The sequence below is a fragment of the Mirounga leonina genome, unplaced genomic scaffold (genome assembly GCF_011800145.1).
Source record: "Mirounga leonina isolate KUSES-001 unplaced genomic scaffold, KU_Mleo_1.0 Mir_53, whole genome shotgun sequence".
NCBI classification, from domain to species: domain Eukaryota; kingdom Metazoa; phylum Chordata; class Mammalia; order Carnivora; family Phocidae; genus Mirounga; species Mirounga leonina.
In genome coordinates this window covers 2,261,871-2,397,741 of record NW_023270807.1, presented here as the reverse complement: position 1 = coordinate 2,397,741, position 135,871 = coordinate 2,261,871, and the positions used below count along the sequence as shown (strand labels likewise).

The 135,871-nt window shown below is 49.5% G+C and overlaps 3 protein-coding genes and 2 long non-coding RNA genes across 15 annotated transcripts in view; 2 read left to right on the top strand and 3 right to left on the bottom strand.

Annotated features, from left to right (window-relative positions):
* Positions 1 to 7,760, bottom strand: part of LOC118000639 — a 10,742-nt gene extending 2,982 nt beyond the window's left edge. The window contains exons 1-2 of the long non-coding RNA XR_004676515.1: positions 7,656 to 7,760; positions 3,366 to 3,505 (exon numbers count right to left, since the gene is read on the bottom strand). This is a non-coding gene — a long non-coding RNA (uncharacterized LOC118000639). The remainder of the gene's footprint in view (positions 1 to 3,365; positions 3,506 to 7,655) is intronic.
* Positions 7,761 to 14,249: 6,489 nt separating this feature from the next.
* On the top strand, positions 14,250 to 72,204 carry TCP11 (t-complex 11). Of its 10 annotated transcripts, XM_034991625.1 has the most exons (11): positions 14,250 to 14,366; positions 24,763 to 24,810; positions 25,906 to 25,987; positions 28,161 to 28,264; positions 60,854 to 60,974; positions 68,056 to 68,276; positions 69,229 to 69,365; positions 69,616 to 69,833; positions 69,926 to 70,107; positions 70,893 to 71,056; positions 71,772 to 72,204. In XM_034991625.1, exons 4-11 carry the CDS (start codon positions 28,251 to 28,253, stop codon positions 72,002 to 72,004), a joined length of 1,290 nt encoding a protein of 429 aa, XP_034847516.1. In that variant the 5' UTR covers positions 14,250 to 14,366; positions 24,763 to 24,810; positions 25,906 to 25,987; positions 28,161 to 28,250; the 3' UTR covers positions 72,005 to 72,204. The 10 variants fall into 10 exon arrangements, 9 of the variants coding, with proteins under 9 accessions (XP_034847516.1, XP_034847515.1, XP_034847517.1 ...); XM_034991624.1 differs by lacking the exon at positions 24,763 to 24,810; XM_034991621.1 differs by lacking the exons at positions 14,250 to 14,366; positions 24,763 to 24,810; positions 25,906 to 25,987; positions 28,161 to 28,264 and adding exons at positions 52,487 to 52,493; positions 52,811 to 53,110; positions 55,725 to 55,821.
* LOC118001502 lies at positions 14,277 to 14,991 on the bottom strand. Its single transcript, XM_034991631.1, has one exon. The coding sequence runs from the start codon at positions 14,906 to 14,908 to the stop codon at positions 14,399 to 14,401; it is 510 nt and encodes a 169-aa protein (XP_034847522.1). The 5' UTR covers positions 14,909 to 14,991; the 3' UTR covers positions 14,277 to 14,398.
* Positions 72,205 to 80,954: 8,750 nt separating the features above from the next.
* Positions 80,955 to 83,937, top strand: LOC118001515. The gene is made up of 3 exons (XR_004676711.1): positions 80,955 to 80,975; positions 83,028 to 83,094; positions 83,324 to 83,937. It is a non-coding gene; the product is annotated as an uncharacterized LOC118001515 (long non-coding RNA).
* ANKS1A (ankyrin repeat and sterile alpha motif domain containing 1A) overlaps positions 83,695 to 135,871 on the bottom strand; it is a 180,208-nt gene continuing 128,031 nt past the window's right edge. For both annotated transcript variants that reach the window (XM_034991653.1, XM_034991654.1), the window contains 12 exons: positions 116,696 to 116,762; positions 111,387 to 111,493; positions 95,943 to 96,041; positions 94,982 to 95,134; positions 94,755 to 94,862; positions 93,385 to 93,549; positions 91,880 to 92,005; positions 91,575 to 91,646; positions 91,311 to 91,397; positions 90,608 to 90,745; positions 88,858 to 89,028; positions 83,695 to 87,942 (listed from right to left, as the gene is read on the bottom strand). In XM_034991653.1, coding sequence (XP_034847544.1) covers positions 87,823 to 87,942; positions 88,858 to 89,028; positions 90,608 to 90,745; positions 91,311 to 91,397; positions 91,575 to 91,646; positions 91,880 to 92,005; positions 93,385 to 93,549; positions 94,755 to 94,862; positions 94,982 to 95,134; positions 95,943 to 96,041; positions 111,387 to 111,493; positions 116,696 to 116,762 — 1,413 coding nt within the window. In that variant the 3' untranslated portion in view covers positions 83,695 to 87,822. The remainder of the gene's footprint in view (positions 87,943 to 88,857; positions 89,029 to 90,607; positions 90,746 to 91,310; positions 91,398 to 91,574; positions 91,647 to 91,879; positions 92,006 to 93,384; positions 93,550 to 94,754; positions 94,863 to 94,981; positions 95,135 to 95,942; positions 96,042 to 111,386; positions 111,494 to 116,695; positions 116,763 to 135,871) is intronic.

Sequence of the window (135,871 nt, the reverse complement as noted above, 5' to 3'; positions counted from 1 at the left end):
AGAAAGAAAGAAAGAAAGAAAGAAAGAAAGAAAGAAAGAAAGAAAGAGAAAAGAAAGGAAGGAAGGAAAGGAAAGAAGAGGAGAGAAAAGACAAGGATTAGAGGACCCTGAGCTGCTGCTTTGTCTATGTCTCCATTCGTCCCGAGCAGCCGTACCCTCTCCTGAGGGGTAGCCGGCAAATCTGACAACTGATTCTACATGTTAGTGGAGGTCTGGCTTTCCACACATTTCAAAGGCTGTCAGGTCATTTCTGTGCATTTTTAAAAAAAGATTTATTTATTTGAGAGACAGAGATAAAGTGCGTGTGGGGAGAGGGGCAGAGGGAGAGAGAATCTCAAGCAGACTCCCTGCTGAGTGCGGAGTCCAATGCTGGGCTCCATCTTAGGACCCCCCTGACATCATGACCTGAGCCGAAATCACGAGTCAGATGCTTAACCGACTGAGCCACCCAGGAGCCCCATTTCTGTGCATTTTAATATAGGTATTCCAGAGCGAATACCAAACGTTTTAAACCAAAGGGGTGACTCATGGTGGCATTTCAGGCTGCTGAGATATTTTGGGAAAACCTAGGCTTGTGGAAACTGGCCTGATTCTCCCCGACCCTCTGTGGGTGATGGAGATCCCCCAGCCCCAAGTGTATTTACATTAGGACCAGACACTTCCCTTCAGTGCCCAGCCCCCATAATTTGTGCCAATTATTGGAACTGAATGCTTTGTTGCCTTGTATAGTTCACTATCTTTCTTAAGTGTCTGTATCTTGCAGTGATGACTCCTTGAGAAAAATGACAGGGATCTTAAAGGATTCTGTATCTCGCTTGTGGTGGTGCTTACACAAATGTATGCACTGATTAAAACTCATCAAACTGTATACTTAAAATGGTTGCGTTTTATCGTATGTAAATTATCCTCTGATGAAGGTGGTTTTTTAAAAATGATTTTACATCCCATGCAGAGTCTAGAGTCATGTCCTGCTCGTACCTGGATTCATCTACATTTGTGGATTGATTTACTAAGTTAAGCTGTACCTAGAGTGATAGCCAAGAGCCATCTTCTCTTCTAAGCCCGACGATCAACTTGAGAAGGCTCCTCAAACCACATGGCTGAAATGACTCTGCATTGTCTGGCCTTGCCTCCAACCTGATCTTCCTACCCAGAGATTCAGGCCCAAATCAAGCAGACACACTCGATTCCTCACCCAGCCTATCTTGTAGGAGTGCTTTAATATGACCATTGCCATCCCTACTGCTGGGATTACAGTTCCCTCACACCCCAGCTCCCTGCCCCGTATTGCCCATCACTGACCTGGAGAGTGGAAGGCTCCTCCTTGAAACCCTGAATGCGGGGGCACTATGACTCAAGGTTGATTTATCAGACCATGTCTGTTGCTCTGAGCTTCCTAGCCACTCTGTTCCAGAAGCCATGGGGCAGTGGTCTTCTTGCCTGATGGGCTACCACCTTGGGGACATCTTACCTGAGCTATGGCTCAAGGTGTCTGGGCCCCTTGGATGCTGAGCCCTGTCCTTCTGCCCAAATGCCTAGCTTCTTTGACTTGCCCTGAACTCAGAAGTGTGGCCTTAAAAAAGAAGAAGAAAAAAAAGTGCTCCCTGTAGGTAGCAGGGTGGATAATTTTAATTCGCCCATTTATGCTCTCCAGTCTATTCTAATGATTCCTGAATAAGTGAATCTCTCTTCCCTGGACCAGACTGCAAGCTCGCTGAGGGTGGGGGCCGAGAACTGTCCCTCTTCATTATTCCCAGCTTCTGGCTGGCCTGGCACACAGTTGCTGTTTGATAAACATTTATAGAGTGATGAATGAGTTCAATTTCATGAAAACTATGGGGGAGATGCTCCGCCTCATCAGACAGTACCAGGTGCTGATGGAGAGAGACCAGAGGCTTATGTACAGCCAACGGAGCGTGGCTTGGTCCAGCCATGTGGGAGAGCTGTTTGGCAATCTCTCGCCAAGTGGAAGATGCCCTCCCTAGTCTTCACTCTGCTCACGCACAGGAATGCTCAGAGCACGGCGATATGTAATCCTGAAAAGTTACAGGTAACCTAGATGCCCATCCGCAATGGACATCGTGATAGTCACACAATCGATCACAGCTTCACCCGTCGATGTGGATGATTCTCAAAAACATGGACCAGATCAAAAAAGAAAGTTGCTGATGGGTATATACAGTTTGATATACCCCTTACATGATCTTTAAGTGCAAAACATACGGTGTATTCGACCTAATGTATTAGGCCTCAGGACAGGCTGAGCGGCAACTGAGGACCCAGTTCACCCCTCTGCAAAGGGTGTATGTAATATGTGTATATGTATATATTTTACTATATATGGATACAGGTACTATATATTGATATAAACAATATATGGTAAAATATAGAGAATGATAAACATCAACCTCAGGAGAACGGTCGCCTCAGTGGAGCAGGGAGCAGAGAGAGATATAGTTGAGTCAGGTGCACAGAGGGTCTCACCCGGATTGGCAAAGTGATATTTGCTAGGTTGGGTGGCATGGATACGCGGTGTTAGTGATGTCATTCTTTATTTCGTGGTCATTATGATTGTTGTTCTCCAGACATTTGTGGCCCCTTTCCCTTCTAAGTGTTAGAAGAATTGCACCACCTGATTCCCTGTGGTCGGGGGAAGCCCTGTGACTGACTAGTTCTGGCTAGAGCATTAAATTGCCTTTTGAGACCCTCCGGATTTCTCTTTTGCTTCTGACAATGTTTGGGATGGTGGCTGTCTTATCAGCTTGGGTCCCTGAGTGATTTCCTGAGCAGAGCCCCCTGTTCATCCTTCAAGGACATGTAGCAGAAGCAGAAGTGCGTGAAGCCACTAAGAAGATATCAGGGTTGTTTGGTACTGCCACATAATCTAGCATGTTCTGACTGATACATACCTTTTAATGTGTCTAGAATTTACAATAAAAAAATGAAATGAGAGAAATGCCAAGATTTGTTAAGAGAAGGGGGCATAGGAGAGAAGAAGGGCCTACAAGTTTTCGTTTCCACTGGTTACCTTCAAAAAAAAAAAAGGCGATTTCCTAGCTCCCCGTTGCCCCTTGAGTGGTGGCAATGGGCAAGCTCAGCAATGAATTCGGGGAGACTTGAAGCTGGAGTGTGCCCAGCATTCCACTACACCTTCCTTAGAAACCCACTGGGCACCACTGTGCTTTGCACTAGTCAGACCTCAGCTTCAGGAAATGAGCCCAGCCATTGCTGGGCATCAGACACCTGCGGGGCAGACCTGACTTGGAATATTCCAGGCTTCTGAGTCCACCTCCTCCCCTGGGCTGCAGGAACATCAGCCAGAGCAGATATGAGAGATGAGAGCAGACAGAATGTGAAGTTCTCACCTCACATGCCGGGCAAGAATGTGAACCTGGGCTCTTGGGACCTTGGGCTTGATGGCTCTGTCACACACTCTGGAGCCCACGGACACTTCAAACATGAGCCTCCTGGCTTCTTACCTCCAGAGGAAGTGTTCCCGGGTTACCTTGAGTTGGAGGGGAGGAGGGAAGGAGCTGCAGGTTAATACCTGGATTTCTATGGTGCTTTTCTTCTCAAAGCTTCAAAAAACTCCCCTTACCCTCCTGTGGCCTCCCCCAGAAACAGAACGAGGAGAGGAAGATTCTTTCATTTCCCAGTCCAGGTGAGGAAATGGGGGCCTGGAGAGGGTAAGCAAATGGCCTGTGGTCACAGAGCAAGACAAGGAGATGATCCTGGTGGGCAAAAGTCTCTGTCTCCAGACCCCATCTCCCCCACCCTGGGCCTAGACCCACCCTGCTGGGCTGGCTGGCCTCTCTGTGTGGGCAGCAACCTCTGTGCTGAGGTGTGGACCAGGCCCTGAGTCTCCATTCAGCTGTCCTGGGGCCTGAGCAGAGAGGAGGAGGAGAAGGATCCGGGAGAGGCTAAGGTCAACCCCCCCTCCCACAGAGCAGTGACGACACGTTGGCTGTAAGCCCCAACTGGGAGGTCAGGCCATGGAGGCTGCCAGAACACCGGGGCTGAAGAGGGTCCAGATAATGCAACTGGGGTAGCCTCTGTGGGTGGAAATGACATTTCTTGGCTTTAAATAGCTCCATCTCCGGAGCCCCGGAGCCTCGGCGGGGCTATTAATTCCTAGACTCCCAGGGCTTCCCAGCCCCGTCATTCTGTTTGCACAAGCTGTGTAAGATCTCAGGCATTTTTCCTGCCACCCGTGTCCCCACCTCCCTTCAGTTTTCCTGTGTGATTTCAACAAGGGGTTAGTTTATTTCTAGTAGCAGGCCTGGGTTTCCAGCGGACCGCATACATATTTTGTCCTTCTTACAAGTGACATGGCTCTAGTCAACAGCAAACTCTTGAGGGTTTTCTTTGTAACCTGGTGTCTCCAGAAAGAAAGGTAATGTGTGTGCGCATGAATGACAAAAAGAGAGGCCATATCTATGCATGTACGTGTGTGTATATCAAGTTAATTAGTCCGTTAATCCCCCAGATTTTTTTTTCTTGATTGCTTACTAAATGTCTGGCACTGTGCTGGTCCTGAGCACACAGGGTAAACAAAAATCCTAACTGATCAAACAACTGTATCACCCCCATGCCTGCCCCTTGTGGCGTCTCCCAGCCTAGTTGGGCATCCCAGCTGCTCGTATCCTGCCTACCCTCACCAAGCGGAAAATGATGAAGAGGAAAAGACAGATGGGTACAGGAGGTGCTTAGTGCAGAAACTGACAGGTCGTGGTGGCTGACTGGCTGGAGAAAGAGGATGAATCGATGACAACGCCAAGGTATTTGGCATCTGCTGACAGGGAACGTTGGAGAATGGCTAAGACAGATGTGTGGACTGGGGCGGGGCAGTAGGCCACTTGTTTCAGTTTGCTGATAACAAAGTCCACTCACAGCGGCTTAAACACACAGGGCTTTCTTCTCTCACAGCTCCAGGGAAGGTGGAGTAGCTCCACAGTCACTGGGATCCTCTACCTTCCTGCTCTGTCATCCTCAAATTCTCCTCATGGCCCAAAATGGCAACTGGAGTTCCACCCATTTCATCTGAATTCCAGGAAGAGAGAGGGAGAAAGGGCAAAAGGACAAAAAGGGTATATGCACCCCTGCCCTTTTAAGGCACTCACCTGGAAGTCCTCTGTCACCCTCTGCTTATGCCTTGTTGACCAAAACTTAGTCACATGCTACACCAAGCTGCCAGGGAGGCCTGGAAATGTAGTTTTTTAGCTGGGTGTGTTGCCCAGGACTCTGTTAATACTGAAGAAGGGAAAGACTGACATCAGGAAGCAACTAGCACTTTTTGCTATGGCACTCAGTAAGTATGTGTTGACTTGCATTGAATCAGCAGGAAAGATAAGGAATTGTGTTTCGGGCCATGAAGGGTTTGCAGTGAGGATGAAACGTCCTATCTGAAACAGGAGTGGAACATATGTGACACAGGGGCTGAAAATCTAGATTATCAGGTCAGCCACAGACAAGTTAGAATTAAAACTGTGGCTCTGGTGAAAGCCCATGGCTTAGCCTGGGTCAAGTCTACAGCATGGGGGTGGGGGTGGGGGATGGGAGGAAGAGAGGGAAGAGCATCTTGCAAAAGAAAAAACTTACAGATCTTGGTTTGTCTGTCGTCACTCTGTGACATCATCGGGGCTCACTCAGCCTCCAGTTGGTCTGTAGGACACTGCAGTTCCTACCTGGGGACGGCTTTGGAGGGCACCTGTTAAGTACAGTATGCCCACTTCTCTGCTGTGCCCATGCTGAGAAGTTTAAGGACATCCATAGGAAAGATACCCCATCTGCTCCTCCCCACCCAGATGTGCCCTGCTCAGACCTGGCTGCCATTTACACCATTTAGACACCCTGGGAGTGGAAGCGTGGGGGGCTGCCCCATGGAGAAGGAGCAGAGGCAAGGGAGGGGCTTCTCCCCTTGTTATATAAAGCCTCAAGACCTTTCTCCCGGGGAGGATTTAGATCAGTGGTTCTCAACCACAGGCAGTTTTGTCCTTCTGGGGACATTTGGCCAGGTCTGGGAACATTTTTGATTGTTATGACTAGGGAAGTAGGGTGTGCTATTGACATTCAGTGGGTAGAAGCCAGAGATGTTGCTAAACATCCTACAAAGCGCAGGACAGCCTCCCACAACAAAGAGTTATCCTGCTCCAAATGTGAATAGGCCGAGGTTGCAAAGCCCTGGTTTATGTGAGTCTGATCACTGGGCCCACAGGAAACTTAAAGAATTCATCTTACCCAGGGCCACACAATGTCGACTGACATTCAGGCTAACCCTAGGCTTCTGACAGGCCTATCTGAACACCAGAGGAGAGGCACCTGGGTGGCTCGGTCCGTTAAGCCTCCGACTCTTGATCTCAGCTCAGGTCTTGATCTCACGGTCATGAGTTCAAGCCCCCGTTGGGTTCCATGCTGGGTGCAGAGCCTACTTAAAAACAAACACCAGAGGAGAGTCTAAACCATGCTTATCATAACTGACCAGCACTTATTGACCATTAGCTATGCCCAGGTTCTTTACATAAATTACTGCCATGCTTCCAACAACCGTAAAGATGTAAGCAGCACTATCATCGTTATCCCTGTTTCACAGATGAACAAACTGAGACTCAAAGAAGTTAGGTGATTACCCAATAGCACACATCTAGTAAGTGGCCCCAGTGCCCACTCACTTTTCATTCCCCACATGCTTCTCCTGTTTGTTACAGTCCCAATACTACAAATATCTGCCTATGATCTCATCTTTTGAAAGCTCATAATTGGGTGTGACAAATGAGGGAGCACTCTACTAACTAGATCATTCCATTCACCCTAGCACCTCCTTCTCCAGCGGTTCTGGGTGAATGGGAATTTCCACGCTTAAATCATATAAAGATGTATCAGGAGGCTGCAGTTTTCCCTAAAAAGCAAAGCCAAGTAGCCCCAAAGCAGATGAAAATGCACTCAAGTTCATTAAGGGGTCAAGGAAGTACAAGTTAAAGTGACAGGGAGATACCTCCGGGGGTCCTACCTGCTAAAATCACTAAGCACCTGTGGCACCCCTTGCTGCTGGCTGTCCGGGAAAGGGCATCCTCACTCGGCGTTGGCAGGGAGGGGAGAGGAACGACCTTTGGCAAAAGCAATCTGCAGTATCTTCTAAAATTAAACCCAGGGCCACTTGACCCCAGCAATCCGACTCCTGGGCACACACAGATATGCAACAGGGTTTTATCACACCCTCGCTCATGGTAGTAAAACACTGGGAATGCGAGTTTTATTGTATGTAAATAAATAAATAAATAATACCACTATACAACCATAACAGCTCCTGTGATACGGAAAAATCTGTCTAGCAAGGTGCCATGTATATGCATTTCTGTATATGTAAATGCAGAAAGAAATATTTGCATATGCTAATAAGAACATGGGGAAAAATACAAAAGAGTTAATTCTAGGTTCTGGATTTGGGTTTCCCGAGAGTGGATGATACTGAGGTGGGTCCCCAAGGAGGAGTAAAGAAGAAAGGAAAAGAAGGAGAAGGGAGAAGAAGGAGAAGGAGGAGAAGGAGAAGGAGAAGGAGGAGAAGAACGGAGTTGGTATTATGTGTGATACGAACGAATGTAGGCATGATGCGACCCTTACACACGTGTAGGTATCTGATTAATTGAAGTTCTACGCACTGTAGTTCTGCGACGGGCCCGAGCAGGGGAGGAGGCAGCGGGGCTCCCTCGGCCGGCCGGGCTCGCGGCTCGGGGCCCCTGGGGCCGGCGGGCAGAGGCTGCGCGCTCCCGGGGCGGCGAGCGGCGGGCAGGCCCGGCGGGTCCCGGCGGGTCCCGGCGCCTGCGGGCGCGTTGCCCCTGCACCTCGTCGGGGGCGCGGAATCCCTGGCCTCGAGGGCAGCAGACGCCCGCCGCCCCGGAGACCGCGCGGGGACTTTCCATGGGGGGCGGAGGCTCCTGAAAGGCGCCTTGTCGGCCCGGGTGGGGCGGGGAGAGAGAGGCCGGCGCGGCGCGGGGCAGCGGGGCCAGAGAGGCCTGGGGGGGGGGGGTGGGGGGGGGGACCCTGGCCGGCCCCACCCCCACCCCCACCCCCACCCAGGGCCGCGTCGCGGATGCCCCCCTCCCCGGCCCGCCGCTTCGCGGGATTTTGCTGCAGCTCGGCCGGAGGCCCGAAGCCCCTGTTCAGCGCGGAGGCGAGTATTACCTGCATGCGGAGGGGGCTGGGAACCCGCGCCCCGCGGGCCACCGGGTTTGTGCTTGTGCGCAGGCGGGCCTTATTTTAGAGCCCGAGCGTGGCTTGGGCAGGCCCCTGGGGGTTGTCCGCGTCTGGGGCTCCCTGTCCCTGCGGCCTAGCTCGTTCAAGCGACCTCTGCATGGTGAATGACTAGAGCCTTTGGTAGGAGATGTCTGGGGATGTCCCCTCTGGTGTCCCCATCGTCTCTCCAGATCCCTGAGCAGCATTCCTGTACCATCAGAATCCCACTTCACCGGCTCTGCGGCTCCATCGTTCCTCTCCATCTGTGGCCTGCCCCCCTCTCCCTCCCCTCCAGCCAGACAGGGCCACCCCTGGGGACAGGGACTGTATCACTTCCCAGAACAAAACCGCAGGCAGCCTCAACATACAGTAGGTGTCTTTTACCGAAATTGACTCTGGCAGGGCAGAGAAAGAGGACACTTTGAGTCAAGTGGTTCTCTCCATGTCCCTTGAATAAAAATCTAATTAGGTCTTAGATATCTGTTGTTTGTGCCAAGAGAAGAACTTAGAAATGTAGCTGGAGCCTTGGGCCACTCAGGGGGCCTGGCGGCAGGAGGGCAGAGGTGTGACAAAACTTGTAGCTTAAAAAAAAAAAACCCAAAAAACAAAACAACAGCACAAAGTTTAAGGGTTAAGTGGAGGTGGCCAAGAAGCTTCTCTTGTTCTCTTGCCCTGGGCTGTTTGCCAGGAAAGAGGGAGGAAAAAGAAAAGAAAAGCAAAGCAAGAAAAAAAAGAAAGCCCAAGTAGGGGTTTAGCGGCTCCAGGGGAAGATTTTCTACCTGGAACTAAAGCAAGAATTGGGCTGCAAACCAAATCTAACTTCTTCTGTGACCAGAAGAGTTGCAAGAGAGAAATGTGTGCGTAGGTGTGTGTGTTGTGTGTATAAAAACCTTGGGCTTGGGGTCCGAGTTCTGATTTCAGGATTTGAGTGATGGTCTCAGACACTTCCATCAGCCCCTTGACCCTGGGAAAGATCCCTGACTTCTCCAAACCTCCGTTTGATTACCTGTAGCCTGGGGATAAGCATCTCACTGCATTCCCCTGACAGTTTAGTACTGGCTGTGTGAGGACCCATCTCAGTTCCCTGCTCGCCAGGTCCTCTGGAAGAGGCATGCCAATGTTCACTGCAGCATTATTCGCAACATCCTAAAGGTGGAAACCACCCATGTGTCCATGGGTAGATGAATGGATAGACAAAATGTGCTGTACCCATACAATGGACTCTGGTTTGGCCATTCAGAAGGAGGGAAGTTCAGATCCATGCTACAGCATGGATGAATCTTGAAAACATGATGCTCCGTGAAAGGAGCCAGTCACAAAGGGACCAATGTTATGTGGTTCCACTTCTGTGTGTTGCCAAGAAAAAGGCAAATTCATAGACTCAGAAACTAGAATAGAGGTGACCAGGGCCTGAGGGGAGGGGAAATGAAGGGTTTACTGCTTAACGGATACAGATTTTCTGTTTGGGATGATGAAAACATTTTGGAAATAGATAGTGGTGATGCTTGCACAACCCTGTGACTGGAATTAATGCCACTGAATTATACACTTAAAAATGGTTAAGATGACAAATTTTATATTATACATATTTTCCTACAATAAAACATTAAAAAAAAAGGAAGGCCATGGAACCCGATTGTGAAAAGAAAGCCGTTTTTTTTTAAGATTTTATTTATTTTTCAACAGAGAGAGAGAGAGAGAGACAGCGAGAGAGGGAACACAAGCAGGGGGAGTGGGAGAGGGAGAAGCAGGCTCCCCGCCAAGCAGGGAGCCTGATGCGGGGCTCGATCCCAGGACCCTGGGACCATGACCTGAGCCGAAGGCAGAGGTTTAACGACTGAGCCACCCAGGCGCCCCAGAAAGCCCTGTTTTTAGTAGCCGCGCTTTTGTGATAGCTCCCAACTGGAAACAGCCCCAAAGTCCATCCACAGTGGAGTGGACAGAGTGTTGTCTGTTCCCACAACGAGATGCTATACAGCTGTGAGAATAAGTGACAAGCACACACAGCGTATCTCACCGCTGCGATGGTGAGTGAAACAGGCCAGACGCAAATGAGAACGTCCTGGAGGATTCCATTTCTATGAAGTTCAAAAACAGGCAAAACGATGTATGGTGCAGGGGGTCAGGATAGGGTTACTCCTTGGGGAGGGATTATTAGAAAGGGGCTTGAGGGGGCCGACAATTTGCTGCTTCCTGATCTCAAAGATGCTGTTATCTGGGTGTGTTCACTTGGGGAAGTTTCTCCAAGCTGCTTTATACTTAACATGCGTGTTCTTTTCTGCATTGACGTTTACTTCGACAACACTTCTTTTTTCGAGTTCTGGTTCACGTCTTGAGTGGAGGGAATGGTGAGCTAGAGAGCAGAACTACGGAAGCTTGATTTACACACTTCATCTGTGCCAAACCAGAGGGACTATGCAACTAGATTTATAATTCTCTACGCTGCTTGTGATTTATCCCGCGCCCCCCTGCCTCGTCCCCTGGCCTCCACGGGCTGTTCCCAATTAGTTTTTGAACTCTGAACGGCCGACTTTCCATAGCTAGCACTGCCAGGGACCTGGAGGGGAATGGGCTGCACCCCAGCACCAAGAAGAGGCCCCAAGCAGCAAGCTCACAGCTTCTGGAGCAAAAGCCACCCTACCCCGGGCTCATGCGTGCACGGTAGGCCTTCAGCAAATATTTGCGTGCGGACCGTGGCATCAGCGTTCTTCAAGTGCACCCCTAGTATCCCACCACCCCCGTTAGGGAAGGAGCTGTTTGCAAGGCCGTAGGGCCTGGGGGCCTAGAGAAGAGGTCGCCCCTTTCCCCAGCATCAGGAGCCCACCTCCAGCTGCCCTATTGGGCACCGTGGGGAGAGCTGATCTAAAACATTTGACTTGGCTCGGGCTGACCCAAGGTGACTCCTGACACCAAACAACCCTGCAGTTGGGGTTAGGACTTATATTTTTGCTTGGTGACAAACTGCTAAATAATAGATCTGGCTGGGGTTTCGGTTTCTCCCCCACTGGCTTGACCAATGTGTTGGCCTTATTGACTCAATCAGCAAGTTATTTTGGCCCTGTGGGGACCCAGACCTTGGTTTCTTCCCCCGGAGGCCTTCCCTTCTCTCCTGGGTGTTTGGGCCTCCCCCAGGTGTCCTGTTTGTTTGCCTCCTTGTCTGAGGCCCTGAGGGCTGAAGAAGGCAGCGTGGGGCCTTTGCCAGACTCCGGGCTTTACACGTCCTGGGGCACAAGGCCCTGGGGGAACCGAGTCCTGCTTGCAGCATGTTCCCCAAGTGCACCTGAGTCCCCGCAGCATCTCTATCCCCTTTCTGTTTGTCCCAGCCATGCTGTCCTCCCTCTCCCTCCAGGCCCCTCCACCTTCCTCCCTGCAGCAAATAGCTGGCCATTCTTGGGTTTAATGACAGCAGTAGCAGAAACATCACTCCTTCCATGGGAATAGTGTTTTATGGTCTCCGAAGCCGTTCACAGTGTCACGTCACCTGACCCTCCCCCCTCCCCCGCCCCTGTTCGGGGCTGAGGCCCTCAGAGGCTCTTGGACTTACTCAGTGGCAGGGACTCAATCAAGGTCAGAACCTGTCTTTTGATTTCTGGTCCTGTCTTGCGTTCTCTGACCCAAGATGCCCTCTTGCCTTTGGAGACTGGGGCAGAGGCTGCTAGTTACTACCCCAAACCCATTCCCCTTCCTTGCTCAGTGACAGAACCTCAATTTTAGCATCACTGTGCCCAGGCAAAAGGAAAATGCGGCCAGTGATCTGTAAGCAGAAACTTCAGGAAAACTCCTTAAAAGGGGATGAATGGGTTGGGGGCATGTATCCTTTTTACCTTTCCTCACTGCCTGGAGTTCAACGGTGAGGTGACTTGGAGGAAAAAGCCATGTTCTAGGATAGTAGAGCAGAAATACAGAAGAAGCCTGTGTCTGGGATGACCAGAGAGCCACCAGACCAGCTCAGGTTTCCTACCTCCAGTCCGACTCTTGATTTCAGCTCAAGTGATGACCTCAGGGTTGAGAGATCAAGTCCTGCTTTGGGCCCCTCACCAGCAAGGAGTCTGCTTGGGGTTCCCTCTCTCTTCTTCTGCTCCTCCCCTCATGTGCGCACACACACTCTCTCTCTCTAAGAAATAAATAAATATTAAAAAAATAAATAAATAGACATTCTAATGTTACTTCCCACACAGCTCATGGGCCATAAGCACCCACATTGGAAATCACTGGTGTAGCATAAAGGGCCCAGTTTTTGCAGCCAGAAGGACCTGAGTTCAAATCCTGTCTCTGCTACTTATTAGCCGCAACCTTGGTCAAACTCCTCAGTCTTGTTAAGCCTTGCTTTCCTCATCTGCAGAATGGGGGTAGGAATAGAACCTGCTTGATAGGGTTTTGTAAATTTTCTAGCATGGTGCTGGGCACCGTGTAAGAAGCAATCCATATTAGAAAATGTCTTCCTTCAATAACAGCTTCCTATTTACAGGGCAGGGATGGTGGTAGGGTGAGTTGAAGTCTTTTTTTTTTTTTTAATTCCAGTGTAGTTAACATATGGTGTTATGTTAGTTTCAGGTGCAAATATATTGATTCAACAGTTCTATACATCACTCAGTGCGCATCATGACAAGTGCACTCTTAATCCCCTTCACCTGTTTCATCCATCACCACTACCTGCCTCCCCTCTGGTCACCATCAGTTTCTTCTCTATAGTTTCTTCTCTAAGAGTCTGTTTCTTGGTTTCTCTCTCTCTCTCTCTTTTTTTCCATTTGTTCCTATGTTTTGTTTCTTAAATGAGTGAAATCATATGGTATTTGTCTTCCTCTGACTGGCTTATTTCACTTAGCATGATACTCTCTAGCTCCATCCATGTCATTGCAAATGGCAAGATTTCGTTCTTTTTTATTGCTGAATAATAGTCCATTGTATATATACGTGCCACATCTTCTTTCTCTATCCATCTTTTGATGGACACTCGGGCTGCATTCATATCTTGGCTATTATAAATAATGCTGCAATAAACATAGGGGTGCAGATATCCTTTCAAATTAGTGTTTTCATTTTCTTTGGGTAAATATCCAGTAGTGCCATTAATCGGTCCTAGGGTAGTTCTATTTTTAATTTTTTGAGGAACCACCATACTGGTTTCCACAGTGGCTGCCCCGGTTTGCATTCCGAGTCTTGGAAGTATTGAAAACAATGGTAGGTCCCCAAAGAACCTTTTAATGACACCCATTATTTTAGTATCCAGGTGTTTTTCATTTCTCCGGCAACAGAAACCATGTTCTGAAGATTCCTACCGGGGCTACAGCATGGGACTAGGAGTCCTGCCAATATTTTCCCAGCTTTGCACTACCTGCTGTAAGCTTCTGATCGCATCATGCCCCTCTCTTGGCCCGTTTCCTCAGCTGGAACATGGGACATTTCCGCTAGAAGCTGTCCCTCTCCTGCAGTTAGGACATCGCCATTGTCAGCCCCAACTCGTGTGACCTTTCCCCACTCCCACCCCCTCCCCTATGCCCTCTGGACTTGATTTCTGAGGTCCTGTCCCTAGTGGCTTGTCATCCCTTTCCCTGACCTGTTCACCCATCAGTTCCTGCCTTCTTGTGACTCTGCCCTTTTCCAAGTGTTCTCCATCCCAGCAACATAGGAGATTCCATCATCTCTCTGGGGAGGGGGCAGCACGAAGATCTGTCTCATCTCTGCAACAGACTAGACGCAGTTTCAGATCTTTGCCCCCAAACAGGTTCAGAGCACTCTCAGTGTGCCACGTGTTTTAACTCACATAACACCAGGAGGTAGATACTAGCATTATTATAGTTGTCTCATTATTCCTACTTCTTTTTTTTTTTAAGATTTTATTTATTTTTTTGATAGAGAGGGAGAGACACAGCGAGAGAGGGAACACAAGCAGGGGGAGTGGGAGAGGGAGAAGCAGGCTTCCCCCGGAGCAGGGAGCCCGATGCGGGGCTCGATCCCAGGACCCCGGGATCATGACCTGAGCCGAAGGCAGATGCTTAATGACTGAGCCACCCAGGCGCCCCTCATTATTCCTACTTTTTTTTTTTTTCACGTAAGCTGCTCGTTTATTAGCACTGGTGACGCAACGTAACGGTTTCCAGTGAAGATGCTGAGCTGTGTGGATCTGGCAGAGCAAGGTGAGGCTCAGATGGGTGAGTGGTGCGCTCCTCTATTTCTTCCACTCGTTCTTGTCGTAGTCCCACTTGGCTGAGAAGCCCTGAATCGGGCTGACCTTCATGTCGAGCATCCTCTTGGTCTGCTTGGCCACCCAGTCCTCTTCAAAGGTGTGCGGGACGGGGCCGTACACATAGTGCTTCTCCCAAATCAGAATGAGAGCAGTGAAGCCGAGGAAGAACATGGCGGTGCCCACAACTGTCTTCCATTCATTCGTGCTCCTGTTCATTTCAGCAAAGCTCTCGTTGAACTTCATGCGGTATAATTCAACTTTTTCATCAATGGAGAGACTGCTCCAGGGAGCCTTCTCCTTCTCTTTCAAGGCCTTCTGGCTAGCAGAGAGGTTCTTGACGTGGGCCACATCAGGCAGGGGATAGTCACGCCGGTCAACGTAACTCGGGAGAGCATGGTCTTCACTCTTCACGACACTTCCATGTGCTCGTACACACACTGAGGGGGAAACTGCTCGCTTGCCAATTAGGCTAAACACTCTGGTAGCCAGCATTCTGCCGCTGCCGCCCGCCGCTGCCCGCCGCGCCCGCCGCGACCGCCCTCTGTGCCCCGGCTGCCCGCGACCGGAAGAGACCGAGCTCATTATTCCTACTTTTAAAATAAGGAGAATGAGGCACAGAGAGGTTAAGTCACTTGCCCAAGGTCACAGAGCCTCTAAGGGGCAGGGATGCATGTTTGCCCAGGCAGTCTGGCTGGAGAGCCCATTGCTCTTCACCCACTGCACTAGATGATACCAGATTTCTTTTTTTTAAGATTTTATTTATTTATTTGACAAAGAGACACAGCGAGAGAGGGAACACAAGCAGGGGGAGTGGGAGAAGGAGAAGCAGGCCTCCCGTGGAGCAGGGAGCCCAATGCAGGGCTTGATCCCAGGACCCTGGTATCAGGACCTGAGCCAAAGGCAGACGCTTAACGACTGAGCCACCCAGGCATCCTAATGATATCTGATTTCTTTTCTTTCTTTCTTTTTTTTTTTTTTAAAGATTTTATTTATTTATTTGACAGAGAGAGACATAGAGAGAGAGGGAACACAAGCAGGAGGAGTGGGAGAGGGAGAAGCAGGCTCCCTGCAGAGCAGGGAGCCCGATGTGGGGCTCGATCCCAGGACCCTGGGATCATGACCTGAGCCGAAGGCAGACGCTTAACGACTGAGTCACCCAGGAGCCCCTGATATCTGATTTCTTTTTTTTTTAAAGATTTTTTTATTTATTCATTTGAGACACAGAGATACAGAGAGAGAGAGAGCATGAGCAGGGTGAGAGCAGAGAGATAAGGAGAAGCAGGCTCCCTGCTGAGCCAGGAGCCCGATGTGGGGCTCGATCCCAGAACCCTGGGATCATGACCTGAGCCAAAGGCAGATGCTTAACCATCTGAGCCACCCAGGTGCCCCTGATATCTGATTTCTTAACTTGGTCTCTTTTTATGCAACCTTGGGCAAATTATTGAACCTTGTCATTTTTGTAAATGCTGAACCATTTGAGAATATGTTGCAGACATCATACTTCACTCTAAACATTTCTGCCATGTCTACTGAGAACGGGTAGAGACAAAGAACCCCAGCACCGTCATCAACTCAAGACAATGTCAACTCAATTTGACATTGATACAAGACTAGCATCTAATACAATGCTTATCTTCACCTGTCCCTATCTCAATAATGTCCTTTGTAACTGTTTTTTCCCCCAATATTGAGTCCGATCAAGGACCACACACTGCATTTAGTTACCATGTTTTAAAGCCATTTTTTATTGAGATATAATTCACAGACCATAAAATTCACCCTTTTAAGTGTACACTTCAGTGGTTTTTTACTATGTGCACAAAGTTGTGCAACTCGCACCACTACCTAATTCCAGAACTTTCCATCACCCCACCAGGAGCCCTGGACCTATTAGCAGTCGCTCATACCCTATCTCCCCAGTCCATTGCAACTGCTAATCTATTTTCTGTCTCCATGGACTTGCCTATTCTGGACATTTCACAGAAACTGAACCCTACAGCAGTAGGTGGCCTTTTGTGGCTGGCTTCTTTCACCGAGCATCACGTTTTCAAGATTCATCCATGTCGTAGCACGTGTCGGTTCTTCATTCCTTTGTGTGGCTTCATATCTCACGACAGGGATATGCCACGTCCTGTTTATCTGTTCATCTGTTGATGGACACTGGTGTTGTGTCCACTTCTTGGCTATTATGAATAATACCCCTATGACATCACATTTTGGGCGCAGGCTGTTCTCTTGCAGAATGTCCCTCCATTTGGATTGTCTGAATGTTTTCCCAGTGATAAGTTTCAGGTTCGCTGCATCAACTTTCATAGCCTAACAAATGGCTTTCTCCTTCGGCTAAGCCCAGCCGTGAGCCGGCATCTCTACCCCGCTCTGTTGCTGGCAGGTGCTACAGCCTGGTGGGCACGGAGCTCCTTGCGGCCCCAACAAAGCCGTGCTGTGCTCCTTCCCACTGCCCGCAGTCCCTGCCTCTGGCCTCCCTGCCCCGTGGACATAGAACCTCAGAGCTATTTCAGGCCCTTCGTGGTGGACCTGGCCTGGGAAACTCTGAGGTCCTGGCTGCTGGACACAGCTGCCTTCCTTAGAGGCCTGAAGGTCATCCCTGGGCTTGGCTCCTTCGGTCTGGTGGCCCAGCCCCTTGCTTCTGGTTCCCACCAACCCCCAGCAGGACCCCCCGCCCCGGGGCAACCAGAGCTAGGGAACAGAAGACGCATCCCTGGGATGGGCTTCCTGTTGACAAATGCTGGCTTGTGGCATTGGGTGTGGTTAAGGCTCGAAAGAGCATCTATCTAAAAATGGGGCCTTTCTGCTCAATGGATTTGGAGCATGGGTATCTTTGAGTCACTGCTGCTTCCTTCGGGCCTGCCGGCAAAAACAACCTTTCTTCCCCTGCTGGTTTCCTCTGCACAGCCCCCAGGAGTCCCACAGCTATGAAAACCTGGAGTCTCTTCCCTGCTGGACCTCTTCCCCAGATCAACAGCTCAGCTTTCCTGGCAAAATCTGCAGGGTGGCTGGGGCTGTGGCCCCCATCGCTGTTTGTTTATTCGTTAAAGCCACGCGAGGCAGGGCTTTTGAGTCACTGGCTGACTCGCTGTGTGGCTTTGAACAAGCCACTTGACCACTCTGGCCTCCTGTTTTCCCCAGCTAGAAACCAGAGAGTGGATGACGCCATTCTTGGCAATGTTTATCCCCAGACTGAGGTTTGTTTGTGGGTGAGACGGCGGAGCAAGTGACGGAGATGGGGTGGCCCTCCTCCTTGGAAGTGCAGCCCCTTGACAATAGGTCAGATCCCTATTTGGCCGTCGTGCAGCTAGAGGTGGTGTGGAAAGAGCGTGAGCTATAGGGCCAGACATTCCCAAGGTCAAAGCTTGTCCCTCTGCATTTTACTAGCTTGTGGCCTCAGGCAAATTAATCTCTGGAGAGATTAAAGGAGGTAGCATCTGTGGGGTGTGAAGGACAGTTTCTGGAATATTGTAAATGCCCAATAAACCCCTGATTCAGAGAGAGTACAGTGAAATAGTGGGATAGTTCCTTAGAATATACCCAAATCTGTACTCCTCTCTCGGCCACTTTCTCATGTCGCAATTTAAGGCAGGTGACTCGGTGCTGTCATGTGAATGACCCAGAAAGTTCTACTGTGCCGTCTTTCCTGGAAATGAAAGCCCCTCATTTCTCACCCTCCTTTGAGCTCAGCTCAGTTTTTGCGTCCTTGGAAAACAGAACCAATCCAAAGTAGGTTTCACAAGATCCCAGGTTATGTCGTGGAAAACCGTCAGGAGGGGGAAATGCCGCAGGGTGAGGTGGCGAACCTCACCTGTGGGGCCCCGTCTCCCTGGGAGGCTTGTGGGTTCCGGCCTCCCTGGTGGCACGGTTCTGGGTGGGCCACCCAGGGGCTGAGATTTCAGGACTGCCCAGCCACAAATCCTCCCTGTCTTGTGGGCTCATTCTTGATAGTCCTCGAAGCCCATTGACTTAACTCTTTGATCCCTGCTGGAGAGAGATACCCTGGGAAAAGGTATCAGTTAATCCTCCTCAAACATGTGACCCTCGGTGTCTGTAACCATAGCAATGTTGTTGTTTGCCCCCCATGTTGCTGCTCCCCACCTTCATTTTGTAATAGGACCCCCAAGCACTGGCTGCCCAGTCCAGGGAGGGTTTCTTGACCTCAGTGCTATTAGCCGTATTAGGCTGGGGAATTCTTTCTTGTTGGGGGCTGTCCTGTGCTTGGTAAGACATTTGGCAGCGCCCCTGGCCTCTCCCCACCACCACCCACCCAGAAGTGACCAAAAATGTCTCCGGACCTTGCCAGGTGTCGCCCAGGGGTGGGGGCAAAATCTGGTCAGGTTGAGAATAGCTGAGTGAGAGCCCGTATCTCCTGGCCTCCCTTGCAGCTAGGTGAGACCACAGAATGAAGGCCGGCCCGTGGCATGTGACCTGAATACTCAGAAGGGTCAACATGAGCAGCCTTTTATTTATTTAATTGTTTGCGGAACTCTACTGGCGAGAGACTCTGATCTCTTGTGTTTCCAGAAACGGAGATCAGAGCTCAGGGAGGGCCAGGGACTTGTCCACATCTCACAGCCAGCAAAACATAGAGCCAGGTTTTGGTCCTAGGCTTGAAAGACCCTACTGCTCCTTTGATGGAGGGACCGTGCAGACATTAGGCGCCACTGAGGATGTCACTGCCCTCAGGATAACCTGTCACATGGAGCCCTGCTCCTGTCTCCACCCCAACACTGTCTTTGCCCCACATCCAGCCCTGCTCATCTCTCAGTGGTCCCCAGGCTTCCCTGTGCCTTCCTGCCTCTGTGCCTTTGCTCAGGCAGCCCCGTTGGGGTGGGATGCCTTTAACACCCTTCCATATCCCTACCCTCTACATTTACTGGCTCAGAGCCCATCTCCTACTCTGGGAAGCCTTCCCTAACTCTACCCTTTTTAGCCAGAGCATGTCCCTCTCCCCTGTGCTCTGTCCACATCTGTACCACTCTGGGAGGGCACCCCCCGCCCTGTGTGCCATGTAGTGCCTACGGGAGGGATCTCTTTGGGGGTGGGACTCTGTCTTTGTCTCTGTCTCTTCGCTGATCAATGTGATGTTAAAACACGGTACTTACTCTAGGATGGAGTCGGGGCAGAGAGAGAGGGATGCTGGGATGCTGCCAAGTGGGAGAACCAGCTCACCATTCATTCATCCCTTTGTGTGACCACAGTGAAGATCAGTTGCTAGTCGCTGTGAGGAGTTTCACAGGGAGGAAGTGTCCTGGGTTTGGTCCTCAAAGAGCTAAGACTCTCCGAAGAGGCTAAGAAGAAGTCAGATCTAGAACATACAGAACGGTAAACTGTGGACACTCTGGAGAACGGTTCCCTGAGGCCCCCAGCAGGCTCTGGCTCTCTCCATCCCATCAATCCCTACGAATGCCAACTACTTCTCACAGCAGCCTGAGCAAGACATCACTAGGAACATCAATCTGCTGCCAGAAAGCCACACACCAAGATTCCGAGGCTGAAAAGAAAGACCAGGTCCCCCTGCCCCCTTGCCCCAACTCGCTCAGATGGTGGGAATTACCCCGATATCTTGTTCTGGGGGGATCTGCAGGCATTCGGGGCTGGGGGAGCCCTTTCCCAGCCCCCACTCCTGAGAAGCGTCCCCAGAGACCAGGAAGGGGGTTACATCTAGAACAGGAGAATTCCCTCCCTCAGGGGCTCTGGAAGCTCAGAGAGCCAGAGGACAGACAGGCTGACCCCTCCGCACACTGCAGCCGGACCTCTCACCCGCTGTGGGGGGCCCCCTGTCAGTCCAGAGATCCTGTGGTGTGTTCCTGGGGCCCTCTGACTGGTGGGTTTGGAAGTTGGGCGAGGAGCCCAGCTACAAGTCCATCCTTAGCCAGAATAGCCTTCCTTTCTCCCCAGGCGGGGGAAGGCGGGGACGTGGCCTGGCTGGCTAAATGAGCCCTGAGGGTGGAGGAGAACGACGGATGTCCTGGGAATGGTGACGGCATTGGTGATGACAGCGGCCAGCCCTGGAGTACCTGTCAGGCACTATTCTAAGCCCATATTTAATCCTCACAACCGCCAGGAGATGGAGTCTGGCCTGGCCCTATTCATCATCCAAGTCACCTTGAAGGCCTTTGCGGCGGAAGCGCCCGCCCGCGTTGTGAGGCCTTGGAGAGGCCGGCGACACACCAGCCCGGCCGCGCTCCTGCTGGTCCCCAGGGGACCAGCAGCTCTGTGTTCGAGAAGGCTGCAGGTGTTCGTCAGACCTGTGCGGCTCTCCCTGCCTCCTCCCGCAGGCCTGGCCTGTGTGCAGGCACCGGGGGTCCGCCAGCGCTTTCCAGGGAAAGGCACCGAATCTTCCATAGTCACCGTGTCCTCGGGGTCCTCGGGGTCCTCTCTTCTTTTTCTCGCTGAGCACACACCATTTTGTACTGCCTGAGGAGGGCCTGGTCAGTGTGGACAAGGGCTCCCAGCACGGGGTCTGCCCCTCGCCAGCTGTGTGACCTCAGGCAAGTCGCTGCCGCTCTCTGGGTCTCCGTTTCCTCATCTGTAAACCAAGGGGGCCGGAGGGAGTTATCCCTTTGAGTCGTAAGTTTCCTACTGTCCGGTGATCAAAGGCCAGCGGAAGGGCCAGAGGCCCCAGCCAGGAAAGCTCAGCCCCAGCTGGGCTTCCCATGTTAATGGCTTTGCGGAGGGGAGGCCCCCTGGCCGAGGAGGCCGCTTTATCGGGACCTGTTCCGGCTCACTAAGATCACACTTCACTCCGCTAACTTCAAAAGGGCCACAAGGGCTCCTCTGCAGACAATTGTGGGCCGAAGGTCCACACGGCCGGTCGGGCTTAAAGGGGTCACGTCATTGGGCAGCCGGGCAGGCTTTTAGGGACCCGCAGGGGGAAAAGGCCAGCGGAGGCCGGCTGCAGCCTCACGGGCTTGAGCCTTTGTGGTTTTCACGTGGTTCTCGTCTCCCCCACTCTGCACATCTCAGATCCTGAAGGATGGTCCCGATGGGCCACAAGACATACAGACAGCCTCTAGGAGGATGAAGTCCAAGCTGCGATGCTGCCGGCCTCCCTGGGAGGGAGAGAACAAAGCACGTCTGTGAGAGTCGCCGCTCGTGGGGGGACCGTATTAGCAGCTCTGTGTGGGGCAAAGGGACAGGGGTTGTGGCTGGTGAGAAAAGTTGCCTGTGTGATGTGGCTTCCCAAGAAACAAAAGCTTCGGTGCTGCATTTAGAGAAATATAGTCTGAAGTTGAAGAAAAGTGAGAATATTAATGTCACTGTTCATAAATGCTTCCTGTACCAGACACTGGACCTAGCTGGTTGTTACGTGGGTAATGTCATCATATCCTGATAATCTCCATCGAAGAAAACACTCTCATGCTCTCCCCATATTTCCCATGAGCCAGCTGAAGTTCAGAGAGGCTCAGTGACTTGTCCCAAGCCACACAGCAAAGGGCAGAGATGAGCTTCAACTTCGGGTCTCGGCACCTCTCCTACCACTGAAACAGCACGTGAAGGATAATTGAAAGAGCAGTGGTTTTCAGGGTGTGTAGGAGAAGCGGGGTCACGTTTGCCCTGCACTGGATCTTTGCGGGGGGGAAACCAAGGCTAAAGAGTGAAAGGAAACCATTGTCCACTCAGTACAAGGAAGACATTTCTAGAAGCTGGTTGTCTGAAGGCCCCCTCAGGAGTGGTGATTTCTTTGACTTTGGGGGTGTTCGTATATAACCACCTGGCTGGGGGGCAGGCAAGTGGATTCAGTGGGTGGTTAAGCAAATGACCCTGCCGCTAACCCTGAGATTGGGATTCAAGGTCTGGGGCACTGGGTCAGGCAGACACATCTTGGTCTCAGGCATCTAACAAGCTTCATCACACAGACGACTTCTCTGGGGGTGACTAGAGGTATCTCACACACTGGACAGCCCGAGGCCACCCTGAGGACCAACCGAGCTTGAAAGAACCCTGGCCTCGGGGTCAGGAGACCTGGTCTTCTGGCTTCGCTTTTGGCTCTATGACTTTGGGCCAGTCACTTGACTTCTTGGGACCTCAGTTTCTTCACTGGTAAAAATGAGCTTGGATTGGATCATTTCTGCAATCCTGACACACAGCTGTTTCACAGGAATTTGGGATGACCGGCAAGCCCGTGTGTCTCCGAAGCCATGGAAAGAAGCCTGAGGGCAGGCCCCAGGGCAGCCTTCTGAGGGAAAGAGGGCCTCTCAGTGGGGTGAGCTAACGTGGTCCTGGCTTGGAGGCTGGGGCCCAGAAGCTGGGCTGGTGGTCCAAATGGGGAAGCCAGTTCTTGCATTTTTATCGTGGAGGAACTGGGAGGAACACACCCAGCAAACAAAACAAACATACCAGAGTGGGTTGTTGGTGAGGGTGTGTGTTTCGTCTGCTGAGCTTGACGCCACTGGGGTGCTTCTTCCTGCACAGAGACACATGAGACAGGTTCCAGGAGGCTCTAGGTTGGGGGTCAGGGAGAACAGGCATGCAGCTCCCAAAGGGCTTCTCCTGAGCTCTGCAGTTAACACCCCTGACTGTCTTTGTTATTGTGAATGAGGAGGAACTCCCACACGGTCTGCTTTTTGAACAAAACGAAACACAGGTTCGAATCCCAACTCTGCCACTCACCGGCTGGGCGAATTTGGGCAATTCGCTTAACCTAGGATGTCTCTATATAATTTATCATCCAAACGGGGGCACTTTTGAGAACGGAGGGGAAAGCGATCATTAATTATGCTGGGACAACAGCATGCGCTGAGACTATTTGGGGCAAACTGGGACATCGGTCACTCTGCTTACCCTATTTCTGCATTGAGAAAAGGGACATTGAGGCATTAATATGCACATATTTCATACGGCTTCGTGCTGAAGATGCAGCGAATGGCCCAGCATTTAGTGGGTGCTAATGGAGGAGGCTCCACGTTGCCCTTCTCAGAAACACAGAGAAAGGGGGCCAACAGGGGTCCCAGAGAAGCTGTGCTCAGACCTGCTTCAAATCCCTATGTTCTTCCCTGGAGGGCCTGTGCTCAAAGCCAGCTAGGATTTGGGCCTCCCTTTGGGATCTGTTTGCCTTTTCATAAACACAGACACAGGGTTTTTCTTGGCTAGGCCCCTCTGCTCACAGCTCAGGGATTGTACCTTGAAGCATTCACTCCCGAGTGATTTGAATCAGGATCTACCAGGAAGTTTGTTTTCCAAGGCCTTAGTCAACATGTGGGTGTGGAAACACCAACCAATTTCAATGTAGAGTCAACTCTTTTTTAAATAGGGACTTTCACATTAGACTTTTCAAAATAGCATCCTATTTAAACAAAATTCCATTTCCACCTTTCCATCACCACCAGCAGTTGCCGAAGATACCTCTGTTCTAGCCAGCGGCTTCCCCAGCCTTTACTCTGTCAGGACCTGGCCTGCGATGTCACAGCCTGGGGGTGTGAGGTCATGCCTCCATGGGCTTCCGTTTCCCCTCTGGCTCCTGACATGGAGTCAAAGCACAGCATGGGCCACTCTGCCTCATTCTGCCCCCTGGGCTTGTTGATTGCCCAAAACAGCAGCTGTACAACCCCCACCTCCCAAGATCTCCCCCTCTTTCACCCTGGCACAATTCCAGGGGTTCCTATGCATATTTCAGCGCTAATACCTCATAACTCTGATGGCCTTTGAGGTACCAGGATCTGGCGTGAATACTTTTTTTTTTGAAGATTTTATTTATTTATTTGACAGAGAGAGCGAGCACAGGCAGGGGGAGCGGGAGCGGGAGAAGCAGACTCCCCTCTGAGCAGGGAGCTGATGCGGATGCAGGGCTCCATCCCAGGACCCTGGGATCATGACCTGAGCCGAAGGCAGATGTTCAACCGACTGAGCCATGCAGGCGCCCCTGGCGTGAATACTTCTGATGAAGTATCCTGGGTCCCAGATGTGATCACTCTGAGCAGGCCCAGACTTACACTTGACCATAGCCTGCAGGTTGGCTGGGTGCACACACCTGGCATCCTCCCATAGCTCGCAGAGCCCCTGTCAGTTGCCCTGGTCCCTTGCCTCCTGGCTCATACCTTCCCAGGGCCTGTCCTGGATCATGCGCTGCCCAGCCCCGACCTGGGGTATCTCTCTGCTGGCTGGGAAAAATCAGGCCAAGTCTGAGAAGCCCCCAGACAACCTGCTTGCTGTGCACTGGGGATGTGCATGTCGTTCTAAGTATAACACACAGTATTGCCCTTCATGAGCAATGGTCTTGCTTGTGCTCGAGAACTTGGGCCTCAAGGAGGGAGGGGGAGGGATGCAAAGAAAAGAACTTGAACTTTGCGTAAGCCACCAAGTAACCCCTCATGCCTCCGTTCTGTCACTTGCAGAATGGGGTTGATAACAACAGTCTTCCCTTGGACCGGTGTGAGAGTTCGGTGAGTTTGTGAGTGTAAAGTGCCTAGAGCCTCTCTGACATTTAGCAAGCGTGCAGTTGCTCCTGACCATGTCTATGAGAAATCCTTCTTGTAACCCTAGGAGATGGGGACCCTGACTATCCCCATCAACAAACAAGGAACTGAGATCTGGAAAGGCCAAGGGGCCAAGTGACTTGCCCAGGCCATGAGCTAGAATGATGGGCAGGAAGCATGCTTCGGGGAGTCTGACGCCCTGCCCTCTGTGATATGAGGGTCGGGGTTAAATCCCAATTTGGTTCCTTCATGTATATTTATAGAGACCAATATGTCAGGAGCCAGGGAGCCAGCGGGGAGCACCACCCAGTTTTCCTGCTGCCCATGCAGGCAGGCTCTGGACTAGGCACAGTTAATCTCCAGCCATCCCCATTGGCTTCACCTGGCTCATTAAAACCAGACACGGTATGAGTTTACTTAGCATCTGCAGAGAGCCTCTTTCATCTTCAAACACTTCCCGAAGCACCAACCAATTAATCCTTACAACACCCTCATCTCGTAGACAAATATTTATCCTCATTTCATACCTAGGTAAAGTAAGGCGCAGGCAGGAGGAGGAAGAGAGAGAGGCAGAACTCAGCGGAGATTCAGAGCTGCAGGCCCCTCTGGCCACCCGGTCCATCTGGAGGCTGCAGGGGAATTCTTCCCGTAATACCACCCCCCCGCCCCTTTTATATAAATGGAAGCAGAACCTTTTGCAAGTTCAGAAGAATTAGATTTCTTTAATAGTAACCTGCAGGAAATACATTAAAAACACATTCTATCAGTTACAAATCTTAATGTCACCAGCCAAGGATGAGGGAATTAATGCTGGGCCCAAAAATACATATAGTCAGCAACTCTGGGGCAAGGGCAGAGACGATTTATAGAGTGCGAGGTCTGGACGTCTGGAGCAGGCAGGCTGAGCTCAGCGGTGAAATTGAAACAGGGCTGTTTTCAGATGGGGCAGGAGTGGGGGGAGGCTGCGGAGGGTGGCTTTGATTCAATCATTGTTTCCCAGTGCTTCTCAATGTGATTTTTCCTTCTTCTTTTTTTTTTTTTTTTAAATGCTATAACGGCCAGGTTCTGATCTGTCATGAGAAGACTGCTTTTGTTAACTTAAGCTCCTATCAAGGGCGACTCTAAAAGGATCAGCCCCCCAAAAGTAAGTGGCCCCGCCAAAACAATCCAATTGTGATGATCTCCCCCGTCTACCTGGCTCAAACAAAGGAGAAACGCAAGCAGGGGTTGGGCTGGAGAATCTGGGCAGCAAAGACAAAACATATGTATAATTAATGTGGTTTTAATTCTTTTAGCAGCAGATATTTTTCTTTACCTTTGTATTGTACAATAAAACACAATTACAGAAAACCACACCAAAAAAACCAAAAAACAGAAAAACAAAACCAGTATAGGTTAGTAAATTGTGAAGAGGGACACAGTGCAGGTCTTTTAAATTGTTTTAATTTTTGGACTCAGCGCTCCATTTTGCCAAACTTGAATCTAACACAGACTTGGAAAAGACAAGTTTTGAATCTCAGGGATACACTTATGCTCTCTTTAGGAAGGACAGTGGCCTACAGAACTCTGTAGATTGCTTTGTACATCACTTGGCTGTTCGGAACGGCCACGTTGCCAGCCGTGTGTTCGCTGCTCACGGAGAAAGGGTGCTACAGGACTCTGTGGGCACTAGGGGCTGAACCCCACAAGCAGAGACCAGGGTCTCCAGCATGTTCCCACCACTGGCCCTTTTTGTTGAAAACCACATAGCATACCCCCCGGGGGGTTGGGCAAATTCCTGTGGCCTTTTTCCCTGGAGAAAAAGGTGAAAAGGGGTCACATCATACCCCCTCCTTTTACAGCTGGGGAAACTGAAGCCACAGGTCTGATCTGAGGTCAGTAGATAGTGGGAGAACCAGAAGCGAGAGCTGGGTTGTAGGACTCCCTGTTCAGTGCTCCTCTGTAACACCAGGATGCCTCTTTTTCCCGGATATGTTCATGTTGGGTCCATAATTGCTTGTCAGGAACTGGTAATGACAGTCTCACCAGCCCGAGGACCCAGTGGGTTCACCAGTTATCCCAGTCTTGCCAGGGTTAAAGTGGGGGTTCCTGGTACACAGATTTTTAGTGCTAAACCTGGGACAGCCCCAGGCAGACCAGGACGAGTTGTAACCGATGCCCAGTTGTGTTGACTGATCAGTGAGCACTGAATATGTGTTGGGGGCGATCAGAAGTTAGAGAGGAAGAAGGCCTTCCTTGTGCTGAATGAGTTGACTTGGAGTACAATGATCCAAGAACCGCGATTTTTAAAAGTTACTAAAGGAAAGCAGGGGTTTGTCCTGAATTAGAACAGCTAACACTTTGAACGTGCTTTATAATGTTAGTGCACTTCACAAGCCAAATCTTAATTACTCGGGCCCTTAAGGCAAAGATGTCTGATTAAAATCATTTTTACAAAGTGGGAGACTGAGGCACAGCGCTGGCCCAGCAACCTAAGCCGGTGCTGCTCACCACGAGTGATGGAGCTCGCAAAAGCCCCAGTTCTCTGACCCATGGCTGATGCTGATCCCCACCTCTTCTCTGCTCAGGAACCCTGGCTAGAGGCCAGACCTTGAGTTCTCTCTTTATTTAATTGTTGGGAAGCAGGAAGCCAGAAGCTGGGGGTTTCTAAATTCAGTTCCAAGGACCTTGGATTAACACCATTATAATTCCCTTACTGGCGACTTGCTCTCGGAAAAGCACCTTAGGGGGGACAAAGAAGGATCTCGGTTTGATCACGCAAGGCTATTTGTTTACCTTCAGCCTCCACGATCGGAAAGCTGAGCTCCTTCTGAGACAGTTTGCAGCCTCTCCCTTCCCAAATGCCATTCAAATGGCCCCAGTCCTGGCCCTAGCTTTCCAGTCCCCCTGGAGCGGCGGACTCCCGTCGTCCGCACTTCTGAAATTAGAGCTGGAGGTGAAAGCTTAGCCGAGCTTTGCGTTTCAATGCCTTTCTTCTTTCTTGGGTTTTAACTGCTTTTTCTAGCCTCGGGGAATCCCTTGGAAGTTAATAAAATTTACTACATCAAAGGGCTCCACAGCCATTACCCAATTAAAGGCTCACAGCACTCTTGCAGCAGGTAAGCATTATTAACCCCATTTTACAGATGGGGATACTGAGGTTAATTGGTTTGCCCCTGGCTCCCGAGGAAATGAGTGGCCCAGCTGGCAAGTAGAACTCGATGGTTTGTTCAGATCACCTGGCTGGGGCGTGGGGGGGGGGGGCGCGGCGGGTTGTCTCTGCTGAAATCCGTTTTCCAAAGCACCTTGATTTCTTAAAGATTTTTTTTTTCTTTTAGGAAACGGATTCCTTACCAGCAGCCCCGAAGATGAGGAATTTCTCCAAAGCTGGCTCGTACCTTCCACCAGGAGAGTTGCCGTAAAAATAGATGAAAGCTAAGAGGTCAGTGCAGTAATTTAGGAAACAATTTGGGCCTTTCAGAAATTAATGTTATTTAAAGATGCAGATTCATCCACCCCAGTGGCCTCCTGGGAGTGCTTCCTGAACCATCTGGTTCAATCAGCTCATTTTCTTTCCCCTAATCCTCCTGGCTCTCGAGTGTGTATGTACAGCGAAGGTTCCTGGGGAACTCGCAGCATGAATAAAAAGCAAAGACCTTTCTCTTTCAACCAGCCACCTCTCCTCTTTTCCAAACAGCACTAAATTCCTAATCCTGTTTATTCTTAGTGGGGGTATAAAATTCATGTTCCAACAGACAATGAGGAGATCTGTGGAGGCCTCCACCCTAGGGCTCCTGTCCTCTCAGTCTGGGTCCACCCAAGATGGTTGGCGTATCTTTACCCCATTTGCCGAGAGGACCCTACAAAACCTGGTGATGTTTGGGGATACATTTGCCCAGGCCTGCTGAAGGAGGAAGGGGAAAAAAAATTGTTTTTGGTCTGGTTAAAGCTATCCATGAGCCACAGGGAAGATTTCAAAGACTCAGGTGAGAGTTTTCAAAAGAAGGGTTTCAGCACGGTCCCAAGGGTGTAAGTCCCTACTTCTTGCTGTTCAAGTCCAATTATAATCCACAAAGGCGGGATGCTGTGTTTACATAAATAATGATGAGATTCCGTAGAGCCAGACGTGTTGCAGCCCAAGGAGGCAAGCCCATAAATTACATTGGGGAATTAAGGGTCAGAGTGATCTTATCTCTGTAAATCCGGCCGAATTCCGGCAAGCTAAAGGCACATCCGATTGACTGAGCCTTGGGAGGCTCAGGCCCCAGAAACCAGGGAGCCTGAGGATGGCGCTACCTACCTCCCCCCCTCTTTTCTGCTTCTCCCTGTGCAAGATTGCCAGCTGACTCTGAGAGCTACGGGGTGGCAGGAAGAAGAATTGTCCCAACTTGCTCTTTGCCCAGCCTGCAAGGGAGGAAGGCGGGAGAGGGGTGTAGGCACCTCACTTCTATCCTCTCCTTTTCCTCCTGGACCACACAGGATCTTGCTCCTAAAACAACACCATGGAGTGGTGATGGGAAACTGTGAGGCTGCAAGAGTCACAGAAGAGAGCTTCTCCAGATCTTTCCCTCCTGCAGAGGCCAGACCTGCATTTTTGCCTTCATTCAACAGAGATGTACTGAGTTACTACTACACCCCCCTCACCCCCCACCCCCCGGTGCCATGGCACAGTGCAGGGCTGAGGGCTCAGGCTCTCAGAATGCTTGATTTGAATCCTTGCTCTGCTGGCCACCCCGGGGAAGTGACCTGACTCTCTGGGCCTCAGCCTCCTGGTCTGGAAGGCAGGTCACGATAGCACCATTCCTTTAGAGTGAAGTAAGGATTAACTGAAGTCATTCCTAAGGAGGTCTTAGAACAACCACAGGCACATAGTAAGTATTCAGTATGCATTGGTTGTTGCTAGTATTATTCCTGTGCTAGGCACATGTGGGTCTCTGGTCCTGAAGGTGGTCACGAGCTGGTTGAGACGGATGTTCCCACGTAAACACAAAAGGTATGACAAGGAGTATGGTTGATGAGGTACCAAGTGAATGGAAAAGAATTCAGTTCTAAGGAACAGGCAGAGGGCGAGATTGCTGTGTCAGGAGAAGGCTTCACAGAGGAAGGAAGGCTTAAGCTGGGCTTGAAAGATGTGCAAGATTTGGCTGGACCACAAAAAGGCATGACAGATGGGGGGAGAGCTCCAGGCAAGGGGCTAGAGCCCCAAGAATCCACAAGAATTAAGCTAGAAGTCAAAGCATTATGCAACTCTGATGCTTTCAAGACTGCAAGCCAAACCTCTTCAATTAAGATTTCCAAATCAAAATGTTGGCCTTTCTTATAGAGAAAGAAATATTGATTTGTGTTAACTTCATCTGGCAAAACAATGTTACAAAGCAAGGGCAACAGAGCTTATTGTGAAGAGAACCAGAAGAGGCATGGATCTATTATAAATAGAGCTTTGATTTATAAAAAGGGAGGATGGATATATTTGATAGAGATGTTACTGAAATAAAATCATATTGGTTGGTGAGGTAAAAAGTGTTCTGCCCCAAAAGTGTTCTATTCGTTCAATCATTCTTTGAATATGTATTATTTACTGTGTCCCAGGCATTCAGGGGAGACACTGGTAGTGACAATAAACATGGATTCTGCTATAAATGTGTTGATCTCATGTTTGTCATTTTCTGTAAGTTAGGAAATTATCTTAAAATAAAGAAATAAAAGCAGGTCCACAGGAAGCAAGCATTTCAAAAACATTGCTATGTATATAGTTTGTTTCCAAAGAATTTTTAATCTACCTTCATGCAATTTCATAAGTGAATTTGGTCTTCTGAGTAAGAATTACAAGAATTTGAATTCATAAGTGAATTTGGTCACCTGAATAAGAATTACAAGAATTTATTATTGAACATTAAAAAAAATTTACCCAATCACCAACAACTGAATTTCTAAACAAACTTTTCCTTGAATATCACTACTGACAAAAATGAATTAATTTAAGAAGCTGTCAATGAATGAACCAACCATGTGCCCCGCGCTGTTTTAGTTGTAACAAAGGATAAAAAAGAAGGATTTTTGCTTCCAGAACAAGACTGGCAACAGAGACTGGATTTATTCTCCTTCCTGAAACAATCAACCAACCAGACAAAATGTATGAAACAATGGTGTTCAAACCATATCAGGCAATAAAGGACAGTTACTGAGAGATACGAAAACAAAGTAAGCCCTATGATTGCCCAAGCTTACTGTCTTATGAGGGTTTCCAGGCTGTAGCTTGGGGAGAGAATCCAGGAGGAGCTCAGCAAATACTCTGAGTTGAGAATTCTCTGTCTGGGGCCAGAGCTAAAACTCTGGGGAGAACAAGGTGGCCAGAATTTGCGGGACGGAGCACTGAAGAGGAGAAAGCTGTACAGAAATCTGGAAATCGGAGAGGGTCTCCCTCAGGTGTTCAGCATGATAGACCTGTGAGTGGGAGGAAACTACCCCAGGCTGGGGAAAGAACCATCTGGGAGGATTAGACAATAATGCTAGGTGTTCACACAGAGCTGGGAACAGAAGAACAGAGTCTGTTCCCCCAGCCAGACTGGAAAACTGTATCATTCATGGAGCATTGTGGAGCATCAATAGTAGGGAGTAATTAGCCCTGCACTAAGCACTGCTCTGGTCCTACCTAATAGCTCTTAAAAGCAAGACTAAAAGGATCAGGCTATTTCCAAGCAATTTAACTGGCTCCCATAACACAGAGCAAGAATATTTATAGAAATATCAAAATATCCAGCACCCAACATGGTAAAATTCACAATGTCTGGAATGTAAACAAAGATTATCAGGCATGCAAAATATTATTCATAATGAGAAAAATAAATCAATCAAAATTGACCTGAACTGGGGTGTCTGGTGTCGGTTAAGCGGCCCACTCTTGGTTTTGGCTCAGGCATGATCTCATGGGTCATGAGATCAAGCCCCGCGTCAAGCTTCATGCTCAGTGGGGAGTTGGCTTGAAGATTCTCTCCCTTTGCTCCACCCTGCACTTGTAAGTGCGCCCACTCTCTCTCTCAATCAAGTAAATAATCTTAAAAAAAAAAAAAAATTGACCTGAACTGACACAGATGAACTGACACAGCCCAGGATGTGAAACCAGCTATTATAACTCTATTCCATATGTTCAAAAACATGTATGATTTTAATAAGTTGCAAATCAAAATTTTAGGGATAGAAACTACAATAAGTAAGATGCCCAAGATTCATAGCAGATCAGACTTTGCAGAAGAACATTTTAGTGAACAGGAAGACATAGCAATAGAAACTATTCAAAATTATACAGGGGGAAAAAAGTTTAAAAAATGAGGAAAGCATCAGAATGCTATGGGGCAACTTCAAACAGCCCAATATATACATAATTGGAGGCCCTGGGGAAAAAGGGCTGGAATACAGAAAAATTATTTGAACAAATAATGGCCAAATTTTTTCTAAATTTGTTGAAAACTATATACTCACAGATCCGAGAAGCTCAATGAGGCCCAGGTACAAAAACTTGAGAAGTACACCAATGCGTATATGATCCAGTTGCTGAATACTTGTGGTGAAGAGAACATCTTAGAAGCAGCCAGAGAGAAAAGACACGTTACATACAAAGGAACAAATTTAAGGATAGTTGCAGATTTCTCACTGGAAACGGTGCAGGTGAGAAACCAGGAGAGCAAAATAGTTTAAGTACCAAAAGGAAGAAAGAAACCTCTCAGTCTAAATCCTATACCCAGCAAAAATATCTTCAAAAAGGAAGGTACCCTACAGATCTCTTCAGAGATAATTCATCATCAACAGAACTACACTCTAAGAAATGTTAAAGGAAGTCCTTCAAGCAGGAGGAAGATGATACCAGATAGAAACATGGGCCTCCCCTAAGGAATGAAGAGCACTGGAAAAGGTATCCACACAAGGAAATACACACACACACAGACACACATATTATATATACATGCATATATATATATGTATATAATGTATAATATATATGTATATATATGTACATACATATGTATATAAAATATATATATTTTTTAACTGTGGTGTATATCTCTTTTTTTTTTTTAAGATTTTATTTATTTATTTGACAGAGAGAGACACAGCGAGAGAGGGAACACAAGCAGGGGGAGTGAGAGAGGGAGAAGCAGGCTTCCCCACAGAGCAGGGAGCCTGATGTGGGGCTCGATCCCAGGCCCTGGGATCACGACCTGAGCCGAAGGCAGACACTTAATGACTGAGCCACCCAGGCGCCCCAGTGTATATCTCTTTCAAAGGTAACTGCTTAAACAAAAAAAGTGTGGTTTTTAAACATGTATGAGTAAAAAAGTATGACAACAAAAGCATAAAGGCCAGGAGGGGAGAAATGGATGTATACTATAGTCAAGTTCTTATACTATATGTGAAGTGGAATAATATCAAAGGCAGACTGTGTTAAGATATACCATGAACCCTAAAGCAACCAATGAAATAACAAAACAGAATTATAGCTACTAAGGCCAACAAGGGAAATAAAACAGAATCATAAAAAATAGTTGAAAAGAAGGCAGAGAAAGAGAAAAAAGGAACAAAAAAGACATGGAACAAATGTAAGACAAACAGCAAGATGATAGACTTAAATTTAACCATGTCAATAACCACACTAAAAATAAATGTCTATACTGTACAATTTTACTTATAGGAGGTTACTAGAGTAGCCAAACTCATAGAGATAGAAAGTAGAATGGTGCCTGCCAGGGGTTGGGGGAGGGGAAATGAGGGCTTATTGCTTATGGGTAGAGAGTTTCAGTTTTGCAAGATGAAAAAGTCCTGGAGATTGTTTGCCTAACAGTGTGACACTGTTAACACCACTGAACTATATACTTAAAATGGTTAAGATGTCAAAATCTGTGATGTGTATTTTGCCACAATTAAAACCAAGCCAAATCAAACCAAAAAAAAATCATGTATTTCTCTGAGGTGAAGAAAAGTCCAAATGCTTTAATTAAAAGGCAGAGATTGTCAGATTGGATAAAAAAGCAAGGCCAAATTATATAGTGCTTATAAGAAACACACTTTATTTTTAATCACAAATGTGTCTGTATTTTTTATATGTTGATATTTGTATTTCAATAGTAGTACTCCTTTGGTAATGCAATATATTATTATTTTAAGTATTTCAAATGATGGTTCTAAGGAGGGATCCTTTGTCTTCTCCAGATGCTAAGGGTATCTCTACCCAGTGACAATTTGGAAATCCTCCCCTAAGCCTCACCTCATCCCTCAGCTGGCCCTTCTTTCCTTGGATGCCTTATTTCCATATTCACTCATAACAGATGTTCTGAGCATCCACTGTGTGCCAGACATGCTCAAGTCACTAGGGGCACAGACACATGTGTCTACCTGGTCCCTGTCCTGCCAGAGTCCCTCCCATGGCCACCTCACCCAATGCTGGGAAGGTGATGTCATGAGGCTCAGAAAGCTTACAATGGGGGGGAATTACCTTGTCCAAGGACCTTGGACCTTGGGCCTTCCTGGGAAAATGAGGTTAGCAATACGACAGAGGGGAGAAGGAAGAGTTGCCTCAGCAAAGGTGGCCAGGTGGATCAGCATATGCAAATGCCTCTGGTGGAGGAGCCCTCAGGCAGGCCTGGGTTATATTTCAGTGAGAGAGGGGGCCGGGGGCAGACAGGAGCAGGGCAGAGCAGCAGGACTTTGCACACCTTGTCAGGGACTTAGGTGTTCACCCTTGGAGCTATGAGGAACATCCAAAGCAGGGAGAAGAATGGGGACTGCCATGGGATCAAGACAGTCCTATCTACATTTTTAAATGAATACTATAGTAGCAGGCAAGGAGAAGGGAGAGGAAGCAGGGAGATGAGCCAGGGGGAAAATTGTAGGGGAGAGTCCAAATACGCCACTGTGGCATGAAAATTATTTTGAGCTGAAAATAGGCTTTTTCCTGAACTCCCTTATCTATAAGCAAGGCCCCCCCAAATATCTCAATTGTCCTAAGTCCCCTCCCCAGGAACAACCAGGGAAAGATTGACTTTTATCACTGACAAACCCAGACATTGTCACAAAACCATCAATAATACCTCTCATCTATTCTCCTTTGGGCCCATTTATCTTCCCTAAAAGTCCTTTGTTTTCCTTGTAAGTACCTTCTCCTCCTCTGCTTCCCTTATTAAGTTGGTAATAAGCTCCCAAATTCCAACTGCCTAGTACTCGAATAAAAATCTGTCTTTTTTCTTGCTAATCTGTCTTTTGTCAATTTAACTCACAGGCCCTAGTTACTGAACCTAAAAGGGTAGAGGAAAAGTTTTCCATTCTGCTCTGACGTAGGTATCTGGGAGAGAGATGGTCTCGAGTGGGGACAGGGTGTTGGAGATGAAGAAAAGTAGATAGGTTCAAGAAAACCTTTAGGAGATCATATATCGGAGAGCCTGGGTGGCTCAGTTGGTTGAGCGACTGCCTTCAGCTCAGGTCATGATCCTGGAGTCCCGGGATCGAGTCCCCCATCAGGCTCCCTGTTTGGTGGGGAGCCTGCTTCTCCCTCTGACCCTCCCCCCTCTCATGCTCTCTCTCTCTCCTTCTCTCTCTCAAATAAATAAATAAATTAAAAAACCTTAAAAAAAAAAAGAGCATATATCATTGAGGTCAAGAGAATGGGATTAGAGAGACAGCCTGCCTGGGTTCATAATCCTGGCTCCACCACTATGTGACACAAGCTGCGTGACCTTGGGCAAAGGAAACACACTTTTAAATATAAAGACACAGATATGTCAAAAAGTAAAAGGGTGGGAAAAGATGTACCATGCTAACACTTATAAAAACAAAGATGGGGCGCCTGGGTGGCTCAGTTGGTTAAGCGACTGCCTTCGGCTCAGGTCATGATCCTGGAGTCCCGGGATCGAGTCCCGCATCGGGCTCCCTGCTCAGTGGGAAGCCTGCTTCTCCCTCTCCCACTCCCCCTGCTTGTGTTCCCTCTCTCACTGTGTCTTTCTCTGTCAAACAAATGAATAAAATCTTTAAAAAACAAACAAACAAACAAAAAAAAACAAAAAAAACCCCAAAGATGGACTTGGGAATGTAATGTACAGCATGGTGACTATAGTTAATAATATGGTATTGTATACTTGAAACTTGCTAAGAGAGTAGATATTAAAAGTTCTCAACACAAGGGGCACCTGGGTGGCTCAATTGGTTGAGCATCCAACTCTTGATTTTGGCTCAGATCATGATCTCGGGGTCATGGGATCCAGCCCCACATTGGACTGCATGCTCAGCAGGGAGTCTGCTTGGGATTCTCTCTCTCCCTCTTCCCTCACCACCCCCCACTCTCTCTAAAATAAGTAAATAAATCTTTTTTAAAAAGTCCTAACACAAGAAGAAAATTTGTAGGGCCGCCTGGGTGCCTCAGTCGTTAAGCGTCTGCCTTCGGCTCAGGTCATGATTCCCAGGGTCCTGGGATCAAGCCCCACATCGGGCTCCCTGCACCGCCGGAAGCCTGCTTCTCCCTCTCCCACTCCCCCCTGCTTGTGTTCCCTCTCTCGCTGTGTCTCTCTCTGTCAAATAAATAAAATCTTAAAAAAAAAAAAGAAGAAAATTTGTAACTATGTGTGGTGATGGATGTTAACTAGACTTAATGTGACCATTTCAAATCGAATCAGTATGTTATACCATGAAACTAACATAATGTTATATGTCAATTATATCTCAAAAAAGATGTCTGTGACTTGGAGAGATGTCTGTGAAATATTAAATTAAAAATAGTTGTGAAACAAAAGAAAAAGAAAGGAAGGAAGGAAGAAAGGATAAAAGAAAGGAAGGAAGGTTGGTTAACACCAGAAAAAGAAGATTTCAGAGCAAAGAATGTTGCCAGGTATAAAGAATATAATTTCAAAACAACAACAAAAAAGAATATAATTTTATATCATAAACGGGTCAATTCATCAAGATGACTTAATTCTAAAAGTTTATGCACCTAATAACAGAGTTTCAAAATACATGAAGCAAAACTGACAGAATGGCAAGGACAAATATGCAAATCACAACTATAGCAGGAGATTTTAACATTCCCTCTTAATAAATGATATTGACAGGTAGAACAAAATCAAGGGTATAGAAGATAAACAGCACCATCAATCAACTTGACCTAATTCATATTTATAGAACACTCCATCCAACAACAGCAGAATGTACATTCTTTTGAAATGTACATGGAACATTTACCAAAATAGGCCATATTCTGGGCCATAAAACAAGTCACAATAAATTTTAAAAGGCTCAAGTCACAAAAAATATGTCTTCTCATCACAATGGAATTAAATTAGAAGTCAGTAACAGAAAGATTTCTGGAAAATCTCCAAATATTTTGAAACTAGACAACACCCTTCTAAATAACCCATAGCCGAATAAAAATACAAAAGGGAAACCAGAATGTATATTGAATGGAATGAAAATGAAAACTCAACCTACTAAATTTGTGGGGCTCTACTAAATCAGAGACCTTGAAAGGTCTCAAGTCAATAATCTCAGCTTCTACCTTAAGGAACTGGAAAAAGAAAAGCAAATGAAACTGAAGAAATGAAATAGTAAAGATCAGGGCAGAAATTAATGAAATAGGCTACAGCAAAACAATAAAGAATATCAATGAAGCCAAAAGGTAGTTTGTCAAGAAGATCAATAATACTGATAAACATTTAGCCACATGGATCAGGAAGAAAAAGAGGAGATACAAATGACCAATATCAGTAATGAGGGAGATGACCTCACTAACCTCACCAGTTAAAAAAAGGATAATAAGAGAATATTATGAACAACTTTGTCAATGTCAACAGTGAACAATAAATACCAATACATTAGACAATTTAGATGCAACAGACAAATTCCTTGAAAGATAAACTACCAAAACTCATTTCATAAAAATCGATAACCTGAATAGTATCTAAATTGAATTTCTAACTTAAAACTTTTCCCTAACGAGAACTCCAGGCTTAGACAACTTCATTGGTAAATTCAACAAGTATTAAAGGAGGAAAAAATACCAATTCTATATAAACTCAGAAAACTGAAGGGAAGAGAAACTTCCCAACTCATTCTGAGGCCAGTATTACTCTGATACTGAAACCAGACAAACACATTTATAAGAAAAGAAAACTATAGACCAATAGCCCTCGTGAACATAGAAAAATTTCAAACAAAATTTTAGCAAATCAAATCTAACAATATATAAAAAGATAAAATACATCATGACCAACTGGGGTTTATTCCAGGAAGGCAAGGTTGACTTAACATTAGAAAATCAATATACTTCACAATATTAACAAAATAAGAAAGAAAAACCATATGCGCATCTTAAAAGATGAAGGAAAAAGCTTTTGACAAAAATATAACATCCAGGGGCGCCTGGGTAGCTCAGTCAGTTAAGCATCCAACTCTTGCTTTTGGCTCAGGTCATGATCTCAGGATTGTGAGATGGAGCCCTGTGTTGGGCTCTGCTCTGGACATGGAGCCTGCTTAAGTTTCTCTCTCTCTCTCTCCCTCTGCTCCTGCACCCCTGGCTTGACCTCTCTCTTTCTCTCTAAAAAAAAAAGAAAAAGAAAGAAAAAAAGAAATAGAAAAACCAACATCCATTCCTGATTAAAAACTAAGCAAACTAGTAATAGAAAGGAACTTCCTCAACCTGATTAAGACCATCCATGAAAAACTTATGGCTAGGGGTACCTGTGTGGCTCAGTCGGTTAAGCATCTGCCTTTGGATCAGGTCATGATCCCAGGCTACGGGGATCAAGTCCCGCATCAGGCTCCTTGCTCAGCAGGGAGCCTGCTTCTCCCTCAGCCTGCTGCTCCCCCTGCTTGTTCTCTCTCTCTCTGGCAAATAAATAAATAAAATCTTAAAAAAAAAAACCCAAAACCTATGTCTAACATCATACTTAATGGTGAGACTGAATGCTTTCCCTCTAAGATGAAGAGCAAGATAAAGGATACTGCTCACATCACTTCTATTCAACATAGATTAGAGGTTTTAGCCAGTGCAATGAGGCAAGAAAAAAAAATAGGCATTTATATTGGGAAGGAAGAAGTAAAACTGTCTTTATTTAAGACAAGCATGATCCTTAAAGAAAAATTGATAAACCAGACTTAAATGAAAAACTTCTGCTCTATGAAAGATGCTATTAGGAGAATGAAAAGACAAAGACTGGGAGAATAACGATTGCAAAACATTTAACTGATAAAGCAGTTGTAGTTGGAATATGTAAAGAGTTCTTATAACTCAATAATAAGGAAACAACCCAATTTTAAAAATGAGCCAAAGCTTTGAATAGACACTTCACTGAAGGAGACATTCAGGTGATAAATAAGCACATGAAAAGATGCTCAACATTATTAGTCAACAAGGAGTGCAAATTAAAACCACAATGAGAAACCACTACACCCTAGAACAGCTTTAAAAAAAAGAGAGAGATGAACAAAACCAAGTATTGGTAAGGATGTGGAACAATGGAAACTTCTGTACACTGCTGGTGGAAGTGTTAAATGACAACCACCCTGGAGAAATGTTTGTCAGGTTCTTACAAAATTAAACTTACTTACCAAATAATCCAACAATTCCACTCTTAGGTATTTACCCAAGAGAGAAATAAAAACATATATCCACAAAAAGACATGCTGGGATATTTATAGGAGCTTTATTCATAATAGAAAAAACTAGAAATAACCTAAATATCCATCATAGATAAATAGATAAACAAATTGTGGTATATTCATACAGTGGACTACTACTCTGCAACAAAAAGGAAAAAACTACCAGTAAGTGCCATGAAACAGATGAATCACACAGACATTATGCTGAATCACAGACGTTAGACACAAAAGACTGGTGTTATGGACTGAATTGTGTCCCCAAATTTGTATGTTGAAGCTCTAACCAATGTGACCGTATTTGGAGACATGGACTTTAAAGGAGTAATTAAGGTTGAATAAGGTCATAGGGATTGTAGGACCCTAATCCAATAGGACTGGTGTCCTTAAAAAAGAGGAAGAGACACCAGTGATGTGCCCACACAGAGAAAAGGCCATATAGGGACATGGTGAGAAGACAGGCATCTGCAAGCCAAAGAGAGAGGCCTCAGGAGAAACCAAACCTGTCAACACCTTGATCTTGGTCTTCCAGCCTCTAGAACTGTGAGAAAATAAATTTCTGTTGTGTAAACCTACCAGTCTGTGGTATTAGATGGCAGCCCCCAGGTACCTCCCCCCTTCCCACCCCCATGTATTTTTGCCCCAACCATCCTTCTGGAACCTGTGTTCTCCCTGAAACCTTGAAAGTGTGCACTCCTCACACTACACCCCCAAACAATTCTTTTATTTATTTTTATTTTTTTTTAAAGATTTTATTTATTTAACAGAGAGAGACATAGCGAGAGCAGGAACACAAGCAGGGGGAGTGGGAGAGGGAGAAGCAAGCTTCCCGCAGAGCGGGAAGCCCGATGTGGGACTCGATCCCAGGACCCTGGGATCATGACCTGAGCCGAAGGCAGACGCCTAACGACTGAGCCACCCAGGCGCCCCAAACAATTCTTTTAAATAAAGAAACATTTTTTTAAAAAGGTGGGGGCACCTGGGTGGCTCAGTCAGTTGGGCATCCGACTCTTGATTTCTTTTTTTTTTTTAAAGATTTTATTTTTATTTATTTGACAGAGATACAGCGAGAGAGGTGGGAGAGGGAGAAGCAGGCTTCCCGCTGAGCAGGGAGCCTGATGCGAGGCTCGATCCCAAGACCCTGGGATCATGACCTGAGTGGAAGGCAGACATTTAATGACTGAGCCACCCAGGCGCCCGCGACTCTTGATTTCTGCTCGGGTCATGATCTTGGGGTCATGAGATCGAGCCCCAGGGCTCTGCGCTCAGCAGGGAGTCTGCTTGAGATTCTCTCTCTCTAGCTCTGGCCCTCCCCCTTCTCATACACGCACGCATACTCTCTCTCTCTCAAATAAATAAATAAATCTTAAAAAAAAGTATCAGGGCACCTGGGTGGCTCAGTTGGTTAAGCATCAGACTCTTGATGTTGGCTGGGGTCATGATCTTGGGCTGGTGGGATTGAGCCCCGCCTTCCACTCTGCTCTCGGGGTGGAGCCTGGTTAAGATTCTCTCTCTCCCTCTTCCTCTGCCTCTCTCCCCCAGCTCACACACACTCTCTAAATAAATAAATAAATAAATAAATAAATAAATAAATAAATAAATAAATGTACCTGACTAATACAATTATATAACTACATTTACATGAAGTTTTAGAACAGGTAAAACTAATCTATAGTGACAGAAAGTAGATCAGTGGTTGCCTGGTGCCTGGGATGAGGAGATGGTTAGTGATTGAAAATGGGCTTAAGGAAATTTGGGGTATAGTGGAAGTATTCTGTTTGACTATGGTGGTGGTGGTGGTTACCTGGTATATATATTTGTCAAAACTCATTAAACTGTATACTTGAAGTTGGTACTTTTTAAAAAGATTTTATTTATTTATTTGACAGAGAGAGAGAGCACAAGTAGGCAGAGAGGCAGGCAAAGGGAGAGGGAAAACCCAGCTCTCCACTGAGCAGAGAGCCCGACGTGGGGCTTGATCCCAGGACGCTGGGATCATGACCTGAGCTGAAGGCAGACACTTAACCGACTGAGCCACCCAGGTGCCCTTAAGTTGGCATATTTTATTCATAAAAATTATACCTCAATAAAGTTGATTTTATTTTTTTATTTTTTAAAGATTTATTTATTTGAGAGAGAGAGAGCACCTGTGGAAGTGGAGGAGGGGGAAAGGGAGAGGGAGAGAATCTCAAGCAGACTCCCTGCTGAGTGCAGAGCCCAGTGCAGGGTTCAATCTCACGACCCTGAGATCAGGACCTGAACCAAAATCAAGAGCTGGACGCTTAACTGACTGAGCCACCCAGGTGCCCCTCAATACAGTCAATTTTAAACAAAATATTATGTAAAAAGTACATACAAGAACCCTTGAATGCAATGTGAGGGAGTCATGAAGTCTACCAATGCTTCATATCTTTCATTTTGCAATTTTGGATTTTTAGAGACGTGTGTCCCCTGCAAAGGAAACTGTGGGTAGTCTCAGCCCTATGTCCAAAAAGGGATGCAGATGGAGCTCTCCATTCTAAAGGCCCATAGAGTTATAAGCATGTATTTTCCATAATTTATTCATGAAAAATAGCCAAGAATAAACATTAACCAACATTCAGAGATATTTTGTACTTAAATTTATAATGTAAAATTGCGTGTCTTTCTTACCAAGTCCCCATTTCTATCAACAGATGCTGGTTTTATTTAGCCTGGGGGTGAGTCCTTCCTGGTGTCTTGTTCTCTAGCTTGGACTGGGCACTGCATCAAAGCCCCTCTGGGATGCTTGCCTAACGGAGACTGAAGGCTCCCGCTGAGGGACTAGAGGGTGTCTGCCCTAATTAAGAGGGAAAATTACCATTAACCTAACATAACAACTCTTCTTTTTTCACCATAGAGTAGAAAGGAGAGAGGGGCGCCTGGCTGGCTCAATCATCGGAGCTGGGATTGTGACTCTTGATCTCCTGGGTTGTAAGTTTGAGTCCCACATTGGGTGTAGGGATTACTTAAAAATAAAAATAAATTAAAAAAAAAAAAAAGAAAAGAGAGAAAACTTGGATTTGAGATTTTAAGTGTTTTCCAGCTAAAATATTCTCTGAGTTGCTTTTCTGTGCACTCATTCACCTATATAATGAGTTATGTCTCTGTGCTAAATTTTGTAGTAAGGGCTGGGGATACAGCAGGTAAGGGGAGAGACATGATCTGTGCCTTCACACTGCTAACATTCCAGTGGGAGTTGGAGGCTGTAAGCATCCCAAGTCAAACTGACTCAAACAATAAATGTATTGGCTTGATGCTGGGGAATCTTAGGCAGGAGGCTGGGCTGCAAGGGTTCCATGAGTCTGAGTAGTGAGGCTGGTACGGACACGGACGCCACAGACAGTTCCCGGCCTCCCACCACAGCCAAAGTCTCCGGTAAAGACCGTCCCTTCCAGACAGAAGCGTGGAATGGAGCCTCAAGGGGACTTCCCATTGTGCCTTATTGGCCTGATTTGTGTCACGTGCTCTCTCTGAACCAATCACCGTAAGGGAGAGGGGGTTACCCTTGGACAAATCAGGCTGCTCCTTGGAAGTGGGTGGGGCTCAGGGACCAAAAAGTAGAGTCCCTGCTTTATTCTAATTGGGTCAAATTAACTCAAATAGGCACATTGTGAACTTAAACATTGGTTCCAGGCAACTGTTAACCCTTCAGCAACTTCCAGAAGCATTGACTTCAAATACTGGCTTCAACTACAAGCTAATTCAAGGGGGTAACCTTAGACAAAACATTCCAGAAATGTCCAGTGGTTTCGCTATGTGACTGGAGGGGCGGTCAGGAAAGCCTGCTTGAGCTTGCTTGAGCTGGCTCCAGAAGCACACGGCTTGGCTTTGAGTTCCCCGTCCTGAGCCTTTGTAGCTGGGTTAAATCCCTTAGCCCTTGGAACCCCCGTTTCCTCTCCTATGAAATGGGCACCGTCTTGTGGGATTTGTGAGAGGACTAAATGAGATAATATAGGTGATGCCTCTTGGCACGGTGCCTGGTTCGCAGTAAGCGCTCAGTATTACTGTTGAACCCGTGCGGAGCCAGACCAGCTGACAGCATCACTAGATACACCTGGATGCTTCCCAGTTTGTATCTGACCCACATCTCCATCTTCTCAGAATCTGATTTTAGGTCGCAGTTGATCAAGAATAGGAGTACTACTTACAGGTATTTGTCAAGGTTCTCTCTTTCACTTGTACTCCTTTTCTCTTGTGTTCCTCTGGCTCCCCTTTTAGGAGGTTATATGAAAGACTGGTCAAGGGCGCCTGGGTTACTCAGCCGGTTTAGCATCTGCCTTTGGCTCAGGTCCTGATCTCAGGGTCCTGGGATCAAGAGCCCCACGTCTTCTTGTGAGGCTCCTCGCTCAGGGGGACTCAGCTTTTCCCTCTCCCTCTGCCCCTCCCCTCCCCTCCTCATGCTCCTTTTCTCTCTCTCAGATAAATAAATAAAATCTAAAACAAAACAAAACAAAACAAAAAAACTGGTCAAAGGCTCTGAGGTCAGATTCCCAGTGTTCAAGTTCTGGTCTTACCACTTAGTCCTTGTGCAGCTTTGAGCAGGATGCATCTATAAAGCAGGTGTACAAACGATATCTTTTAACAACATCATAAGGGTGTCGTGAGAATGGTATTAGCACATCCATGTGAAGGGCTCTCTGAGGGCCTGGCACATACTAAGCATTTGATGAGTGTTGTTTGGCATTTATTTATTTATTTTTTAAAGATTTTATTTATTTATTTGAGACAGAGAATGAGATAGAGCATGAAAGGGTCAGAGGGAGAAGAGACTCCCTGCCGAGCAGGGAGCCCGACGTGGGACTCGATCCTGGGACTCCAGGATCATGACCTGAGCCGAAGGCAGTCGCTTAACCAACTGAGCCACCCAGGCACCCTGTTTGGCATTTATTAAGACTATTTCATCTATCAACCATGACTCTGGACTCTATTCTTGTTATCCATTTATCTCAATCTCTCTCCCTAATTCCAGCTGCTTATTCCTTGCCTACCTGCTTAATATTTTCTCATAAAGATCCAACCAAAACTTTATTCTCAGCCTGTCCTAAAATACACCTACAGTACACCTGTCCACTCTTCTCTTTCCCCAAACGTCCTCCTCTACCTCCCTGCCATCATTCTTCCATTAATGTCAGCACTGATAGGAAATGAAGGACTTGGATTCCTATTTCATGCTATCAGAAAGCCTTGTTTCTCTCTCTTCCCAAAAATCCTCATAGTTGGAGGGTCATCCCACCCAGCTTGAGGGAAATGAGGACAGAGCTCTAAAGGGACTGGCCCAAGGTCACCAGCAAGTGGGCAGTGGAAAGAGTTCAGGCCTCCTACTTTTGAGGTGATTCCTCTCTCCCCAACCCATGGCCGTTTCTCTGTGCTACAAAACCACTTTGTCCCAGTTGCCCTAGGGGCCCTGGCAGACTCGCAGTTCCCAGGGTTGGGGAGGCGAGGCTGGGGGTCCCCAAGTAGTTCTTGAAACAATTAAAAATCCGATTTCGTAAGCCAAGTCTCCTGTTACCCTGAGTTGTGTGTTGGGGAAGGGGGCAGGCAGAGTGCCGTGAGGGGCGGGGGGGGGGGGGGGGGGTGGTGGAAGGTCTTTTGAGAATTTCTAAGCATTGTGAACAAAGTAAACCCCAAACTGTAGGATGTGAATCATTCTGAATGTGCCTCTGTTGGCCACCAATGGGTACAAGATATGTAAATTCTGCAGGGGTTGTGAGTGGTTTAGCCAGTGTTTTTCAATGTTAGAAATTCCAAACATGGAGTCAGCGGGTGCCCAGGGAGCCCTCCATTTCCCTTCCTGCAGTCCCATCTCTCTTAGCCCTGACAGATCTTTGGTAGGTAAGGCGGGAGCTGACAGGTGCTCGGTGGGGGCCACATGCAGGCCAGGCTGCAGACTCCAAAACAGCCATCTACTCATCATGTTCCTACTTCCTCAGACTATTGAAGTCAGAAAATTCTTGCCATTCCTGAGCTAGTAAGGGAGACTCAGACCCAGTGACCTCCTTTTGTTCCCGCTGGGGGCGGTAGCCCCTCGGCCAGCTTCACCCGTCCCAACCAGCAACCAGCTCGTCCCAACCAGCTCCGGCTTCAGCTCCTAGTCCGGTGGGTGGAGGAAAGGGGAGGGCGAGGCACAGCAGGAGTCGACAAGCTGAAAAGAGGGTGGTCACACTTTCTCCATTCTCCCACTCCAGGGGAAGAAAAAAAGGCCCAAAGTAAAGCCAGAGTTTAAAAAGGATCCCCTGTTCATAGACACAGAAACTAGACGAGAGGTTATTGCGGGCTGCGAAGGAGGGGGGTTGGGAGGAGGGGCGGTGGGGGGGTAGTTATGGTTTAATGGGTAGAGTTTTTTGTGGGGGATGATGAAAGGTTTTGGCCATACATAGTGGTGATGGTTACACACCATTGTGAATTTAGTTTATTAATGTCACTGAATTGTACACTTACAAATCGTTAAAATGATAAATATTATGCTATGTATTTTGCCTCAATAAAAAAATCTACAATAATTTTTTTTTTCAAAACCCCATTCTCTGCATTTCTTTTGAAACTGACTTCAAATAGACTGGTCTTCAAATCTATGCAGCTGGATTCTTTGTCAGGAGATCATTATACTTTGCTTTAGGCTGGTAGTTCTAGAGAATTATGGATGACAGGAATGATTGAAACTGATTTATTTCTCAAGTGTTTGAGATTCCTTCATCCCTACCCAATAATGTCTATTCAGGAAGAGCTTGTCTTGACCAAAGACAGAAAAATAAAAGAAAATGTACAGGCCGCCATCTAAAGTGGGCCTGGTTTAAGAAAATCTCCTATGTGAAATCTCAGATTTGGAAAACAAATTGGTGGCTGATAATTTGCCTTACAAAAGACTGATTCACTTAACAAAAGAGTTTACTCAAAGGTTCCTTTAAGAATTTAGCCCCCTGGTGCATTTAATGATATTATTGGATTAAAAAAAAGCCATCCGACCATTCAAGGACACTGCACTGTAAATACGTGAATGCATTGTATTGTGTTGTAAGAGTGGGAATAAAAGAGTCAGGACTCTTTGACAAATGGACCATTTTGGGCCAAAGTAACACAAGGTGGGGGGGTGGGCAGGAGGGGAAAGATGAGTTTTCTTGGCCTAAAATCTGGGCGGCTTTCTGGGAAGGCTTTGGGAGTTTGTGATTTATTTAAGACCAGCTAAGCCCAAGGCCTGCAATGTGTCCATTTTGAGAACTTATGGTCAAAGTTTCTACCTCTGCCCATGCTGACCCGCCATCACCTGCCCTCATCATAAAGGCTCTCAGGTGTGAGCTCAACTCTGTCTTACGATGCAGAAAAATATCTCTGTTGCCAAAAAGCGGATTCTCTCTGGTGATGAAGAATGATCCTTATTTATGTCTGCATAGGTACATTCTGGGGCCCATAAAGGTTTAATTGTCCCTCTAACTAGTTTTTTTTAAAAACCCACAAAGAGGCTGCCAGGTTTCCCCAGAGTTTAAAACCAACTGAATGTGGTTCTGTGGAAACTGCTTTAAGTGTGTAACTCGCGCCGTGTCCTGGGGCACAAGGCGGGATTGTTTTGGGGAGTCGAAAGACGCAGCTCTTAGGAGGACTTTTAAAGTCAGTTTTTGTGGCTTTGGGCTGCTGCTGACCCTGGCTTGCTCTGCAGCAAGAGAGAGAGAGAGAGTTCCTCTCTCTCACCGGGAGCCTACTTCTGGAAGTTACTCCCAGGGTGCCACTGCCCCCTACCGCCGCCTTCAGGTTCGGGGTGGGGGGAACCTCCCTGTCCCAGGACCCGAAACACCCTTCCTTTTGTCTCTGACGTTGTCTTTGAGGGTTTAAAAGACTCTCAAGACACAGGAGAGTTGGAAAGAGAGGAAACTTGTCTGAGACAAAAAGAGAAAGACAGACGCTGGTAACTGAAACTGGGTCCAGTCAGACACAGTTTGCCTGGCCGCTCCAGTGTGTGGGGAGAGCTATGGCTCATTCTGCATGGCTGCTTGCTCGTGCTGTCGCTAGGGACTGGCCATCTACTATGTTCCAGGCACAGTGGTAAATGAAACGCAGACCGGCCCTGCTCTCAGAGAGCCTACGGTCTGGCGGGACAGTTCCACACTGAATAAAGTTAATTATGCCAACAAACATATAATTACAAACTGCAGTGAAGGCTCTGAAGACAACATAGGGGGTGTTGAGAGAAGCAAATGAGGTTCATAGACGTTTCCCTGAGGAAGTTAGGCCTTGTGAGGTGGACCTGAAGAATGAGAGGGAGTCAGTGAGGTAGGAGGGGGATAGAGGAAGCAGGAGGATCCCAGAGGGAAGGGACAGCATGTGCAAAGACCCTGGGGCCGGAAGGAGCAAGGGCCTCTTATGTATTGCTGGTAGAGTGAGATGTGGCTAAACAAGTTGGATGTTTAATGTGGCTGCTAGAATCTTCTTTGTCCTCTCTTTGAGCCCCCTTTCCTTAAAAGACTTGTAATGGTTTCCCCATTCATCACACTTCACTTTGAGCTTCAAAGGGCTATGTCCAGACTGCCCCCAGATTACTGAAACCTTTCTCACACTCCTCTTTGGTTCTATGAAGAAAATACATTTATCAAAAGACTAAAGCAAATAGTTTTGACATGCGGTTCTGTACCATAAGGGAGGCTATAATGAAGTCAGTCCCAGTTTACATGATTCCAAATGGTTTCATTTAAATGTCCCACCCTGTATTTACGTGTCCCTACCACTTTAGTTGACTGTTTATCTTCCAGTAGTCTACTGAACTTGCAGGCTTGGCCTCTATGTAATTCCGTCTCTTACTTTTTCCATTCCATGGCCTGTCATTTACATTTTTCTTTAGGAAATGCAAATATTTATTTACGGTATTAGTTTTTACTCTTGCTTAGCCCTATATATTATAGAGTACACAGACTGTGATAAGGGTTCTAGTTCTGTATTTTTCCATAAACTGGTGGTGACGTTAGCCAAGTCATTTAACTTCACCAAGCCTAAGATGCTTTGTAAAATGAGGTGTTTTTCATTTCTGTTATTTTGTTTTGTTTTATAAAGCTAGCGGATCCATATTCAGGATTCCTCTTAATTCTGTGGTTCTGTACCTCTTACAATCATCCAGGAGTATTCCTCTTACATTTTTGTCTTTATCAACCCCTCTTTCAGAATATCTTTGTGGGTAGGACCAACTCTCTGTGTAATTGCTTTTGTATGGTAGCAACCAGGGTTGTATTTAGCAAATGGAAACAGAGCATACTGTTGGGCTTGGTTAAAGCTCACATATGTGGGGAAGTGGTTGAGGAGCAGGAACATTCTAGCTGCAGGCCTGAGATTCCCTTAGACTGCTTCTCAATCTGGGGTGTATGAACCCATAGGGGTATATGGAGGTGTGCCAGCGAGTATAGGAAGCCCTTCCTTCTGGAACAAGAATTCTACTCAAAGATTTGAGGAGAGAAAATTGACTTTAGTATTGAGACAAATATGGATATATTGTGAATAGAAGATAAAAGTGATACGATTTTTAAAAAAGATTTATTTATTTGAGATACAGAGTGAGGGAGAGGGCAGGAGTGGGAGGTAGAAGGCAGAGGGAGAGAGAGAAGCAGACCCCCCGCTGAGCAGGGAGCTCGGCCGCGGGTCTCCATCCCAGGACCCCGGGATCATGACCTGAGCCGAAGGCAGACATTCAACCGACTGAGCCACCCAGGCACCCCCAAAATCATATATTTTTTTATTAACATAAAATGTATTATTTGTTTCAGGGGTACAGGTCTGTGATTCATCAGTCTTAAACAATTCACGTACCCTCCCCAATGTCCATCACCCAGCGACCCCATCCCTCCCACCCCCTCTACTCCAGCAACCCTCAGTTTGTTTCCTAAGATTAAGAGTCTCTTATGGTTTGTCTCCCTCTCTGGTTTCGTCTTGTTTCATTTTTTCAATCATATGATATTTTAATATGAAAGGAGAACCCAGGACTATACAGCTTGGGGCACCTACAATGTGAGAGGAAACGGGGCTTTTACTTCTGTCCTTGGGTTGCTCGAGAAATACTTGTCTTATGGGTCTGTGAGATATGTACACTTTCTTAGGGTAAAGGTGTTAAGTCACTCAGGAAGGGCATTCCTAATAAATAGCGGACATGTGTGGAAAATCCAATTTCACCCATCAGGAGAGTTTAAAGAGGGTCCTGAGGTTGAGAGGGAACCAGGCTGAACAAAGGACCCATTTCCAAAAACCAAATCGGTTACACAATCTTGCTTAGTATCCTGGCCAAAGGCTGGGTTCGAACTGATCCAGACATCTGGAAGATCTCTCACCCTTTCTCTGACCTCCAGTATTTCTTCTTGTCTGTACCCCCAAATCTGGTAGTTACCAACCATTTTATGTTAGTTATTTTTCTTGTTTATACAGCTTCTCAGCTAGAGTCAGGGAGGTCGGGTGAATTAAGAAAAAGTGTAGGATTGAGCGTCAAGACCTTGCTTGCCACGTGACTTTTGGTTACTCCCTGAAATCTCTCTGATTCCCAGTTTGCTCATCTTTTAAATGGTGCAAAATAACACCCGCCTTGCCTACTGAACAGGTAGGATTGCGAGCAGAGCATATGGATTTGCAATGTAAAAACATTTTGTAAATCATTAAACAAAAATCAGTTATTATTAACTAAGACCCCAAAGGGAAGGAGGGCATATCTCTCGAATCATCTTTCTATTCGCCTCAACTTTTAACTTTGCCTAGTTGGTTCTGATAAACTCTTAGTGATAAAGATCATGAAATGCTGTCCCCAGGCTGACCCTGGGAAAACTCTAATTCTGTCTTTCTCTCCCACCCCCATCCTTTACTCCTTTTCTGGCTTCAGTCCCCAACCCCACCCCCACATGCTCCCACACTGCTATTTCTTCCCACTGCCCCTTCCAGAGAATTTGGGTATTAAGAGGACACTTATAGAGGTTGTGTAATGTATATGAATGAACTGCTGGAGCCAATTTCAGGCATCAGCAGGGAAAGTTTTGTGGCAATGCCATTTTTGTGGGCAAATGAACTGGTGTCATTCTGGAAACTTTCTCCCGGAATAAAAATGCCCAAACAGAACTCTGGAATTTTTTTTTTTTTTTTTTTTTTTGAGACCTAGCCTAAATATCTCCCATGTAATAATGAAGAATCACATTTTCATTGACCTCTTTGCTGAAGTCAGACAATTTCTCTCCCTTCTCAGTTTGGGGTGAAGGCCAGCCTGCTTCACAGTTAACATCTCTGAGGGAAATACCAGGAAAGGTTGAGGGGGAGTAAGGGGCAGGTTTAACATGTACTGGATTAAGAACGCTTCAGCTAAACAGTAACTTTACTAGGCCATTCCCCTCATATCACCTTGACCTCAGGGTAGAGTGGGCTTTCTTTCTTTTCTTTCTTTCTTTCTTTCTTTTCTTTCTTTTTCTTTCTTTCTTTCTTTCTTTCTTTCTTTCTTTCTTTCTTTCTTTCTTTCTTCTTTCTTTCTTTCTTTCTTTCTTTCTTTCTTTCTTTCTTTCTTTCTTCTTTCTTTCTTTCTTTCTTTCTTCCTTTCTTAAGATTTATTTATTTGTCAGAGAGAGCAAGCACAAGCAGGGGGAAGGGGCAGGCAGAGGGAGAAGCAGGCTCTCCCCTGAGCAAGGAGCCGATGTGGGGCTCAATACCACGACCCTGGGATCATGACCTGAGCTGAAGGCAGCTGCTTAACCAACTGAGCCACCCAGGCGCCCCTAGAGCGGACTTTTGCACATATTGCACATTTTGCAGAAATGTGTTCAGCAACTCACACGCAACTCTTGATCTTTGGGAGAGTGAGTTCAAGCTCCATGTTAGGCATAGAGAGGAAGGAAGGGAGGGAGGGAGGAAGGATAGAGGAAGGAAGGAAGGAAGGAAGGAAGGAAGGAAGGAAGGAAGGAAGGAAGGAAGGAGGGAGGGAGGGAGGAAGGATGGAATGAAGGAGGGAGGGAGGGAGGAAGGATAGAAGGAAGGAAGGAAGGAAGGAGGGAGGGAGGGAGGGAGGAAGGACGGAAGGAAGGAAGGAGGGAGGGAAGGAGGGAGGGAGGGAAGGAAGGAAGGAAGGAAGAAAAGGTTCTTAGGCCTCTTCAAAATTTTCCCTTTCAAAACGCATGAGTTGTGCAAGAAAAATCCACATTCCACATTAACAAAACAGGGGTTATAATAAGAACTTGCTTTCTTACAGGCAATACTTTCATCTTACGTTTTATTTTATTTTTTTAAAGCAAGCTTTTGTTGTAAGGAATCAAGTCCGTTAATAAAGAGGGATAGGAGAGTAGGCAGTGGACACTTCCTTTTCATTTTTCCTCCCAAAGTGCAGGAATTGGAGGGGAGGGTGGTCACTCCCGGTCCTCACATCACTTCAGGGGCAACAGAGCAGACCCGGAGGCAGGCGTAGGAGGGCCGCCCCCAGGTCCAAGCAGAGCCCAGGCCAGGAATTCAGAGGCTCAGCCTCCATGGACCGGCAGCTGGCCAGGGGTCTCGGTTTCCACACCTGTAGCACGGCAGCAGGCCCGGCTCTCACGATGCCCTAGAATGTGCTAAAAAGGAACCACCCTCCTGGGTGGGGACCTGTTTCTCGGACTACAGGAGCCGGCTGAAGAGAAACGAAGCACCGTGCGCCCTCTCTCCCTCAGTAGTTCCAGGGGATCTTTCTCGCGGGGGCCGGACGTGCCCGGCAGAGAGCGGCCCCGCAGGCCCCGCAACCCTTCGAGCCCACGACGACCCCGCACCAGCCCGACCGCCTGGGCGGGCGGCGGACTGCGGGGTGGCCACGCGACCCCGCCCGTTGCCCCGGGAGATGGGCGGCGCTTTGTTCTCAAAGCCCCGACTCTCCCACCCGGCGCCCCCGGCGGGGCGGGCGGGGGTGCGCGCGGGGTCGGCCCGGGCGTCTCCGCGCCGCCGTCAGGCCCCTCGCGGCCGCCCGCCCCCGCCGCCGCGCCGCGGTTGGTACGACCCGGGCCTCGAGGCTGCGCGCCGCGGCGCCGAGCCCAGAGCCGGGGCCGGTCGCCGGGGAGGAGGTGAGCGGCGCGGAGCCGAAGCGCCGAGGGCGCCCTCTGCTGCCGGAGCCGGGGAGGGCCCGAGGCGGGCGTCCCGGGCGCGGAGGGCCGCACCCCGCGCCGCCCGCTCGTTGCGCGCCCAGGGCCTGACTTCTGGGTCCCCGCACCCCTCCTCCAGGCTCCTTTGTCCCGCCTGTGCCCCGAGAGGCCCTGCAGCTGGCCACCCTGCTCTTTTGGTCTGGCCGGGTCGGGCGCGCGCGGCCGGACTCCGGGCCCCCGGCGGCAGTTGGAGGGCCCCCTTCCCCGACGCCAACGGCGCGTCATTTCTCCCCACCCAGATTCCATCCGCAACATGCCGGACGTCGAGGAGGAAGCGCCCCTGAAGGATCCGGGCGATGCAGGGTGCCGGTCCCGCAAGCCCGAAACGTCAGCGGCGACCCGAGAAGACCCGAGCGGCCCCAAGGACCGCCCGGCCTGTAGGTCCCGTCGCCGCTCGGGGGCGCCCAGCCTGGGGCGGGGCGGAAGAGCGAGGGCCCGCCGTCCTCTCGTCGCCCTCCCCGGCCTCTCGGGTTGCCCTTCGCCTCGTCTCCCCCCGACCCAGCCCCTGCTTGCAGGCCCTAGGCCCCCTGGACCCGGAGGTTGGTCTAGGAGGGAGAAGTGGCCCGGGCGGGATTACGTGGCTCTGACAAGATTCGAGGCCGAGCGCGTTCACCGCCATCGCTGCTGTCGTTTGAATTTGTAGGTGGAAAATGGCGGACACTTGGGGTACTTTCGAAGAACCCGAGTGATCCTGGATGGGAATCACTCGGCGCTTCATGGACTCTGGAAGTCCTAAGCTCTGGGCGTCCGTTCTTGAGCTCTGTACTTCATGTTCCTCTTGGGTCTCAGGTTTCTTCTATACTTGCGTAGGTCGAACCTCACGGGGACTCCTCCTGCATTTCTCTTCTAGTAATCCCTAGAGAATTTAAACAGGCATCAGTCTGAAGACCTGTCCACATGTAAGAGTTTAACTCGAGTTAAACTCTTGAAGATTAAAACGGGAAAAATTAGTTCAAGGCCCTGGTACTCTGAAGTTGAATTGCGCTTGTTTCTCTGGTGGCCACGTGGGGTCGCTGCCGGCTAACAGAATGGCCCCAAAGTGACAAATTGGTGCATAGGAATTTATTTAGATAAGAATGAACCTGATGTGTGGGCGAATGCCAATTTTTTTGTGAAAACAGTGTAAACAATTTAAGTTCTTCGGGTGGCTATTTAAATGAATCCATAGGTAAAACAGCCCTAAAGTGAGTAACCAAATTACCCCTTAAAAAAAAAAAAAAAGAATTTGACATTTTGTGGATTAGGTTGACTTGTTCAGTTACTGTATCATGTTGAAAATTTCTTTGTCCTTGGGATTTGGATTTTAAAACTCTACTTTAGTTGCACTTTCCCTCGAATTTCTCTTTGGGCCTTCCCCTTTCCTGAATTTTACAGCTGTTGGGAGTTGCCTAGCACAACGGAACTTGGGAGCAGCAATCTTGTCAAAGTAGGCTCTGAACTTGGACTTGTAGTTGGAAAGTGTCTCTGTGGAAAATCTTTCCCTCAGTCCTTCAGTAAGCTGCTATAACTCAATCTCCCTTGGAAGATTTTCTTTTATTTCTCATTTCGCATTAGTGAGTTAATGGATTGTCTGTTTACATATTTGACTGTGTTTTGCCATTTTAGCTGAAACCAAAGGCTTCGGAGAGGCTGCAAAAATAAAGGGAACTTCAACTGTCCACTTAAGGCTCAGTTCATCTTTATGTTTACCTAAGCAAGGGCTCAGTGGCTTTTTGGTAAATTTGCAATCACCTTTTACCCATACATTTTTATTTTATTTATTTTAATTTTTAATTTCAAAGTAGTTCAACTTTGTTGAAAAGTAAACAACAACAAAAAAGGTGAATGCCCCCACTGTTAACATTCTGCCACATTGCGCTTGCTCTCTCTCTCTCTGTATGTATTTTTGTCCTTTCTTACTGAAAGTTAGGGTCATGACTTCTAAAAACGTCATCATGTATCTCCTAAGAATAAAGGCATTCTGTGTAACCTCTTTTCTACAATAACTATTTTTCCTTTTTACATTTTTAAATCTTCTTACTTATGGACAACTTAAACATTTACAAAAGTAGACTAGTATGATGAGCCATGTTTACTCATTACCCAGCTTCAACAGTGACCAACTCATGGCCGATCTTCGTTCGTTTATATCCCCTCCATATCTGGGAACCAGATATTTTTCTGTGGACAAATTATGAAGTGCTATTGAAAGAGAATGAGAAAACACGATTTACTGTGTGCAACTTTGTTCCACATACTAAGTGATCATTCTGAGTATTGTGCCTGTTATGTGAGAATGGGCTCAGCTGGGTCTGTAGTAAGAACAAATGCTAGTGCTGGTTTACGACACAATTCTTCACAATATTTAGTGAAAGGAAATAAAGATGTAATGGGTTTTTTCCAAAGCTAAATTGATTCAGTGTACAGGGCTCCTCTTTATTCCGACAATATTACCTTTCTGTTTTTGTGTGTGGGCGGGGGGTAGGGGTGTTTTTGGTTTTGGTTTTTTTTGGAGGTTAAGCTATTCTTTTATGAAGCGATGGTTTGGTGGTGGTAGAGTGGATTTTTTTATTTGCTTATTTGCTTGTCTCACTGTCCACACTTGGTAAAACAAAAGGTTGGCAAGTTGTCGTCAATTGCTCAGAAACTTTTTGGGAATGTCAGTAGCCTGTAAAATCCTAACACCTGGGAACTCCTGCTTTTTGAGACCAGGGACACTGGTGCCATTCAGTGCCATCTCTGTGGAGAATTTAACTTTCATCAGAGGCAGGAAAAGGAGAGCAGAATCAGAATGCCCTTAGATAAATGCTTATGTTTGCAAATCACAAATTATTGTTTCTTTGCTGCTTTAATTATTACTTTACTTTTCAAGAGAAAGGCTTGTAATTAGTTTTTGTTATTTATAAAATAGCTTCTTTGTCCTCCCTTACTCCCATGCTGGACTACTCTAGGCACAGAGTTCAGAAAACCTAAATGACTAGAACGGTCAAATGAGTTGGTGTAAGATCAGTTTGATGAATCTAAATTTGGGACCCACTCAGAGTGAGTCTCTGAATAAAATAGAAATTCGGAATGACTTGTGTCCACCATAAGTTCTTTTTTTTTTTTTTAATGGAGATTTAATTGATGTTAACATTAGTTTCGGGTGTACACCTGAGGATCTTTCTGTCACAGGTCTGATAGATACAGTTGACAACGTTTCTAAGCTGAGCAACAAGATTGGAATGAATCATGATTTCCACATGGAAGAAAAGGTTTCCCCTCCAAGCAGGTACCAGCTCTTCTGATTTTCCCATTTTATTCATCCTGGTATAGCTATTTAGAACTAATGGCTTCTGACCAGACTCGGAGCATTTTTATTTAATAATCTAATTTATAGTCAATAAAACTGGGGGAAAAAATACAGTGTTTGAATATAAACCTTAAGAAGGCGCAACAAGTTAAATAGAAGAGTAATAATTATGAGTATTAGAGGGTCAAGAAGCAGATGTTATTTAACTAGTGAATAAGCCAAAGTAATTATTGTTGGAATGTTCACTTTGCGAGCCCCTGTTAATAATAAAATACCAGGAGGGTGGATTTCAGATCTTCTCCGATAGATGTGGAGGAAGTAGTGTGTGGTAGCTAGCTATTGTTGCCATCAAATTATTCCAGAACTTAACAGCTGAACCAGTGTTCGTTATCTCACAGTTTCTGTGGGTCAGAGATCCGGGCTCAGTTTCACGGTGTCTCCCGCTCTAGTTGTAGTCAGTGTGTTGAGTGCTCATCAGAGCCTCCCTCAGCTCCGGGCCACACTCCGCTGGCTTCCCTCACTCAGAGTGAGTGAGAAAATCAGGGTGTGAGAGATGGTGCCCAAGACAGAACCCACAGACTTTCTGTTACCTCATCTCCGAAGTGATCCCAGCACCTCGGCTACCTTCTGTTCGCTGGAAGGTAGACGACTGCGCCCACACTCCGAGAGATGAGATTACACCAGTGTGAATATCAGAACTCCTAGGTCTTTGGGGTCATCCTATCGGCTGCCTGCCTCATAGCTCCTTCCAGTTACTCTTTTAAATGACCACAGATGATAAAATATGAATTTTCTTTTTTTAAAAAAAGATTTTATTTATTTGAGAGTGAGTGAGTGAGAGAGAGAGTATGAGCAGGGAGGGAGAGGCAGAAGGAGAAGGAGAAGCAGATTCCTTGCTGAGCAGGGAGCCCCATGAGGGGCTCCATCCCAAGACCCTGGGATCATGACCTGAGCCGAAGGCAGACGCTTAACCAACTGAGCCACCCAGGCACCCCCATAAGTCAGTTTAATTTATGAATCAGGATCAGAACTCTTGATAAATAATGCTCTCCCACCTCCATCAAGCTTCGCTTTGATTCTTAGTTATATTGACATCATAGCAAGTGAGAACCATTTGGGAAGTGTGAATTGAATGTCTCTGCTGGTTTATTGGCAGTTAAATGGGTAAATTCAATGTCAGATTTTAAAAACCGTTCTAATTTCCCACCAATAGATAAATGAGGGCAGCTTGTGATCAGTTTCCTTAACTGCTTTTGTGATCCGGCAGCCTCAGGGACTCTCTTACTCAAGTGCCGTTCTCTACGGTGCGCACTTCCCCTCCTCTTCGTGCTCTGATTTGCCCTTGCCTGGTGCCAAGCACAGCTTCTGTGGGACCAGGTTTTCCCCAAAACCCACATGTCCTAACATCTCTCTCACTGCTTAGATATGTTTGGGACGACAGAAGAGGAGAAACAATTGAAACTGGGAGAGTGAAGATCTGCTAAAGGGGCAGTAGCAAGGGAGCTGGGGGGCGGGTAGAAGCCACGAGAGAGGGAGAAATGAAGCAGGAGAAATAGTACCAGTCAGAGCTGGGTTTTCACGTAAGGTCATGCAGAATTTATATCAGGAAAAAGGTTGAAATAGAGTTTGACATGACTCATTTTTGGCAATTGGCTCTCTGTGCATAGGATGGTGTTAATAACAATCGTCCACCCTGAAGGGAAATCGCATGTTTGGGCATTCATTCATCAGGCGTATATTGAGTCCTTATGTGGCAGGCAAAATGCTGAGTGCTGAGGATGGATGGAGCTGTAGCTATAGCTAAACAACATGCCGTCATCACTGTCAGAAGTTTCTATAGGGAGGACAGTTGAATAACAGAAGAGACTGATCAGTTGACTCATAGTTCTGTGTATAGTTTCATGAGAGTGCTCAGTTGCTTAAGGAGGGTCAGAGAAGATCTGCCTACAGATGAAGACTTGAGTCGAGTCTTAGAGGAGGAATAAGTGCTGCCCAGATGGTCTAGGTGGGAAAGAATGTTCCTGGCAGAGGAAACTATGTCAGAGGCAAGAATATGGTATGTTCTTTACAGGTACCTTGGTGTGGCTGGATACAAGATATGAGATAGAAGGAGATAAACTGGAAAAGGAGGCAGAGCAATGTCTGGAGGGGTCCCATAAGTGGTTTATGTTGCTGGTGAGGGGAAGCCCCAAAAGGTCTTTACCCGAGCATGGCATCATGGTCATAACTGCATTTCAGAAGTCCTTGATTTTAGAATGAATTGGTGAAGAACAGATAAAAAGGGGACAAGACTGAAGGCAGGGTGACCAGAGAATGGACTATTGCAGTAGTCCAGGTAAGAGATGATGGGAGGAAGGGATGGATTCCAGAGGCATTTAAGAAGCACAATTGATGGAACTTGGAGATGGATTGGATAGATAGGATGAGGAGAAAAGAGTTGAGAACAATTCTAGTACACCTTAGACCATTGGACAGATTATAGTAGTTACCTCTGATGATTGAGAGTGGTGTGTTGGGAGAGGAACTTTGACTTTTTGTTTTATTCATCTTCTTATTGCTTGTTTTTTGTTTGTTTTACATGGAGCATGCATTACTATATTTTTACCTGAAGCATGCATTACTGTATTTTTTTAAGGGGGGATGTTTAATTCAAGAAAACCAGTAGCTACTTGGCAATGACTAGGTCTAACCTCAGACTTTTCAAATGGTTCTTTTTCTCTTATGAGTCTCACTGCAGGTTAGGGTCATCATTTAAATAAACTTTGAGAGGAAAATTAATTCCTGTCATTTCCTTTTTTAAATTTAAATTTAAAATGAATACACATTTTTTTAAAGTAGTTTTGTTTTACAGAAAAAATGATTGGAAAGTACAGAGCTCCCACACAGCCCATCCTCTGCGGCACACAGATTCCACTGTTGTTTATATCTTGTAATCGTGAGGTCATTTGTTAGAGTTGATGATCTAGTATTAATACACTATTATTAACTCCAGTCCATAGTGTACATTGGGGTTCATTTTTTGTATATTCTTTGGGTTTTGAAAAATGTATAATGTCATGTATTCACCATTTTTGTATCATACACAGTGATACAGACTGATCTCACTGCCCTAAAAATCCCCTGTGCTCTACTTGTTCACCCTTTTCTCCCTGCCCCACGATTCCTTGGCAACCACTGATCTTTTTACTGTCTCCATTGGTTTCCAGAATGTCCTGTAATTGGAATCATACAATATGTAGCCTTTTCAGATTGGCTCCCTTCATTTAGCAATATGCGTTCAAGAGTCTTTCATGTCTTTTGGGGCTTGATAGCTCATTTCTTTTTAATGCCGAGTAATATCCCATTGTCCAGATGTACCACGGTTTATTTGTCCACTCACAGGATGACATCTTGGTTGCTCCAAGTTTTGGCAATTATGAATAAAGCTGCTATAAACCTCCCTGTGCAAGTTTTTGTGCGGACACAAGTTTTCAACTCATTTGCTTAAATACAAAGGACAGCTGATGGATCATATATGACAAGAGTATGTTTCGTTTTGTGAGAAGCTGCCATACTGTTTTCCAGAGTGGCTGTACCATTTTGCATTCCCACCAGCAATGCATGGAAGTTCCTAGAGTTGCTCCACAGCCTTGGCAGCATTTGGTGGTGTCAGTATTTTGGATTGGGGCATTCTCATAGATATTGATGGGTATGTCATTGTTATTTTAATTTGCAGCTCCCTAATGACCTGATGTTGAGCGTCTTTTCATATGCTTATTTGCCATCTGTGTGATGACTTTTGTGAGGTGTCTGTTCAGATCTTTCCCCATTTTAAAATTGGGTTCTGTTCTTGTTGAGTTTTAAGAGTTCTTTGTATATTTTGGATACTAGTTTTTTTTTTTTTTTAAGATTTTATTTATTAGAGCGAGTGTGAGCACAAGCAGGGTGAGTGGCAGTGGGAGAGGGAGAAGCAGACTCCCCTCTGAGCAGGGAGCCCCAATGTGGGACTCCATCCCAGGACCCCGGGATTGTGACCTGAGCCAAAGGTAGATGCTCAACTGACTGAGCCTCCCAGGCGCCCCATGGATTCTAGTTCTTTATCAGATATATGTTCTGCAAAGATTGTGCTTTGTCTTTTCATCTCTTAACAGTGTCTGTCACAGAGCACAAGTTTTTATTTTTAATGGAGTCCAGTTTACCAATTTTTCTTTTCATGGATCATCATGGTTTTGGTGTTGTATCTAAAAGGTCATTGCCAAACCCAAGGTCACCTAGTTTTCTCCTATGTTATCTTCTGTGGTATCTATTTTTTACATTTAGGTCTGTGATCCATTTGTGTAAGGTATAAGGTCTGTGTCTAGATACATTTTTTTTGCATGTGGAGGTCCAGTTTTTCCAGCACCACATGCTGAAGAGACTATCCTTTCTAAATTGAATTGCCTTTGCTTCTTTTTTTTTTTTTTAGAAGAAGAAATGACTGATCTTTCTGGCCTCCTTGACTGGCTACCTGGTAATGCCCCTGAGATTGGGACTACAGGGGGAACAGGTTTGGAAGGGGAAGATACTGAATTGAGTTTTAGATCTGCTGATTTAAGAAATACCTATGGATATTCGAGTATTATCAAAGAAGGAAAATCCTTTTCTAGATTTTAGGAGTGTGAGAAAATAAAAGATCCTTTTGTTCATTGCTGTATGTATGCATAAATGGAAACTAAGTCACATACTATCTAGGCTAGATGCAAATTGGTGCTACAGCTGGCCTGATCTCCCTGGAGAGTTCTTCCTGCTGCAGAGGGAGGGCTGCTTGGAATCATGAGCAGCCCTTCTGAGAGCTTTTACTGATGCTCTTGACATCCAAGTCTGACCCCAGCTTGTTCAACTTTGTCACAGCCCAAACACAGTTCCTGGCCTTTCCTGTCAGTATGATGGTCTTTTGTCATATCAAATGCTGTTTGTTTGGGCCTTAGGAGATAATGACCTTCTAACAGTTTTTGGGTAAAGAAAGTAATTTGCTCATTTAAACCTCTTACAGTTTGGAAGGCAAGGTCAAGGAGACAATGCACAATGCCTTTTGGGACCATCTCAAAGAGCAATTGTCAGCTACTCCCCCAGACTTCAGTTGTGCTCTTGAACTTCTGAAAGAAATTAAAGAGGTGAGTGACCTACCTTCCACCTGTAGATGTAAGTTTCCTAGACACCCCCAAGGTCATTGGAATGTCAGTGGCTAACAGATCCTAACTGAACATGGTCCAGGAATCAGTCAGAGTCTAATTCGTCGACAGAAATCATACGGTAGTTTCAACAAGGAAGTTTTAATACAAAAATTATTATACCATGGAACTGACGAAACAAGAGCTTTGAACTAGTAAGAAGCAAAACTCTAAAGTAGATGAAAATATCAGATAGAAGGAGACTACACCATATCCCTAGGGCTGAGAGAGAAGACGCGAGGACCCGGGGCGGGCATGGCTGTGCCGGGGAGGCCGTGTGTGCTGCTGACCACCGTGCAGGGGCCGGGGGCTGGGGCAGCTGCCCATGCGGGAGGAACCTGGCCCTGGACAAGGAGCCGCTTGCTCTGCAGGAGCCAGCTACTGGCCAAGCCGCACACCCATACTGCCTCATGCCAAGTGAGTATTCCAGAACCAGGAAGAGAAGCTCTTGCCTCTTGTGATGTCTTTGTAGTATGTGGTGGGCACAACCTAAGCTGAGCCCCCCCCTCAGTGATCCACACCTTTGTATGATCCTCTGTCCTTGAGCGTGGACGAGATCTGTGACTTGCCTCTAAGCAGTATGCAAGCGTGCTGGCGTGTTGCGCCCAGAAATACATCTCACCGTGTAAGACCCCTGTCTTAGCAGAACGGAGAAACCCCCTTGCCGGCCTTGAAGAAGCAGACGGCTATGCAGTGAATGGCCTCTGGAGAGGGGCAGGGGGCAGGGAAATGCAGCTGGCCCCTAGGATCTGAGGGCAGCATCCACCCGTCAAGTCTACAGCTGTAAGGAAACGAATTCTGCCAGCGATTTGAGTGAGCTTGGTAGCCGAGTCCTCCCCAGTCAAGCCTCCAAATGAGAATGTAGCCCAGCCCACACCTTGACTGCAGCCCTGTGAGACCCCAAGCAGAGGGCCCAGTTAAACTGCGGCTGGGCTCCTGCCCCACAGAAATTGTGAGATAAAAAAGAAATGTGTGTGCTGTTGGAAGGCTCTAAGTTTATGGGAATTTGTTATGCAGCCCAGAAGACTAATAGTGCCCTCTACAGATGAAGCTTAGCAATTGTGCCACCTGGGGAAGGAAAAATATTTAAAGGACTTACTCCATTTCTCAGAGCAGAGAAGAGAATGATGGATTTGGAACTGAGAGACAATGAATTGGTAACTGTCACATTCCCCTCCTTTGGCTGCTTAGCTTCCGTACACACCCGTCCACACACATTTCAATTTTTGAAAAAAATCTCTATTTCTACCTGCTAAGATACAGTTGTCTTACAAGTTCTCGTTCTTTCCATAAAATGAGGAGACTCACAGCTCCAACAGCTACTGTGCCGGTTGCTATCAAACTCAGTCACGGTGCCGCTGAATATTGTTACTTAAGGCCTAATTGTAAAGTTAACTGCCAACAACCAATCTGTAAAATAATAGTGGGAAGAGAAGGAGAGAAGAAGAAAATGGGCAGCATAGACAAATAAACCCGTGCCTGTGACAGGCAAAGAGAAAACTTACAGTCTTTGTTTCTGTACTTGGTCACATGGCTATGGTGGATCTGCATGGCTTCCTTCTACTGTTCATTCCATATTTCCCTTGTCCTGAGCCCGAGCCTCAGCTGATTGGGTTTCTTTATATGCCGAAGTGACTCAAACCTTCACTGCCAAAGAGTCTGAGTCCTTCAGCATTTTGCTGCTGTTGTATGTTTGCTGTGGTTTCCCAGTAACCTTTATCATTGGGTGTGGAAGTACTGAGAGGAACCTCAGAATCTTCTTGCCTTCATTGTGTAGCATCAACCTGGTTTCTCCGTACTCAGGATCATTTTCTCTAGCCACTAGAATAACTCCTTTTTCACCCTATTGGTTCAGTGGTATAAGGAGCCCAAAATGACCAGGTTCAGTCTCATCTTGTCATTCACTGGGACCAATGCAAGCATTCCTCCCAAATCGGCGGAGCCTAAAGTTGGCAGGATGGACAACAGAATTTCTGCAGGTAGGTTATTAGGTATAAAAGTAAAAGGAACCAGTCCTACTTCCAGCCCTTGATAGCCAGGACCATGTTTTCTGGCTTTGGGAAATGACACCATATAATGGTCTTTGATTCAAAGAATATATTGCATCTTATAAGGCATAACCTCTTCCCTTCAGGATATAGTCCCTCAACTCATGCTGTAATCAAGCCTTCAATAAGCCATTCTGCTTTTCAGTTAAGGCCTGTTGTTTCAAGGGGTATGTGGGTATGAACCCATTGCTGCACTTCCTTTGCTCTGAAATGCTCCGTGATCAGATGCAATGGTATGGGACATGCCAGGACCGGGACAGTGGGTAAGGCATTCTGTAAGTACACAGATGTTGGTGCTCATCAGAGGCATCGCAGACAGAGAAGACATATCCACATCCAGAATATGTGTCCGTTCCAGTGAGGGTGAGTTTGCCCCCTCCACGATGGAAGAGGTTCAAAGAAATCATCTGCCACCAGGTGGCTGGCTCATCCTCCCTGGGGAATGGCATCTTATTTGGGCTTAGTTGTTTATATCTTTTAGGATTTTTAAAATTGTAAACATACATAACAAAATTTTTACCATGTTAATGATTTTCTTTTTAAAGTAGCCTCCATGCCCAATGTGGGGCTTGAACTCACGACCCTGAGATCAAGAGTTGCATGCTCTACCAACTGAGCCAGCCGGGCGCCCCACCATTTTAATCATTTCTAAGTGTTAAAATTCAGTGGCATTAAGTACATTCACAACGTTGTGCAACCATCACACTATCATTTCCAGAATGTTCTTATCTTCCCAAGCAGAAACTGTACCCATTACCAGTAACTCTTCATTCCCCTCCTCTCCAGTGTCTGGTATCCTCTGTTATACTTTGTGTGTTTGGCTACCCCAGCTACCTCATATAAGGGGAATCATAAGATATTTGTCCTTTTGTATGTGGCAGATTTCACTTTAGCATAATGTTTTCAAGGTTCGTCCATGTTGTGAGCATGGGTCAGAATTTCATTCCTTTTTATAGCCCAGTAAAATTCCATTGTATGGATACATTGTATGGATATACTGCATTTTGTTTATCCATTCATCTGTTGATGGGCATTTGTGTTGTTTTCACATTTTGGCTATTGCAAGTAGTACTGCTATGAACACTCGTGTACAAGATTGTGTTTGAACACCTGTTTTCTGCTCTTTGGGGCACATACCCAGGGGTGGCATTGCTGAGTTTGAGAAGCCACTAAACTGTTTTCCACAGTGGCCACACCACTGTACATTCCCACCAGCAGGGTGTGAGGTCCCAGCTTTCCCACATTTTCCCCAGTGCTGCTTTCCTTTTCTCATTATAGCCATCTTGGTGGGTGTGAAGAGGAATCTCACTGTGGTTTGGATCCGCATGACCCTGATGGCTAATGGTGCTGAGCGTCTTTCCCTGTGCTTAGTGCCCAAGTTCTGGGTTGTCTTTGGAGAAAGGTTGACTCAAGTACTTTGTCCATTTTCAAATGGGGTTGTTTGTCTTTTGTTGTTGAGTTGTAAGAGTTCTTTATGTATTCTGGACAGTAGCCCCTTCTTAGGTAAGTGATTTGCAAATATATCCTCCCATTCTGTGGGTAGTCTCTTCACCCTCTTGATAGTGTCCTGTGCACAAAAGTTTTGCTCCTGATGAAGTCCAGTTGATCTAGCCTGTTCCTTCTACCTTTGGTGCCCTGTCTTGCCAAATCCAGGATTATGAAGATTTATCCCTTTATTTTCTTCTAAGAGTTTTAGAATTTTAGCTCTTCTGTTTAAGTCCTTGATCCATTTTGAGTTAATTTTTTTTTAAGATTTTATTTATTTATTTTACAGAGAGAGAGAGAGAGCACAAGCAGGGGAAGAGGCAGGCAGAGGGAGAGGGAGAAACAGGCTTCCCGCTGAGTGGGGAACCCGATGCGGTGCTTGATCCCAGGACTCTGGGATCATGACCTGAGCCAGAGGCAGAGGCTTAGCCCACTAAGCCACCCAGGTGCCCCAAGTTAATTTTTTTTTTTTTAAAGATTTTATTTATTTATTTGACAGAGAGAGACACAGCGAGAGAGGGAACACAAGCAGGGGGAGTGGGAGAGGGAGAAGCCCGGGGAGTGGGAGAGGGAGAAGCAGGCTTCCCGCTGAGCAGGGAGCCCGATGTGGGGCTCGATCCCATCTGGGATCATGACCTGAGCCGAAGGCAGACGCTTTAACAACTGAGCCACCCAGGCACCCCCTAATTTTTTTTTTAAGATTTTATTTAAGAGAGAGAACACGAGCGCGGGGTGGGGGTGGGGTGGGGGAGAGGGGCAAGCTGACTCTTTGCTGAGCAGGGAGCCTGATGCAGGGCTTGATCCCGGGACCCTGAGATCATGACCTGAGCTGAAGGCAGACGCTTAACCAACTGAGCCACCCAGGCGCCCCAAGTTAAAATTTTTATAAGGTGTAAGGTAAGGGTCCAACTTAATTTTTTTAAAGATTTATTTATTTATTAGAGAGTGGGGGAGGGTCAGAAGGAGAAGGAGAAAGATTTTTTTTTTTTAAGATTTTATTGAGAGAGAGAAAGAGACAGAGCATGAGGTGGGGGGAAGAGGGAGAAACAGACTCCCCACTGAGCAGGGAACTTGATGCGGGGCTCGATCCCAGGACCCTGAGATCATGACCTGAGCCAAAGGCAGATGTTTAACCAACTGAACCACCCAGGCACCCTGAGAGAAAGAGTCTTAAGCAGACTCTGCTCTCAGTGCAGAAGTCTCATGACTCTGAGATCACGACCTGAGTCAGATGCTCAACTGACCCATCCAGGTGCCCCCTGATTTCATTCTTTTACTTGTGGATACCCAATTTCCTCAGCACCATTTATTGAAGAGACTGTCCTTTTTCCATTGAATGGTCTTGACATTGTTTTCAAATATTATTTGATCACATCTCCAGGTTTTATTTCTGGGCTCTCTATTGTATTCTGCTCTGTAGGTCTGTCCTATCACAGTATGTGTTTGGTCTCCTGTAGGCCATTTCATCTGGTGATAGAGTGCTGTGGGACAGGCCTCATCTTATGGTTAAGTGGGGCAGACAACACCTAGTTCCTCATGGGAAGCTCAGGCCACGCGGCCACCCCGTATCCTACGGTGAGATGTTTACTTCTGCAAAAGCCCAGGAACAAGCCAGAAACCATTTCTCAAAAGGCAAATAGTGATTTGCGGAAGAGGGCATAGATCTGCCCTAAAGTCCTAGAGGTCTTGCTGTGATGCTGTCTTGGCACCTGCCAAAGGCTGTTACGGCACCCTTACTTGCCGGGGACACGGTAAGTGTCACTGAACCTGCTGGGTCGCATGGCCCAAATGGCATCCCAGCTTATATGCGGCCTGGTCTCGCTGCTCTGGGCTCTGGTTCCCACCTGAAACGAGAAGCCTTATGAGTGACCCTAAATGAGTGTTGCAGGAGCAAACTCAAACGTGGTATGTGTTGCCTCAGAAATCCAGAAAGGCCTATGAGCGTTGTGCGTCCTTTTTCATGGTGGGTGGTTTGAGGTTCAGCGAGTTGTCTTTCACCTGGGAGGGAAAAGCTTGACAAGGTGCAGACCACTGAAGCTCTAGCACCTTCACTGAGGCCACAGGCCGCTGACATTTGTGGGGCTTATCTGCCATCCTGTAGTTTGCACGTTTTCCTAAGACATCAAAAGTACTTGCTACACGTGCTCGTCAGGTCCAACGGGGATAGGGCCTTTTGAGTCAGACCTCACCCACGGTACCGGTTTCGTATGAGTCAGGGTCCGGTCAGGAGAAGGACGCCACAGTAATTCGAGCCGAGCCAAGCAAAGCCGCGGTGCCGCGGGGCTGTGCCGCGGAGGAGCTCAGCAGAGCCAGGCGGGAAGACCTCTTGGCTGCGCAGTCTCTCTTTAGCACCCTCTGCTAACAAAACTTACCGTTGGGCCAGCCAGCAAAGGAAAAACAGTTCAAGGGCCTGGTCCTGTTTCCGTGGGCCCTGAAGGGTGCAGTCGGTGCTAAGAGCCTCCAGCCGATAACTGGCATAGTTTACCATTTTCGGTAGAGAGCGTGGAGAAGCTAAATAGCTGGGCATCTTGCTCTGACAACACACTCTTCATTGAACCCCACTCCTCAGCCCCCCCGCCCACGTTCTGTATGTTACGGAGGCACAGAGAAGAATAAGAGTGTCTCTCTTCACAGGGAAATCACGTTTTGGGGTTAATAGGCTATTTCCAGAGCCTCTTAACTGTTCGTTGGCCTATTTCTTCCTTGCTCTTTGAAGTAAAATCATCTAAAAAAAAAAATGCCCGCATTGGGCACCAGGGTGGCCCAGTCAGTTAAGCGTCTGACTGGGTTTCGGCTCAGGTCGCGATCTCAGGGTCTTGAGATCGAGCCCTTTGTCGGGCTCCCTGCTCAGTGCAAAGTCTGCTTGAGATCCTCTCTCTCCCTCTCCCTCTGCCCCTCTCCCCACAACATGAGCGCTCGCACTCTCTCAAAGAAATAAAGCCCACTTTTTAAAAATTAAGATCTCTCAGGGCGCCTGGGTGGCTCAGTTGTTACGCGTCTGCCTTCAGCTCGGGTCATGATCCTGGAGTCCTGGGATCGAGTCCCACATCGGGCTCCCTGCTCAGCGGGAAGCCTGCTTCTCCCTCTCCCACTCCCCCTGCTTGTGTTCCCTCTCTCGCTGTGTCTCTCTCTGTCAAATAAATAAAATCTTTAAAAAAAAGTAAATAAATAAAATTAAGAGTCTCTCATCACCATGTGACATGTATTTTATATTGATTGTACTTTGCATTTATTTTATCCACACTCCTTGATGTTACTTGTCTCTCCATTCTGCCTAGAAAATGATGCACCGCGGCTGTATTGATCCCCTAAAGCCTCGAACTCTCATCGGCCTCTCAACAAAGATAAATAATATTTTCTGGAAAATTTAGGGACCCCACTTCTTGGTCCCTAAAAGACAGGCTGATGTCTTTGGCTAAAGGGGTTGTGCATTAGAGAAGGTTTGGGGCTCCACACAGAAAGCCCCCCCTTTGACTTTCTCTCCTGGGCAGATCCTGCTCTCACTGCTCTTACCGCGCCAGAGCCGCCTACGGAGTGAGATTGAAGAAGCGCTGGACACGGAGCTCCTCGGGCGGAAAGCAGAACACGGGGCCCTCAATGTCCCTCTTGTCTCTAAGTACATTCTTGACATGATGACTCTGCTGTGCGCACCAGTTCGAGACGAAGCCGTGCAGAAGCTAGAGAACATTACAGACCCTGTTCGGTTACTGAGGTGCGAGACTTGACTGCCGTCCCTCGAACTGGCCTCAGCCCCTGGGCCAGACACTCCATTATAGCCCCGTCTTGGCTGGGTCTTCCCCTACTGAAGGCCTGACCAGTCCTCTCCGTGCTGGCCTACTAGCTTTTTCCCCTTTCTCCCAAAGATGGCCTTAGTTTGGTTGGGCCTCCTATGTAACATCATATTATAAAACATTGTGTGATCCTTCCAAGGAGTTCAAACATCCTTTCCCCAGATTTTCTTATTGCAGTTTACACAGTGTGAGGGGACAGGGATGGGAGGTTATCCCTAGTTAATAGTTGGAGAAACCAAGACCCAGAAAGTTTAAAAAAAAAAAAGAAAACGAAAAGAATGGAAGAGAGTGATTGGTGCAGAAATTGCTTCAGATACGTCGTCACCTGTAGTCCCCCTTCCCAGAAAGGCTCATCAGCCTGCTGGTGTGTGTTTCCTCTTGCTGACTCTGCCTTTGAAAAAGGATGATAGAATGAGCGTGTGGAGAGAGAGCTAGCCTGGAGGCTTCGAGGTCCAGAGACTTCTCTGTTCCTCACTGGGCCATTCACTTACTCTGGGCCTGGGGTCCTGAGTCCTCTCAGTCACAGTGCCGTTTTTTGTAAATTTAGAAGATGGGACTAATTTTTTTTTTTTAAAGGTTTTATTTATTAGAGAGAGAGAGAGAATGCATGAGTGGGGGGAGGGGCAGGCAGAGGGAGAAGCAGGCTCCCTGGTGAGCAGGGAGCCCGACTCGGGGCTTGGTCCCAGGACCCTGGAACCATGACCTGAACTGAAGGCAGATGCTTCACCACCTGAGCCACCCAGGCGCCCCGGAGGTGGGACTCATTTTCAAGCTCCTCCTCCCTCTGGAACACAGTGATTTAATGACACTTTCTGTAGGGGCCCCTTTCACTAGATTTCCTTTCATAGTATATTTTATTTTCTCTTATGTCAGAGGGATCTTCCAGGTTCTGGGCCTGATGAAAATGGACATGCTGAACTATACTATCCAGAGCCTTCAACCCCACCTGCAGGAACATTCCATCCAGCATGAACGGGCGACATTCCAGGAACTCCTCAATAAACAGCCAAGTATGTAAACAACCGGAGGTCCAGAGTGAGAAGATGGGACCTTGTGTGGGTCTGACTTCTGTGATGTTAGAGAGTACTCAGTCTCTTGGGAACAGAAAGTTTCTTCCTCAGGAAGGGGGAGGGAGAAGGAAGAGTTATCTAAGACCAAAGCATTTATTTATTGACCGGGAGCAGATCGTGAAAAGAACCTTAGTCTTGAAGCTTTAGGGAGGCGGATGCTGCAGATGCTTGCCCGCTCTTCCTGTCCTAGGCCTCCTTGACCACACCACCAAGTGGCTGACCCAAGCGGCTGCAGACCTCACCACGCCACTTCCGACTTGCCTGGACGCGTCCGACTCTGCCACTGTGGCCTGCTCCTCTCCAAACGAGGCAGTCGGCAGCCCAGAGCCCCTCAGCCCTACGATGGTGCTGTCCCAGGGGTTCCTGAACCTCCTTCTCTGGGACCCTGCAAATGAAGAGTTCCCTGAGGTAGGCCCAAGGAGGGCATCGCCTTGTTTTGTGTCTGGGACCTCCATCTGGACCGGCTCCTCCTGACAGCCTCTTCTTCCCCGCTTCCCCAGACGCTGCTGATGGACAGGACCCGGCTGCAGGAGCTGGAGTCCCAGTTGCACCAGTTGACCGTCCTGGCCTCAGTTTTGCTGGTGGCCAGCAGTTTCTCTGGCAGTGTTTTGTTCGGCTCACCTCAGTTTGTGGATAAGCTGAAACGCGTAACCAAAAACCTGATGAAGGAGTTTGACTCCAGGTGAGCTGCGTAGAGCTTTTCTAGAGAGATAGTAACGGGTGGTAGGAAGACAGAGCTGGGTAACGAGTGATTGCTTACATTCCACCGCAGGCCACAAAGACTGGAACCATCCACAGGGATCGTTGATGTCTTTCCATAATGGTCTTAAGACTTGTGACAAAGAAAAGTAAAGCTTTCCTCCAAAAAGAGTAGTATGGAGGATAGTTTACTACAAAATGAGTCATGATCTTGTTTTCTACAAAGCAATCATTCTCTCCTTGAGGGGATGCCTGCCAGTGGACTGGTCTTAGGTATATCCAGGAGTTGATTAGTCAGTCAGCGATGTTCATTGAACATCTGTGTGCAGGGTGTCACACCAGAGGAAAAAAGGAATCAGAAGGCCAGGTTTGTCACTGTAATTGGTGACAGGACAAATGACCATGACCAAATGACCAAGAAAGTCTTAAAAATGTACATGCACATATATACATAAATTCCATGGGGCTGAAGAATTGAGTGGATACCAAACTCTTGTCCAGAGTTGATTTTATAGTTTATCTTGTTTTCTAAGAAGTAGAACATGGTGTCATATATAGAGAATAGTCGGAATCTGGAGCATAACAGTGAAGATACTGAGCCTACCCGCTGGGTCCTGCTGCTGCCAGGGACTGGGGTGAGGGCAGGAGGGTGGCTGGGAGTCTCCCTCTCCCTCAAGTGGGCCCAGCTTCTGGCATGCGGCTTCCCTGGCTCTGGGCCTCTGCCAGGGCCATCTGCTGGGTACCAGCCTACTCTCCTTCATGGTCTAGGCCTGAAGAGGCTATGCAGACTGTGAGTGAACAGGTGTCTCAGGAAATCCATCAAAGCCTCAAGAACATGGGCCTGGCTGCTCTGAGCAGTGACAACGCAGCATCTCTGATAGGACAGCTCCAGAACATTGCCAAGAAGGAGAACTGTGTCCGCAACGTCATTGGTGAGCATGCCTGTGGGGGTGGTGAGAACGTTTTGGGGAGAGGTAGATCCCATCCCTGGAAGTCAGTTACTGAACCATTTAACAATAAAAAGCAGGATCATTGGGCAAGTCACTGTTTAGGCTTTAGTTTTTTTCAAAATGCTGCATTGAAAATATATTCCTTTCAGTTTAAAGACTGATTCTGGTTCTAAGGAAGGTTTGCACCCAGGAATTCATGACTTCTGGGTAGGACATCCTGTTTACCTAATCTGGTTAAGTCATCCCTGGACTTCTGGGTCATTTTCTGACTATAGTCCGAGACATGACATCTACCTCCAACCTCCCAGCAACAAGAAGCTGATGCTAAATCAGCTGGAGGACATGTTCCCACAGCAAGGACTCATCCCTGTTGGAATGGAGGGCATGAACTTGACCTTGCTCTTAACTTCAGCCATCCAAAGGATCGGCCTAAGATCCTCATGTTAGATACTCACCAGGATCTACTGGGGGAGGCTTAAGTCATCTTTTGAACAGTCAGAAATTTACTAGCCCACTCATTTGTGATCTTTGCTTTGTCCTTGGGAGCTAGATAGCAGCCCCCTTCGCGAACAAAACATATGTCCTTATCTCCAGGTGGGTGGGCTAATAAATATCTTGGTTGACTTAGAACTTGAGTGAGTAGAGTGGAGGGACCGTGCGGCTCCCTGAAAATTGTTTGCTTCTTCCCCGCTCACAGATCAGCGGATCCATTTGTTTCTCAAATGCTGTCTGGTCCTCGGTGTGCAGCGATCCCTGTTAGACCTCCCCGGAGGCCTTACTGTCATTGAAGCAGAACTGGCAGAACTGGGCCAAAAGTTTGTCAGCCTAACGCATCACAATCAGGAGGTGTTTGGCCCCTACTACACAGAGATCCTAAAAACCCTCATCCCTCCAGCCCAGGCCCTGGAAACCGAGGTGGAGTCTCTGTGAATGTACCGGCTCCAAGCCTGGCCCGTCGGACCCAGGAGAGAGCTCGGCATTCTCCTGGGGTGACCTCACCAGTGAAACATCAGAGCAGGAAGCCTCCTCCCCTCCCGTAGCCGGTACACCAGGGCTGAAGTGAGCAGCATGTCAGCACCAACTGGCCCAAACTCATTCACTAATAAACTTCTGAACTGCAAGCAAACCTCCACTCTTCCTGTGCCGTGGCTGTGTCTGGGCCCTGTGCTCTGGGCCCCTAACTAGCCAAGAAGCCAAAAGACCCCCAGTCTGCCCCCACGGGCTAGGTGCTCACTTCAGCATGCAGAGCTGAGAAGCCAAGACACCTGGGTGCTAGCATTATTTCTCTAAGGGTAAAGCATTTCTCTGAGGGCTCCGAGAAGCCTGTAGAACTATCCAAAGTGTGAGTAGAAGGGCTTCTCTGGAAGTCAGAAATTCGTTTTGTCCAGTTCAGCTTGGGTTTGGGCATGGTCGAAAAAAGTTCTTAGAAACTTCACTTCTAGGACCAAATTCCCCTGAAGGTTTCAAATGATACAGCAGGCAATCAGGAAATAGTAAGAGCCTCAGCTGCTGCTTCTGTGGCCGGGGCTGCAGCGGGGGTGGGGGTGGGGGGCGGTGGGCAAACTGAGGCCACGGGGCTGTTTGCTGTGAGCAAGTGTTCTGTAGAGGGCACGCCTCCGAGTTCATGGGATTTCTCTCTCCAGGAGTTGGAGGGGAGGCTTGGACTATTTGGTCAGTGATTGACTTGCATCAAGTCTCTTGTTGGTCCTGTTCTCCCGCTGCGTGAGCTTCCTGTTCCCTCATCTCTAAGCTTAGACACCCCGCTTTGACAGAGGCGACGTGGGCATTTAGAGGTGGTGCAGCGGCCATCCTTCTTCCCCTTTCCAGTCCGGGGCTCTGGTGGCAGTTGGAGTTGTGAGCTCCTGTTGGCATCACAAACGAGAGAGGTTCTGGGAAGGGCCCAGGCTCGCCTCCTGGCACGTAGAGATCCAGCCCATCCTCCTCAGGCTGACTGCCGCAGACCAGCCCAACCTCGTACAGCAAAATGAGGAAAATGTTCCACTTAGATTTGGCCCTTTTTAAATAATGGACAAGAGAAAATGAACATTCACTATGTGCTCTCAAGGTAATGGGAAGAGAAACAATGTTCTCACCATTTTGGGAATGGAGGGGGCTGCCTGTAACACAGAATCTGGGAAGAACAACAGAAGGGGCATTTGAGTTCCATCAGCCATGGGTTGGTTCCTAACTGACTTCCTTTCTAGAGAGATGGGTGACACAGCTGGGTCAACAGTGTGGCCATGACCAGAAACCCTGGAGGGCCTGGATAGACATCCTCAGGATGGGGAAGCCCAAAAAAAGGGCATGTTTGATAAACAGTGAAGCTTGCCTAGATGGATTCTCTGATTTGCAATGATTAATTTGAATTTCTTAAAAGTCCACATTTTGGAAGCCTCCTCGTCTTCGAGGCAGAGGTGCTCTGAAGGGACCTCTGTGAAAAGGATACAGACACCCTCTGCGTGGGTGGGGGATGCAGACACTGAGCCGACAGTAGAACCTTGTTTTCTACTTCATAATTAAAATCTGGGATGATCCATTTCTTAGAAATTTCAGGTTGATTTTCTCATGCTTCCACACAGAGGAGACAGGGATCCTGACCATTTCATCCTGCCCATGGCTTGAGGGATATATATTTAACATTGAGGGAAAATACACATAATATAAAACTTGCCATTAGTGACATTTACTACATTCACAATATTGGTCAACTATCACCACTGTCTACTTCCAGAACATTTTCATCACCTCAAAAGGAAGTCACATACCCGTTAACCTCTCACTTAATTCTTCCCTCCCCCGAGGCTCTGGCAGCCACTACTCTGCTTTTTGTTTCGGTGAATTTTCTTTCTTTCTTAATTTCTTTTTTTTCTTTTTTTTTTAAGAGCTATTTATTTGAGAGAGAGAGAGGGAGCATGTGCACATGTGAGTGGGGGAGGGGCAGAGGGAGAGAGAGAGAGTCCCAAGCAGGCTCCCTGCTGAGTGCAGAGCTGACACCTGAGCTGAAACCAAGAGTCAGATGCTCAACTGACTAAGCCACCCAGGCGCCCCTGATTTTTTTTTTTTTTTTAATTACAGAAATCTTGGTGGATGTGACATGAAATCTCACTGTGGTTTGATTTGCATTTCCCTGATAGCTAGTGATCTTGGGTATCTTTTCATGTGTTTCTTGGGCATTTGTATCTCTTAAGTGGAAAATGTTTATTTTAGTCCTTTGCCCATTTTTGAATTGGGTTGTTTCGTTGTTGAGTTGTAAGAGTTCTTTATATATTCTGGATAGTAGACCTTTGTTAGGTAAATGATTTGCAAATGTATTCTTCTATTCTGTGGATAGTCTTTTCACTTTCTTGATAGTGTCCTTTGATGCACAAAAGTTTTAATTTTGATGAAGTCCAACTTATCAGGTTTTCTTTTTATGGACTGTGCTTTTGCCGTCAAGTCTGGGAACTCTTTGCTCAGCCCTAGATCCCAAAGATTTCCTCCTAAGTTTTTTTTTCCTAAAAGTTGTATAGTTTTGTTTTACATTTAAGTCTATGATCCATTTAGAGTTAATTTTGTGTAAGGTGTGACACTTAGTTGAGGTACTTTTTTTTCCCTCTTGTCTATGAATGTCCAGTTGCTCCAGTATCTTTGTTGAAAAGGCTACCTTTCCTCTATTGAATTGCTTTTGCACATTATAAATTTGGCATATTTGTCTGGGTCTCTTTTCTGGGTTTTCTATTCTGTTCCACTGATCTATGTGCCTGTCTCTCTTCCACACAACACAGTACTGATTACTGTAGCTATATAATAAGTCTTGAAATTGGGTAGACTGATTCTTCCCACTTTATTCTTCTGTTTCAGTGTTTTGTTTTGTTTTGTTTTTTAAGCTATTCTAGTTTGTTTGCCTTTCCATGGACTAATCTTGTCTATATCTACAAAAAAAATTGCTGGAATTTTGATAGATACTATGTTAAACCTGTGTATCAATTTGGGGAGAATTGACATCTTTACCAAGTTGAAAGTTCCAGTCCATGAATATGGTATATCTCTCCAGTTATTTAGATCTTTTTTGAGTCTTTCATCAGGACTGTGCAGATTTTTTTTTTAAGTTTTCTTTTTCTTAGTAATCTCTACACCCAACGTGGGGCTCGAACTCACAACCCTGAGATCAAGAGTCACATGCTCTTCCGACTGAGCCAGCCAGGTGCCCCAGGACTGTGTAATTTTTATCATGTAAGTCCTTAACATATTGGATTTATACCTAAGAGTTTCATTTTTTTTAGTGATTACAAATGGTGTTTTATTTTTAATTGTGGTGTCTACATGTTCATTTCTACAAATAGAATGGACTTTTGCAAGTTTATTTTGTATTCTGTGATCTTAACTCACTTATTCTAATAATTTTCTTGTAGATTCTTTGGAATTTTCTACATAGACAATTGTAATCTGCAAATAGGGACACTTTTATTTCTTTTCTGATATGGATGCCTATTATTTCCTTTTCTTGCCTTATTGCACTGGCTAGAACTCTCAGAATTTTAAGACTGGTAATGTGGAATCCTTTCTTTGTTCCTAATCTTAAGGGGAAAACATTCAGTTTTATTTTATTTTATTATAATTAATAAATTATAAAATTTATATATTTATATATATATTTATATAAATATTTATATAAATTTTTATATTTATATAAATTATATTTATAATAAATTATAAAAAAATTATATATTTTATAATATTGGTTGTAGGTTTTTGTAAATGTTGTTCTTTTTTTTTTTTAAGATTTCCTTTGTCAGAGAGAGAGAGCACAAGCAGGGGGAGTGACAGGCAGAGGGAGAAGCAGATTCCCCATTAAACAAAGACCCATTGTGGGACTCGATCGCAGGATGCTGGGATCATGACCTGAGCCGAAGGCAGGCGCTTAACCAACTGAGCCACCCAGGTGCCCCGGTTTTTATAAATGTTCTTAATGAAGTTTAAAGAAATCCCTCTGTATTAAGTACCACAAATTTAGTGCCTTGAGACAAGGCAAATTTATTATCTACAGTTCTGGGTGTGAGAAGGCCACAATGGGTCTGACCAGCTAAAATTAAGGTGTAGGCTGAGCTACATGAGGCTCTAGGGACAAATTAGTTTCCTGTGATTGCTGTAACAAATTACCACAAACTGAATGGCTTACTTAACAAAACCAGAAATATACTCTCTCACAGTTCTGAAGGTCAGAAGCCAGTCAGTTTGGGCTGAAAAAACTGTGGGCAAGGCTGTACTCCCACTGGAGACTCTAGTGGAGAATCTGTTCTTGCCTCTTCCAGCTTCCAGTGGCTGCTGGCATTCCTTGACTTGTGGCTGCATTTCTCCAATCTCCGCCTCCAGTCTCTGCCTCCATGGTCACCTGGAGGTTACATGGTCCTCTTCTGTGTGTATCTAAGCTCCCTCTGCGTCTCTGAGGATACTCACAATTGGATTTAAGGCCCACCCACGTAATCCAGGGGAATCTCCCCATCTCAAGATCCTTGATTTAATCAGGTTTGCAAATTATCTTTTGCCATATAAGGTAACATACTCACAGGTTCTATTGATTAGGATGTGGATATCTTTAGGGAGCTATTCACCCTGTTTCCATTTTTCTGAGTTTTTATCATGATGTTGAATTTTGTCAATTTTTTTCTCTGCATCAATAGATAATGGGATTTTTTCTTTAGATTGTTACTATGTTGGATTACATTGACTGATCTTCAAATATTGACCAGCCTTGTATCCTCGGAATTAACTTCCTTTGGTCATAGTGTATACTTCTTTTTATATGTATCTGAATTCTATTTGCTAATGTTTTGTTACTGATTTTTTGTGCCTATACTCATGAGGGGTATTAGTCCATAGTTTTATTTTTTGGTACTTTGGTTTGGCATCAGGGTAATACTAGCTCATAGAATGAATTAGGAAGTGTTCCCACTCTACTGTTTTCTGGAACAGATTGTGTAGTATTGGTGTTAATTCTTCTTTAAACATTTGGTAGAATTCTCCAGTGAATTCATCTGGTCTTGGATATTTTTTAAAATTATGGATTCAATATTTATAATGCTATTTGAATTATCTATTTCACATTGGGTGAGTGTGGTAGTGTATATTTTTTTTGAGGAATTGGTCTATTTTGTCTAAGTTGCCAAATTTATATGTGTAGGGTTGTGTATTCTCATATTATCCTTTTGATGTTTATAGGGTCTGTAGTGATAGCCATTGTTTCATTCTTGATATTGGTAATCTCTGTCTTCCTTCTCTCTCTCTCTCTTTTTTTTTTGTCAGTTTGGCTACAGATTTGTCAATTTTATTGGTCATTTCATATAAAAAGCTGTTTCATCAATACTTTCCCAATTTCTGTGTTCATTTCATTGATTTATGTTTTTATCTTTATTATTTCTTTCCTTCTCCTTGCTTTGGCTTTATTATGCTCTTTTTTTTTCCCCGGAGGTCCTTGTGAGGGTAGAAGCTTAGACTGTTGATTTAAGACTTTTCCTCTTTCCCAATGTATGCATTTATTTAGTGCTGTGAATTTCCCTCTTGGTACAACTTTACCTTGTCCCACAAATTTTGATATGATGTTATTTTAATTTTCATTCAGTTTAATGTATCTTTTGATTTCCCTTGAGACTTTCTCTTTAACTCATGGGTTATTTAGAAGTGTATTTATTAAAAGTTTAGAGAATTTCCTGTTATCTTCATGTTACTGATTTTTACTTTGATTCTGTTGTGGTTCAAGAACACATTGTATATGATTTTAATTCTTTTAAATTTGTTGAGGTTTGGTTTATGACCCAGGATTAGTTTATCTTAGTATATTTTCCATGGGCACTTGAAAACAATGTGCATTGTGCTCTTGTGGGCCAGATTGTTCTCTAAATGTCAGTGAGATCCTGTTGGTTGATGGTGGTGTTGAGTTCTAATATATCCTTGATGATTTTCTCTCTGGTTGTTCTATCAGTTGTTGATAGTCTCCAACTATATTTATTGTATTAGTCTTCTCAGGCTGCCATACAAAATACCATAGACTGGGTGGCTTAAAAAAACAAAAACTTATTTCTCACATGTTTAGAGGCTGGAAAGTCCCAGATCAAGGACTGGCAGGGTCAGTTTCTGGTGAGGACTTGCTTCCTGGCTTGTAGATGGACACCCTCTCCCTATGTTCTCACATGGCCTTTCCACTGTGTCTGTGTCTGGAGCTCTCCCTCCCGCCTTCCCTCCCTCTACCTTATAAGGCCAGCAATCCAACTGGATTAGGACCTCACCCTATGAGCTTGTTTAACCTTAGCTCCATCTCCAAATACAGTCACAGTGGGTCTTAGGGCTTTAACATAGGAATTTTGGTGGGACACGCTTCAGTTGATAGCATTTATGGATTTGTCCATTTCCCTTTTCAGTTCAGTCAGTCTTTGCTTCACATACTTTGCAGTTCTGTTGTTTGGCACATACACATTGACTGATGTGGCCTCTTGGTGCACTGACCCTTCATTATTATATAATGCCCCTCTCTTTCTTATAATTTTCTTTGCTCTGAATTCTACTTTATGAGATACTAATATTGCCACTCCTGCTTTCCTTTGATTGATGTTTGCATTATGTATCTTTTTCTATCTTTTTGCTCTCAGCCTGTTTATATTAGTTGAGGTGTGTTTCTTTACAGCATATAGTTCACGTTTTTAAATCTACTCTGCCAATCTCTTTTAATTCATGTTTTTAGACCTTTTAATTTAGTGTAATTATGATATGTTAGTGCTTACATGTGCCATTTTGTTTTCTAGTTATTCTGTTCTTATTTTTCTATTTTTTTCTGTCTCCCTTTGAGTTACTTGAAAAAAATGTGACACTCCATTTTGATTTATCCATAGCATTTTTGAGTTTATCTCTTTGCATAATTTTTTTAGTGTCTTCCCTAGGTATTACATAAATGCATAGCTTGCCATAGTTTACTGGTGTCGTCATCTACCAGTTCTTTACCCCCACCCCCATTTAAAAGATAATCATTTTAAATATTTCTTCTACATATATTTAGAAACACATTAGATTGTGTTATGATTTTTTTTAAAGATTTTATTTATTTGAGAGAGACAGAGAGAGAGAGGAGAACATAGAAAGGAGAGGGAGAGGGAGAAGCAGGCTTCCCGCTGAGCAGGGAGCCCGATGCGGGGCTCGATCCCAGGACCCTGGGATCATGACCTGAGCCGAAGGCAGACGCTTAACCAGCTGAGCCACCCAAGTGCCCCTGTGTTATGATTTTTGCTTCAACTGTGAAACATGTTAGAAAGCTGAAGAGAAGGAAAGTCTATTGGGTTTACCCATATTTTTGTTTAATGTTTGTTCGTCCTTTCTGATGTTCCAAAGCTCCTCCTTATATCCTATCCTTTTTGTTGAAAAGCGTTTTTTGTTTGTTTGTTTTGTTTTTTTATCATTCATTTAAGGTAGGCCTGCTGGCAGGTAAGTCCCTTCTTTTCTTTCATCCAAGGCTGTCTTGATTCTCTTCATTCATATCCTTCAGGAAGGATATTTTTGCAGCCTGTAGGATCTGGCTCGTTTTTTCTTTCAGCACCTGAGAAATATGCTACTTCCTTCTGGCCTCCATAACTCTGTGGAGAAATCCCCTGTCATTCACATTACTTGTCCCCTGTAGACAAGGTAAGGTTCTTCTCTTGCTGGGCTCAGAAATTGTCTTTCATTTTCAGAAATTTAACAGTGATGTACCTTGGATATGATGTGTGATGGATTTCTTTTGGTTTATCTGGTCTGGGGCATACTCAGCTTCTTGAATGTGTAGGTTGATGTCTCTTGCCAAATTTGGGAAGTTCTCAGCCATTATTTCCTTGGGTACTTTTTCAGCCCTACTCCCCCTCCTTCTGGGACTCTGCTGACACAAATGTTCAATCTTATGTTAGAGTTCTGGGTCCCTGAGACTCTATTCATTTTCTTTCCAGTCTGTTTTGTCTTTCTGTCAAGATTGGGTCATCTCCATTGTTCTGTCTTCCAGTGGGTGGATTCTGTCTTTCCCATCCATTCTGCTGTGCGGTCCATCCACTGAGATTTCAGTTTCGGTTATTGTATTTTTCAGGAGCACCTCGTTACTGCTGGGCAACAGTGAGTTTCTACTAGGCCTCCTCTGATACCTGTCAGTGGGCGTGTGGGCCACCCTGTTAGCCTGGTGAGCGTAGAAGGCAAGGCCTCTGCTGGCCTCAGGGACGTGGGGCACAACTGTTTTCCTGTTGTGTTTGGATAGAGTAAGGCAGTTAGTGTCTTCACAGCTCTCTGTCCTGCCAGGCTGCCTCTCTTCTAGTCCTTCGGCTAGGGAGAGCAGACTCTTGTTTGGGCTTTGTCTGTGCCATCGGTGTCTCGGTTGGGGCTTTTATTTGTACCGAGCAAGAAGAATAGGGGAGAGTATGTCTACTTGATCTTCCTGGAAGCAGAAGTTCCAGTTTACTTTTTTTTTTATTAAAGATTTTGTTTATTTGAGAGAGAGAGAGCACAAGCGGGGGAGGCGGGGGCAGGCAGAGGGAGAAGCAGGCTCCCCGCTCAGCAGGGAGCCCGATGTGGGACTCGATCCCAGGACCCCTGGATCATGACCTGAGCTGAAGGCAGACGCTCCACTGACTGAGCCACCCAGGCGTCCTCTGGTTTACTTTTGATAGCTATTGTCAAGTTTTGTCCTTTGTTACATGTGATACAAATATTGTTTTCAATTGTTCTTTTTTATTTTTAATTTTTAAAAAATTTTAAAAGATTTTATTTATTTATTTGACAGAGAGAGCATGAGCAGGGGGAGTGGGAGAGGGAGAAGCAGCCTTCCTGCTGAGCAGGGAGCCCGATGCAAGGCTCGATCCCAGGACCCTGAGATCATGACCTGAGCCGAAGGCAGTCGCTTAACAACTGAGCCACCCAGGTGCCCCTAATTGTTCTTTTTTTAAATGTTGCTTTTGGCTTTGCAGAAATGTTTGATTTTTATATAGTTGAATATGTTAATCTTTTAAAAAATGGATTCAGAGTTTTGCAGCATGCTTGGAAAGAACTTTCTCGTACCAAGATTGTGGGGGAAAAAGTCTCCCTATTTTCTTCTAGCTTTGTTGGGATTTTATTTTATTTTTTCTACATTTAAGTATGTGAGCTATCTGGTATTTATTTTGCTGTAAGTAGGCATAGGAATCCCCGTACTGTCCCCAACCTCTGTGGCTATGCAGTTGTCCCAGGCCCATTTACTGGATAACAAATCTTTTGTGGTGTTAGGGAAACTCTTTTATTTGATAAAGGCTTGTTTAAAGTAATGTTCCTAGTAGCTGAGGCCTGAAAGACGAGCCCCAGAGTTGTAGACGCTGCCCCGAGTGGTGGCTCGTTCACACCTCTGTGCTCCTTGGGTGTTTGAACTGCGGAACATTCTGAAAGGTCCGCCTGTCCCCAGGAGCTGGCTGTCGGGTGGGACCTGCACACGCTGTAGGTGGAGGAAGCCAGAGGTGGCCAGGGCTAAGAGTGCGTTTTGAGCTGCCCTGGCAGGTGCTCCAGTTGGCACGGTTCTGCTTCCTCAGTCGCCTGGTCACTGCCGGAAGGGTGACCCACCGCAGCCTACGGAGGAACGAGCCAGCTGCCTGGCTTCCCGGACCGCAGTGTCTGTGAGGCGGAGCTGCTGAGGACGCGGGCGCTGCCTGCGGGAGAGAGGAGTGCACGGGCCTGTGAGGGGCTACCTCACCCTCCACGCTGAGATGAGAGCAGAGAGCCGCGCCGCCGGGCTCCTGCCGGCTCCCAGCCTCCAGGTCCTGAGGGGCCGTGCGCGGGGAGCACGCTCTAGCCGGCGTCACAGGGAACGGGGCAGAGGCAGGACGCGGCAGGCAGATGCACTCCCGCCGAGCGGGCCCCATCCATTCCTTTGTCGCAGCGGCCCCAGCCCACACTCGTGCCAGACCGGCCGTTCCCACTGGGCCAGGCGCGGGCCCCCAGGGCACCATCAGCACCGTCAGCACTGCAGCCCAAGAGTCACGGCCGTAAGGCTTCTCAGTGAGGCCGAAGGGGACTCTGACAGTGGACTGTGTCCTGGGGCCCTGTTCCAGAGCCACAGTGACACGAATTATGGCCAGACCTCCTCCTCCTGGCTGTAAGGTTTCTTCTGCCAGGGTGTGCAGGGGTGTGAGGATGATGAGGCCCTCCACGACTGGACCTCACTCTCTTTACCCAGGGGCCGTGCACTGGCCTAAAAAGCCCTAATTGGGAGTGAGAAGCTGGGATCTGGTCTATTAGCTGGCTGGCTAGGAAAAACCTTTCCCCGCTCTGGGCCTTGTTTTCTTCAGAAATATAGTTGGGTATTGGATTAAATCAGTGATTTTCTTTTTTTTTTTTTTTTTTTTAAGGATTTTATTTGACAGGGAGAGAGCAAGAGAGCACAAGCAAGGGGAGTGGCAGGCAGAGGGAGAGGGAGAAGCAGACTCCCCGCTGCGCAGAGAGCCCGATGCAGGACTTGATCCCAGGACCCCGGGACCATGACCTGACCCGAAGGCAAATGCTTAACCGACTGAGCCACCCAGGCGCCCTAGTGATTTTCACTTTTAAAGCCCTTGACAAATGGAATATTTCACAGAAACTCATTTATAGAAGTGTTCAGTGCTGGGGCACCTGGGTGGCTCAGTCGGTTAAGTGTCCAACTCTTGATTTTGGCTCAGGTCATGGTCTCAGGGTCGTGGGATGGAGCCCCAAGCCCTCCATCTGGCTCTGCGCTCAGCGTGGAGTCTGCTTGAGATTCTCTCTCCCTCTCTGCCCCTCCCCCCCATATTCTCTCTCTTTCTAATAAGTCTTTATAAGTGTTCAGCGCTAGGCAGTTGGGGTGGAGGCAGGCATGGGACCAGGGCCTCTGAGGAGGCTGGAAGCCACTGGAGGGCATGGTTTCTTAGGTCCTCTCCAGCTGGCCCTGGGAAGGCGTGGTGACCTTTCTGAGCCTTGGCTGCTTTCTCAGAGTGAACAAGACGGATGCCTGGAGAGCTGCTAGCAGGGTTTGGAGCCCAGATGCCGTCGGCGAAGGGGTTCGTAGTACCGTTCGTGCCTGTCCAAGCCCTCCCCTTTCAATACCGGCCCAGGCACCAGCCCCTCCTTCCCCGTCCCCCCTCAGCTCCAGGAGCACCATGTGCCTTTGGACGCTCCCGCCCGGGGTGGCCTCAGCGTGGCTTTGGGTCGGTAGCCAGTTGTGCACGTCTCAGAGGTAACCTCCACAATTAAAGGAAGTTCCTTGCGGGGGACACTCCTCTTCCACAGCTCTCGGTCCTCCCACACTGCCTTGTACAGACAGTCGATAAATGTTTGCGGGTCGACAAGCCCAGACAAGGATGCAGAGGATCCGTACCCAGAACGTGGCCCCTGCTTGGGATTCAGAGGAGATGTTCTAAGGAGGGGAAGCTGAAGCACAGAGGCCTTGCAACTGGACGGGGTGGACGGACGGATGATCGCTGGCAGCTTCCCGCTGGCAGCGCACCAGACAGAGCGGCATCCCCACACTCGTCCCTGGCAGCGCGGGACCCCCGTCAGCGACCCGGAGCCGGCCTACAGCCTACAGCCCGGGCCTGCGCTGCTGCCAGAGACCCGTCAAGCAGCTTTCCAATTCAAAAACTCCCAAAAAGGAAGGCTGGTTTCATGTTGCTTCTCATTTATTAATTCCGTCTGTTCTAGGTTGTACAGTTATGAAAATAACCAAACCGAAGCTGGAAGCCCAGGAATATTTACACTCTCTCTCGTGTCGTGAGGTCAGTCTACATTGTTGCGCAGATTCGTTATGTTTGGTACCACAAGATGTTTGTAATTCGGACAAAATCGGACAGATTAACAATCATATGTACAGTAAAATAAAAGGGGAATTCATTCAAGTATCAAAATACAGAGACAAAGATTAAATAACATTTTTATTACAATTCAGTCCCGTTGCCACCCCGTTAGCAACAATACTTTTGCGAGCTGCTTGTGACGGTCACGCCGCAGGCCTGGGCCTCTCGCAGGCGGGCCGAGGACAGACGAGCGTCTGACTGTGGGAGCGGCGGCCACCACCATGGCTGCCTGCTCGGCCAGAGGCTTCTCGAGGAACGCCCGCCAGACTCTGAGGCTAGAGACCCAGGAGGCGTGTGGAGCCTGGCAGACCCGGAGCCCGGCAGGAGGGGTCCTATGGCTCAGAGCGGCGAGCAGAGAAGCTGGGGGCTGGGGCTGGGGCCGGGGAAGGTACTGACTCCCTCGCAAGTCCTGCCCGGGGGGCCCCGCACAGCTCAGACCCCGCCGCCGAACGAACGCCGGTGCAGAAGCGAAGCGGGGGCTTTTCCGCTCGAAGCCTGTCCTTGAAGTTACACCGCCCCTTTCGAGGGGAGAGAGAGAGTACCTGCCCCGGAGGAGAAGTAAAAACGAAAGAAAGATCCAGTCCCTACCCTTCTCAACTATTCGGAAATAAACCAATCTCAAAAGCAAACCCAGAGCCAGAGAGGATTAGCTAAGGCTTTCCAATATGACAACACCCTGAATAAATAAAGATATAGCAGCTTCAAGGGGAGGAAACACCTACGTGTGATTTAAAAACAAAAAGACGGCTCGAACAGCTCATCGTAGTGTCTACAGTTTGCTTTTTGGACCTGCCGCCTCCGGAGAGGAGAGGCGCGCTTAGCTGAGGCCAGGCCCCCCGCAGGGGAGGGAGCGGCGCCCACCCCTCCGGTGGTTCCCTGGTCAATTCTCGCGGGCCAGCGGGGTGGTGGTGGTTGGGGGGCGGGGGGGACAGAACATGCGTGGCGGGAGCTGACGGGAGGCTCCCAGGCCTTGGGAGAAGCAGGAAGCGAAGCCAGACTTCGAGCGTTGAGGTCCTTGTTTAGTACCGGAAAGTGGAGGGTTCCCTGCCCCTGCTCCAGACAGAGGAGGTGCCGCCCCCGGGGCCCAGGTTCGAGGCAGCAGGAGGACAGGGCCGGGCTTTCCGTTTCTGGCCACCACCGGGGTGGGGAGTGTGTCCGAGAGCACTCTCTGTGCACGGAACCCACAGGGAATTCCGATTCACAGCCTTTGCTGGGAAAGAAGTCCCGCCGAAGCCTGGCACGTGGGTCCTGGGGGTAGCCCGCCCTGTGCCGGCAAAGCATGAGGTCTGCTGAATTACCCCCGGGAGGAACGGCTCCTCTCTGCTCCCTACTCTAGAAGGTACTGGGCCAGCAGCGCAGCCGGCTCTGCCTCTCGGCCTCACAGGAATTACCCCGTCTGCTTCTACCACCCTCAGGAGCACAGAGCAAGAGTCCAAGTCAACAAGCGAAGCAAGCCAGCAGGAGGCCTTAAGTGGTAGTGGTGCGCCAGGACCCCAGTCTGCCCTGAAGGCCACACTGGGGGAGAACCGAATCACCTGTCCCCTTCTTTAGCCTTCTCTACACCTGGAGCCAGGGATGAATCCAGCAGCGGAAAATACAACAGTCAAACCAATAATTCAGAGAATCAAAGCGAGTCCTAGTCACACAGACCTGATTAGACAAATCACAAATTGGCAGGTAGCCGTCTTAGCCGACCTACCCGTTAATGCCCGAAACAAAGCTGCTTTTTCTCCTTTCTGACTGAACCCAGGCAGTCTGAGGTCGCCAGAGAGTGCGGGGCCCGGCGCCCTGGCCACCTTGGGCTCTGGCGCCGAGGAGCGGCCCCGACTTCATGGTCCCGGGCACGGCTCGCTCAGCTCCGTCTGGCCCCCAGACCTTCACATTTGGAAGCCCAGACACGGACCGGGAGTCTCTGCTTCTGCCAGGTGCGTCTGGGGCCTGTTCTTACTGCAGAGGCAGCGTCCGGCTCCGGACGGGGACAAGAAGTCGTGCGGTTCATAAGGAACAGCAACTGACTTGGTTGGGTTTGAAAGGCAGACTCGAACAAACCCACCTGGGCCTGCTTTCCGCTCACCCCCAGGGCACTGCCCCCCCTCTACAGCCTCGCGGACGGCGCCAACAGCCCATCCCAGGGGCAGAAGGCGGCGCCGGCCGGCCTCGGAGCCGCTCTGGGGCACCCCTGTCTTCCGATCCCGTGGCCGTCTGTCTAAAGATTGGCAGTTTAACCTAGAGGTTTGAGCCGAGTCTTAAAAATTCGTTTTCTAGAAAAAAATTTTTTTTCTATTAAAAAATGTCTTCTGGACAAGTCACTTCTTGACTCTCTGGAGTTCCAGTCTCATCTGCTCGAGGCCTGGAGTGCGGCTCACTCTGTAAGACCGGGTGGCGGCAGGTCCAGGCCGAGCAGCCCCACGGAGCTGCTCCCGGCAGAGGCCAGGCCTGGGTCTTCGAGGCTGCAGGTGACACAGTGGTGGCGGCGGCGGTGGTGGTGGGGGCCGCGGAGGTGGGAGCCTGTGCTCCCCACGTCTGTGTTTCTGCAGCACAGTCGGTTCCTCAGTGGCTCAGCTTGGCAGAAGCAAACACAACGGGGGGAGGAAAGGGTTAACCACAGGGGCCTGCACAGGGTGGAGGAAACCGAAAGGAAGCATGGAAGCGAAGGAAGGTCCCTCACAGCCTCCCCTGAGCGCCCGTGGCTCGGGAAGGCACCAGGACAGGCAGGCGGGCAGGGGCGCCCAGCCCGCCTTATCACCTTGGCCTCCGCCTCTCCAGGAACCGCCGCGAGCTCCCGGCTTCTCTAGGCTTCTCTCCCAGCCTACGCTGTGCTGGCGGCACGTCCTCCTGGCACCGTGCTTTCCTGTCTCCCGCCACCTGAGCTGACCAGCCCGCCCCGGAGACCGGGGTGCTTCTTCAAAGCCTCCGCTCCACGATCCACAGCCTCCCCTCTCAGGGGACTCAAGGCTGAGCGGGGCTGACTATCTCTGACCCTCCCACTGCGGAGCAGTGACAGGAAGTCCCGGGAGGACAAGGGGAGTTGCTTGGTCCGGGTCCCTGTCCTCGAGCGGCTGGGTTCTGTGAGGGAAGAAGGCGCACAGGCCTCCCTCTCGCTGGGTCCCCCAGAAAGGCCTTCCTCCTCGGTGAGCTAGACTCCTGAGCCAGCCGTGCGACTCCCGGCGAAGGCAGGAGGGGCCGACCACACACACACACACACACACACACACACACACACACAGAGGCCATCCCATTCCTCGGGAGCGCGACTCTGGGGACCAAGAGGCCTGCCGAGGGAAGCCAGCCCACGGGGGTCCAGACGCTCAGGGCTCCACAGGGCTCCACGCTGCCGAGTCAGGCCTGTGCCCGGGGCCCCTGGGCCCTCCCGGAACGCAGTCTGGCCCCAGGCGAGCCACGGCGCGGAGCTCGGGCTCTCGCAGGAGGGAGGGACGGGGCCGCAGGCCGGCCGTGAGCGGACTGCGAGGGGATTCTGGCACCACGTGGTCACAGTGGTTGGTTGTGTCAGGAAAGGTGCAAAAAGACGGTTCGCTCTAGGCGGCGGCACCCGGCTGCGGCTTGGCATAGAAGGCGGGAGGAGAGCAGAGAGCCCGGCCTAGTCAGAGGGGCGCTCACTGGTGGACTGCTCGCAGACTGGGCCCCCCGCCCCCAGGATTCACAGTGCCTGCCCGCTGAGGCTTCCTGGTGCCCACCTCAAAGGCGACTCGCCCCCCTCCCCCGCCAAGCTGTCCTCGCCCAAGGCGGGGACTTCACAGTGTCCGGCGGTGTTGGGTACAAGCTGTGCGTGTGGTGTCTAGAGCTGCTGCCGGGGGGGCGGGGGGAGCAGGGCCCCCCGGGGCGGGGCCTTGGCGTCAGCAGCCGGAAGGAGAGCTGAGAAGAGCAGAGGTCGGATGGCAAGGCACAGTGAGACTAGTGGAGACAGGGAGTGAGCGGTTAGAAGATAGTGGTCTCATACTTGGTGCTGAGGCTCCGCTTAGAGTCTGGTTTAGGGTCCACCACCCAGGAGACGCTGGCGTGGGACTGGGCATCCGGGTCCGTATCGGGCGGGTCCAGCTGCCAAGGAAGAAGGGTGAGGGGTCAGAGAGGGAGCGCCGCACCCGGCTGGGGGGCAGCAGGGCCCAGCTGTCCCTTCTTCCTGCCTGGGGCCGTGCTGGCATCGTGCCAGCATGAGGGACGTGAGCGGCGGCCCTTGTTCTCAGAGAGTAAGCCCCCCCCTAGGGCTGGGGTGGCAGGAGTGGCGCCCTCCCCGGAGCATCGTGGGAGGGCCACCTCCAGGCCTCTTCAGGGGCGACTTCTCCCAGGGGTTTCTCAGAGCTGCTCAGGTAAAGGAGCCTTGCCCGACCCGAGCATCGTGCTCTGAGCCCCAAACCTGTGCATGGTGGCAGGAAGGGGGTGCGAGGCTGGGAAACCCCAAGCCTCGGGTCCCTTGGGCGGGACCTGAGAGCACACCCCGGGCCTCGGCAGAGAGGACACACAGAGAAACAGAGAGCTAAAGCACAGACAGGGATGGCAGGAGGGCGGCTCAGGAAAGAATGTCACGCGGGTGGGGGGGTGGGGGGAGGCCACTAGCGTCTCAGAAAGCTCACGGTCACTTCAGGGAGACTGACACACAGACAGCAGGAGGTGTAAAGACCTTGACTCCAGGACTAACAGACGGCAGCGGTAGGTAAGAAGGACGATGGGTGGTGCAGGTGTGACAGTGACAACAGCGACTATCGGGGGGCGGCAGCACCTGGGGCGCAGAGCAAAGCAGACACAGACACGGGGTGGTGTTACCGGGGGCTCGCTGTGGGCCGGCCCCGGGGGCGCCTGGCGAGGGAGGGGGCCGCAGCCTGCGGCCGGGGCGGCCGGGGCGGGGACAGGAGAGGAGCTGGCGGCCCGTTCCGAGGGGCCGGCTGCCTGTGGCTGAGAAGCCCCTCCGGCCGCCCGCTCCACCCCACGCCCTCGACGCCCGGCGGGTTCACGTACTGCTGACTTCCTCGTGCCGACCCGAGGCTTAGGCACCGGTTTGGAAGATTTCGTTTCGATCATCTCGGCGGCGGAGGCCCCCAGGGGCCGGGACTTTTGGGCCTGCAGGGCCAGCTGATAGGCCACCTCGAACGCCTGCCCCAGCGTCAGGATGATCTCGTAGGTCAGATTCTGGGAGGAGACAGAGCACGACTTCAGCACGGAGACCGAGGAGCCACCTCACCCCTTGGCTCGAAACCGCCCCCCCCCCACCGCCCCCAGGCTTCACGGCCCTGAGCACAGGTGGGGGTGGGGCACCAGGACAGCTGACGAGAGAATCGGCCAGTTCTGCCAGAACACTTGTTTTCAAAACACTGCTTTGTCCCAAGGTGACTGAGACGTTAGGAACAATCTTGAGCGTCACACAAAATTTTGTTTCCCCGGCACAATGTCGTGGACAGAAACACCAGGGGACCTGGTAGCTCAGCTTCCCAGGGGCCGACGGCCTGGCCCCCACACCCCCCCGGGGTACTGTTCCTCTCCCAGCCCTCTGTGTTCCCCTTCCCGCACCTTCTAAAAGTCCACTCCAGGTCTCTCTCAAGGGACAGGGCCGGGCTGGCCGCCGCAGCTCTGGATTTCTTAACCATTTCATGGGAACAGAGCGGCGCCAGTGTGTTTGTTAGGTTCCTATCTTTTCTAATGTGTCACTGACCAAGTTTTCGAGTGTGGTGCCCCGAGCCCTATCTCCCCAGAAACCCTACAAAATTTTTACTGCGTCATTTTATGTAGCATGTTGATCTTTGGGAGCATGTATGTTGTATTACAGCAGAAGTGACTGTCTGTGGAAAATGGGAGCTCTAGGTCAAAGTGCCAGGAACTACGAGTATGGGGTAGATGACCCCATTTAACCTTCAAAACAAACCCCACACAGCTGCTCCTGTTATAGTCTCTTTTCAGCCGAGGAGGAGCCGGGGCGAGTGACTTTCTAAGACCACACAGCTAGCAAGTGGCAGAGCCAGGAGTCTGACGCCAGGCCCAGAGCAAGCACCGATTTCCTGAGGCTGAGAATGCCTGGCCGTCTGTGTTCCAGAAGCCCCAGAGATTGGGGAAGTAGCTACTCTGTCCCAGGATGGCAGGGATCTGGACAGAAGCCTGGGGGTGAGGAGAGGGCCCGGGGCCTTGTCTCAGGGCAGGGGGAGTCCCTGCTGCACCGCTGTCCCTGTGGGCCCAGCCGGAGCCTGAACGTGGGAGAAGGCAGCCTCCCGTCAGGAGGGCACTGCTGCCCCCCAGAGCAGGGTAGAGGGCATTTCAGGGAGACGGCCCCTGGAGGGTGGGGAACGGGGTGGTGGGTTGACAAGCAGCCTGGGGGAGGGAAGCCCTGGCTAGAACGGCAGACGAGCCGCCCGTTCTCTGTGCTTCAGTCTCATCACTGTCTACAGGGGACTGGCCCGGGGGCGCCTGGGTGGCTCAGTCAACCGGTTAAGCGTCCGCCTTTGGCTCAGGTCATGATCCCAGGATCCTGGGATGGAGCCTCGCATGGGGCTCCCTGCTCAGCAGGGAGTCAGCTTCTCCCTCTCCCACTCCCCCTGCTTGTGTTCTCTCTCTCGCTCACTCTCTCAAATAAACAAACCAATAAAAAAAAAGGGGGACTGGCCCAGATGGCTGCTGGGGCCTCAGCTGAACCAGACATGAGCCAGGTGCCACCCATGTGCCGGGACAGCACAGCACCGAGGCCACCCTCCTGCGGCGCCCAGCTCAGGGCCCCACCCACCACATCCACCGTGCTGAACACATGGCAGTAGTGGTGGCTGGTCTGCAGGTCCTTGGTGATGTAGGCAAAGGTACAGAGGTCCTCCGGGTCCTGGGCCGCACAGGAAATGTTCCGGATCTCGTGCTCCGCAATGACGTTCTGCTGGGGAAAGCAGGGTCTGGAATTCTCGGCCCCAAGGCCACCTCAGCCCGTCTACACCATCCCCGCCACCGCCATCTTTGTCCCAGCCCAGGCCGTGAGCCCACGGCCGCTACTTCTCCGATTTGTTTGGTGGGCGTGGGGGCACTGTCTAACCTTGCCAAGGTAGGTTTAGGGGTCTCCACCCTCGACCACAGCAATGGAGGGCGTCAGATGTTCACATCTGACCACGAGCTCTCCAGCCCCTGCCCTCTAGGGGAGGGCATTACCAAGTGCAGGGCGTGGGGGGAGTCCTTTGCTCATGAAGAGAATCACACCACTAAGGGCCCGGGAGCAGGTAAGAGGGCTGATGGAACCCATGCTGAGGGAGACCAGGGGCGCCTGTCACTAGGGCAGGGCCCCGGGATCAGGACGTGTGGCAGCTGAGAGGCAAGCGCCTGGCCGAGCGGGTAGGAATACGGAGGAATAAAGAGGGCTGCGGACACTGTAGGCAGCTTGGCAGGGTTGGGGAGTGAGCGGCGGGGAGAGGGGTCCACTCCCGCTAACAGAGTTGTGAGAAGCACACCTTGTTGGAGGCATCGATGAACTTGACACCTTTGTATGTGATGGACAGGATGATAGTGGGGATCTTCTTCATGTGCTCGGTGGATTTCTAGGGGAAGCAAGAAGTGGGACTGTGAATGCCTCTTCTCAAGGCCAAGCCCCCTGGGATCCCACAGGCCCCAGCCTCCGCCTGACCTTACACGGTGTGGGAGGGCCCGGGGGCTGCAGCGGGTGCCCCTGGTGATGCCTCCCATCCCCGCCAGCCGCCCCCCTGCAGACAACCTACCCGCATCTTGGCACAGGCGTCCTGTGTGGATTCTGTCCCTCGAAGATCTTTGATCAACATGGAGCCCAGATACTGAGGGAGTAGGCAGTAAGCGGGCTTAGGACGTCCTGTGCTATCATGCAGGGCGACCCAACCGATTTGGGACCATAATCAGATGGTTTCCTCTCCTCACTCCCTTCCCCGACCCTGGCTGGGAGGCCCCCCTTCCCTCTCGGGAGTGGAGAACAGCACTGGAGGCCTGGACCTGGCCGGGAGGGGCGGGTGGCAGGGAGGCCGGCCAGGCTGGGAGCGCAGGGGCAACTCACGTTGGCTTCATAACCGCAGGACTCGAAGATGAGTTTCTCTGGCTGGTGTTGCCAACTCTGCACTGGGGCGTAGGGAGCAGCCAGGCTGGGGGGCCGAAGGGTCAGTTTGGCTTCGCGCTGCTCTTCCTGTAGAACACGTGGAGTCACAGGTCTGCTTGCCCACTCCAGAGGAACTCGTGGGTTCCAGCACACCCAAGGGCAAAGAAGCCAGCCCCAGGGGTTCAAGGGCAGTGGGGAGGGCAGGAGACAAAAAGCCAAGCAGGTGCACTGGGGCGGAGGTGAGGCCTATCCACGCCAAAGGAAAGGTGGAGAGGCACGGGCCTGGGCCACCTGAGGGCAGGCGTGGTCGGGAAGGCTCTGAGGTGGAGACAGGAAATGAATAAAACCAGAGAGGGGAAAACAAGCTCAAAGCATGAAGGGTGGGGAGCGGGAGTCAGATCCCTGCAAGTCTCATATCCCCGTCAGGGCCCCTGGATCTGATTCTGGGGTGGGCAGGTATCAGTGCTAGGGAGACCTTTTATAGTATTCCCTGAGGCGGCAGCTGAGCTGGGGGAAGGGGGCAGGAGGCCACTGAAATCCAGGTGCCAGGTGATGGGGGCCTTCACTAGGGCGCTGGTCCAAAGAATGGGGAGGCGAGAAAAGAGTCAGGAAATATTTATGACTTCCATTCCCAGCACTGTGTGGAAGCCTTCTGATACACAGCAACTAAAACGGCTGGACAACATGCTTTGAAATCTTGTCAGATTCATGGCCGTGCCTGTGGAAACGTGAAGGACATCCCCAGGTGCTGGAGATGAGGAGTGTGAGTCAAGAGAAAAAAAGCAGTGAAACTGAAGTTCTCCTTGGCCGGGGGTGGGGTTTGGGGGTGGGGGGGTGAGGGACATGTGCCAATCTTGTGTCCAGCAGGCCAATTTGGGGGACAAGACACAAAGCCTGGAATCCGGGTGCAAGGCAGGAGGCAGGGCAGGTGAATACATCAGGAGCCCGGAACACAAGGCCCTGAGAAGGCGAGCGCGGACTGCGGGCTGGGGCGAGCCTAGGGCAAGGGCTTCAGGGCAGCCCAGGGCCCAGCAGAGGCTGGCGGTTCTGGGAGGGTAGATGGCACGGCTGGATGTGTCTCCCAGCCGCACCCGACGCTGGGCTGCTGGGTGTGGAGTTAAGGAGGGCAGAAAGCCGCTCTGGGGAACAGCAGGGCAAGCAAACGAGGGACCAAGAAGTGGCTGAGATGGGGCAGAAACCGGGCTGGTGGCCTGAGGGGCTGGAAGGAGAGGCTGCAGTCAAAGAGGAGCCAGTGGATCTGCACTTCTGAGCCACATAAGATGCAGGGGAGCCCCCTCCACTGGTCCGGGAGGGGAGGAGGCAGTATCTTCCTCCTGCTGCTGATCCAGGTGCCTGGATTTTCGTGGCCTCCTACCCCCTGCCCCCACCCCAGCTTCTACCTCAGGGGACACGGGGGCAGTGAAGGGCTCTGGGGACCCCCATTCACAGCTCCCCTCCGGCCCCACCTGGATTCTGAAGCGCTCCGCTCGAGAAGGTGCCACAGGGTCATGAAGACTGTCGTGCCGCCTCCTGCCCGTGTCCCCGGGAGGCAGCAGCAGGTCAGCGGAGCGGCTGGTGCAGGAGTCGTTCTGGCTCAGCGGGGACGATGTCTGGGAGAGCAAGTCTTGGCACTGTAGTGGGGGGAAATCCAGTAACACTTGGAACCCAGGAGGCCAGTCCCTGGATTGTGGGTGTCAGCCAGTCCTGGGGCGCGTTAGGGCAGGTGGATCAGTGAGAATGGACATGAAGCTAAGGGCCAACACCAAGCAGGCACCGAATGGATGGCACGCTGGCCCGGGAGCCCAGCCCAGGTACCATCAAAGCAACCGAACTCTTCCCGGAGCCAGGAAGCCCCGGCGACCCAGTCCTGCGGGCACACCGTCGCCACGGGCACCCCGGGCACCCCCACGTCACTAACACGCTCCTCGGCCTGGAGCCGCGGGGGGAAAAGGACGCTTACAGGGCTGGGAAGCTGCTTTCATACTCATCAAAGACCAAATCATCTGTTACAATTCACCGCAGCTCCCTGGGGCACAAGACCAAACCCAGAGCCCTTGCTTGAGAAAATATACAGCGCTGCCAGTCGGCACCCTGAGGCCCCGTCTCCGCGGTTTCTGTAACTGAGAGTCAGTGGTGCGTTTGCCCCTCAGACCGGGCTGCTGGGTGAAGGCAGCATAGAATGACGCCCTCTGGGTGAGGCTGCCGAAAATGGGCGGAGGGCGGGGGGCCCTGCTCCGAGCCCAGCGCTTGTTAGGGGCTCAGGCTTGCAGGCTTGGAACGGAGCTGGTCCCAGACCTCAGCTCGGCCCGAGTCTAACCTGCAGTCAGGAATTACCCAGCCTGAGCAACAAAGCATCTGTGAGGTTTTCAAGTCAAAGCTTCTTGAACCCACCCCGCTGCAGGGCTTTTACTTCAGAAGACTTGGGGAGGGCGCAGGTCCTGCCATGGATCCCCAGCTTTGTCTCAGGTTCACATCAGACTGTGCCCCGCTGCCCCCCGGCTCTGCCACAGCGGCTGGGATTCGGATATTTGTTTTCCTTTTTCTGACATTTTACTTTCTACTTATATTTAAACTGGACCCTTTATTATAGACGCCGTCAGGCTTCTCAGATGTAGACAGGAGGCACACAATCAATAAATGACCAGCCCAAACAACTCCTGCTCTATGCTCCTCTCACACACTGGGCCCGGGGGGGCAGAATGGCCCCGACAAGAGGGGACGGAAAGTTCCCGCCTCTACTACGGAGGTCATGCTGTTTCCAAAGAATGCCTCAAGAATTCTGATTCCTAGCAATATGAAGGGCACACCTATCCGTTTCCATCCCTCCCCAACTCACTCTCAGCTGGGAAAACCGTGGGGGCTTCTGAGGCGGCTCCTCGTAGGGCCTGTCTGCGAGGGAGGCAATGATGCGCTTGCGATGGCCGAGGAGATGGACCTTCAGGACCTGGACGGGGGCGGGGGGGGGGGGGCGCGGTCAGGCCATGTTGGCACCCACAGCTCCCCTCCCACCCGTGGACCGCACCCTTGGGGGCCAGGCCAGGCCTGAGCACAGGCCGCACTCACGTTGACAAGCTCCAGTTCCCAGAGGTTCTTCACAGTGTCAACAGAGCTGTAGCCACTGGACAGGAAGGAATGCACGTAGTCCTGCAGCCCCAGGGAGTCCAGCCAGGAGGGCACTGATGGGGGGCTGTTGCCGTCATAGCCCAGAGCTTTCACCTGTGGGGCGAGAAGGGGCAGGACTGACATCTTAGCACTCCTGGGACTAAAGCCCAGGACCCAGCGTCCCCTCCCTTCACCCAGCCCTTTCTACCGCTGCTCTGGTCTCGGCACCCCCATCTGTGAGGTGGAGAGCACTCCAGGCCCGGGGAAGACAGTCCTAGTGGGTACGGCTAGAGGGGAGGAAGAGTTTACAGAGGGGCTCCCACTGAGCTCTGACAAGGTCACGGACTTGGTGGGAAAACATGGTGTGTTCCTGTGAAGTGGGCATTGACCTCACTGTTGGGACTTGGTCGTGCTCCCCCAGCTCGGGGTGAGCGGAACAAGTAAGGGTACACTGGACTTATTAGCACCAGCAGAGTCAAGGGGAGAGGCTGGGGCTACCAGCCCCTGGCTCCCCAGGGAAAAAATGCCTCCTCTGCCCACAACCCTCTGCCTTCCTGGGGAAGTCGGTACAGGCTGGCCTGGTCTCCAGTGAGTCAGGGAAGACCCCAAAGAGGCTCCAGGTGACAGGTCAAGCCTGTGGGTACCAGGTCCTGTGCTAGGCAGAGGCCTGGAGCCTCCCTCTGGAGCCTAGACTGGGTCCTCAACTGTCCCTAGTCTCTACTGACTCTCTGGGGCCTCGGGATTTGGCAAGAAAGTAAACAGGCCTCTGTGTTGCCTGCTGGGTCCCCCAGGATGTGGGGCAGACACCTTGCAGTGATCTACATGCCCTGTTTGGAGCCAAGCTCCTTCCCTATTCCGGGTCCAGGTGGGGTCGGGAGAGGGCCGTGGCTTTGGCCGAGGCTGCAGAGCCGTCAGTGGTCACCTTGGGCAGGGACCGCGCCGCCTGCAGCAGCTTCCGCCGGTGCTGTGGGTCACTGATGCCGATCTCCCGCAGGTCTTGCTCTTCCATCACGTTAGACCCCTGACAGCAGAAGAGATTGACGTGAGCACCCTCCCAAACTGGTGGCTGGTAGCAGCCTTTCGTGGCCCCTCACCAGATTCTTCTCCTTTACTTGGAGGCAGAGGGGGACAGAGATCCTGGGCTCCTCGTGCAGGCCGGGCCAGCCACCGAGAGGTCTCGTGCAGGCAGGAGGCTGAGGGGAGCCGCAGACGAGTCTGCCCAGACAGCCCACTCCCGCCTGAGCGGCCCCCAGGCGAGCTGGGCCGTGCCGGGGCTCTGGAATGTGCAGAGGGCAGTGCTGCGGACGCGAGCTGACGGGGCCCAGGGTGCGCAGCGTGCCCAGCCCCGGCCCCAGCCCCGCTCTGAGTGCGTGCGCCTCTCTGGGCGGCAGCTTCCACAACCTCGGAGATGAAGCCCAGGGGGCCTCTCCCAAGCCTCCTCACAGACCTGCTTTCCTAACTCGAAGGCCGAAGCAGCACGTCAGGTAAGCAGCCAAGGAACCAGACTCACCCCAAGGAGGAAAGGAGTCTCAAGGCAGAAACGTCAGAAACAGGCTTCTGGGCGGCCCGGGAGCTGGGGAGCGCCAGAGCTGGGCCACTGACCGTGATGGGGAGGAGGGGGGCTGGCGCCTCCTGCACACCTGCCCGCTACTGACAGGGCCCGAGGCTTTGACTCGGACCACCCCATTTCACGCTCCTGACCCCGGTGGGCTGTCTTTCTCCATCCTCGTTTCAGGGATGAGGAAAACGAGGCACACAGGTCAAAACCATGCCGAGGCCACGTGTCTGGTGGTGGCGCTCGGATCTGGCTGCTCCCTGCCCCCCAACCTCTATGAGGATGTTTTATTCCTCACAGGAGTGTTGCCTGGGAGGTTTTATCAGATTATGATCCATGAAAACTCACAGGTTCTGCCCCGCTTTCAGCCACAGCGTGCCCCCAGAGGCAACTTATTGCTTTCCCGGATGTCCCTCCGGAGCCGGCTTCCTTTCCCCACAAACGGAATTCTTGTACATGTTGTTCGACACCTTATTCCTTATGACTGAATGCACAGGCATACCTTGGAGATATTCTGAGTTCGGTTGCAGACCACAGCAATAAAGGGAATATTGCAATAAAATGAGTCAAATGAATTTTTTGCTTTCTTAGGGCATATCAAAGTTATGCTTACACAATACTGCGGTCTATTAAGTGTGCAATAGCATTATGTCTAAAAAAACAACATACGTTCCTTAATTACAAAACACTGCTAAAAAATGCTAACCACCATCTGAGCTTTCAGTGAGCTATAATCACTGATCACCACAAAAATATAATAATGAGGAGCACCTGGGTGACTCGGTTGTCTGCCTTCAGCTCAAGTCATAATCCTGGGGTCCTGGGATCAAGGCCTGCATCGGGCTCACTCACTCTTTCAAATAAATAAAATCTTAAAAAAATATATAATAATGAAAAAATTTGGAATATTGCAAGAATCACCAAAATATGACACAGAGACGTCAAATGAGTAAATGGTGCTGGGAAAATAGCGCTGACAGACCTGATCAACGCAGGGTTACCACAGACCTTCAATTTGCAAAAAATGTGGTATCTTCAAAGTGCAATAAAGCGAAGTGCAATAAAACAAGGTATGCCTGTATCTGGGAGACTGCTCCATATCAGTATAGGTAGACCCACCTCTTTTTGTCAAAGCTGCATGATCATCTGGGTTAGGGACATATTACAAATTATTCAATCAGTTCCCCACTGAAGGTGGACTATTTCCCATTTCAACTTTACAAACAATACCGCACGAATACCCTCATATGTGCTTCATCTCTAGGATGGTTATCAAGAGAGATTGCTTGGTCAAAGGGTATGCGCATTCAGGAGTCTAACACGTATTTACACTCCCGTCAGTGACAGGAGTGCTAGGTTCCTCGTACTGTCAGCAACAGGGCTTATCACCAGACATCTCTTATCATAAGAGCATCCCACTCACTGGGGCCCTCCCTCGTCTTTTCGGGTTTTATCAATCAAGTATGTACATAGCAATTACCACCCCATTCTATGTTCCACATGCTTGACACTTGCTAACCCGCTTAATAAAAGGGACTACTGTTACCCCCACTTCACAGCTCAGGAAGCTGAGGCCCAGGGAGCATGAATAACTTACGGGGGTCACATATGTAAGCATAGGGCCAGGATTTGGCCCAGAGCTCCTGTCCGTATGCTCTAGGACGCGTGGGGAGCATCCGTAGCTCCTTTTCCAGGAATGACCCCCTTACAGCCTTTGTGTGTTTATCTACAGAGGTGCTGCTATTTTCTATATTTGATATGGAGAAATTATAAAGTAAGGAAATTAACACCTTTTATATTATCTATAAATAGACAATTGGTTTTTCCAGTTCATCATTTGACTTTCATGTTGGCCTCATTCGTGCAGAAATGTATTGGTCTGTACCTTGTAGAGCTTCCCTCAGTTCTGTCAGGCTTAGAAAGACCTCCCCTCTCCAAGATTTTTTAAAAAACAATTTTTGCATCCTGCTCTAATTTTAGTTTCATTTTTTACAATTAAATCTTTAATTTTTTTTTTTTTTTCAATGTAAGGTTTAAGGGTTAGGATCCAGTTAATTTTTTTCTAGGTGGCAAGTTGTCCATCTCTTGAATGAGCTATCTTTTCCCTACCACTGAGATGACCCCTGATGTGTCCTAAATTCCTGTTTCTGGGACTCTTTCTGGACTTTGTATTCTACTGAGGTGTGATTACTTACGTCCACTTTACAGATGAAGAAGTGAGTAACTCATGCCAGCTCATGCAGACCATCACCCGGTGGCCTCACCTCTGCACCCGAACTACAGTGAATGCAGGTGTATAGCCTCCCTGGAGCCTGTGTGTGGTGACAAAACCTTTGCCCCACAGAGGGCACCTTCCAAGCCGTAAGCTCCAGGGAGCCCAGGCAGAGAGAGCTCTGAAGCCAGGCTGGAAGCTCTCTCTGCTCAGGCTGCAGAAGGCCCCCCGTGCCAAGGGTACCACTCCACGTCTGAGGCCAGCTCCTAGGTTACCCCGAACCCAGAGTCACTACCTGGAGCTCCTGCAGTCCGCCTGGGCCCAAATCTAGGGTATGCTGATGGGAAAGGCAGAGAGGCACGGCCACCTGCACAGACTATCTGCCCAACGACGAGGACACTAGTGAGGACCTGCATTGAACTGAGCAGTGCACCTCAGCAAGTTTCTGAAGTCCTGCTGTAGCCCCAACATTTACTCCCAACCCTTCACAAGCTTTTCAGGCAACATTAAGGCTGAACTGAGGGCTGACAAGCAGGAAGCCCAGATCTAGCTGGAGACAGGGCCTTCATTACCCGGTCAGGAGGACCGTATGCGGCTGTGAGGAGACAGAGGCAGAGGGAAACAAAATAAAAACACAGGATGGGATGGAAAATCCAAGTGGGCAGTGGCCAGAGCATGTGCTGGGTGCAGGCAGCGTCCCCCGATTTCCTGCATGTGCCCCATCATCCTCTTGGATTAGTTTGTGTGGAGATTATAAGGTGCTCCAAATCCTCAAACGTGAGAAACATTCTGGAAGTTTCCACACCCTCTTTACTAAAGGGAGGAAGGGACCACTGCCTTTTAGAACCATCTTCACAAGGAGGGCAATGGGGGAAGAGAGACTTTCTACTTTACCTTCTACCACACTGATGTTTATACCAAGGGCTACTACTGTCCAGGCCCTGTGCTGAGTTCCTAATTAGGGAGCTAAGAAAGTAGAACAGCTCATTGGCTTAAGCATTTCAGTGAACAGAACTTTTCTTAGATTTAAAAAATAGTTTCTAAGTCTAAGAGAAATCTGAAACACATAAGTAGTCGACATTCAGCTTGGGTGGGTTCAGTTCCTGAGGAATGGAGGATAGGAGGACAGAGGTGGGACAGAGCACCAGAGCCTCCCCGTTCCAGGCTCTGCTTCAGCCCTCCGCTGTCCAGTCACTCCGTGCTTTGTGGGGTAGGTGACATGCAAAGGTGCCAGTGACATGGCTCCTGACCACGTCCCGGCACTGTGCAGGGACTGTGCATTCATCCCTTGAAAAAAACTCTGCCTATAAGCCTTTGAGATAGGACTGCCCGATTATACAAAGAAACTGAGGCTCACAGAGCAGAAGTGACTTATTCCAGGTCACTGAGTTTGTGAGTGACAAAGGGACAGTTAGACCTTTATCTCATGCTCCAGGCTTTCTACTTGCTTAGGTGGGGTCTGCTGTAGACAAAGCAAAGTGTGGAAGGTGAAGGTAGCCGCAGCCTGAGAACCAGAGCAGGGGATCTGTCCCAGGGCTGGGGTGCACTTGGGCTCTGAAACTAATATCCCTACCACAGAACCTGCCTCCAACCTACCTGCTCTGCACCTCTGGAGCAGGGGCAGTGTTTCCTTCTTTTTACGGGTACAGAATCCCAACTCTTAGCACCTTGTGGACCCCTGGAGGTGGGGGAGGGAAGGGCTTGCCAAGGCCTCACAGTGAGGGAGAAGCAGGGTCAGGATGTGGTCCAGGCCTCTGCATACACAGCCCAAACCCTGGGCCCAGGGCCCTCAGCATCTAGGGGCCTAGAGCAGGCTGACTCAGGGAGAGGTCGGCCTGCCAGAGCTCAGTGCAGGATCGCGTGAACCTGCTCAGTGGACTGACTGGCACAATCACACACCATCATTCCTGGGTGTCCTTCCTTGAGAAGACACGAACGAGAAGCCGTGACTGTTGTGGTAGCTGTAATTAGTTCTACTTGCCATTTGAATGGTTTCTCCTTCCTGCCAGTATCTGTCACTGAGCTTCGCCAACGGGCGTAGAAGGTGGTACCTCAAACAGTGGCTTGTCAGTGCCGAGTGGGGTTTCCAAGGCCCAGCAGCCAGGGGCCACAGGAATGGAAGGAGCATGGACAGCAGGAACTGCCTCTGGGAGTCCAGGGGAGAGTCCTGGCAGAGGCGGAGGGAAGGGCTGGTGCAGGCCCCACAGCCCTTTCTCCCTAGCTTTCTCTGGTCCTCCAGGGTTCTGATTATCTTCAGAGTCTTCCTGACCACATGATTTTAGTAGAAGGAAAGACTCTTTTGCATCTTGAAAGGTATCTCACTTGTCAATATTTTGCTGGAAATTTCTTTAACTGCTGCGCAGGTCTTCATTCAACAAACAGTAGAAAAGGCCTAAGAAGGGAACATTTAGGAATGTGGCACATTGGTGTGGACCCTTCTCAGCCAAAAGGAAAACAGGCTGAGCTGCCTGCAGAGGGTCCCAAGGCTGTTATGGGCCAGAGACTCTTGCCTGCCTGTCTCACTCACAGCTTTGCCGCCTGCATCTCGAGCAACGCCCGGCATGTTGTCCGTGTGCCATAGGAATCTGCTGAGGGACCAGGGAAACTTATGGTTGGAGGGAACCCCATGGACATAAAAAGAAGAATCCAAAAAGCCAAAACCAATGCTGCTGACTTCACGACTGGTCTTTTGGAGTCCACTGTGAGGGACAAGGACGAGGTCTGGGGAGAGGTGGGGACGTGCTGGGGTGGGGAAGGGGAGCCCCAGGGATGTGTGGGGCTCAGGGGCGGGTGGTGGCAGGGTCCACAGGGAGTTTCACATGGAGGTGGGAAGAGGGCAGAGAAGTGGGTCAAGAGTTCCCCAGCCAAGGGAACAGCACATGACAGAAGCCCCCACTTTGGGAGCAGGGAGAAGTTCTGGGCGGTGGAAGCAGGGAGGTGGGTCTGGGCTTGGGGGCTGTGCCGGGGAGTTAGCTGGTTCTGCTCAGGGCAGAGAGAAGCTGTCCTGTTTAGTCATGAGGAAACGGAGGTTCAGCAAAGGACTAACCTGCCTGAGGTCACATAGATAGCCCTGTCCCTGCTATATTCAGTTCACAGAGCTGCCTCTTCCCAAGCCCAGAGAAGAACCAAAGCAGAAAGGGTACAGTCATTTGAACTTCACCCTATAGTCCTGACTTGTTTCCAGGCACACGGAGCTCAGCAGTCCTTCGGCAAAAGGTCTGAGCTTGGGGAGGTGCGAGCCAAGCTATGGTCAGGTAAACCGGAGCAGGGGTTGGGAAGCTGACTCCAGACCTGAGGATCAACAATCTACAGCAGCCCCAGCCCCTGCCCGTCATGAAAGCGTGGCACGGTGCTCTGCCCACCTCCGGTACACGGGGAAGCACTCGGGACAAGGGGTTGGCCCCCAGCAAGCCCCGCCAGGTCGGAGGCCTGGGCTCTAGTCTGGGACCATCACCGAGATGCAAGGCCAAGGGATGTTTTAGCCCCTCCTCGAAGAAGACAAGCCCCTCAGCGTGGAGGTGCTGGGCAGAGCCCTGGCACCAGCTCTGGGTACTCCTTTGCTAGGGCCCCGATTCCATGGCAGACTGTGAGGCCACTCGGCCTCTCCCGGGGCTGGCCGATCCTGCTCCTCCTGCTGCTGGGAATCCAGGACCCAGAAGTTCAGGTAGTGTGTCAAGCCCCTTAAGGGCAAACACCGCAAACTGACCACCCGGCTCAAACTCAGCCCTTGTGGGAGCAATCCAGAGCAGGGCAAGGCCCACAGGCGGCCTGGGGGGAAGCCCAGACTGCTGTGGCCACGGTGAGCCACAGAGCCCTGCCCCTCCTACTCATTCTCTGCCCCCTCTCCCAAAGTCCTTCCTGCTCCCCGTGGGCGGGCCCCTTGCGCCCCAGACTGCCCGGGGCTGCTCGCCCCCTCTCTCTGCTGGCCCACCTGCGAGGATCCATGCGTGGTTAGCACAACCCCAGCCTCAGAAGGCGCTCCTGACTCAGACCAGGGCCCGGGACGGCCCAGCGCTGGGGCCGGGTACGTGCCCTAGGAATCGCAAAAACCCGCCTGTAGTGGGGGAAGCCACAGTGTCCGCTGGCAGGTTAAGTCATGGGGTGCCCGTAGACCCCAGTGCGGGCAGTCATTGCAGCTAGTCCTGAGAGACAGCTAAATGTCACGGGCAAAGGTGTGCGAGCAACACAGGAGAATGTGGGAAAAGCAGGCTGGCAGACAACGCACCCGGGCACTCCACATCCGGGCCCATCAGTGACCGAATGTCAGCCCCTCCGGGATCTGGCCCCCACTCAAACGAAGGCGGATACCGTCTGATGGAAGAGTGTCTCCTGGCAGAGCAGCACTGGACTTGCCTCCTGAGGAGGTCTGTCACCACCCCTGAAGTGGCTTCCAGACTTCCCGCTGGGCCCGCCCCTCCAGCCTCATTTCCATATTCACTGCGGCCACTCTCACCTCAGTCACTTGGTCAGTCCTCCTGCCATCAGTCATAAAAAAGCAAAGACTCAAACCTCTTTTGGGGAGAAAGCATGAGACAGAGCTGTGGTCCTGGCCAGATTTCGCCTCTGGGGAAAGCCTGGCACCTCACCCTCTCCTCTCCAACCCGTCTCTGTGGGGAGGGATGCTCCCGAGGAGGTATCAGTAACAGATGATGGGCTCAGTCAGTGAGAGGCCCGCACACACGTCCACCTCTAGTCAGGCTCTGGGGCAAGTCCGCCCCCCCCCCCCCCCCGCCCCGGCCAGATCTGTGTGTGTGGAGGCCCTGACTCAGCGCCCCCAGGCCCCAGCTGGTTCACGGGACATTTACTATGCAGTCTCTTCAGGAATGTTGTCGGTTTCCACGGTTTTTATGGGGCCCTGCCTCTATATTCCCCGCATCAAAACATTTTTTCCTGAGTAGAAAAGTTATACAAGTTTATTGTAGTGCATTTTAAAAATAAATAAAGCATAAAGAAAAATGTAAAAGCCACCCACAGATCCATCACCTCACAGGAAAAAAAGGGGTACCATTCTGGTATTTTTTCTTTTTTTTCTGGTATTTTTTCTAAGAGAATATTTCTTAAAAGGTAGGATTGGCATCAGTTCTATCAGTTTGGTGTATTTTTCTAAGCTTTTATTTTAAAAACTTTTAAAAAGCAAAATTGGGATCATAGTATATATATTGTTCTTTTGTTTTTTTCCCCACATTCTCCTATGTAGCTGTCTTTCAGGACGGCTGCAGTGACTGCCTGCACTGGGGTCCACGGGCACCCCAGGACTTAAACCGCCAGTGGACACTGTGGCTTCCCCCACTGCAGGCGGGTTTTTGTGGTTCCTGGCACGTACCCGGCCCCAGCGCTGGGCCGTCCCGGGCCCGGTCCCCTGGGGCGCAGGTGGCTGCACACAGAACAGGTCCCTGGTCTGAGCCAGGAGCGCCTTCTGAGGCTGGGGTTGTGCTAACCACCTGTGGATCCTCGCAGGTGGGCCAGCAGAGAGAGGGGGCGCAGGAAGGACCTTTGGGAGAGGGGGCCGAGTGAGTAGGAGGGGCAGGGCTCTGTGGCTCACCGCCGTGGCCCCAAATGTTAATAACGATGGAAAACAGAAGCCATGCTCCCTGAAGCCTGCATGCGTTCACTCACCTGGGGGCTGAGGGCTTTCTGTGTGCCAGCTACACGCAAGGCAGCTGCCGTATAAAGGAAAAAGAACCTGTTCAAATAAGAACTGAGTTCAAACTCCAATTTTGCTGTTCAAGATTCTTACACACTTAGAACCTTGTAAATAGGAATAAGCAACCCCCCCCCACCCCGATTCACAGGTTAAATAAGGAAGCTGAGCACTGACCTGCTGGCAAGAACCAGGTGCTCAAGGATGCTTCTTGCGTCTCTCTGTTTGCAGCTGTCTGGCCCAGCCCACCTGTGCCTGCCCTGGGGCTGGGTCACAGAACTTCCCAAACTGACACCTTCCCCCAGCTCGGGCCCCTGAGCCACAGGAGCGGCTCAGCCCTGCCCCGCACCCCCTGCTCTCCTAGCGATCCCCTACCCTGCTGCAGCACAGACCTGTCCTCACCCGGAAAGACAGAACTTGATGGTGACCAATGCAACCCGTTCCACAGAAGAGGAGGAAGAAGCACCAATGTCACCAGCTGTGTTTCGGAAGCCGGAGGCCCTCTCTACCCGTCAATCTCAGAAGGGCTCCTCCCAAGGATGGATGCCACGGCACCAGCGTCGGGACTCGCCTCCCAGTTTCGTGGCAACAACACCCCTTTGTGATCCTTGCTCTCCCAATCAGGTTCTTGGTGTCCCCATTCTCTCCATACCAGGCCCAGCATCCTTCCCTCCATCTGCTACCCATCATCCCCAAACATCTGCCTTTCTGAGGCCTTATCTGAGGTCAAGGTGCTGTATTCACCCCCCAAATCAGCCGTGGAAGTTAGCTAGGCCCAAGGCAGTCTGGAGTCAAAGGGTTCAGTTCCAAGACCACCCAAAGCAAGCTTTACACCATGGACCTGAGGACAAAGGCAATGTGTGTCTGGCAGAGAACGGCCGCCGCCTGCCCTCCATGGAGAGGAGAACATGCCACCTTACCGCCTTACATTCTTGCGGTCATGGCCGGTCTGAGTGGCTGTTATGTGTCACAACAGGGAACAGTGTGTCCCCTGCAGAACTTATGCCCCCATAAAGTAAGCAGTCAAATGAGATGCCATGGGACAGGGGATAAACAGGGGGGCACAAAATCTTATAGGGGGGGCCTGGAGGAAAACCCACATCTCCTGACTCCCAGTCTGGTTCTCTTTGCAAGTAAGTAGAACCTCAACTTTTCCCTTGAGCCCTTCTCCCTCCAGTTGACTTAACTGTGGCCTCAGCAAGCGGCTGACCTTCACTGAGTATCCTGTGGTGGTGGGAGGTGCAGAGCCAGAGGGCTTCGGTGGGGCCCCCAGCCAGTGCCAAGAGCTTACTGGGGTCTGATTCCCACCAGCTTCTTTTTCCAGCCTTCTGTAGAGTAGCTCCCAACAAGCAGTGGGTAGATGGAATGTCTGCCTGACCCAGATAGGCACCTGCAAATGATGCCAGGTAGCACCAGCTCACTCACTGGCTCACATGCCAGGGCCCTTCTTTGAGGGGACGCACTGAGCACAAGGCCCAGACATAGCACATTCCTGGGAAAGGAGATTTGGAGATTAGAGTGAGAGATGGGAGCCTGACTCGAGGCCCAGGAGACCCGCTTCTAGTCACAACTCAGCCATCTGCTTGAGGAGCAACCTTGGGCAAATGACTTAATCCGAGAGTCCTCAGTATGGAGTCTATGGACCCCAGGAATCCACTGATGGGCTCCAGGGATGCCTGTGAATACCTGAATTTTAACTGACAACTTGGTGTGTGAGGAGGTCTGTGCATCTGATAGAGACACATGGGCCCCTGGGCCCTGCCCCGTGGACTTCACTTTCTGCACATGTGCATTGGTGGGGGTTGGAATACGTGAACACTCAGACATCTGAGCTGCCGGCACAGAAACCCCTGTTCCTGCTCATGGTCAGAAACCACGGAACAGGGGCGCCTGGGTGGCTCAGTTGTTAAGCATCTGCCTTCGGCTCAGGTCATGATCCCAGGGTCCTGGGATCGAGCCCCTCATCGGGCTCCCTGCTCCGCGGGAAGCCTGCTTCTCCCCCTCCCACTCCCCCTGCTTATGTTCCCTCTCTCGCTGTGTCTCTCTCTGTCAAATAAATAAATAAAATCTAAAAAAAAAAAAGAAAAGAAAAAAGAAACCACGGAACAGTCCAATTCCATCTTAAAGTGTACTTAGTTAATTTCACAGACATGAAGATAGTTCTCCGTTCCTTTCACTGTCAAGGGGACTGGAGAAGGCCAGAGCTGTACCGGGGGAAACCACAGTGGGACTCCAGCTGCTATCTCCCCAACCCCGAAGAACTCCACATGGTCTGGCAGACAGCAAGGAAGAGGGAGAGCAAGAGATCGCATGGCCTGGAAAGAGGCCCAAAGTGAGCCTGCTTGTCTCAAGGTAAAAGGGCTCAGCAGAGACGAGGAAGCATCTGGTGGTGCATCCACCCTTGAGATCCCCCGAGGAGTTAAGTGACCACAGAAATGAGTCAGCCCAAGAGGCAGGATCCACACTGTCTGAGAGTATTCCTTTCAAAGCCCAGCTCCCAGCTCCATGGACCCTCGAATGCCCCTAGTTGAGGAAAATCTCCCTATCGGGCCCTGCTTCACACTGGGACACAGAAAATTCTGACAGAGCAGCCAGCAGTGAGAGCACTCTGTGGGGAGAAGAGGGGGCTAGGGCAGCTGGAGAAGAAGTCGAGGCGGGGGGAGGCGTCTAGGCAGCAGTGCCGCAGCAGGCCCAGGCCAAGAGGCCCCTTGAAGCCTGAGAGGGAAGGCAGAGGGAGGGAGCACAGGAAGTCAGGGTAGGAAGCCAAGGGCATGGCCTCCCTGTGCACGGAATGGGCCCCCTCCAAATCGAGTGAGAAGCTAATCCCGGGACAGAGCAGGGAGAGAAGCTCCGGGGTCTGGCGACCTGGCTGGAAACTTCATAGAGGCCAAAGAAGAATGACCCCCTCCCCGAGCCTGTGCCGTTCAGCTCTCGGGGCTCGCTCCTCTTCACCTGTCATCCCTCCCCAACACATGGGCACAAGCTGGCCTGGTCTCAGAAACAGAGAGGAAAACAGTAGGAGCCTAGCTGCATGTGGCAGAAGCCTGTGGAGAAATAAATTGACAGGAGGAGCAAGAGGCCTCCATGACGGCGCTGGCTCTAAGAGGCGCTGGGCTTGCGGCTGAGTCTGTTTCTAACCCATCCCGAGCTGGCTGCCAGACTCATTTCCCTGTTCCGTTTGTCTGTCCGCCCAGCGTAGCCCCCACCACATGCCCGCTCTCCGCCGTGCCCTGTCATCTAAGGCGCAGCCCGACCCCAGGGGCTCTCTGCCTCATGAGGGCCGCAGCCAGAGGGCCCCCCATAATGTGGCCACCAAGGTCGCTCACAGTCGAGCCCAGCCCACCTCTCCTGCCTGGCCAAGGCCCTGTCCCCTCACTATACTCACTATACTGACCTCCTTACTCTCCGCAGACTGCTCAGGACCCACACTCGCCCCTCCTCTGTGCGGGGGCTCTCTGAGTACCACAGACCCGGCAAACCCTGGGACAGCAAGTGTGACCCAGAAGTTCAAAGCTGCACAGACCTGGGCTAGCACCTTGGCCCTGCCACTTACTGGCAGTGCCTCTGACCTCTGGGCCTCACAGCCCCGTATGAGACTCGACCAACGATACACCCAGGGCCGTGGGCCAGCTCAGTGCCCAGCACGTGGTCCACAGTCGGGAAGGTGGGTTCTCCTCCCGTGTTCCTGCAGCACCTACACACCTCACCACAGCACTTAACACCTGCCTGCTCTATTGTTTTTATCGCTTTATGTGCCTGTTTTCCCAGCTTGGACCATCAAGTTCCTTCCGACACATGCATTACTTGCTTTTCTGACTTCAGATCCATTCATTCATTGTAGGAAATGCAGAAAACCTATTACATTCCAAAAAAGAGAGTAAGCCACCTACAGTCCTCCTTAGATAACCACCGGAAACATTTTGGATGACCCCCTTGCACCTCTTGTGCAGAGAGATTTTCTTTTTTGAAAATTAAGATCATATTGCATATGGATTTTTGTGTCTTGATTTCTTCACTCAACAATCCAAGGTGAGGATGTCTCCACATCAGACATTCTTCAAAAACATTTTTTTAACATCCACCTAACACTCCAGCATGTGGAGCACCATCACTGACTCAACTGCCACCCCGTGAAGGGAGGTCAGGTTCAGTCCTTAGACAGGGAGACCTGCACCAGCACGCGTGGAGCTACCAACTGTCCCACCGTGTTAATCAAATGCATTTCCTCCCTTCTCCTAAGAAAGCCCATTTCCCGTGGACAAGACTCGGGGTGAAAAACGGAACTGGCTGTGATGTATGAGCCAGTGTTGTGGGCTGGCTGGCAGAGGCGGGAGCCAGACTCTTGGGCCCTGTCTCCCAGGGCCTGGCGTCGGCCAGATCAGCTAAGGGAACACCCGGCAGCCCCCGCTGCCCTGGCTGTGACCCCTCCAAATTGAAGGTGCTTTCTGCCCATAGGCAAGGGAGTGTGAATAAAGTTCAAGGTGCAATGCTCAGTCATCCCATCACAGGAGGAACAGCCCAGAGTAAGAGGATGTTGGACCTAGACAAGACCAGACCTAGGAGGGCATGACAGAAAGTCTTCAATTTTCTAAGGGGCGTAAGTGTGTTCTCTGTGGCCCAAAAGGTACACCTGGGGCCAAGGGACAGAAACTACAAGGCAACATATATTGGCTCAGCCTGAGCAACGCAAAGAACGAGCGGCAACTACTTTGTAAGGTGGTGAATCCTCTGTCACTGGAGAGCATCAGGGCCAAGATTATCTGGAAGGGCGTCAGGCACAGATGATGAGACCCGCACGATGGTGAAGCCCCTCCCACCCTGACACGGAGCTGTAGGACCCCGCCACAGGGAAACGCTACAGCAGTGCATTATCTGTGAAACACTCTTCATGTCCATATGTTCCTCCTACATCTAGAGCCCAGCTCCCTGGAAGCTACTTGTTCATCTTGTAGAACACTCTCCCGGGCATTTGAGAACCAAGAAAAACATTTGCAACCTACTGAAAACCCAACTACATGGACATATACCACAGCTAACGTTACGGAAATTAGACCATATGCACCGAGAGAATGTTTCTAAATAAAAATGCCCCCCTTCTTGTGTGTTTTTTCCTTTTTTCTGGTTGCTAAAACAATTAGCCTTACAGTCCATCTGGCAATTTACATGCAATTACCCATGATGCTTTGCATGGCTCCTCAGGCCACTCTAGGTATCAGAAGTAACATGCTCAACTGAGGTGTAATCAGCATTCCTTCCTGTACAGACTCTGCCTGCCAGTGCCCCACCGGAAATGAGAGAGCAGTGACGAGGAACAGCTCGTGCCCAGGGCAACAGGAGGAGCCTAGAAAGGTCCTGGAAAGACTGAGCTGCGGGCCTCCCTTGATGAGTGTCCTTCCCCGAAAGAAAGACACATTCTAATAGAGGCCCTGCATCCTGTGTGGATGTTTGGCTCAGGGCCAGATTTACCAAGATGCCCACCTAGCTACTTTCTGGGCATGAGCACAGGGAGGGGCAGGTAAGCGGTTTTAAGAGTCTTGATGTTCGAAGGTTGGGAACCTTACCCTTTCCAAAATTAGCAGAAGGAGGGTTGAGAAGTCAAGAGCTCAGCCTCTAAAATACTGAAGCACAGGGAGGGGGACGCTGTGAAGTCCACAGCCTCCTCACCCTTGCCTGACAGCTGGTCTGGTGAAGGGGGCGTGCTGGGAGAGGGAAGGTCCCTCAGCACTCAGCACCAGAGGCCAACTGCCCCAGCTCACTGGCTGAACCACCACCTCTATCCTGGGTTTGTCGGTCTTCCCCCAGCACCGTGGGGAGTCAGGGGTTAGGTTATAAGAACCATAAATATACCCAGGTTAACTTAAAAAAAAAATTACTATTTAAAAAACTAAGATTTTTAAAAGCTGAAAAATAACTGGCCCTAAGCTGGCTTTGGAAGGGGGGTTTGCTATAGATTTTACTGTCTGCCCTGGAGATGGAGATGGCCCAGGTGAGGCAGGCCTGTCCTAGTGAGGGTTCCTCCTGGCAGCCCCAGGCCAGCACCCTGGGCAAGCTGTTATTCAGAAAACACCAAATGCAAGCCCATCAGTGAGAAACCCAGAGGGACCCACACTGGAGCTAGGAGCTCTGGGCTGACTGACCCCAACCCTTTTACTTTACCTAATCTCCAGAAGGGCTTCCAGGAGAGGGAGGCTCATGGGTACCCTGCCTGAGCTACTTTCTGGACTGACAGAAGGAGCACTGGATCCTAAGTCCAGGGTCCCAGCCAGGCCCAGGCTCCACAGGCAGCCTGAGGAAAAACACCTAGATTTTTCTTTTTCTTTGACATCTTGCGTTGTGTAAGAAGACAGTATAAAATGATACCTCAGAAAAGCAACTGATCCTTCAAACCGCCAGTTCAGCCTCTCCTCTGGGCCATCCCTGAGGTTAGGATTCCCTGAGGCTGCATGGCCACATTCCCCACCCCGGATGCTTGGCCTGGACTGGGCAGGGAAGAGGCCTTTCTGCTGGACAATAAAGGAAACTTCTGGTATCCAAGAGAGATGGGACAGGGAATCACCACAGGGAACCTGGCTGTCCCTGTCCCGTCCACCAGAACTCCCAGTGTCTGACCCAGAACAAGACGGCCTTGAGACCTCACCGCACAGCACATGGTCTGAAGCCCGAGAGGGGGACCAGCGAGGGGCAAAGGTCTGCAGTCAGGTACCCTACCTCTTGGGACACAGCCTTGCAAAGAGCCCGCCCGACCGAACTGTTTCGGGGAGCAAAGTTGAAGGGAACAGAGTTTAGAAAGAAGGCACGCGACACTCGGCTGATTTCCCGGATGTCTAAGTCACTTCCTTCACGCTTCGCTGGGATGCAGGTCTACGTACTGTTTCACACTCCAGCAGGGGCCACGGGAGATCAGAGAAGCCCGGTTCCGCGGGGCTGCACCCCACCGAGGAGGCCTCCGGGCACTTACCAGGAAGCGGACATCGTCAAAGCCATTCAGAAGCAACTTGCTCTCATACTGCTGCAGCCCCACCGCCTCCAGCCACTCCCCGACGCTCTGCTCCAGCGTCCGCGAACCTGACGAGAGAGGAACCGGCAGACGCTTGAAAAGGGAAAAACCATTAAGGCGGTAGCAGCGGCACTCTGAGGAAGACAGATGGCACTGCCACATCATAGTCATTACCATAAAGCAGCCAGACTATGTACAAGAGACCAGAGGGCAGAGGACCCGCAGCTCCTCTTCCGGGTGCCGGCCAGGGGCAGGACGGCCCGGGCTGCACCCCCCCCCCCGCCCCCCAGTCCGAGCTGCTCCGGGGCTGCGGCGGCACATGCACGGTCGCCGCCCACAGGTCGGGGGAGTTCCTCGTCAGCGTTCACGCTGAGGTATTTCAGGAAGTCTGTTCCCACGGGCACTAGAGGGGCTGGGGGGCTCCTCTCATCCATGCAACTTCTGGAGCCCCCGTGGGGCCGTGGGCGAGGGGCACGTCCTGTGACCTTGCAGCACACACTGGTCAGGAGGGCGCACGCATCTTCATGCAGCTGAGGGACACAGGCACACAGCGAGGGCTCCGGGAGGGAAGCAGCGGCGGCTGTTCACGGGGACCCAGCACATGCAACGCGAGCAGCACAGAACCCGGCAGGGGGAGAAAAGAGACTTTTACTTGTTTTCCCCCAGCAGTCCCGGAATAAGCAAACCATGGCCACCGGCCCTTTGTGCTCAGAGGCTCAAGGCAGAGGGGCCGAGAGTGCGGCGCCTGGGCCGCGCGGCCCGGGGATTGGGCTCAGGTGCGGCTCAGCTGTGACAGCGACATCGCCCTCCTTCGGGCTGCGCGGCCGGCGGGGCCAGGAGCCCAGGCCACAGCTAGACTCTGGCTGCTGGCGAGCGGGGCGTCTCCCGCGCCAGGGCGCTGTCTGAAGGGCTGCCTTCCCGGGCCGGGCTCTCTTGCCGGGGCTGGGCATTCATTTTCCTCTTCTGAGAGTGGCTGTTCCTGTGACTCGCCTGCCTGCTCAGGTGGAAAGCAGGCAGGCAGATCCAGTTCTTGGCTAAAGAAGACAAAACCCAGCCCGATGAAAGAAAGGGGAAAAGGAAGCGGTCCTCTGTCAGCTGAGCTGTGGCGGCTTAAGTCTATTCACGTTCGGCGCTGTTCTCTCTTTGGCTGAGTGGTAAAGACAGCAACTGTCTTCCCAGGGTCTCCGGACCTTGACGTTCTCCTCGGAGGGCAAGTGTGGAAGGGACGACATGTATCTGCTCTGCTCCTCGCGCCGGATGGGGGCGTGTGGTGGGGTGGGGAGGAACAGAGTTCAGCCCTCCCTGCAGACCTGAGCTGAGCCCCTAACCCCCACCTACTTCTCTGGATCTCCTGGGCAAGAACAGATAAAAGAAGGGGAAAAAAAAACCAAACAAAGAGGAAGGGAGGAAAAAGAAGAACCAACTACGAAAACATCACCTCCAGAGAACTCTTGACACGGTGAAAGTCATTCTGTTGTTTTCCCGGCACTTTCTGCCCTTCAAGGCAGGTCAAGGCCAACTGGCTTGGTGGTCTAGGAGCCCCGGGTGACCCACTGTCCTCGGCTCCCCCTCCTCTGTCCTCTGCAGAAGAGCTGGTGGTCAGGGACCCGGCGGCCGTCCGACGCACGCTGCAGCAGCACTCCGAGACGCTGGGTCCCCTGCCCTTGAGCGGGGCTGACTGCTCCAGGGAACCTAGGCGGCGGGCTCTTGTGTGCCCACGGAGTCAAGTGTCCCCGGCTGCTGATTCATTCCTGCTTGTAATCCCCTAGCCGGGCAGCTGTGGTCCTGGCTGCTCCCGGTGGATGTGTGCGCTCACAGAACCGCAGCAGAGTGCTTTGTCTGGAGGCTCCTGGGCTCCACGCTGCCTGCTGCCAGCCCCACAGCCCTCGCTCGCTCTCATCATGTCTGGCCCTCCCCTTCTCCCCTCCCCACCCTCCTCCCTTCCACGCTCAGGAAAATACATCAGGGATCGGACATCGGAGCAGAAGCTGCTGCCGCCGCCGCCGCCACCACCACCAAGGGAAAAGGACACAGCAGCACAAGCACCAGAGCAAAATGACAGGTTCCCCGGCATCTCATGTCAGCCAGCACACATACGTATGAAAGGCGGAGATGGGGAGACTCTACCTGCAGCTCAAGGGGCTGGAAACAGCTTATCGGGGACAGAGAAGGCACATTCCTACAGTTTGGGCCAATAGTTTCTAGGACAGCCAGAGAAGGGGACAGAGGAGTGACACAGCCCTGAGGGCACAGCCCACAGGTGAAGTGACCCGCGCCCCCACTCACCACGTGAGAAAGATTGTGCCTCCCTGCCAAGAGGACAAGCCACTGGGGCATAACAAAAACAAGCAACGAAATAAAGACGGTCCACCTAATATTCCTCAGGTGAGCGAGTGTACTCAACACCTTGGGAAGAGACTTCTCCCTGGGCCCGTCGGAACCCAGGGGAGAAGCACCAGGCCCAGAGCAGGCTCCTCACTATCTAGAGGAGGGCATGGGATGGGAGGCACCAAGGAAAAAGGCCCAAACCCGAAGTACAGCTGTGAAGACAGAAAATGTAACATGTAGAGACAAAGACCCAGGGCCCACATGTCACCCTCTAAACGTGCTGGGGGATGCCTATAGCCCAACACACTGTAGTTGGCCTTGGTGAAGAAGGGGGCTCTGTGTGCAGGGAGATCAGGCCCCAGAGGAGCCTGCAGTGAACGGCTACTCAACAGCTAAAACGGTTGGCTTTAGCAAATGAAATCAAGTGATCTCTTCCGCTGCTTGACAGACAGGCCTTTGTTGAAGGCAGCCAGAGGCCCGGGCTAGTGGGAAGGCTCCCCCTCCCGGGACCCCTGACAGTGGAATGAGTTGTGAAACCTGTCTGTTGGGGATTCGGGTAACTAGCTCCAGTGCTGGAAGCTCAGGGTCCCAAGGCCCAAGACAAGAGTAAGACTCCAGTTCCACGTAGGGTCTCGCCCTTCAGGACATGATCCTCTGCGAAACCAGTCACACTGAGCAATCCTGTGCTTAGCTAATGGCTGCCTGCCGGAAGGCCTGCTCCTCCTCCTTCCAGGCTGGCAATGCTAGAGCCCAAGCCTCTTCTCCTAGAGCCAGAAACCTAAGGACAATCTGGACCCTGCTACTGACTATCCAAAGTAAGCAAGAATTCTGTTCTCGTCTGAGCTGAAAGCTGGTGCTCCCCGAGGTCCTGGGGAAAGCCCCCTCCTGACCCATCGGGTGGAAGACAGAGTTCAGGGGCAGAGCTGAGTCTACTCTCTCCATGCTTCCTGGCCTGGCAGCAGTCCAGACACAGGGGGCTGGGCCTCTCTGCGGCACGGGTGTGCCCACCCTGGACTCTCCTAAGCTGCTGTATGGAGGATGGCTCAACTCAGCGGTGCTAACACAGGGCTGTATGCTGGGATCCAGTGACGCAGGGGGGTAACCAGACCACCTCTCACCACTCACACGGGTCTGTGGGGGTAAGAATGGTGGGTGGGACCCACAGGGCAAGGAAAGAGCTCAGTGTCACCACCCCGAAGGAGAAGGGCTCTTCCAGAAATGTGTTTTCCAGAGGTGCTGCCACATCTCCTAATTTACCAAAGTTGAGAGGTAATGGCCTGCTCTGACCCACACTCTCAAGCACATGCGCTCCTTGGACATAGAGGGGTACAGGGAAGCAGAAAGCAGCTTCAACTGAACTATCGATCCCATTCCTGACTGTCCCCAAAGCACAGCTTTGAAAACTAGCAACGGTGTTTGTCTCAGTATTGAGCATCTATTCCCAACAAACACTTGACTCTTGATAAAGCCCGCACACAACAGAGTGTGAGATTGTTTATCTGAGTGTGGAGCCAGCACGTGGAAACAGAGCCACAAACTCTTAGCCAGAAAAGCCACCTCTACAGACCCCAGCATGAGCCAAGACTGAAAGAGATGGACCACACCGGGCTGGGCCCTCTCTGCTAGGAGCCAGGGAAACAAGGCTGCTGGAGGGAGGGGGCTCCAGGACCCCAGCTGGACGAGTGGTGGAGGGAGACAAGCCAGGGGAGCAGATGCTCCTCTTCTCTAGGTTTTTCAATACGATTAAGTAATTATTTCATGGACAAAAGACGAGCAGAGCTACCATTTACCTCTTTTGCTCAAGTTTTTGTATCTGGTACTCATTCCCAACAAACCTATTAAGTAGGTACTATTATCAAATGTTGTAGCTCGGGAACTGCGGGCTCACAGAGATTAAGTGACTCGCCCAAGACCTGTAAGTATCCAGAAGCAGAATTTGAACCCAGGGCTGAGGCTTCAGAGCCCATGCTCTTTCCATAAGCACCGCGGCCTCAGCAGCAACTTTCTCCCCGAGCTGCAACTAGAGGGGTCACTTGGGCTAGGAGGCCAATCCGGGCTGGAGCCTCCTGAATGAGCAGGGAATCCCACCCCTTCAGTTAGAGAGGCATTTCTCAATGACAGGGAGAGGCCAAGCCCCATGGAGCTGCTCTCAGCCTGGGAGTTCTGGTGGCAGGGGGTCTGCAGATGCTTGGGGGAAGGGATATGAGACTTGCTCCGGCAAAGAGGCACCTTTAGAAATGTCACCTCAGCTGAGAAAAGTAACACAACCACAATTCTATCATCAAGGAAAACAGCTCAGATATGGCCTCTCTAGGTGCCCACTTCAAACAAAGGAAATTGAGGCCGACCTCACCCTTGGGCTTTGAAAAGAAAAGCATGCCCAGAGTAGGGGTGATCTGGAGTAAAAATGATGAGCAACTAGGTAAATGGAAAAATGCAGAAAAAGACATAAGGAGGGGCACAAAGCCACCCCCTCCAGGTGACGCAGGCTAACAGTCTGACCCCACTGATCCGACCCAGTGCTCTGCTACCAGCATGGAGCAGGCAAACGCGAGCTACTTTCTCACGAAGGGCTAGTGCCACAGCTGTCTGGGAAGTGGGACAGACCAGCGCTGAGGTGCACTCCAATTTAAGCCCATCGAGAAAGCCTATGTTTACAGACATAATTATGCATAAGTGACAACCATTAACTTTAAAAAAAACAACGAAACCTTCCTAATAGGTGGGACTAAAATGCAACTCCCCTCCAATCCGTCCAAAATAACAGCTCGGTGCGCCATACAGATACCTGAGGTTCTGAACTGCAGGAGCATGGTGTGGGCTGAGGCTGACCTCTCTCACCCACCACATGTCTGTCTTCTGGGTCAGAGGACAAAAAACCTGAGCCAGAAAGGAGCCAAAGGTCTGTGTTCCACAGGGAAAATGGCTGCTTGGTACGATACCTGAGATCTTCTGCTGTTCCTGAGAAAAGTCAATCCCTTCGCCAATAGAGCTCATGATTTTCTCAATCTGGAACGGAAAAAAGAGGAACAAAAAGGAGAGGTTGTCAGGCTCAGGTTAAACATTGCCAGCTCACCATTAGCACCCACGGCGGGGTGCAAGGGTGGGGGAGGCCCTCCAGGTCTCTTCCAGATAATTCCAAGGTCCAGCACCAACCTGCAACGGATCAGAACTCTCTGCCGCTCAGATCAAGAAAGGCCCTTCTGTGACCACAGCCCAACGGGGGCGAAAGACAGTCTCCGAGGAGAGGGAGTGGGAAACCACCTGTGCTCAGCTGCTGGAAATGCGGGCGAATCTTCCTTCCGAGGCATTTATGTATCGCACCCTGCAGCAGTTCCCCCAGCCCAGCAGAGACGGGGCACAGGGGGCAACAGCAGGCCAGGCCTGGCACATTTCACTGCTCACACCAGAATTTAAATTCCATGAGAGCAGAGACTTGGCCAACTTGGTTCCATGCGACACCCCAAGTGCCTAGAGCAGTGCCTGGCAAATGCTAGCTTTCAACAGACAATTAATATTGCCTGGCTGCCAGCTCTGAGGGCTGAGGACAATTTTGAGAGCTGAGACAAGCAGAGAACCTGAACACGGGAGCCTCGTAGAAGTCAAAGTGAGGCAGGCATATAACTCTGATCAGAGAATCTTTTACTCCCTGAAGGTACAGAAATGTATCCTTCCTCCGGATCGTAGCAGAGCAAGCTGGTCTCGAAGCATCCAACGACTCTAGCACTGCCCCCTGTATGGACCACCTGTTCCAGCCATCTGGCTTTAGTCACCCTGAGCCAGAGCCAAGCCCCCCACTCCAGGAAACCTGGCCAGGGGCAGGGCAGGGCAGTAAGGAGGCAGCCACCTTCTCTTCCTCTCCTCCTCCTCTTTTGGGTTGCAGCGATAATGAGCTCATTCATGGCTCTTTTTCCAAAAAAAAAAAAAAGGAAAGAGAACCTTTCGTACCAGAGCTTGGATGTGTTTTCTTCTAAGTGCAAGTAAGGAGCCTGGGTCTGACAATCAAAACAAAAACAAAACCAAAAACCACCACCACCAACTTTCCATCCAGTCTCCAGCTGGCAGACAAAGATGGCGCATTTGACACCCAGCAGAAGAACACTTCCTTCCCTTTGCAGCCAGGAGCTGTGGCTATTTTCCTCCGGCCACAGAAATGCCTGCCGGCTCCAGCAGTCACCTGATTGCCTGTTAACACGCACTGGGAACTCCATCCCTGAGCTCAGCAACAGCCAAGAGAAACACAACACAGCTGACCTGTGGAACAAGCGGAGGTGTGCCTCTGCTTACTGGCCCCACGGTGCAGAGGCCAGCACAGAAGTGGGCAACGCTACAGCAGGTCTGTCCCGCCCCCTGAAGAAAATGCCTTTCTCCTTCCCTTCCTAGCACATCACTTTCTTTGGCCTCCACACTCCTCCCCGCCCCCCGCCCTGCCCCATTCCAAGAGCTGCCTCCTTCAACAGGCAGCCTGGTGCAGTCCCCACCCAAGTGGACAGGCAAGCACTTCCGTCTTTTCCCAGCCTCAGTGTTAAATCTACAAAAATGGGAATGCGTCTTGCCTCCTATAAAGAGCTGTTGTGTGGATTAAAAGTAGCCCGTCCATCAAGCATCCGGCCAAAGACCTGGCTCACAGCAGATGCCCAGTCAAAGGCTCGTTTGCTTTCCACTTCCCCTCTGTTTGCCTCAGAGCTCCAACTAGTAAAACCTTGTTGTTTTTAAAGTTAAAAAAAATATTCTTACTTGTATTCTGTGACAAGTCCTACATCTCCATGATTCAAGGTTCAAAAAGTACAAAGGTTATTCAGAGGAAAATCTCCGTCTCCCAGCTGTCTAGCTCTCCTGTCTGCAACCAGTATAACCAGTTTCTCAAGTATGCTTCTAGATGTGTTGCAGTGAGCAAACATATGAAGATATCCTACCCCTATACTGACAGAGGCAGTCTATATATGCTGTTCTGCATCTTCCTTTCTCCATTTAATCATACATCTTGGGAGTTCTTTCCACAGTTCATAAGAACATTCTTTTTTTATTAAATGGATGAGATGAGGTGTGTCATCCAGTGTGTGGCTATTTATTTAACCAGTCCCCTGGTGGGCACGTGTGTAGTTTCCAATCTTTTCGCATTCTCAACAGCGCCATGACGAACACTGTTCTACAGACATGTTTGTACATGCGTACAAGTGTATATGTAGGATAAATCCTAGTTCTCTCTTGACAGTTCTTCCAGGCACAAAATCTTGAGTTCGCAGCAGGGACCCCACAGGTCATATAATCCCAACTCCAACCCCATGTCCGATTTTGCTAAAGGTCTTCCAGAGATGGGGCACTTGCTAACTCTCCCCGTTAGTTTGCCCTATTTGCAGAAAGCACCAATTTATAACATCTGTCTTTTTATACATTCGAACCTTTTTTTATCCAACTTCAACCCACTGGTCTGGTTATTCCCCTAGAGCACCTCCTCTTCCTCAGGAAAGGCTTAGGGATATTTGCAGACAGCTCTTCCCTTCCAGGCCAAGCTGCTCCCCCACCCCCGGCTGCACTGAAGGATACATCAGTGCACAGGTCCCAAAGCCTGGATTATTCAGATCACAGAAGCCTCCGAGCTGGGCAAAGAGCAGGCACTCCCTACATACCTGCTGATGTGCCTTCCTTGTCCTACTCTATATTTATAGGAGAAAAATAGGGTGTTCAGGGGTACCTGGGTGGCTCAGTCAGTTGGGTGTCCGACTCTTAATTTTGGCTCAGGTCATGATCTCAAGGTCCTGAGATGGAGCCCTGCGTCTGGTTCCATGCTCAGCAGGGAGTCTGCTTGAGATTCTCTCTCTCCCTCTGCCCCTCCCCCTGCTCATGTTCTCTCTCAAATAAATAAATAAATCTTAAAAAAAAAAAAGTAAGGTGCTCAAAGTGAGAAAACTTTTTCCTACATGGAGGGGAGGATGGGTCCTATCCCTGGAATGGTTCCACCTGGCTATGGATCCGTCTTTCAGGCCAAAGAGAGTATATGTGGGAGAATCACCACTGTAAGAACCAGGAGGGTAGGAAGAAAGCGTGTTTTACTTGCCATTTTACCCCCTGGGCCTGGCTCTTGTTAAACAGGCAACTCACTCAATGAATGAAAGGAAGTGGCGGGGGGTGGGGGGGGGGCGTTTCCATTTACTCAGAGCCAGTAGTGGAAAAGCTGTTTTCCCAAGGCCATGCAGCATATCAAGGGGGGGATAAGAGCTGAAATGGGCGATGACCCCAAGCCCCAAGGTAGCTTTTCATATAAAGTCAAGTCACCTACAGTACATGTTTCATTGTCCTCATAATCACCCAACACCCAAAGCCCCAGTGGACCTAACCAATCAACATCTCCTGGCCCAATTCATGAGATTTTACCAAAGGGCCTTTTGAAATCAGAGTGAACAGAGTTGAACACCCTGCTGCTTCTTTGCTCTGTTCCTTCCTTCCTGCCTGCCCCAGGAGTCACCCTCACACCAACTACAAAGGGCCAGGAACAGCCCATGTTTCCACAGCCCACCCTCTGGCAGGGTGCACAAGGACACTCACAACTGTTTCATGGAAACTATACACTATGCTTTGCTGTCCTGTGAACTGTATAGCTAAGTCACGCTGAGAAGATTCTAGTTTGTACAGGAACCAGGAGTACCCGGCAGTCAATGGACAGCTTACAACCCAGCACAATGAGGAGGTCCTGTGTGGGCAGAGACTGGCAGGTGCCTGGCCCGACACCGTAAGCACTGGGCTGCCTGGGGCTGTGATCCTGCCCAGCACCTCAGCCTGGGCCTGGAAGACAGGGAGGAGCTGGAGCTCATCTTCTGTCTCCGCCACACCCTCCATGGCCCAGAACCAGCAGAGACAGAATATGGTCATTTCAGTCTAGACAAAGAGGAGCTGTCAGAGAAAACAGATACCATTCTGATCTATATACTTTGTGTAGTTTCACCATTTAGGCTTGAGTTAAAAAAACCAATCTGATTAGGCTGTTTTCCCAGAAATGTTCTGCATCTCAGGGGAGAAAGAGGCAGATGGAATGTCATGGAAGGGCACAGTTCAATGTTCTCTTTTCTGTTGTGTAGGGTCAGTGACATCTTGGGGGAGAGACGGACAATGCCCGTACTTTAATCCTGCACTTCACATAAACGCTATAGGGAACTTCTGTTTGTGTTTGGTAAAGTAAGGCCTGAAATTTATCACCATAATGGATGCATGTATTTTAAAAATGCTTGGAAATACTCCATTTTCAGACTGCATTCAGGGCTATCCTATTTAGACTCTCCCCTCCCAGCGCCACCACGGATGTATAAAACATATTCCCCATCTGGCTGAGAACAAGAACAAATACAAACACTCAAGACACTGCTGCTGAGGTCTGCTGACAGGTACTTGTTCAGAACACAGGCTCCTGGGTGCTCAAAGGCTGGCAGTGGGAGGTGATATTCTGTATACAGATAAAGAGGCCTCCATTCCCCATCACTATATCCTGGCTTCTAGGAACAAGTCAGATTACACTAGTCTTTTCACTGGCTATCAGGAGCTAGGGGAGGGAGAAGACTGCTGTTGGGGGCAGAAACACTTCTTTAGGCACAGGGAGTCCACAGGAGAACCAAGAGCCCCGGTGCAACTTGGCATCAAGGCCTATATGAAACCTCCCTTCCAGAAGTTAGAAGCAATGGCTATGTTCAGGGGCTCCAATTTGTAGCCAAATATTGGGAGAGCAGTAATCAGTCTGGTCAAGATGCCCGTAAGGGGGGCCTAATGGGGAGGAGGAAGGGAAAGGGATCACTTCCTCCTACCTTCTTTTGGGGCAAATGGGAACATGAAGGGAGAGGTTTTTGCAATTCACCAGCCACTAAATTTGGCTCTTGGTGTCAGGCATTCCCTTCCAATCCTCCTTCTGCTGCTTGGGGAGCTCTCAGCTCCCTAGGAGCTCCCTCCCACCAGTTGGAAAATACATACCAGTCCCCCTGGGCCTGTACTGCCAGGGCTAGAGACCCTTCTACCTCTCCTTCTCTACCCCAATGCTTAATACCTTATTGGCCAAGAAACACACTCTGGTTTGCGTTGTGACTTCCCTGATTCACTGTTTTATGATGTGTCCCACAGACACTATAGAACCACTAAGGGTAAGGACCCTGATTCATACTGTGTCTTTTAGATCCCACACGGTGCCATGCACAGGCAGAGCGGGCCCACTGGAGGTGGCCGGTGACAAAGAAGAACAGCTAGACTTTGTTAAATGCCCACATGAGGCTAGTCACCTCACCACTACAGTCAGGGAGGAAAGGCAGCCAACACTTCTGGCCCCCAGTCTGGGTTCTACAACGTCCCTGCACTGCTGGCAAGCCACCCCACACCCTACACCCACCAGCTGGCCCCTGCCCGCAACAGCCGCGCAGAGCCTCAACTCGCTGCCAAGCAAACACGTTAACCCATTTTTCAGGTGAGGGGACTGGAGCCCTCCTCCGAGGGCAGAATCCCAAACTCCTTGCCGATGGCACACCTCTCACTTCCGCGAAGTGCCATGGGTGGCCGAGCCTGCTCCCTGGGGAGCCCGAGCTCCCTGCGCCAGGGTACCAAGGGGCAGACCCTCTCCTCTGGCCAGACGGCCTTGCTTGGACCGTGCTCCCCACTCCTCGGAGCACAGGGCTGAGGAACTGAGCCCTAACCACTCAGTCTCTCTGGCTGCTGTGCCCGGGGCCATCAGGCGACCGCTGACGCGCCAGTCGGCTGGCTCCTCCGGCTGGGCAAGGAGCCCTAAAGCCGGCTGACAGCTGTACTCCCGGGCCCCGGAGCCACGTAAGAATTCATCACCACCTCGGTCTTCACTGCCTCTTCGCAGGAGACAGACTGGCGGCCTAGAGTGGGCTTTGATTCCACATTTGAGAAAGGGTCACTGACCAGGGTCTGGGGTTATTCTTTTCCCTCTCCCCCCGCCCCCGAGCAAATTGCACAAGGCCTCGGGAAAGACAGAGATGGATTGAAGTAAATTATTTGTCCTCATTTTCTAACCTTGTCAACTGCTTTTAGGAGAGGGAGGCAGGAGAGGGTGGGGGAGGAGAGAAGAGCGCAGGGAATGAATCAATGTCTGCCAACAGGCTCAGGGCTGGCCTTCCGAGGCCGAGAGGAGGCTGAGGCTGCGGCGGCAGCTCCGTTAACAATGAGTAACTTCTCTTCCCCAGAGCACACTGTTGGCGGGGGCTTGATTTGTCTCATCACAGGGGGCATGCAGATTGCCGCTGTATTTATGGTTGTACCCCCCACTTGAATCCCCCGCTTTCTCCCAGGCTGGGAGAACCACAAAGTGGTTGTTTGAGCAGTGTTTTGTGCTTGTGAGGCTGACGGTCTCACAGGAAAGCCGGTGCGTGCTTGCCCCAGGCGAGGCTGGTGGAGAGGGGAAAGCCAGAGACACTCCTGCTTCCCCATGGCACCTGAGTCCCCCAACCCCCTCCTCTTTCCTCATTTTTACCTTTCACACACCTCTTGGCTTACTGACTGGGCCTTGCCCCTGGAAGCTGCTGCCACCCCACGTCTCCCAGCTGGCCAGGAGAGGCGCATGCTCCAGACGCAGCACCTTGACAGGGAGGAAGACCTTCTGGGCCAACAACCCTTGCCAATGCCCTTCTCACCCTAGAGCAGCTTGCTACCCAGGCAATCTTTAACTCTAAGCCCCCAGAAACTGCTGAAAGAAGAAAAAAGTTGGGAGACCTAGATTCCAATTAACTTTATTATTGCTTGCCACATAACTCTGGGTTATGTGCCAAATACTGGCTTTAATAAGTGGGACAAGAATCTGAAAGATTAATGAGGATTATGTATCTAGGTTCTATTCCCATGTACGCAATCTACTTTCTATCCAGGAGGAGGCTTGTTTGCGGAGAGCGGGGAGGAATGCGGAGGAAGGACACACACCTCAGGGAAGCTGCGGTTCTCTGGCACACCGGGCAATCGGCTTCGTGGACCTGCCTTGGTTTTTCTATCACAATCACCACCACCGCCACCAAGTAACCTTCCCTCGCTCCAATTCTTGCACAGAGGCGTACTGGCTGTGCTGTCAGCCTGGCTATGGATTAAGCCAGCCCAAAGAAGACACCCTAAATGTCCATTCAGAATGCATTTCCTCAGCAGTGTGGCCCAGGAAAGGGCCCCACATCTGCTGGCTCCTCAGATTCTGCAGGGGAACATCTGCCTCATAATATCAGGGGAGTCAGATGTAAAACTCGGAGCACCAAATTACATATACTTAAGGTGTAAAAAAAACCACAAAAAACCACATATATATTAAAGAAATACACTATCCGTATCCATCAGCTGCCCTGAGATTTTTCTGCAGCTTACCACTCCTGTCTCTGAAGTTACAAAATAGGAAGAAGTTGGATAAACGAAGTTGACAGAGTTCTCAAAATTCATTATAAAGCACTAGTTAAAATCCTTCAGATGAGCCTGTTAAAAAACAAAATTCAACTGAGTAAATTTAAAGATCTAATTGGCTTTGCTAAATGATTCATGAATCAGGCAGCATCCCATCCAGCAAGTAGAGGAGAGCTCCAAAGAGCTACAGAAAGGGAAAGGATTTTAAAGGCAGGACAAGGAAGTCAAAAACAGAAAAAAGGATGATTTCAGGTGAGCTCACCTTCCTTTGGGGACAAACGGGTCTTAGTAGGTAGATTACCTCATCTTTCTTTGGGGAATGTGACAGATTACCTAATTGGTGCTGACCAGAAAAATTCCAGAATGACCCATGAAGGGTCCATTTCTAGGGAAGGTGGAAAGTGCAATTAGGTTAGGTTAATTAAGACCCAGTCTGGTGACTTGGCCTAAGGGATGCCATTTTGGACCTGTGGTTTTCTTTTTAATAAGCCTTACACAAAAGCACACATACTGCATTGATTCCACTTATGAAGTTCTAGAACAGGCAAAACTAATCTAGAGAGGTGGAAAAATTTCAGAAGAGTAGTTGTTGGGGGTAAGGGAGTGGTAAGGAGTGACTGGGAAGGGGCATAAGGGAACTTTCTGGGTTTATGGCAATATTCTGCATCTTGATAGGAATTTGGGTCACACAGACTCAGGGAATGGTAGAGTTAAGTCTTATGCATTTCACTTTGTATAGATTTTACCACCTCTTCCCCCAAAACCCTATGAATAGATATCTAACAAACTCTAGTTAATAGTATGCATGGTTAAGCTGTTTCGGGATGAAATGTATGATGTCCGCAAGTTACTTCAAAATGCATCAAAAAATAACCGTTTTCTAAGTGGACTGAGGGATGGATAGATATGAAATAAAACAAGTGCAGTAAAATGCAATTGTAGAATCTAGGCTCTGGGTGGCGGATAGGTAGCCACTATTCAAGTCTCTTTCAAGTTTTCTGCATGTTCAAAAATTTTCATAATAAAATACTGGGGAAAATACTTCTTTCAGGATCAAATCTTTCAGAGAATAATAAATTTTAAGATCAACACTGATTTGAGTTTCACCATTTGTAATGAACTCTGCTCAACATGCTAATAAGCAGAGACATGCCCAGCAGGCAAAGGAAACAAACAGAAAGGAATGTGGGAAAGCTGACTTCACCATTATTCCGTGTCACCAAGCTTTCACGGTGAAGGGCTCTCAGCACAGCTTCTCTGTTGTGGTGTGGCTTTCTCTATTCTGGAACCCAGGCTAACCCCAGTCTTGACAGTCTGAAAACTCAATTATCAGTGTTCCCAGGGATGAGCAAACCCTGGGAAACTGGTTCGTATTAATCCGACTCAAAAGACACTGATCCCTCCGCTGGTGACTTACTTTAGCATGGTAAGCAGCGCATTAGAATACTCAGCTAAGAGAACGGGCTTGTAGCCTCTATAGACTGAAATCAATAAAATGAGATCAAATCCACCCTCAGAACACCGAGGGAACAAGGGAAAGGTGGGTGGACTGTGTTGAGAGCTTATTAAATTATCCCTTTCCTACTCCGGGAGGTCATCGTTTCTGAAAATTGAATCCAAGTGCTCACAGCAAGGTACCCTTCTCCTTGGAAACTACTTTTGATCAACAATGTTATCACTTGAGCTTTCCAGGGTTATTAGGTTCTGGGGCCAGGTTCTGTCAGTGGGACACTCTGCACTGGGCACCAGCTGAGTGTCCTCCCAGTGGTTCAGTTCATCCTCACATCCAGCCCAGGAGAGAGCTCTGATTCTGCCCACTTTATAGAGGAGGAAACCAAATGCTAGAGAAGCTAAATAATGTCCATGGTCAGAGTCCTAGAAATACATGACTAGTGCCCAACTCATTATCTTTTTTTTTTCTTTTTAAAGATTTTATTTATTTGACAGAGAGAGAGACAGCGAGAGAGGGAACACAAGCAGGGGGAGTGGGAGAGGGAGAAGCAGGCTTCCCGCGGAGCAGGGAGCCCGATGTGGGGCTCAATCCCAGGACCCTGGGACCATGACCTGAGCCGAAGGCAGACGCTTAACGACTGAGCCACCCAGGCACCCCGACTCATTCATTATCTTTGTAACTCAGGCTGTCCAGCTTATTTAGGGCTTAGCTTCTACTCTATTAAAGCTCAAAGCACAATTTCAAATATGCGGGGTTGAGAACACTGAACAGGGTCTGCACAGTAGAAGAAAGAACTGGAACTTTGGAATAAAAAAAAAACCTGACTTTAAAATCTTCTTAAAATTAGTTGTGGGACCTTAGATAAGCCATTTAACTTCTCTTTCAATTTCCTCTTCTATTAAGTGTGGAAAAACTCCTCACTCATGGGATCATTGCCATGGGCAAATGACTCGACCCCTCTTCAGGCCTCAGTTTCTTCAAAGGCTACATGAAGATATAACACAGGGCCACTGTAAAGTTGTGGGACAATGTACAAGAAGTCCTAGTGCAGGGGTGCCTGGGTGGCTCAGTCGTTAAGCGTCCTGGGATCGAGCCCTGCATCGGGTTCCCTCCCCTGCTTCTCTCTCCCACTCCCTCTGCTTGTGTTCCCTCTCTCGCTGTCTCTCTCTCTGTCAAATAAATAAATAAAATCTTAAAAAAAAAAAAAAAAAAGAAGTCCTAGGGCAGAGTTTGGTTCCCAGAGGGAGCTGTGATGACGAGTTCATTGATTATGACACTTGAGCAAGCTCCGCACTGTCTAAAAGACGTGGGATCTTCGTGTGACTCATCCATTCCCTGAAAGACATCACCCTATAGGTGAAGACAAGCTTCTTGCTACTGTAAGCACAGAAAATGAGATTTGCTTCTTCTCCAAAGGCAATGTCTGTCTGTCCCTGTTACTGGGAAGTTTTGGTGTCCCTGCCATGTCCCGGGGCCATAGCAGAAAGTACTAAGGAACATTTCAAAATGAAGTCCTTGGAAAAACAGAGTTGAACCTAAGAGTCATTTAGTTTTCACTCTGGAACCCACCTGACCAGATGGAAGTCTTGCTTACCCTGAGAAACGTCTATGGTCCTTGTAAGAGCACCGATACCAGGCAAACAGCCGACATAGTCCTACTCTCTTGCTCCCCTCAATTTCTAGAGATTAGAAAGGGTTTGCACTCATGATTCACATTCATCTGGTTCCAAAATAAACAGAATTCCACCTTAAAAACAAGTTAATCAAAACCTAGGTTCCTTTGTTGTTTTTTGTTTTGTTTTGTTTAAAAAAAAAAAAAAAAAGGACAAACCAGAGGGAAAGGGCTTCCTTCTGGCAGAAAATGTTTAGAACGTGCTGTGGGAACAATAGCTCACTTCCTGGACACTCAGCTGGAGGCTGCTTCTCCATTCAGGACAAAACGTTTCATGGGAGGGAGGTGCCGCCTTTCTAGAAGGCAGCTCCTTGGCAAGAACACAGGGGGACCCACGACAACACCCGAGAGAGGAGAGAGAGGAGAGGAAGCAGGGTCTCAACTCAGCCCTGCAGAGGTGGAGGTGAGGCCTAGAGGCTGTGGTGCTGTCGTCAAGCCCCAGGCCTCTGAGAGAGCTCCTGCAGGGCAGAGTCAGCAGGCAGTAAGAGAGGCAGACTGTGGAATCAGCAGGGCCATCTGTAACAGAGATCACAACACCTAGCTCGAGAGTCCGGTAATGACCTCTAGCTAGCTGACCAAACTGCACACCATCTATTCCCTCAGGGGACTCATGCCCACATTCCCAGGCGATTCTCTTGAGCACACTCACGGGTCTTCTGCTTCTACCCACTGGATATTCCGCTTACCAAGAATCAGTTGGGATCATTTCTAAAACTGTTTAAGATGGCTGTATATTTGTTGATGAAAACAGAACATTTGATTAAACATTACATAAACGATGAAACAAGCACAAAAACAGCAGTTTCTGTGACAACCAAGGAGATGCTCTGAGGAGACTCAATAACAGAAATCATTTTTTAAAAACGTGCTCTTGGATTAGGTGTCGTTGGAGAAATAAATGATAAAACATTCTAAAAGGATTCCGTACTCAGATTGTTTCACAAGTGGCTAAATTCTTGCTTTACTTTTAAGAAACTCAAACTGGAAGTTTTAACCAATGATGTTTTATGGGCGTGATTCATGTCATAAATAGTGGACAGAGAACTCCAGATTAGCAGGTCGACAGGGGAAGAAAAGGCCCTAGCTCCACATCGAAACACTGGCATGCACACCTATCCGTTCGGGGTGAAATTAAAATGTTTGTATTCTTTTTAAAAATCACTTCCTCCTTTAACAGAGGTTTGTAATTAACCAAACAACCCCAGTCCCAAGTGTCCATGCAGAAAGCCCCTGTGGGGGCCTGGCAGCAGCGCCCGATAAACACTAGCCCGTCACCGATACTGTGAGCCCCCCTGCGCCGTAATTCACAAACTGCTTTCGTGTTCAAATAAGTCTCAACTACCAGAGACACAGAACCCCTCTCTGGCTCCTTTTTCCTGAAAAGCCTCTCCACTGAGGGCTGGTAAACAAACCCGGATGAATCTCAGCGTACTCTCAGCCCTTCCTTCTTCCTCATCGCAGTCCCTGTTTGCACAATGCCCTACGCTTTCACTGATCAATGCCAGGGGCCAGGGCCAAACAGCCAGGGGCTGTGTGAGTAACAGATCAAAGGCATTAGCAAGTCATGGGCTCTTATATTCTAGCAATATATATAGCAACTCAGGGGCTACCTCATGCAAGTCAAATTTCCAGCTGCCATTCACTCCCACACAGCACTTGGTAACGGGAACTCCTGGCAGGCCAGATCTCAAGCGGGGAGCACAGAGACAGAGAGTCACCAGGTTAACTAAGACCCTTCCCCTCCACATGGTACCCTTTACCTACCCTGGCAGACCAGGGGGCAGGGAGGCAAAGCAACTGGAGTCCTCCAAGTCTCCCAGATGTGTTGTGAAGTTCAAGGGCATCCAAGCTCACCCTAAACAAAAAGCCTGAGCTAGGAACTAGTCTGTGTCCTGCCCCACCCATCAGGGAGTATAAAAAATGATGGGAATGGCCTCCTTATGTCCCCCAAATATACTCATGGAGGATAAGATATGTGGAAATACTCTGTGAGAATAAGCACATGGAGGATAATTATTTTTTGGGTAGGAAGGCAGAGCTTGAGACCAGGGACAACAGTGCACCTGGGATGCCTGGCCCTGGCTGGAGGCCTAATGGTGGTGCCCCACCTCTTACCCCACCCTACCCACCAACCTCCATTCCTGCTGCTCCTGAGATCCCAAGCCTGAGCCGGGTGGGTTTCTGCCTCATCTGCAGCCCCCAAATCGTCACCCTATAATTCTGTCCAGGACCAGCTCAAGTCACCTGTGCTCCTCCATGCTGTGTGCAGTCTAACATAAAAAAAGTTTTTGGGGTCAGAGCAAGGCTTTATCCTTGGTTTGTCCCTCTGGCAAAATACATAACCTACCTGAACCTTGCCTGTAAATATGGATGACGACACCTGCTTCGAGGTACGATATGGGGATTAAATGCGGTAACCCGGGTAGAGTGGCCGGCACACAGCAAGCGTTGGAAAAGCATTGGTTCCCTCCCAGCACCCTTTCTGGACTGACTGCGTCCAAGGTCTTTGTTTTAGGGTCCTTGGGGCAGAGGCAGCCCGGCTGTATGTACTACACTAAAGCAAACACACTCACATAAATATCATCCAAGGATGATCCCTGGGTCCTTTGACATGTGCACACCACGCCCCTTCAGCTCCGCTTCTATTTCCCACTGGGGCTCCTAGTAGGTACCAAGCACTGGGCGGGTTTAGTCAATACCCAGTGGAAAAACACCTGAAGAGAAAGCAGGTACATCTAACGGATTCTTAGGGAGAGATGTGTGTAGGACATACGTCTTTCTTGGATCTAAGATTTTTTTTTCCCGAAGAGGAAACGAGAGGGGGAAAGTGGTGGCTTGCCCAGATGTGTGGTATTTTTCCACCTAAGATGCCTCCAGCTGCATCCTCACTATCTCACTGCTGAGTCCCTCAGTCAACAACCTCTATCATCAGCCGTAGCTGGCCTCAACCACAAGCAACTGTGTTCATTCCTCTTGAAAAAAAGAATTATTTCTTAAATTCCAAAGGGTCTATTTTATAATATTATGATTTCAAACACCAGTAAGAAATGACCCATCCACAAGCCCACCACCCGCTGTAGGAAATAGAACACGGCCACGAAACAGCATGCCTTTCCTAGGCCACTGCCTCCCTTCCATGCTCCCCTGAGGCCACTGGCCTCTTGGATTAAATGCTATCACCCCCTTGCTTTTCTTTGGAGTTTGCCATCCATGTCAGTATTCCTAAACAGTTTAAGTTGCCATCTCACTTTCTTGGCCTAGCACAACTTGATATCCTCGAATTAGCCCAATAAATTCTGGGACCAGGGCTCAAGGTCAGGGGCTCCTTTTGACCACAGAGGGAGTGGGAGGCTGTGGAAAGGACCCGGCATTTGAAGAAAGGACACTGGTAAAGGGAGAGCCATAAGCCCTTGCCTCTCACTGGGCTGGCAGGGCAGGGTCACATGTCTTCTGGGACTCCTGAGAGAAGCCATTCCCTATATGGGCAGCAGCATGAAACCACTGTGGGATAAGCTTCACATTAAAGTGTACAACCACACCGGGTAACCAGAATGAACACAGCCGTTTCAAAACAGTCGCAGTGAAGACCGCCTGCACCAGGAGAACCCCTGTGGACTTGCGCTCTTGGGCCTGTTACCAAGGGAGGCTTGCAATTACAAACTGCACGAATATTCTCAGGAAGCCCATCAATAAACGCAGCATACAGAGAGAAGAAAGGCAGAAAAGACAGGGCTGTACTCTCCACATTGCGAAACCTTTGCACTGGGAGATCCCCGGGCCACCCACCAAAAGATCATCTCCAGCCTCGGCCTGCACCAGGATTCCCGAGCAACCACAACACGCCAGTCTCAACTCTTTTGCAAGCATTTATCACTGTCAAGAACTCTCTAGGGGCTTTGCGTGCACGCCCAGGAGGTAGGGAGCCATAGCCTCAAGACAACAACTTCATGAGGAAGAAGTTAGAGGAGCCAAGGAAAGACCTGGTTTATTAATGTTTGAATAGGACCCAGGACAATTATTGCTTTAATATTTCCAATAACTTTATAACATCTCCATTGTTGGCTCTTTATTGGCTATTTCTTCTCGCCCCTGAGTTTTCCATTTTTGTTTTGTTTGACGAGCAGTAAAAAGGGGACTGTGTGCCTATTTCAGTTACAGCAAAACTGGGGAGACCCTGGGAAACTTTGTCCTTTCCTCACAGAGTGCTGGGCTAAGAGGAGAGAGGGAAGAGACAGGGGCAGGCGGCCTGAACAGGTGTGCCAATCCCTCAGGTCTAGAAGGGAGAATAAATGGGAGAAGTGGAAGCTTGTTGAGACCCCCAAGAGTCCCTGGCAAAAGGCCAGGGGTCCCAGATGGGGCTTCCTGGTGCTACTGTTAACCGAGGTACAGGAGCCTTGTCTTCTAAGATTCTACCTCTTAACAAATCAAAGGCTTAAGCAACAAATGAATTGGTGTAGAGAAAGTATAAGTTTAGACTGAGGGAAGTGTGGTGTCCACTGTAACCATGATCAACAAGAGACTTGTTTTTCCCAAGTTTCTCTCAGCTCAGGCTGTATGTGTGTGCAAGTCTGTGTGTCTGCGTGCACGCACACGCATCAGAATCTCAAATATGCTCCTACACAGTTGGAAATAAACAGGATGGCCCTAGTCAAAACTGTGAAGTACAAAACCGCTAACCTCCTTTTCAAAAACTCTTTGCTCCCAGAAGTGGGAATAAGTGAGTACAGCTGGTGGTACGAGGATCAACAAACTCAGCCCTTGTGCCCTAACCAGTCTGGCAAGGAAGGAAAGGATGGCTCAGAGAGGTTAAGTAACTTGACCAAGGAAACGGGATGGGCAATACAGGGCCTAAACCTTGCTTCTTGCCTCTCTGCTGAAATACGCTACTGACGTTGCAAGTCGGGGAAGTGGCAGCACATGGAGCAACCTTTGTGGAAGATACTGAAACCTCCAGAGGTTGGACCCTGAAGGGAAAGGGCCTCAGAGAGAGATGAGGGTTCTCACCCTTAGCTCTCTGCATCCCTGGGCACTTGCCTCTCTCAGGAAAATAGCTTCTGTGCAGAGCACTGCGCTGGCCCACTTCTACAACGGGACACAGGGCAGTGGTCCCTAACTTAGGAAGTTTGTAGGCCATTTTCCCTCCTAATTTGGATCATAGGAACGTTACACCGTTGCCAACTTTTCATTACGGCAAGTAAGGACTTTAGAAATGAACATGATGGGAGTATGAGGGAGAGCTTTGTGACAGAGCAGTTCTGATTTTGATTGTGGTGGTGGTTACATGAACCTACAGCTAATAAAACCACACAGAACCGTGCGCGCGTGCACGCGCACACACACACGTCAAACTGGTGGAATGTGAATAAGGTGTGTGGATTATGCCAGTGTCACTTTTCTGGTTCTGATATTGTTATTAGGGTTAGGGAATATACTACCACTGGCAGAAGCTGGGTGAAGGGTACTGAGTAAAGGATCTCTCTGTACTATTTCCACAACTCCCTGTCAATCTATAATTATTTCAAAACAAAAAATCTGAATACAGGAAAAGAACTTTAACATGAAAACTATCCCCTTCGTTTTATAGAAGAAAGGAAAATGAAGCACAAAAAAAGAAGAGACATAATCAGAATAAAGGCAGTTGGTAACCAAACCCCAGCAGTGCTACCATGACACATGACACTGTACTTAATTTTCTCCCTTTATCGTGGACCCGTCAGAATCGAGTTAGGACGACCTTAGTAAGAACGCAAAATTCTGGTTCCTCTGTCCTCTACAGCCTGGCAAGCAACCACAATGTGCCAACAGATCCACCCAAAGGGAGGCCTGGCACATGGCCGCTTTTCTTCTCAGCCTGGCTGGCTTCTGACGGCCCTTTGCAGCCTCGAGAGACTAGAACCCAAGAGTGGGCGGGTCGAGAGAGCCGTTCGGGGTTGGGGGAAAGGGCATGCCAGGCTTCGCTGACAAGAAATTTAAGTTTCTCTTCTGCCTTCTACCCCTCTTACCAGTGCCCAGAACCCTCTGCTTTTCCTTTTCTTCACCAAAGACACCCAATGTCAGCCACTTAAAGTGCCAGATTTTTTCATTTACTCCACCCTGCCCTCTCCCTGGCCCAGAATCTAAGATCCAGAGTATTCTCACAGCACCCTCTCCCTTCCTCCTGACACCACCCTTTGCAGCTGCTTTTAGGCCCCTGAGTACTTGCCTGCCACATCCCCTCCAGAACTGGGACCCCAGGAGCAGGTCTGTCCTGATAAGTGCCAAGAGGGATAGTGGTGGTGCTCCACAATGACCTCCTGGGGAGTGGGGGAGGGGTGCATCCAAGAAAGCCTGGGACTGCTGATGGGACTTGGCACTCACCATTTCGGAGCCTGCCCATCAGACAGTTCGAGACTGCAAGTACCTGCAACTCTCTGAGGGTTCTCGCTGGCCGCCAGAGCCCTCGGGCCCGTACCCTGAGCAGACTGGAAGTGCCAGGGCAGTAACGTCCTGCCCCTCTTCCCACTAAGGGAGCGGCTCTCACCCAGACTGACTGGCGGTGGTGAATAGCCCAGCCCCCTCTACCCTCGACTGAGATAACTGAGGCCATCTGTCAGTTTCCCAGCGGGGCTGAGCCCCAGGGCCCAGAGAGGTAACCCCATGATCACAAACCCTTTATTGCTTTCTTTTCTTTCTCACGACCCCATTCTCCCACCAGTGCTTCCGGAGATCACCTCCCAAATAAACGATTTGCATCTAAATCCTGCTTTTGGGGGGAACTCAACCTAAGATAGATGGTCGGTCACAGGAAACCACAACAATTGGGAAATTAGAGCTGAATATGAATGAGTGTTATCTCTGTGGGTGTCTGAAGCATGTATATCTGTGTAATGAGGGAAACTGCCAACAGCATGGCCACTGTCAGGTACTAGAGAGCTAAGAGAGGAATAAAAAAACTATAAAAACTTGATTTGCCTGGGTAATACTCCTAATAGCCACTTATAAGAACTGCTTTTCATTTGCCTAATTACCGCTAGCACAATAACCACCACGGAAATATTAAATGTGTCAGATAAAACTTGCATTACATTTTATTTGATTACTAATGTTATACAACCCCACGCTGGAGGAAACCCTGCCAAGACGGCTCTTAAAGCAGTGGCTGTTAGACTTCAGCAGAATCACCTGGAGAGCCATTTTTGACCCCCAGAGGGTCAACTCAGTAGCCGAAAATTCTCATTTCTGTCCCGTCCCTACGTGCTGCTGGTCTGTAATCACACCTTGAGGACCACTGCTTGAAAGGGCCATAAATGAGGGAAAGAGCAACTAGGAGGTTAAATTTTCCACTTGGCATTTGCAACAGAAAGGGTGATCGTTTGTTTCAAGAAAACAGGTGGAATCTTCTAACACTCTAGATCAGTCACTGAACCAGGAGATTTGGTAGGCTGACAGTTTAAGCCAAAAAAGGTAAAATGAACTGTTACTCAAACACATCCCAGGAGATCTGAGTTTGCTCATTTGTTGAACAAGCGACAGCGTCCACTCTCTCCCAAAGATGTTGCTAGGCAACAGAGGTCTGGGCCCTGTCGAAGGTCCTGTGAGACTCAGGGTAGGTCACATCCCCTGTGTGCCTCAGTTTACTAACCTGTAAGGAGAGAACTCGTATTTGGGCAACTGTCCAGGCTCAGACATTTTACAATGGGTCAAAGCAGCACTGTGGCTCGAAGCTAAACTATCTTGCCTGGCTGTCTGGGCAGCGTGACGAGAAATGTGGGCAACATGTTAGCTGCTCCAGCAGACCGACTGTGACAGGGCAGGTGAAGCCCTGACAGCAGTCCTGGCCCTGACATCCTCTGGCCGGTCAGTCCCATTCAATTCAACGAATGTCCGAATTAAAGGGGCTGCCAAGGTAGGTCAGTACTATGCCCCAAACCAACCAAAGAATGTGGAAGCACCCAGCATGAAATCCATGTTCTTACTGGTACTCCCCTGATACAGTATGACATTTAATCACTCCAGCTGCTGAGGGGAAAACTGGAGCCGCTCACTAGAATTAAGGATGCTATGATAACCTCCTCAACTGAGGCTTTAAATGAGCCTTGTGCTAACAGCTTTCCTGCTCCGAATGCAAAGCAGGATGCGAGGGGGGAGAGGTGGGGCAGCCGCCTGTGAAGGGCAGCCACTGATGACACCACCGTATTTCCGAGAGGCTGGGCTTCTGAACGCATCTCCTGATGCGTCCTAGGCAAAGCACTGACCTTCCAGGTTCCACAGGGAACCTCCCGAAACATTTCTCTTTTATTTTATTTTACAGAAGGAGAAACTGTTACCAGGGAGGACCATCATTTGTTCAAAATCACCAACCTGGGTGGCTCAGATGGTTAAGCGTCTGCCTTCGGCTCAGGTCATGATCCCAGGGTCCTGGGATCGAGTCCCACATCGGGCTCCCTGCTCCTTGGGAGCCTGCTTCTCCCTCTGCCTCTCTCTCTCTGTCTCTCATGAATAAATAAATAAAATCTTTAAAAAACAAAAACAAAAACAAAAAACAAAATCACCAACAAATCAACTGTGGGGCTGGGAAGAGAGGTGAAGCTGTCTGATCTTTGACAGACCCAGGCTGGCAGCCTCTGATCGGTATGTGGCCGGGCT

Bases quoted from the DNA above. Each gene is read 5' to 3' on its own strand.
- LOC118001502 (XM_034991631.1), bottom strand. From the start codon at position 14,908: ATGCTGGCTACCAGAGTGTTTAGCCTAATTGGCAAGCGAGCAGTTTCC.
- TCP11 (XM_034991621.1), top strand. From the start codon at position 52,825: ATGCCGGACGTCGAGGAGGAAGCGCCCCTGAAGGATCCGGGCGATGCA. The intron at 55,822-60,853 runs GTACCAGCTCTT...AACCTCTTACAG, and splicing joins AAGGTTTCCCCTCCAAGCAG to TTTGGAAGGCAAGGTCAAGG. The intron at 69,834-69,925 runs GTAGGCCCAAGG...CCGCTTCCCCAG, and splicing joins CAAATGAAGAGTTCCCTGAG to ACGCTGCTGATGGACAGGAC.